The 144,179-nt window shown below is 41.2% G+C and overlaps 2 protein-coding genes across 3 annotated transcripts; one reads left to right on the plus strand and one right to left on the minus strand.

The window, feature by feature from the left end:
* Nucleotides 1–55,296: 55,296 nt before the first annotated feature.
* LOC147634420 (Prefoldin chaperone subunit family protein) lies at nt 55,297–103,732 on the minus strand. Of its 2 annotated transcripts, none has more exons than XM_086803490.1 (9): nt 103,445–103,732; nt 75,116–75,175; nt 74,826–74,993; nt 56,946–57,036; nt 56,420–56,832; nt 56,295–56,328; nt 56,023–56,186; nt 55,881–55,940; nt 55,297–55,783 (listed from the first exon to the last, which is right to left on the minus strand). In XM_086803490.1, exons 1-9 carry the CDS (start codon nt 103,646–103,648, stop codon nt 55,721–55,723), a joined length of 1,257 nt encoding a protein of 418 aa, XP_086659616.1. In that variant the 5' UTR covers nt 103,649–103,732; the 3' UTR covers nt 55,297–55,720. The 2 variants fall into 2 exon arrangements, with proteins under 2 accessions (XP_086659616.1, XP_086659615.1); XM_086803489.1 differs by having other exon boundaries at nt 56,023–56,189; nt 103,445–103,728.
* A 26,856-nt stretch (nt 103,733–130,588) lies between these two features.
* LOC147634421 (uncharacterized) lies at nt 130,589–132,862 on the plus strand. The gene is made up of 7 exons (XM_086804444.1): nt 130,589–130,839; nt 130,938–131,212; nt 131,349–131,406; nt 131,492–131,762; nt 131,881–132,080; nt 132,172–132,440; nt 132,561–132,862. The coding sequence occupies exons 1-7, from the start codon at nt 130,589–130,591 to the stop codon at nt 132,860–132,862; spliced, it is 1,626 nt and encodes a 541-aa protein (XP_086660570.1).
* Nucleotides 132,863–144,179: the final 11,317 nt, after the last annotated feature.

A 144,179-nucleotide genomic window follows, 5' to 3' on the forward strand; every position in this document is an offset into this window, starting at 1 on the left:
TATGGTCTTCACGTGCAGGCTATTGTGTAAAATGCTTCCAAGGGAGAATAAATTACCGACCTCAAGAGATATGGCAAGGCAACATGTGACCTCTCTTGGAGGATTAGATTACAAGCGCATCCATGCATGCGTCAACGATTGCGTTTTGTTTTGTGGACTACATAAGGATGCAAGAGAGTGTCCTACTTGTGGAGAGGCAAGATATAGAGCAGATCTCAAAACTTTGGACGTGCCTCGTAAGGTTCTGTGACATTTTTCCATAATCCCTCGCATCCAACATATGTTCAAGTGCAAATCCATTACAGAGCTCATGTCATGGCATTCCTCCCATCGATCAACCGATGGCAAGTGGAGAACTCCCGCAGACACTCTTGCGTGGAAGCATATTGAAGACACATGGCCAAGCTTCAAGGAAGAACCTAGGAGATTGAGACTTGGATTGGGTATGGACGGTGTGAACCCATTTGGTCTTAAAAGCACCTCTTACAGTGTATGGCCCGTGATATTGGTGAATTATAATCTTCCACCCTCTATGGTGATTAAGAAAGGACATGTTATGTTATCCCTTCTAATTCCAGGGAAACATAAAGTCAAAAATCCTGATGTTTATTTGGAGCCTTTTATTGACAAGCTAGAGATACTTTGGAGAGTATCGAGGTGCATGATGTGAGCAGGCCTCCCTCGTCACGAGACTTCAACTGCAAAGCAATCTTGATGTGGACGATGCATGACTTCCCAGGCTATGGCGAGTGTTGAGGTAAGCATTGCACTTCTAATTATGAGTAGGCAAAGGATGTGGCACCCTAAACCCACCTTCAACTCTTAATTTCGTCTATTATTCAGGTCTCACTACATCGGGTTACCATGTATGTCCTGTTTGTGGTCCTTCGCTTGTTGCCTCACGGGCAGACGCATTGAATAAGGTCATCTATGAGAATCACCATCAATTTCTCCCACCTGATCATCCTAGATATGTTGCCCCTTGGAATGAAGTCCTCCCACAATCACTCACAGCGGGAGATTGGATGAGAATTTGGGACGGTTCCATGACTCCTCCACCACTTGGCATGAGCCGATAAGGGTTTGTAACTATTGGTGAATTATATTGGCAAGAAATAAAGATTGCCCACTAACACCAGCTTTTGTTTAGATACTCCATCTTTTATCGTACCATATTGGTCCCACCTCAAGATCAATCACCTGCTTGATCCCATGCATATCTTCAAGAATGTGGCATCTACCATTTGGGAACATTTGAATGGGACACGAGATTCCATAGGCATAAGGGAGGATCTACGTACCATAGGGAGGATCTATGTACCATAGGGAGGATGCGTGAAGCTTGGCCACAAGAGAGACCAAATGGGTGTGTTTTTTTACCTCGTGCACCGTGGAGGTTATCAAAGCTAGAGATGGTCGCGGTGAAGCGTGCTATTACTACAATTCGTACTCCCACTGGATGCATGAGGTGTTTGAAGGGGGCCTTTACAAAGAGCAAGAAAAGAGGTGTAGAGCAATTATATGGCTTGAAATCTCATGATTGGCACAAGATGCTCCAAGTAAGTATTTTATGTGCATAATATCTTTTTCCTTTCAAATTTGTGAGTGAATTAGAAGCAACTAATCAACCATTCCTCGTGTCTTTAGTTCATACTACCTACTAGCATTTCTCGTAGTGCATCGAAGGACGTGAAAGATTGTATTTACAAGATGGGCGAGCTTGTGAGGTACTTTACATGATACAAAATGTGATGCATATCAATGCTCCATGCAAGGTGTTCATATTGCTAATATGGTGTACTTTTTCATTTCTAGGTATGTGAGCTCAAAGGAAATAGATCCCACCACGCTTGAGAATGCTCGAGTTATGTCAGTGGAGGTAGTTTGTTTAGTGGAGGAGACATTTCCACGTTCTATTCTCACAAGCCAACTACATCTCATAGTGCATTTGGTGGATGAGATTGCTATATGCGGTACTATACATGCACGATGGTTGTTCTTCCCCTCGAGCGCTTCATGAAGACCTTGAAGGGTTTCGTGAGACAAAATGCAAGACCCGAAGGTAGCATGGCCGAGGGTTGGTTGATACAAGAGGCACTTGTATATATTTCTGAGTTCCTTGTTGATGTGGATAGCTCTCTCCCACGACTATGGTGAGATGATGAAGACCTAAGGATGACCTCTATTGTGCCTCAAGGGAAAGGACGCAACAAAGTCATAGACACGGAGTTGCTTAGTAATATCAACCTCTATTGCATGCTTAATAGTGATGTGATGAAAAGATGGGTGACAAGATACGAGGATGCGAAGGCAAGAAGACAAGAAGAAAGGGCCCTCTTTCGTACACACCACGGATCTCGTGTGCCATACCCTCAGTATCTAAGAGCACTTCCAAAGGATATTCATGTGGATTGGCTACTTGATGAAATGGAGAAAGCAGAGAAAGACGAGGGGATGCATATCACAATGGAAGAATGGGAGTATGCTAGGGGATGCATGAGCAAGGTCGGTATATAGAATGTTATGCATAAGTTAGGAGCTTTCAATAATTTAGATTGCTTATTTAATTGATTTTGTCTTGGTGTATTTGTCTTGGTGTAGTGCACTATGTTCAATGCTATATGGTGTCAGGGCAAGCATTTTCGAACACAACGGATTGATGATAAGAGAAACACACAAGATTGCGGCGTCATTGCTAGCTTTGAGGGAGCCAATGGAGCCATGGATGATTATTGTGGCATAATCCAAGATATTATTAAGCTTGACTTTCGGTGCTTCTTTGTGTATGTTTTGGATGTAAAGTGGTTTAAGGACGTGGTGGAAAGAGGCCCTAATGCAACAACAATCAAATGCCATGCAAGTGGCTTTGTAACTATTGACTCCACAAAGTTTTGGCAAAGTAAGAAGGACACACTAGTACTACCGCAACAATGTGAGCAGGTACTGTACACACATATAAAAGTACTCACTTTTAAATATTTGATACCTTCGATGATGCAAGAAAAATAACATGATTGTATTTGTGTTTGAATTAGGTTGTCTATCAATGGTGGATAATAACAGATGGTGGCATGTCATACCTATTATGCCACGTTCCAAAGTGATGTATAGTACATTTACGAATATGGAGCGTATGGAGGATGATCATGGCCATGGAGGTGATGATGACCATGATACGAGAGAGGAGGATGATCTTGAGATAGGAGATACAGATATTGAGGCCATTACCCGTGAGGACGAGCCTACCATTGGTGATGTTGATTTCGATGAGCACATGAGTAGCACAAGTAGTAGTGGGTTGAATGTATTTGTAGATCTAAACACTTGTTTGGATTTTGAAGTTGATAGTTTGCCAAGGGTTGATCTCATTGAGGATGAGATTGAACCGTAGCCCATCATTGATATTGGCTAAACTATTTTACATATTGTCTCATTCTCCTCACCTCACTTATTTTTTGTATATGTGGGTTTGCAAAAAAGCATTGATGTTTTTGTTAAAATTATATGCTTTGGTAATCATGGGCAATTTTTGGTGGAAAGCAGTGATGTACATTTACCAGCCTACACCAAAATCTCAATTTTTGTACTCTCTGTTTTGCATCTAAATACGCGTCTAATTCTCAGTGTAGACGCCCTAATAGATGCCCTAATACATGCGTTAATAGACGCCCTAATACACGCGTAAATAGACGCGCTATTAGACGCAATGTTAGATTCTCAGTGTAGACGCCCTAATAGACGCGTCAATACACACGCAAATACATGCGCTATTAGACGCGGTTGTAGACGCGCCCATAATTTCTCTATTCAAGCAATGCCTATAGACGCGCTCGCTATTTTGCGCGTCTATGAAGCACGTCTATAGTTGATTTGTGTTGTTGTGGTTCTAGAATTTTCTAGCTTTAGTTTGACTGAATTTGGACTATAGAACTCTAATCTACACAATTTTCTAAATTCAAGAGAGTAAACAATAAGAAGAGTTTAATTAATCTCTTAGTTAATCTTTCTAGGATTGAGAAAGGTTGGAATGTAAAGAAGAGAAGGGGGTGGCCTTTTTATCAAAGGCATAGCATTTGAATTTAATTCAAACATCTGCAAAACATAAAAATCAAGAAAACCATAGATTTTTTATTAAGCAAAGTAAGAAAATTAACTTACATAGAGCTTGTAAGCTCTCCTTTGGCTTGAGGGATTGAGGGTTATACTCTTGTTTGAAGCAAGAGTGGCCACCAATTCACTTTGGAGAGGATTAGGCCAAAACAATTGAATTATTAAAAAATTCAATGTAGATGGCTCAGGATAGGAGTAGAGTAACAATGCATAAAACACCATTAAGCTTTTACAAAGGGAGAGGCTTCTATTTATAGGAAAAAGTGAGCCTCTAACCAAGCAAACTGATTCTAGAATTTTCCAGATTAGTTTGGTTAATTTTGACCATTTTTGGGTCAGTTCAGCTTACTTTTTGGATCTAGTTTTGAAAAAGGAGAGAGGAGAGATGAAATATCTCATTTTATTGATTAAAAATTGGGGGTAATGATGAGAAAAAGGCACCTACTTCATGAGGGGAGATCCCCACAGGTGTCAAAATTTAATTTTTTAATTGTTTTCTTTGGTCCTTAGTCCACTCTTCATCTTATGTGAGCATTTACTCATTTTTGGGAGGTTTTTCTTTTATTCTTCAATTTATCTCCTCCCTATATTTGGATTAATCTTATTGGTCCATAGGAACCTTAATTGGACCATAATCTAAAAATTTCTGAAAATGTGGACCCTTAGGCTAAGGTCCTTTATACCTATTTTCAATAAATTCCAATTGCACATTGGAAAGTTCTTTTTAAATTTCTGTTTCAAGGAAAACCATTTTAGACACTAGGAGGATTTTCACATCTAAAAATATCTTAATTTTGAATTACCTCCCTCTAAACATTTTCTCTCTCCATGCCAAAATAGGATAAAACAAAATCTTTCTTTCATTTTAGAGAGGGGAATAATTATAAGATCAGAAGGGGAGGTTCTTACACCTGCACACCTCAAAAGCTGGAGGGAGGAATCTTACATTCCGGTACAGTGGATGAGGGACCAAGGAAGTGGCCTATGAGTGAAGCGCTAGGTGACCTGCGAAGGAGCCTAGAGGGTGCTGACCATACGGTGCTCGGGCTTTGGGTCACCAAGATACCCACGCATGCATCGGGGAAGAAAATGGAATAAGGAGTTAGAGTTGTTTTCTCAACTCGGGCATGGATTGATTGGCCTTGCTAGTCCTCTCAACGGATGAGTCCATGGCTCTTTTATATGGATCTGTTGGTTAATCTTGTTGATCTTCAATGGAAAGTCCATCTAGATTTTCTTATGTGCTTATATTTTTGGGTACTATGAGTTAGGAACTATTGAAAAGGCCCCTGAGTGAACAGGTAGTGAGCGTTCTGGTTGCCAATGATGCCATAGGTACACCGATGAAGGAATGATTGTAAATTGGAATTCAAGCTAGATATTTTGGAGGATTATGATCAATGATACTATGGTTTCATTAAAAGATTATTTTAAAGACAACTGAATATGTGAAACATGCAATTTTATATCAGGTGTATAAGTGGTGTGACTATCTTGAAGTTTGCTTGAAGCGCCAGCTAGTGGGCCTGGGAACTCTTTTCTTTGGTACCCAGGGAAAAACATAACCAAATTCCTAAATGGATCCTATCACTACAATGGTTAACCCATGAGAATGGATGGGGTTAGGCTGGACTGATGGATCCCTAAAATGAGACTCAATTCTGTTAAATTACGATAGTTGAAAGTAAGTCTCGGATAACCCTTGTTCTATGGAAAAGAATCAACGGATATACCTCTTGATGAGGAAAAAAGCATTGGACTCTATGATCCAAGTGCAAGTCGAGTCCTTGATTTGACCATGAGACTTACAGGTTCAGTTTGATCAGTTTGGTTAGTGAAGACCTTGACTACGTTAGAATAAAATATCTTGGAGGAATCACCTGTCTGCTGGGCAAGGGAAGTTCTTCCGAGTTCTATTTTGGAAGAACCAAGGGATTAGTCTCTCGTTCGGATATCCGTGGGCGAGGCCTCGAGTGAGAGGCTTTGCCCTGCGCAAGAAGTGCTACTTCTGCTACTAGCACCCTAGAATTCGTTGCGCGAAGGGGGCAGGGAGATTTCAATGACCCATCACTTGTTTTAGAGAATCCCTGATCTTGCAAGTACTTCCAATGAGCTTTCATGTATGTATCCTCTGTTTCAACTCCAATTCATCACCAACACAATCTCACCCTAGCCAATGTTTTCACCACGAAGAAGTGTCATCTCTCAGCATCACGTTGTGAGATCGGGATCACCATCTACCCTTTAAATCATTCCATGGTTGTCTAGGTGCTCGTTCACAACATTCGGACCACTTCTATCCCACTGAATCCTGATGAAGCATCCATGCTCTACATCTCTCCTATCACCTTCTGTGCTGCCTCAATAAGTTGCCAAGGCTACCCAAAGATTTCCACCACCTTTCCCTACATCTAGCTACGGATCCATCTCAAACTATGCATCTAACTACGGATCCATCTCAAACTATACTACTTAACCTCAACCGCCCTAACTTCATGGTGTCTCTTGGACCATCCACACCTCTCTAACTCGGCCTTAGCTTCACCATTGATGCAGGTCATACAAAGATGCAATCACCATTAAGAAAGGGGCTATATTAACCCCTCCATTGGTTAACATGGTTTCACCTACTTGACCTACTATGCTTTGCCCCACCTTACCTACTTGAACGACACTTATCTTGTGTAAGACAATGCAAGAACATATAAAATAACCTTACCTTGTGCTTAATGTCAAAGAGAGAAAGTGTATAGACTTCGTGTACATATTTGCTTAAGACTAGAGACATACCATTTTTAAGTTTGATCGGCCTAGTGTGAAAACATGGAAATTGTATATAAGTTATTTGGCCGGCCTAGTGTGAAAACTAGTCAATTATATAAGTTATTTTTTACAATAAGCATTACACAATTATTCCCTTACAACAATAATTTTCTCGTGAGATCCCTTCTTTCCTCTTCTTGCTTTCTTGTATGATGCTATTGGATTCCTACATTCTTACATGCTAGATGGATGCTTGTTTGAATAGGTGTGATCATAGGTTTTCTTCTTGCACTAGCTTTCCCTTCATTCCTCACCTTTTGTGTATAAAGAACCATTGAGAAGAACCATCTCTTGTTGCCTTAATATAGGCAAAAGGACCTTTACCTCTATCCCTTTGGCTAAGGAGCATTCTGGTGTGACAATGGAGTGAGGACATGACATATGTCCTACCGTACCCACATAGGGAAGGTACAAATTACGGCTCTAAGTTAAGACCCATTGACACATGATTTGGCAAGGCTAAGGTAATCTCTTGACTTGAACATGGTTTTGAGGATGATGCCACTACTACTACTACTACTACTACTACTACTACTAGTAGTTTGCCAGCTTCAACGTTCTTTTTTAAAGTAGCATCCACTCTCAAATATAAGTCCTCAAGTTGTCCTTCTGGCCATGTACTCTACAATAGGGATCATTCCAAGTGATTTTAATGCCCTCCCTAACATGGTAGATACTAGAGGTTTGGTGAAGATGGTATGATATGATTCACAAACTCCTTGTGACTACATATCCTTGTTGCATGTTTTCATGTTTACATGTTCATCTCTTTAATCCATGGACTCCTCACTAGATGATGTTTCTTGATATTTTTGATGTCTTAGCTCCTAAACTCTCCCCTGGGTCTCCACAGAATGACATGAATGACATGAACATAAGCCTAACTAATAAGAGCATCTTAGGCTATTCGATACATTGTCATCTTTCAAGGTAGATGATGTTTCAAAAGTTTTATCTAGACCTCCAGTTCATTAATTCTCTTTAAAGATTAACCCAAACCACGGTCATAGGATGTTCTTAAATAAGGTTCACTTTTTATCAATTGTTTGTGTATTATACAATATACCATTGATTTTTATCTCATGTACACTTCAAGTGGCCCAACATGCAGTTGAAAACATCTATCACATTCATACAAGGAAGTTTTAGCTCTTTAGCATACCAAATAGAAATACATTTAAATGGTCCAACGTCTTTCCTCCTACATATAAAATCTTGAAGTGGGTAAGTAAAAATAGATCAATGCACAATTGTAAAAATAGATCAATGCACAATTGTAAAACAAGAGTTCCCCATTATATGAGCCTCTCAAAGGGAGGTTCACACTGCATGTTACCTAAATGAGTAAATCCTTTCTTCTTGTGTGGTGTGTGTAAGGTAGAGAGGTAGGTGGGTAGTAGGATCCTTCTTCATAGCTTGTTAATTACAGTTTGCAGTTGTAGACATCCGATGTGTAAGGCATAGAGGCAGCTAGGTAGGTTCACACTGCATGTTACCTAAATGAGTAAATCCTTTCTTCTTGTGTGGTGTGTGTAAGGTAGAGAGGTAGGTGGGTAGTAGGATCCTTCTTCATAGCTTGTTAATTATAGTTTGCAGTTGTAGACATCCGATGTGTAAGGCATAGAGGCAGCTGGGTAGGATCCTTTTTAATAGCTTGTTAATTACAATTTGCGACTGTAGAAATCTAGCACAATCCACATACCCAAAGATAAGAAAGTGTTAGGAGACATAGGTCCTTCTCCAAGCTTGTGTGATAACAATATAACGTTATCAAACATAAACTAATTATATCAAACATGTATACTTGTACTTAAACATGTGTTGAATCCTTGGGATGATTGGAAAATGACTTGGAATTTTACAAGGAATGGTTCTATCTTGTAAATCTTGAGCATCACATTTTGTACATGTGGAGAGTTCACTAAGACCCCCATAGAAGAGGACACAATCATTCGGGCAGGCATGTATACAATTGTAGTCCATATCAATGGAACTTAGAAATAGATAATCTTATCCACTTATCTTATCAAAGCATTGAAATTATGCAAGGCAACCTTATAATGATGCACATGTCGTTGCAAGATTTTTTTACATACAATTGCAAGTTTTTAGATTTTAAAAATTTTAATGAAAACTAGAGTTTTTGAGTTGGTTTATTATGTTTCAATAAATATATCAAGCATAAGCACACCAATTTTATGAATATTTTAAGCATAATTTGCATGAATTTTAGAATTTTAAACCAAAAAAAGAAAAAAATAGAAATGAAAAATCAATGCAAAAATGTAAATACACTCATTAACAAGGTTCTCCCAATGTTTTCAAATGTCATTACTTTCAACGCAAAAAAACACACACACACACACACACACACACACACACAAAAGAGATTTTCCTCTTAAACAAATTAAACAAACTAAACAAACCTCTTCTTTGCACACACACACACACACACACACACACACACACACACAACCACCATGCTCATAGAGTCATGGGCAAAGCTCTACACATCTAATGAGCTAAGCTAATAATCTAAAAGAGGAAAGGCAACGAGCCATTATATACAATCAAGGGACTCCCTAGAGTATATTAGTATTTTTATAATGGGTTTATCTATATAAAAATATATAGTTCTATAAAGATATCATAAAAAGATGTTACTTCTCACCCTAGCCTAGGCTAGAATGGAAATGCAATTTTCGTTGAAAACTTACTTATTACTCATGCCAAGACGAGCTCCAAATCAAGACTTGATACTTGTTACACTAGGAATGAAAAAGAGGGAAGCCAACAATCCATTCTTGGGTAATGATACTAAAGATTTTACTTTCCACCCTGACCTAGGTTAGAATGGAAATGTAATTATGGTTTGTCACCCATGCCAAGATGAGCTCCAAAGCATGAATTTCATTTGATTACTCCTCTCCTTCACTTGCTCCTACTTACTATAGTGTTCAGCAATGCTAGATGATTCACTCTCTCACTCGAGCTCTTTCACTCTAACATTCACCCATATGAAGCAAAAAATCAAGAGGCACAATGCACCATGTAGTTAACTCTCTCAACTCACACTCTCACACAGACACACAAAAGTTTACCAAGAGTTATTTAATTATGCATAAGAGTGTGTCCAAGACGACTCCTCTAGTCATGGGCAGATCCCCCAAGCAAATATAACCTACCATGCCTTTGTAGGATGGGCTAATGGATTCTGTTAGCACTTGGGATGTTTGATATTACTCTTGAGAAAAGCATTTTAAATGTTTTCTTTTGGCCTCAAAAATGGAATACACTAAAAACAAGGGTCAAGTGGGACTCATTTTTTAATTAGCATCATGGCTAATTAATCCCCTCCAGTTGAGAAAACCATCTAAATTTCACAAGACGAGCTTGTGACCCCCGTGCCAAAATTAAGGAATACTCCAAGATAACACTCATTAGAAAAATCTTTGGCTCTCACCCTCCCATATACAGGCCCACGATTGGGTACTAGCAATGTTTCCCTTTGACTTTGCACTCCATTTTAAAGATGTAAGGCTACTGGGAGAGGATCCTTCTAAGTAGACTTTGACACAAGAACCTCAAAAGTGCTTAAGGATAGTCCTTTTCCCCAAGGAAGATTTTCTTCCTACACTGTACCAGCTACTTTGACCCTGTCAAAGATTGCAATCGTTACCCTATTACATGTAGATTCCTAGGGCTTCTTCATGCTTATTAGCCATTGTTGGTCTTATAGGTGCCCACCATCCCTAATTTTCCCAAGTCTTCCTCATGCTTATTGGCCTAAAGGGGTTGGTCCTACCACCATCCTTAGTTTTCCCACTTCTACTGCATCATTTCCCACGGTTGATGATGTTCCCGGGGTTATGGTGTTGGCTCATGACAATGGGTCTTTTGAGGATTTTGTGCTGCTTCTAAGACCTAATGGTCACTTGAAGTAACTCATGGAGATGTCAGGTAGACCTGACTAGGGTCAACAAGTTCACTACAGATGGGCCAATTTACGTGGGATCGAGTTTTCCCTATGGCACAAATGACCTACCATTCCTAGCAAAAATCTCACCAATACCTTGGTGATATTTTTGCTAGGAGCGGTAGGTCATCTCTCATGGCTACCCTCTAGGTTGTGTGGGAATGTTGGGAATAGGATGATGCCACTCCCAAAGATAATGTATAAAGTGATGATATATCGGGTTAGAGTGATCAGTTTATAGAGTCATCCTTGTAAAAGGACATTGCATTAGCGAAAAATGACTATGTTGAGTCCTCCTTACTTGGGATGAATAATATGTAGGATGCCATGATGCCTTGTAAGGCACCCATGCATTGTGCATGTATGCACAGACTGTGCAAAGTCGAGGACAGAGTGAACATGCTGACATTGGAATTTCAAACTCCAAGGATTACCCCCTCCAGCATTATGGGAGGCAGGTTCAAACTCCAGCCATGCACAATTCCTTGGGTCCAAATTCTAAACCACTTCTTTACCATGAGGATTGTCTCATGGAATGAGTAGGATATAGGGAGGCTTCCTGCCCGTAATAGGAAACATCTTGTTAAGGATCAACCTTAGCTTGCCATTATAGGTGGACCTATGGATGCGTTGCTTCTGCAGGAGCAAAAATTGGATATGCATTAGTGTGGTAAAACTAGTAAGATCCTTTCCAATTTTACCATGCCAAGCGGTCACCTCATGTCTAGAGTTAAACCACTTCTTTATCAAACAATGAGGACTATCTCATGGAATGAACAAGGTCTAGGGAGGCTTCCCACCCACAATATGAAGTACCTTATTAAGGATCAACTCCAACCTACCATTATAAGTGGACCTATGGATGTGTTTCTCCTACAAGAGCATAAGTTTGAAGAGAATGAGCTAAGACATGCTTTGCAGGCCCTCTCAAAAGGTAGATACCTAGGGGATGATGGTCTCTCTCTATCCTTATTTTTACAATTTTGACATTGGTGATGAGGTTACCAACTACTTTTACCAATTGCTCTCTACAGGACATGTGGTGTACAAGTATGATGCCTCCTTTTCTCATGGAGGGTCTTATGTCCCAAAAGGTCCCCGAGAACAAGACCCAATATTAGGTAGTGGAGGCCCATAACTCTACTTAATCTGCTTACAAATGTTAGCAAAGGCAGTGAGTATGAGACTTTAGCCTATTCTTTAGAGGGTTATTCATGATACATAGAATGGTTTCCTTCGTAGGAAGGAGTATTTTTTATAATATATTTTCATTTTGGGAAGCTATTGAGAGGGCTAAATCTAGCCAACAGACCCTTTCTATTCTCTTACTGCACTTTGAAAAAGCTTATAAATAAAGTGAATTAGGAATTCTTGTTTTTGGAAGGCAAGATGGCACGCATGGATGTCTCCTAGGAGTGGATTAGATGGGCCTCTTGCATGTATAGGGAGGCCCATAGCATATTTCTATCCTATGGAGGACGTGGTGAGCACTTTCTCCTATTTTTGTGAGGCATGGATGTCCCTTAGCTCCACTACTTTACCTTATAGCAGAGTGAAGGCTATGAGCAAGTTTCATTGGGTTACCCAAAGGTATTGGGCCCCTCATGTTGCCTCTTTGCACAGAGGAAGAGTTACTAAACTCAGACTTAGTAGATGATACTGCTATGTTTTTGGATCCCTCACAGGTATGCCTCTGTGATTTCTATAAGTTACTTTGGAGATGTTTGTTTGGGAGGAGGTGGTGCCACCATCAATTAGCATAAATTGGATCAATATCTCTCCACATATGTAGATTGGGGTTTAGATATGGGGTTTACTTTGATTAAGAGAGAATGTATTGCCAAATACCTTGGTTGTGTACATGATCATTAAAAGCAAAGTTCAACCTTAGAGTAGCAAGAAGATTGATTTAGCCTCTAGAGCCTTGGTAGTTAACCAAGTGCCTACCAGTGCTGATGGGGCAAAAATTGCTTGGTTTTCCATGTCTTGTTGGGTTTTTCATAAGGGATACATCACCGAGGTTTATCAGCTTATTCAAAACTTCCTTTACTCTAGATTAGATAGCATTGTATACACACCAAGGCACACACCATGGTGAGAATATCTTGGGGTACCATTATTATGCATAAGCAAGAGCGAGGTTTTGACCTAGAGGTACACATTGAGAATATCTTGGGATACCATTATTATGCGTATGCAAGAGTGAGGATTGACATAGAGGTACATAGTGTAAGGCTTTGATTTGTAAGCTAGTTGTCAAAGGATTTCTTCCTAGCACATTGAGCCTTGGAAGGAATTTCTTTTCCAATAGATTACAAGGTGCAGTGCAATTAGGGGAGGTGATTAGATTTATAGCCCACAGTTTATTTTTTCAGGTGTAAAGCACTGACCACCTTCTTTGCCTTTGGTGAGATCTCTTCTACAAGTTTGGGATTATTCCATGAGGAGTTTCTTGGTTCATATACCTCCATGGTCAGTTGAGGAGGTTATTAGGCAGCTCATTATGTGGAATGACTTGGTTTTGGATGAGTGTGGTAGACCTCTTGGACTAGCCATGTATATCCAATGGACTTCCATTCCTGGATGACTGATTTCCCCACCACAATGTTGGATTAGGAGGATTAAGAGCCTCATGGAGGATGAGATAACACTTTGCACATAGCACTTGAGGGTCACTAGTGAGGATTATGCAGATTGATGCAACTATACCCAACCACTAGATCATAAGGAACTTCATGGAAGGGCCTCATCACTCAGTTTGAGATGTTTTCAGGGACAAGGGTACCCCTTCAAGCCATGTGACTTCCCACTTTGTATGAGGATGATGTATTAGTTTTTTACTTCATTCAGGATGGTTCTTGGTGGAGAGGAGTCTTGGGTAGGATATCATTGAGGATCCAATGGTCTAACTGGCGGTGAGAGTGGTATGGGCAAAGCAAGGAAAAAATTTCTATATTTATCTCTGTCAAGGGATGATTACAAATTCTTGGAGCCTCTAGTTGTATAATAGGTGTTCTATCCAGCGGATACCTACACTAGGACCCCGATGAGTGGAAGTGCAGAGATTCATTTAACCCCATGAAAAGTATGCGCTTCTTTAGCTACACGAATGCCACACACTACGTTTTGGGACACATCCAAAATGTCCCTACTCTTAGACCTTAACGGGAGGCTTATGGGATCACCTTTGACATTTAAAGAGATTTTTTGTGAGGTTATGGTACTCACAAGAAAACAAAGATTCCTCTTTTATTTAGCTTTCTCTACATGGTGGTCTTTCCCCCCACCAATGGAGATCGGTTGTTTTGTACTATCCTAGCTTACCTACTAAGATGCATAGGAGCTTTAGAGAGATAGCCTACCATTGCTTATGAGAGTGCATGGAGGCACATAAAATTTGGCTTACAATAACACGCTTTTTCGGAAGGATGAGGAGGGATGCCTACATTTGTTTTGATGCTATTACTTGGTTAACATAGTCAAGCCCTCAACTCAAGTTTGAGGGGAACGAGAGAGATATGGTCATGAGGATTAGCCAAGGAGTGGGTTAACGGTGCCTCTTCAAGACCTTGAGTCAAGCTAAACATATCACCAACATAGAGGTTGGAAAGAGGTTGGACACTACATATGGGAGATCATTGTTGCTAGCATCATAGCCTAGAGATATATCGTAAATGTAGAACATTGGAGCATCAACAAGGCCAGTTTCCACTCCTGTAGGTGTTCTCCATTTGGAATTCTAGAATAGTGGTTGTCGACATGGACATGCACAAATCCCTTTTATACAGTGATAATAATGGAACCATCTCCAAAAGAATGATCAACCATCTAGTTATGTTCCCTGTGGTGTAATGCTTAATGGTTGACAAAGAAAATAAACTTGGTAGCCTAGATATAATGTGTATACTTATTTACATCATATAGCATGGATAACCCCTCTCTCTCAGTGGTGGTGGTTGTGTAATTGCACTCAATACCATTGAGTTAATGGCTAGCAAAGATCACATGAAAGTCCATGTTATGCTCCCTTGACTATGCTATTTCCCTTCATGACAGATATTTCCAAGAAAAACCATCTTAAATTCCTAGAGCAAGGCTATCAAATATCCTTCTTAATTAGGGGTGAGGTCTTTGACAATACATTTTTGTTTAGGTTCTTCACCACCTGGGCCAACAAGATTTACTTCTTTGACCTCGGCAAGGCTATCAAGAGGCTTGAGGCTCTCCACCTGAGCTTCTTTAAGCCTTCTTGTTGTCATATATCACTAATGTTGTAGGACTTAAAGTACTTAGACACTTGCCTCAGATCTTGCTTGAGGCTCTATGAGCTCTTTGAGTTTGGCTTCTTTTTTCTACACCACCTCATTGAGTGTTGATTGGTTAACACATTCCTATGACAACTATGTCCACACACTTATGTCAATGGGCACCCGTGCTATATTGTAAATCCCATCATTTGATGAGGGAAACACCCTAAAGATGCTCCCAAGTATTGAGCTTCAAAGGATAGATAAGAGGATCTTGGTCAATTGGCCAACCACAGAGAAAATCCTTGTAACTATGTTTTGGGTGCCCCGGGTCAGTGCCCTCGGTCACTTACTGCCGCCAGGGGGCCTAGTGGGAAAAGGCTTGGAACTATAAAAGCTAATTTCTCTTGTTTGTAACTTGTTCTCCCATTTGTGTGGTAGAAGCGGAGTGTTATATCTCTCCCTCTCTCTTGCATCTCTAATCTAGCATGTGTGGTGTGCTTAGGGTTATGGTTTGGGAGTGATTAGTGTTAATCACTTGTTCCCTCTTGCTTCCTCTCTCTCTCTCTCTCTCTCTCTCTCTCTCTCTCTCTCTTTCTTGAGTGATTAGGCTAACCAACGTGATCCTCTTCCGTAGAGATCCCACATAGTCTTTGCGAGAGAGCTTGCATCACCCGTAGGATTAGAGCAACCACCTCGATGTGACAATGAGTGTGCGAGAGGACGACGGTGACGAGCAGCTATGGTGGAGCTCTTGAGCCATGCTCGAGTACGGCTGCTCGAGTACGGCAGATAGGCAAATTCCCACGATACGTTAGGGTAGGTTTTCCTTAACATCTTTGGTGCCGCTGTCGGAGCGCCATCCGCTACTTGTCTATGCCATCTTTGATTTGAATCCGATGGAACCTCCATACCCCAGGGCCAGGTAGGCTCTTTGGCATGCGATTTTTACTTTTTTGTTATATTTTGATGTTTTGTTTGGTTGTTTTTTATGCTTTTGTTGAGATTCGTGTATAGCTTTGTGTGTAGAGTAGAATTGTCACTTGTTTGAGTGAAAAAAACTTGAGATTTGGATGATTAAACAGCCTAATCAAGAGGGTTTTTACTTAAACCTAAACTATTTTTCTTAATTTTTAGCTTAATCCTTTTTCTTTTGCTTAATCCATTTGCATAGGTAGGATAGCATTACTAGATAGAACACTAATCAAACAAAAAAAACCATAAATTATCTCTTAATTTTTACTAATTCACACTAACCTAATGGTTAGTGTGATTAATGGACTTAAAGAGAGCAAAAAACTAAATAATTAAGCCTAATTGCTTGCAATTAGACTAATTAGAGTGGCATTAGTGTTATAAACACTTGCCTTGACTCAAATCAATGTTTAGTTCACTCTAATTAGGTCTTAATTAGTAAGAATTAGCACTAATTTATTTTCTTTTGTCTAATTTTCCCTCTTTTGAGTGGATTAATTTGTGACCTAATTAGTAAAATTATTTTGAGATAATCACATGTTTGGATTAGCATAAACATTCTAATCCACTTACCTATCAAATTTCCATGCTTAAACTCCTCACCAATTAGGAGTAATTTGAGGGCAAAGAGAGGGTTCAGGAGTGATTAACAATGGGATTAAGAGAATTAATCTTTAGTTAAGCTAGAGTACCTCTAAATTAGTTGAAATCCATTAATTTAGAGGTAGCCTCTAACTTTAGCCCTTTCCCACCTACCTAGCATTAATGAGGAGGTCTTAGTTGTCTCCCACTCACTTCTCTCTAATTTGAAATTCAAATTCAAATTCTAAATTTTAAATTCCAAATTTCAAATTCAAATTCAAATTCCAACTTGCCCTACGGCCATTCCACACTTGCCATGGCCGTTTCATACTAAAGCCACGGGCATATGCTTGTAAGCGTACGGCTGTATCAAAAAAAATTCGTACGATTGTTCCACATTTGCCATGGCTGTACCAACCTAAAGCTATGAATGTATGCTTGTATGCTTGTAAGCGTACAGCCATACCAAAAAAAATTAAAAGAAATTTTGTACGGCCATTCCACACTTGCCACAGCCATTCCATACTAAAGCCCCACGGGTGTACGCTTGTAAGCGTACGACCATACTAAGAAAAAAAACTTTTTTTCCCAAAAAAAATCCGTACAGCCGTTCCACACTTGCCACCATGGACGTTCTATACTAAAGCCATGAGCGTACACTTGTAAGCATACAACCATACCAAAAAAAACTATTTTTCAAAAAAAAAATATACGGCCGTTCCATACTAAAACCATGGGCGTACGTTTGTAAGCATATGACCATACCAAACCTAAAAAATGAAAAATTATTTTTAAAAAAATAAAAAATAAAAAAAATTAAATCTTTAGAGGTGCTTTTAGTCTACCTCCCGGACTCACTAGGGTCATTTTTACATCAATAGAACGCCTCAAAAGACCACTTTTTAACCTTAAGGATACGTTCACGTGCAAGGCAAAAGTGAGCTAAAACTCCTATTTCGGGCCCGCGCACACCGTTGAAGCTTTTTAAACTTCCCCACACACCATGGACACCTTTCGGTCATGGTTGCATGCCCCCAATGCCTCCATTTCTTTCAACGGCACCCCGGCCTCAATTGCACATTCACATGTGGTCGCTATGCCACACATGTTTAGCCAAGAGGACGAAACGATCTTTGAAGGGCCCTCGGGCCCCTCCATACTTACACCCCGGCATAGATAGCTTCCCCGCGCAATCACGTACCTCCTTCTCTTACCACCACGAATCTATTTCCACCCCCCACCCTTGCACCACCTCCCCTTACACCACAACTTGACATTCTGAGCTTAGGACAAGCTTTAGGAAGGGGAGTGTCATAACACTTGCATCCACAAACATCACATACAAAACCTATGTGGATGAAAATTTTTAAACTTCTACCAAAATTCCACGGAGTTGGAGACCCCGTATACCATATCGAGGTCTTTCACCAAATCTATCAAGCATTTGAAATTTTGATGATGCAACCAAAGTCCGTCTCCTTGGACTCAGCCTGAAGGCAAGGCCGTGCAATGGTTCCAATCCTTGGACCCTCGGCACAAAAGCGCTTGCAAAGCAGTGAGAGAGGCCTTCGTTCTTGGATTTGCACCCTACGAACCCAAATGGATCCCCGTCGTCCAATTGTTCCAATTGGAACAAAAACCTAAGGAAACATTACGACTTCATTGCTCACATCAAGTACCTTTATTCGCGTTGCGAAGAGGGAATATTTGACAGATAAGCAATAAATGGACCATTTCCTCTTAGGCTTACATAATCCAAGGCTTCACGACCACCTATTGGTCAAGAACCCCTCCACTTTTGATCAGGCCTGAAAATGGGTGATCTTTCTCAATGATAACATGCGAGAAAGCTATTCCACACAATTGGCCACCACACCAATAACAACCCAAAGCTCGTTTGTAGTGTTACCTTCCTCTCCTCTTGGGACCCAAGCCTTACTAGTAGCATCACCGCAAACCAACTACTCACACAACACACCATCACGACCTTCTCCACTGCCAATGTTTCCATCCCAACCGTTGCCTCTCCAGGCAAACCCTCTTGTCATGAAAAGATTCCAACGAGGTCCATTGCTAAACCTATGGATCCCATGCGCTCTGTCATCCCCGAGACACCCCTAACACCTCATCTCCCTTTGCCAGTGTCTCACATGGACCCTAAACCACTTGTGCATACTATAGGTGCACCCGTAGGGAAACCACCTCTTCTATGTTTCCTTTGGCATGGATCCCATAGAGTGGTAGAATGCCCTCAAAAGAAACATCTACCAATACAACCACAATGTCATGGCTATGGAATTAACCATTACTATAAGGATTTCCCTTTGCAATCAATTTCTGTCATGAACCATAGAGCTTGATTTCCACATGTACATAGGGGCCCATGGGCAAAAGGAGAAAGTGACTATAAATAGGGCTTGGGGTACATTGGTAGGATCTTTTGACATCTTTTGACACTTTTACTAATTTTGGTCATCTTGTACCTTTGGGCTCCATCTATGGAGATTTGGCCTTCCATGGTCATCCTCTTGGTGAGAGGTTAAACACACTTAGGCTATTTGTGCATCTTCTCTTGCTACATGCACTTATAGATTCTCTCTCTTTTGTATATTCATGTGATGAGCCATTTGATCACTAATCTCATGATTAATGGATGCTAGATTCTTGCTTTGATGTGTTTGATCTAATATTTTGCTCTAGATCCATTTCATTTGGTATCAGAGCCTTGATTTTGATCCATTATCAAGGTTTTGGACATGAGATTAGTCATTTTCTTGATTTTTTGAATTTTCTCTTGATTTCTTGGAGTTTTGGCTTAATCTTGTTTAATTTCTACTTAATCTTTGGAGATTAGTGGAGGGAAAGCATCATTTCATGTGATTTCATGTGATTTCATGGAGATTTAGCTCAATAAAAATCCAACCATTGAAGCTTTTGGAATACCATTGGTGAGTTGCTATGGCTATTTTCTCAAGCATTGGTGATTAATCCTCATGCTATGGACAAATTGGGGTTATTCATGAAAGGAAACCCTAATTTACAGCATTTTAACATTCTTACATAACTCATGATCCATTGGAAAGTGATTACATGCTCTTATTGCTCACATCTTTCTTTAATCACACCCATTTGGATGTCATGTGGCCATTTGTGAGACAAATGCAAGATTCTTTGATGAATCCATGCATTAATGGATGAAGGAATGCATATGCTTGGATGCATTGATTGAGCCACATGCATGGAGTGGATGTTGGGTAATAATGAGAAGGCTTTTGCTATGGACATGATGCTTTTATGCATTGGTATGATGCTATTGAGCATGGGAAGAGCTTGATGTGTGATTGGAATCGACTCTTCTGAATTGCACATCAATGGGTCGTGTGTCCGGATACTTGGCTTTAGCTCTCTTCATTACATCCCTTCATTGCATCCACTGATTTGATGCCAATTACTCATAAGCAATGCTTATGGAAGTGATACCAATTGGATATTGATGTCATTGGTATATGGTATTACCTCACTTGTGCTTATTGATTGATGTTGGATCTTTGGATGAGTGGCGGACATTTGGAGCCATGTGGATAAGCATGAGTTCATGCATAATGGTTTATGAGTATATTGTAATGGGCATGAGTCATGCCACATCTTTGTAAGTGATCCGCCTCATTTTCATATTCAAGCTATATGCACCTCACAATTGTTTGCACTCACCTATGGAGAATGGAATTCCATGATTAGTGTGTGCATGTGTGTGTGTGTGTGTGTGTGTGTGTGTGTGTGTGTGTGTGTGTGTGTGAGAGAGAGAGAGAGAGAGAGAGAGAGAGAGAGAGAGAGAGGTGATAAAGATCAAGAGACACAAGATATGCATGACTCAATGATGATTCTATTCATTAGATCCTTCACCAAATACAAGCTTTTATAGGCTTAAATCCTTATCTTTTGACTCAATCAAATAAAAGGACTAAGTCTCCTAAGGAAATTTCCGACACACCTGTATAAATTCAAATCAAATCCTAAAAGGTTATTCACACCCAAACACACACACATATGCTACACTCATAAGGAGTGTTCACACTCTATGGCTACTTTGGAACCCATACATTGATAAATGGCAAGAAAACATGTGTTGTCTCCTACAAAGGTGGGTATGGCTTTCGTGAGTGACAGTCTATACATACCTCTCGGTAAAGAGTTTTAAAAAACGAGCACTAGATTATGCACCGATGGAGAAGCATTTGATATGGGTGGTAGGGCTAGTGGTTTCTTTGGCATCGAAAGCTTATATTATGGTACCAAGTTTCCCTAGTACTAAGAATTGGTTGTATCATGGTTCCCATAGAGCTATGAGCACAATAATATTGTTGTCTAGGCCTTAGCAATTGTATGGTTTTGGCAACAAATTGCACATTAAATCATATCTCTCCATGGAAAAAACGTACGTGTCCCTCTTGAGAAACTGGTTGCCTTTATTAGAGCTAGCCATGTTGCACACATTGTTGGCCTAACCAGTTGAGTAGATTTTTTTGCCGACTCATCCATGTGTATGGCCTTGACTAGGACTCTAGCTAGTGCTGGTTGTGCATCCTTAGGCTTGAGACCTTTGGGTGGATGACTTCTACATATTTTTCTTATAGATTGTCTACTAGGTCTATTGCCTCATGGGTAACACTCATGAAAGATGTGTGTAGAGCTAAAGATATGGTCATGAAGCCTCTTACTCTTGAGACTTTTCATAAATAGATCAATGATCGATGTCATCTAATATTTCATGGGGGTTGCATCTTATGTGGAGATACTTGGTTCTAGAAATATAGTCCCACATTGTTTCTCCCTTCTCTTATTTGAGGATATATAGATTTGTGCAATGGGACTCCATCTTTCTCCACTAGGTGAGAATCCAATTAGTTCAAGACTTCATAAGCTGACAGTTTCATGTGGGTTTAGAGGCCTAAACCACTGGCTTACTTTGCCTTCAAGGCAAAGTCCAAATGAATAGATCTTGGTGGAATCATCAATCCTTCCCATGGCCTCACAAATTTGATTGAACGTCTTAAGATATATTGAATGGGATCCCCAGTTCTATCAAATTTGGTATGACTTGTACACGTGAGTTTGGAGACATTAGCATACATACATGAACTTGCATGCATAATCCTAAACATGTGACTCTAGAGGTGTGAGCCTAGAGACGGGATCCTAGCAAAAAAAATAAGGTTAAAAAACCCCCTAAAAAAAACTCAAAACTTAAAAAAACCTACTTTTTATGTTACAAAAAAAATAGATAAATGTGTCAAAAATCAATTTCAGACCTAGTTTAGGAAGCACTTGAGAATGTTTCATTAGAGTGGAACCCTTGATGCAACCCAATCTAGATTAATTGATCCAAATAATAATCCAGTCAACTATAGTTAGAGTGGAACCCTTGATGCAAATAATAATCCAGTCAAATAATGTTTCATTAGAGTGGAACCCTTGATACGACCCAATCTGGATTAATTGATCCAAATAATAATCCAGTCAACTATAGTGCATCAAACCACGGTTTCTCAAACCCACCCAGCTTTGGTCTCAGTTAAATGACTAGGTTTCAACAGAGCAAATCTGTGTTAAGCAAGCAAACTCTCCAGAGCCACCTCTAGTATCAAGAAGGTTTGGGATGAAATAAGAAAACTTAACATAGACGTGAGCAGAGGAACATCGGAACACATGTAAATAGGAGCCAATTCCCATGGTCCTCCGCACCCCTGATTAACTGATTGGCTTTGTAAACATGGCAAATAAGCTTCATGAAAAAGACAGTTTGCCACCCTATTTTTGGGTAAAGCTCCAATGAAGGAGTATGAGTAATTACAATGACGACCACCACAAACCTTAAGATTTTGGTCTGCTCCCTTAGGTCAAATCATATTCTCAACACCACAATGTTTCAAACATTTGGTTTTGCTTTTCATGGCCATATCTCAATAATTGTTAATAGGCAGACATGACTTCTTTGGTGTACCATTAGGGTTAAGCATTTTGAAAAACACCCAAGTAGGAGTCCCACCTTCATAAGGACCCACATAGAAGCTTCTTCACCATGGACAAAGTTCCTATTCTTCTTTTTCTAGATGAGGAACATGGAACAACAGGGTGGGTAAAGACCAGTACCAACTCAAACCAAAGGGATCCACAAGGCATTCACATTCAGTAAAGCATGCAGCCTCAAAGCTAGGTTGGTGTAGAACAAGTGCCATTCAAAACCACACATCCCACCAACCCCATGGAGTAAGAAATCCTAAACAATGATATAGCATTTTATACAACCACTTCCTTATGTTTCATAATCTCATGAATATGTAGAAGACATACTAAGGATGACATTTGAATTAGGAAAGATTCATGTATGTAGGCTCACGACTTTTTTATATGAACTAGACTCACATATTTTATTTTTATGAAATAAAATAAGAACTAGAATCACATGTTTTTGTTTTTGTTTTTGTTTTTATTTTTATTTTTAATTCACATATTTTCATGTATGTAAGATCATACATTTTTTATATGAACTAGACTAACATATTTGATTTTTATGAAATAAGCCTACCTGGAGCACTGACTTTTATGTAATAGGATTATAATACGATTGGTGTGAAATTATTTAAAAATAATTATACTTTAATGTTTGATTAATTACTAAGGACAAGAATAATTATACTTTAATGCTCCAATTACAAAGGACAAGGTTGGTGTGTAATTATTGGGATAAATTAAACTTTATGATAAGGTTGATGTGCAATTATTAGAGAATAATTATGTCCCAATAATTACAAAGGATAAGAATTTTCCTTGGAATTTGTAGCTGCTCGAGATAAGAAAATCCTTAAAGGACTTGAGTAGGTATGTCCTTACAAGTCTTCAAGGTAGTAACAATTGGATGATATAATATGAGGTATACTTACCTCTATACTCACGTTGCGAACTATGGACTCACGACTCCTAACCTCAGAGTTAGTTTGGCTTGGTTTTTAGAGTTTGATATTTTTGAACCTAATGGCGTTTTGAAAAACACCCAACAAAGGCAATGCAAGTAGGAGTCCCACCTTCATAAGGACCCACATAGAAGCTTCTTCACCATGGACAAAGTTCCTATTCTTCTTTTTCTAGATGAGGAACATGGAACAACAGGGTGGGTAAAGACCAGTACCAACTCAAACCAAAGGGATCCACAAGGCATTCACATTCAGTAAAGCATGCAGCCTCAAAGCTAGGTTGGTGTAGAACAAGTGCCATTCAAAACCACACATCCCACCAACCCCATGGAGCAAGAAATCCTAAACAATGATATAGCATTTTATACAACCACTTCCTTATGTTTCATAATCTCATGAATATGTAGAAGACATACTAAGGATGACATTTGAATTAGGAAAGATTCATGTATGTAGGCTCACGACTTTTTTATATGAACTAGACTCACATATTTTATTTTTATGAAATAAAATAAGAACTAGAATCACATGTTTTTGTTTCTGTTTTTATTTTTAATTCACATATTTTCATGTATGTAAGATCATACATTTTTTATATGAACTAGACTCATATATTTTATTTTTATGAAATAAGCCTACTTGGAGCACTGACTTTTATGTAATAGGATTATAATACGATTGGTGTGTAATTATTTAAAAATAATTATACTTTAATGTCTGATTAATTACTAAGGACAAGAATAATTATACTTTAATGCTCCAATTACAAAGGACAAGGTTGGTGTGTAATTATTGGGATAAATTAAACTTTATGATAGAGTTGGTGTGCAATTATTAGAGAATAATTATGTCCCAATAATTACAAAGGATAAGAATTTTCCTTGGAATTTGTAGCTGCTCGGGATAAGAAAATCCTTAAAGGACTTGAGTAGGTATGTCCTTAAAGGACTTGAGTAGGTATGTCCTTACAAGTCTTTAAGGCAGTAACAATTGGATGATATAATATGAGGTATACTTACCTCTATAATCACGTCTATAGGTCCACATCTCTAGGCTCACGTTGCAGATTGTGGACTCACGTTGCGAACTGTGGACTCACGACTCCTAACCTCAGAGTTAGTTTGGCTTGGTTTTTAGAGTTTGATATTTTTGAACCTAATGGGATGATTAAGAATCCTAATCTTAGTTAATGGTAGTTATGCAAGTAATTAGGTGTTTTAATTATTTTTTATTGGATTTTCATGCTTCTAAGCTACCAATATAAACAATGCATGAAAAAAATATGAAATGTATGAACACAAATTACATATCCCACTCTATTCCACACCTAATGGAGCTTAATGCTTATGTTTTTAGACTGGATTTCACTCCTAATCATAATTGCTACGCTACTCTTTGGTTAAATGCAACAAGATCACAGCCTTATGAGCTTTAAAATCATGCAAATCACTAAGAAACTAGGAATTTACCCTTCCAAGATATGAAAATAAAATGCCTCAATGTTCACTGATTTAGGAATACTTGAGCCTTGCACAAGAGAGAGAAAAAGATGATGAATGCAAGGGCCTTTTCGGCTTGCACCTCTATCCACTCTTAGTAGAGAAACCCTCTCTTGTGGAGAGAGAGAGAGAGGTATCCTCAACCTTGCCTTTTTCATTTGTCACCCACAAGAAAGCCTTGTAATAGGTGAGGAGCAAAGAGGGAGAGAGCTATAAAAATCTCAACGTCTAACTCAATGCCTAGGCGAGTGAGAGTATGTGGGAGAAGGAAGAGAAGGAGAGGAGAGAAGAGCTAGCACAATCACACTATCAATCACACACATAATAGAGAAGAGCTAGCACAATCACACTATCAATCACACACATAATAGAGAAGAGACCACACAAGCAAGCATCAATCACAAGAGCAAGAAAAACTCAAACTCAATTGTGAGAATGGGATTATGTCTTTTCTCATTAGTAAACATGTATTTTATTCAAGACCCATATTTACAATGCCCGACAACCAAGGAATGTCCTGGGGGGCCCAAAAGCTAATCTATGTTCATTTCCTAGTCTAAGTATATACTGTCGACATTACACAAGTTGTAAGCTCGATTTTGATTATCTTCTAGTATACATAAGTCATAAGCTTGGAGATTTCCCATAATCATTTACATGAAGCACTTTGCGCAGTACAAAGAGTATGGCTCAAAAAGTATTACCACGTGCTCGAAGTAATGTTAGCTAATGTGCTTTAACATACCCCCTCCCAAATCACAATTATGTCCTCAAAATAGGTAGTGAAGCACAATGGCAGGTAGAAGTCATCATAGTTCTAGAGTAGAAGTCGAAGCAATACTTTGGGTACTCGGTGACACGGTGGAAGGCTTTGTTGGAGGTCTAGAAGACAGTCTCAAGAATATCTTTGAAGGTCAGTATCCTCCAACCTTGCATCCAACCTATGGAAGTGTTGGGCCTTTGTTGATGTCAAAGGCGAGGCCCTAGGGACCTTCATAAAAACTGTGCCAATCTAGAAATTCCACTAGAAGGGCGTTGATTAGGCAGAAGAAGCGAATCATGTGATTACAATGTCGAGGTCGGGCACTAATCTTGGATGAATTTCCACATGGTGAATCTAGGCCTTGTTGAGAACCTGTGGTTTCTCTTGTCGTGTCTCCTTGGTTTCTAACAAAGCTTTTTCTCTTTTGGTTGAAATTTTTCCTCCTTGGCTTTTGGTTTTGCAAGATGTGGTAGGAATTGATTAGATGAGGTTTTGAGTTTATGGATAATTATGCTAGCTCGATAGATCCTACTTTTAACACCATTAATAACTTCTAGATCTTAGTAGAGATCTGTCTGAGTTCTCCTTCCCACCAAGAAGAATGCTTACAATCCGTTGTGCAAGGTTGATTATAGTTCTCATCATCCAATCTATGATGCAGCCACATTTGGTTATCTTAGGGACATGGTCTCGTCTAAGGGAAGCCCATTGCTAAAATATTCTGTAATCGCACTAAGCTTATTTGAAATAGGGGCGTATCTAGAAGATCATCCTCGACCCTTGTTGGTTCCTCCTAGTTGGAAATTCTAGACATGGATCATCACATGATTTTTCATAAGGTACAACTAACCCTAACGGTTCACAAAAAATATAAATTTATTCGTCTCGTTAAAAGAGAATGGTGAAACTCGCATAAACCATTGCTAAGACTTCCCTCTCTATGGTGGTATAATTCTTCTGAGGGTCGTTGGCTTGTCTACTCGCATAACTAATAAGGAATTCCATCTTCTTTTCACTCGGTTGACTAGTATGCATCCTATAGCGTAAGGCTAATGTATTTATGTGTGCATGGAAGATGCATCATATAGCCTAATAATGATGCATCTGTGTACATGGAAGATGACATCCTGCCTTGGGGCTTTGAGAATTAGAGTCGTTATCAAGGCCTCCTTGAGCTCTTGCAATGACTCTACACACAAAACATACTAAGAGAACATTAGTAGTCTATCAATTTTCGCATACATGAATATGAAGCATCTATAATACCCCTATGTGACCCATGAATCTTCAGACTGCTCTCGGTGATTTGGGTCTTTCGAATCCTACAATCACTTGAATATTTCCTTCGTCTGTGGAGATTTCATTTTTTGACACTGTGTGTCCTAGGATTACACCCTGTCTCATTACGAACTTGCACTTTTCGGGGTTCAAACACATTCTGTACAATTGACACCTTTCGAAGACTAGCTTTCGAAGACTAGTCACAAATGGGGTATGTGCTCTCATCTTAACTTTGAGTTTATGCAAATTTTATCCATGAAGATCTCTAAGAACTTCTTTAGGAACTCCTTGTACACTCTACACATAAGTCTTTGAAATACAACTGGTGCATTGGTTAATCCAAACAGCATTACTTTATACACAAATGTTTCCCATTCTCTATATAGCTAATGATGTTTTATGATGGTCCTTCGGGTCTATGGATACTTGGTTGTACCCGAAAAATCCATCTAAGAATCCATAAGCTTCTTTTCCTGCCACTCTCTCAACTACATGTTTAGTATATGTTCAATATATGGCAGTGGGTAATGATCTCTTACCATGTATGTATTCAAAGTTTTTGAGTTAACACATACGTGGATCTTACCATTCTTCTTGGGCATAATCATGACTAACGATACTCAATATGTTTGCTCAATCTTGTAAATGAAGCCCGCATTAATAAAAGTCTATCGATTTCATCTTTAATTGCCTTGGTATAGGTTCATTATACGTGTACAGTAATTTCTTGACTGACCTAGCACCATCCACTTCTCTACTCCTTTATAGTTAAGTCTGTGACAACCCACACCGATTTGGGCTCCTCCATAAATCTAGTTATTTTGCATCCTTCGTCTTGTCATAGGACACTCCTGCTTCCTTTAGTTTTTCCCCTTTTGGTGGCTAGGTGTACATCTTTCGGTTTTCCGCCTTATAACTCTTAAATCGAGAAGGGACATGTTTAGAGTCTTCCTCTTGATCATTGGTTGTTGGGCTCGAAGGCTTAGCCTCCTTCTTGAATCTCCCTTCCTTTATGGCCTTGTATCCTCTTCTTCGTTTAGGGTTGGAAGTATTTTTAGAGTCCACTAAAACTGTATTGTAGGGATAATCATGGGCACAGGAGTTGATGTGCACACTCTAGTTCACACTCTATGTGAGGCACAGGAGTTGTTGTGGACAATTTTGGTTTTGTCTCCCTTGGTGTTTCCTCCTCTAGTTCCTTACTCAAGACACCCCCCTCATGTGATTCGTCTCTAACAGGCTCTAACGGTGTTAATGGGTATTCTATGTGGGAACATAGAAATTGGTCCCACTGGCCTTTCTATTTCTAGTTGGGTCTGCTGCACCAACTCCTACATGCCATTTAACCTCGAGATTTCCTCTCTTGGGTTAGGGAAAGCTTGTAACTTCTTGGGAAGGGGTTCTTCTGAATTTGTATTTTCCTTCATGGATTTCCTGCCCATTTCAAGAAGCTCGTCCTTTGGTCTATTATGATTGATCCAACTTCACTTTCCTTGCCTTGTTCTTCGTCGTCAAGAGTGATTTGAATTAGCAGTTTTAGGACCATTTTTATTTCTACATAGCTCGGATCATTAATTGGTTTCAACCCTAGGGTTGTTTGTTCTTCTCTATGGGCTTGTAAAGCTTTTTCTGCTTTCTTCCAAAGTTTTGGGGTTCTCTCTATTAGCACAGGTCCATCACGACAGTTTCACCCCTTCTCTTCATCCAAGGTTATTTGGTTTATTAAATCAAGGACATCTTCAATCTTAGCATAACTTGGATGGTTCTTTGGGTTTCTTACCCTTGTCTCCTTACCACTAGGCCTTTTTGAGGTCCCTGTGGTGGTTAATTGGGTACTTTTGTTATGTCTAAGGAGGGCAATGTAGCTTTTTCCTTGCTAAGCTCCTTACCCCATTTCTTGTTTTTTCCCTTTTGGAAGTTTTTAATGCTTCGGTCATAGACTTTCCAAGGACTAGCCTAATTTTGCTTTTGTTGGGCTTGTGCCCTAGTCACAATCCTCATCATTGTTACTTCTTGTTCTTCCTCTAAAGAAGGTTAGCTTATGACACTAACTATCCCAAAGCTTACTGGTGGTGGTTGTCCTGGTGGTACTTCATGTTCTTCCTCTGAAGAAGGTTAGCTTATGACACTAACTATCCCAAAGCTTACTAGTGGTGGCCATGCGATGGTAGATAGATTTGAAGTTGTAGACTTATGCATGCAATCTCACTGACAATGCCACACCTATTGCACTATCTATTCAAAGGTGGCGGAGGATTGGTCATTATCGCTTTTGGATTTGCCTTCATGGAGTATTCGACCACTTTGTGAGAGCCTTGACATCTAAAACACACAAGCGGGTATTCAACCACTTTGTGCGGGCCTTGACATCTAAAACAAGCAAGAGGGTCTCTCTTCCAGCCATTAATGTCGTGTGGTCTATTAATATAGTCAATTGTCAACGGGTCCCACATCATTCGTTTGGTTGTTCTGAATGATATTCACTTCTAGGTGGGCTTCAAGGATTGAATCTCGACAATTAACATAAAATTTTCACGTGCTAGGGGGTTCATCAGAATGTCCACTACCATCATATAGCATGGTTTTTCCTTGTCAGAATTGCCTATGGTGGTTACACTAGAGGTATAACATCCAATGCTCTATATGGGTTTCTAGCCACCCAACATAGATTCATTGTTACACGAGTAGCATATGTTCTAGCTATAGGGGGGGCTAGTAAAGCTAATGGGCTAAGGAGCTACCAGTAATGTAGGCACTTTTGTCACTCTAGCCATTCGTTGTTTGTGATAGCAGTTGAACAATTTATGATTTCCATATCTACTACAATATCTGCACACTACTAGTTCCCCCTTGCTCTCAAGTTTGGGCACTCATGCATCATGTGGTTACTTTTGCAAACAGTGCACCAAGTCATTTCCCATCTTGGAGCTAACTGTGGATGATGGCTTATCTCCCTAGGAAAGACTTTCCACACTTCTAGTCCTCACTGCCCTAGCAATGTATCTTCTATGGTTTTACGCTCTTCTGATTTCCTAGTGTCTTGGCTTTTAACACTGAGTTTTGTTTTGACCAAAGAGTCTGAACTTTTGCTTTTCGTGGAGGGATGCCTTTAAAGTTATTGTCAAAATCTATTGCATCTAGGCAACACTCCACTAGCATTCTATGCCTTCTTACATACATGCATCATGCAATTGTTTGCTTCTTAATCCCTCTAAGAACAATGAGATGAGCATGGTTTGGCTCTATTTTTTCATCTGATGTTTAAGTTCTTATGGGTGATTGATATACTCTCCTAGACTCATGCTCAAGCTGCTAGAAATTGGTAATTGAGCAATGCTTGACACAAGTCTTGGAGAAGCTCATGGTAAATGCTAGCTCGAGATCCTCTATGGTCTTTTTATGAGTCATCTAGCATTTGAAACCATACCAATGTGTTACCTTCTAAGGTCAATCTTCTTCTAAAGGCATCTATCTTAGTTGTAGGATCGGTTACCATCTCAACCGATCATATTTGTCTAAATGCATTAAGGTGGCTAGAGGGATCCCTTGATCCTTCAAACTTAGACACTAGATTAGATATGTATGAGGCTCTAATCCTTGGATGGCCGTGATTATATTCATCTCTTGTTCCCCTTGCCTGTTTGACCACCATGAGAATGGCATCTAACACTTCTTTTAGGGAGTTGAGTGCTTACTGGCTTTGTTTAAGTTATGGTAGTTTCTTGTAGTCTGTTAGGCCTTTCTATCTCATTGGTCACAGCCAGAGGTCTAACCTTCTCATTGTCCTTTGTTGAGATATACATCGTCTCGTCGAAGTCTAAATAGAACTCCTGATTTCCACTAGCTAACAATACCACTCATAGATTGTCCAAGAGGTTTGGCTCAATTCCACACACTGACGGCATCTCTAAGAGTACCATGTTTGTGTTAATGAAGATTGGAGCTTAGTTAGTTGTGTGGAAGTTAACGTTGTTTCATTTGATTCTCTCGTGTTGTTGGCTTGACCCCTAACTTGTTTGCTCGTGGCCCTTCTTCTCTCACCCATGGTTCTTCCTACTTAGGGCCTTTCAACTCCTTCAGATGACTCCCCTTTGAACACTACATGGTCTGAGTTCATGTGACAAATTAGGCTAATGCCCCACAATCCTAATTTAGTATCCTCTACTATGAAGGATTCTTTGGTTTGCTTTTGAACTCAAATCAAGAGCTACTAAGGTGGTTAAATCGACTCATAGTCCTATCCCACTGCCTAGTGTTGGCACGTATGATAAGGTTTCATGCTCAAACATTGGGTTCAAGTATGAAGTCACAATGATTTGTCCTAAATGTAAATGCATAAGCCCTTGGTCCAATGCTAGAATCACTTGCAAATGTTTTTTTATGACTTTCCTTGATTTTTTTCTTTGTTTCTTTTTTTTTAATAAAGTTTTTATATTCTCAAAGAACAACTGGTATTCTTTGGAGGTCCTTAGGTTCCACACATGTTAAGAAATTAGGTCAAGTCACTCTCTAGAATTTTGAAATTTTCTCCATGGAATCCCCAATCAGACGATTAGACTAGTTTGATCGAGTGATTGAATCCTTGATGCTTACACTTTTGATGATCAGATTGGTACACACAATTTAACTTCACTAGTCAACGATTAGATCCCAGACGACTGACTAGGTTGTCCCTAGCAAGATTGGACTCAGCAACGATTGGTTGTACAAGATTGCTTACTCACAATCAAGTCATACTAATGAATCGTTTGAAGCGATCAAAAGTTGTGAGCATTCGACGATTGGATCGATTCGATCGAGCGATCAAATTGTCTGACGATTGCACTTTCTAGATGCTAGTACATGTGCCTGACTATCAGTTTGATATATTTCCTAGATTTTTATGCATTCATTGTGCACGTCTCCTTAATATCCTTTATCAAATTTGGAGTAATTGGCAAAACTTTCCATTTACTTGATTCTCTTACTATTTATAGCTCTATAAACCAAAAACTACCCACAATTTAACTTTTCAATCCACACTTACTCAATCCTGAGCAATTGGACCCAATGATTGGACCATGGGCCCAACAATTAAACTTCAAATTCTAAAATTTTGCATGTTTTTTCCTGCATAGTCTTGATTTTGTCCTCTCTTTTGGGCCAAATTTATCCCCTAAAACACTTAGTAGATGGATTGAAGCTCTTCTTGATGGCACAATGCCATTAAACACTAATTAAACCATAATTGTGAAATTATTGTGGGACTTCAACCTAAGCACCTATAGGGTTACCCTTCTTTCTTCCATCACCCATTGATCAAAATCATGAATAAAAGGAAAGAAGATTAAAGTCAGCAAAATCCACACAAATCTCTTAGTCGAGTCACACTTTCACCACACTAATAACTCCAAATCTCAACTATCAACGATTAATCTACCACAAGTTTTGCATACGATGGGCAAACTAAAACAAGTAATCGATCAATAGACTGTCTCTATTCCACTCTAGTACTAGTTCTACTCCTCGAGGCATAGTGTCGCTTGTTCTTCAAGGAAGTTATAACTTCACAATAATAATTGTTTTCACTAAGGAGTACAACCCGTCTAGAGTATGAAATCACATCGAATGTGCGAATGAAAATCTCAAGCGGGATGTAAAACCCTTAAGCTCTACCAATCTAATGTTTGGACCTCATCACTCTCTCGAGAGAATCTAGCAAGATTCATCTCTTCTCACTCAAGAGCACTCTCTCTCTCTCTCTCTCTCTCTCTCTCTCTCTCAACCGTATTCCATATCTAGCTAATCACAAGCAAATTTAATAAGAATAGCACTTTTGTAATGAAAAAATTCCTTTACGCATCTTTCAATGCATAGAAATCAATTTTAATAAGAATAATACTTTTACAATTAAAAAAATTCTTTATACATCTTTCTATGCATAAAAATCAATTTTAGTAAGAATAACACTTTTGTAATTAAAAAAATTTCTTTATGCATCTTTCTATGCATAAAAATCAAATTCAATAAGAATAACACTTTTATAATAAAAATTTTACTTTTATACATCTTTCTATGCATAAAAATCAATTTTAATAAGAATAACACTTTTATAATAAAAAATTCTCTTTTATGCATCTTTCTATGCATAAAAATCAAATTTAATAAGAATAACACTTTTATAATAAAAATATTTTCATTATGCATCTTTCTATGCATAGAAATCAATTTTTATAATTAATATCAGTGATATCCATGCGTGAATATGTACATGGAGTAATTCGAATATTTCTTTTAGATGCAAAAATGGTGAGAATCACTCTTTTGAAATAACATTAAAATAAACTCTTTTCCACAAAATTCTAAAAATTTTTGCTATAACCTCCTTTGTATAGCTGACCATTTCTCATTTTTATCTTTCTTTATTTAACTTAAATTAACCCAAATTAGATTTATAGAACTCTAATCTACACAATTTTCTACATTCAAGAGAGTAAACAATAAAAAGAGTTTAATTAATCCCCTAGTTAATCTTTCTAGAATTAAGAAAGGTTGGAATATAAAAAAGAGAAGGGGGTGGCCTTTTTTATCAAAGGCATAGCATTTGAATTTAATTCAAACATTTGCACAACACAAAAATTAAGAAAACCATAGATTTTTCATTAAACAAGTAAGAAAATTAGCTTACATGAAGCTTATAAGCTCTCCTTTGGCTTGAAGGATTGAGGGTTCTACTCTTGTTTGAAGCAAGAGTGACCACCAATTCACTTTGAAGAGGATTAGGCCAAAAACATTTAAATTATTGAAAAATTCAATATAGATGGCTCAGGACAGGAGTAGAGTAACATTGCATGAACACCATTAAGCTTTTACAAAGGAGGAGGCTTCTATTTATAAGAAAAAGTGAGCCTCTAACCAAGTGAACTGATTCTAGAATTTTCTAGATCAGTTTGGTCAGTTTTTTATCATTTTTTGGTCAGTCCAGCTTACTTTTTGGATCTAGTTTTGAAACAGGAAAGAGGAAAGATAAAAATATCTCATTTTATTGATTAAGAATTGGGGATAATGATGAAAAAAGGTGCCTACTTCATGAGGGGAGATCCCCACTCTGAGGTGTCAAAATTCAATTTTTTAATTCTTTTCTTTGGTCCTTAGTCCACTCTTCATCTTATTATGTGAGTATTTACTCATTTTTGGGAGGTTTTTCTTTTATTCTTCAATTTATCTCCTCCCTACATTTGGATTAATCTTATTGGTCCATATAGGAACCTTAATCCAAAATTTTCTGAAAATCTTGACCCTTAGGCTAAGGTCTTTTGTGCACATTATAATTTATTTCTAATGCACCTTAAGAATTTCATTTTTAACTTTTGTTTTGGGAGAATTTATTTTAATAAGAAGGGATATTTTTCCATCCAAAGATATCTAAAAACTGAATTACCTCTCTAGAATATTTTCTCTCTCTAGGCCAAAATAGATAGAAACAAGATCTTTTATTATTATGAAAAGGGGATTGATTACAAGGGAAGAAACTAGACATCTTAAGGGGCTCGGGAGAAATCTTATATTCTCTTCCACTTGAAAAACGTGAGATGTCCTCATCTTGAAAACTGGGAGTAATCCCGTATCAGCTCGGCTTCTTTCTCCCAAGTGGCGTCTTCAAAAGAATAGAACTTCCATTTGACTAATAATTCTCTCAGAATTCTATTCCTGAGAACCTTCTCTCGAACATCAAGGATTTCTTCAGGTTGGAGTTCCATCTGCCCTTGGGTTGAAGAAGTTAAGAGTTTATCATTTAGCACATGATTCGGGCTCGGTACATACTTCTTAAGTAGGCTGACATGAAATACATTATGTACTTTGAGATGAGGAGGCAGAAGAAGTTCATAGGCTAAGTCACCTACTTTCTTTGTAATCAGATATGCCCCACAGTATCTGGGAGATAACTTCTTGTACTTCCCAAGAGATAGAGAACTTCTTTTTTGGGGCATACTCGAATGAAGACCATATCTGCTTCTTCAAATTTTCTACCTGACCTCTTCTTATCTGCATACTGCTTCTGTCTATCCTGGGTAGCTTTTATATCCTTACGGATTGACTGCATCTGCTGCTCCATGTCATCAAGCATCTGTCTTGACATCTCGACCCTAATCAATGGGTCAGACCAAGTTAATGGTGTTAGGCGGTCTTGTCCATACAGAGCTTTGAAAGGGCTCATCCCAATACTTTGGTGATAAGAAGCATTCTAGGTGAATTCGACTAGGTGCAGATAGCTTAGCCACTTCTTGGGTTCCCTGCCACACCATGACCAAAGTATATCTTTGATTCCTTGGTTCACCCTTTTTGTTTGTCCATCGATCTCGGGGTGGTAAGCTGTGCTGAGATCCAAGAAAGTTCCTGCTGCTTCGAAGAATGCAATCCTGAATCTTGACGTGAATTTGGGATCTTGATCACTTACTATTCTCCTGGGTAGGCCATGCAATCTGAAGATTTCCTTGAGGAACACTCTGGCCACATCCACTGCAGTGTAGGTTTCTTTTACTGGAAACAGATGGGCAACTTTGGTTAGTCTGTCAACTACCACAAAGATGGAGTTATAACCTGATTGCACTGAAGGTAGTCCACTAATGAAATCCATACTGATACATTCCCACTTCATCTGGAGGGATGTCTAATGGATGTAACTTCCCAGGCATTTTTACTCTCGACTTTGACTTTCTGACATATCAGGCATTGACGATTAAGTACATCCTTTTTTTAGTCTAGGCCAAAAGAAGCTTTTCTTTACAGACATGTAGGTCTTGATGAAACTTGGATGTCCTGCTACTATAAGGCTATCATGGGCTTCATTCAAAATTTGACCCTTAGTTCCCTCATCATTGGGAATGCATAGCCTGCTATTATAATACATAATTCCTTCATCCAGGCTATACCCTTGAACTCGGTTCAACTCCTAAGGAGTTTTGCTTTCCTGCATAAGTAGGGTAGCAATAGGGCCAAAGAATCTATCATGCATAATCTTCTCTCTTGCTTCATTAATCAATGGATGTGACACCACTGTGATTGCAAGCAAGGAGGCTTTTCTGCTGAGGGCATCTCTGCTACCACATTTTCTCTGCTGAGGGTATCTTTGCTGAGGGTATCTCTGCTACCACATTTTCTCTGCCTGGGCGGTACTTGATTTCAAAATCAAATTCCTGCAGGGTCTGCATGGCGCATGTTGAGATCCTTCTGAGTGAAGATCCACTTTAAGCTCTGATGATCTGTCACATCAAAGTAAATCTTTGACCCAGTAGGTAATGTGTCCACAACTTCAAGGCATAGACTATTGAAAGTAGCTCCAGGTTGTGGACATCATAATTTCTCTCATGCGTTCTGAGTTTTTGGGATTCGTAGGCCACTGCATGACCTTCCTGCATGAGTGCACCTCCCAGGGCAAAACCACTAGCATCAGTTACTACCTCAAAGGGTAGAGAGAAATTTGGCAACTTTAGAACAGGATTGGTTACCAAGGCAGTCTTCAGCTTATCAAAAGCGCTCTGCTGGTAGACCATTGAAACAGGGTATTCTTCTTGAGAAGATTAGTCAGGGGAAAAGCTATGAGAGCATACTTAGGTATGAAAATTCTATACCAACCAGTTAATCCCAAGAATCCCCTAACTTCTTTCACTGTCTTTGGTTCAAGCCAATCTATGACTGCTTGGATTTTTGTGAAATCTGGAGAAATTCCGTCTTTGGATACCAAAAAGCCCAAGTATTCAACATGGTCAACAGAGAAAGTGCATTTGCTCTTTTTTGCAAAGAGTTGGTGCTTCCTTAGAATCTCAAGAAGTTTGAGAGTGAAGGCTTCGGCGGGACCTTAACAAAAAATGCTTTGGCAAAGTCCTTTGCCATTCAGACAGCTTCTGCCATTGAGACTGGTTTGGCATTTTTCACTAAAGTGTCCAATGGCTCGTTCATCCCTCGAATGAATCTGGCCATCAGCTGCTCTTCATCCAAAAGTGGAGAATATTTGAGGAGAAGAGAAAATTCCTGATAGTACTCTTCAATCGTCCGACTATCCTGCTTTAGTTCCAAGAACTCATTCATTTTGGTTTCCAGGAAGCCCGGAGGACAGAACCTCTTCCTAAGGTAAGCTTTAAGATCAACCAGGTCTGGGTATTTCGGTCGAGACGGTTTCTCTCGCAATGGTTTCTCCATGCGACCCTGGCTGTTTCCACAATTTTCAATCTAGCGAGAGACATCTTGCTCCTCTCGTTATAACCGGTTACATCAAAATACTCTTCCATTGCCTCGATCCATTTTTTCACTACTTCTCCTAACTGTTCTCCTTCACCCTTGAAGGGACCAGGTTGGAAACGATGCAGGGCTTTATGAACGTCCGAATCTAACTCTTAATCGGAAAGAGGATCTGGCTGCCTACGACGGGTCGCGCGCCTCATGATTCTGACAAAATAATATTTTTGTCAACATAACTTTATCATCAAATTCATGACTTTAATTTTTGAGATTTATTTCTTAAACAAATAAATATTCCATCATAATTCTTGAAAAAAAGATTCACTCTGATAATTTTATTAACCAATATTCACAACCACGAAAACAATTTGAAATCTTTTGCAAAACATCATTTATTATCAAAAGTTTTTGATATATACATAGAGCATCTCGGCTCCAAAAGTCACCGCCTCAATCGCGTACGCATAAAAAGGCGATACTGCGATGGAGACATGCTATGATATACACAATTCATCACTCATAATGATGCTGTAATTCTTCTCCTAGGAATAAAGCGGCTAAGAAGTCTAAAAATACGGCAAGAAATTCTAAAATTTCGGGGTGAATGATTATAGAGTTATACATAATGAACAACTCCTAGCCTTATCAAGATCATGACTAGCGAGATATTTTGTCTGAGTCTCTGTCGTTGATTGGTATTCACGCGAATACTTCGCCCTCCAGAGAACCACATAAGCTGACGTCGCTCTACTGGATCAGGAAAGTATAGATCCTCAAAGTGACGAGCAAGTCTCTTCTGCTTTCTTGGGTTGTAGCGGAGTTGATGAGGTTTTCGAAGGTAAAGGCGATCATATCCTGACTCTGGGAGAGTCCAAGAATGCTAGACAGATTTGGGGTATCCATCTAAAAATCCAGTTCAATTTATGAGTTTTCAAGTTATGAAGTTCATTTCAAACATTATTTTCGAGATTTACTTTAAAATTTTAGGCAATTTTCGCTGCAGTTTCATAAGTTTACAACAGCGCTCTGATACCAACTGTGGGACCCCTCTGCCCCCTCCATGCACCGGATTCCCGGTAGCTAGCAACAACGAAAGTAGTTTCCTCTTGCGTGGGACAAGGTTTCCCACTTGGGGCGTCGCCCTCAAATGTCCGGAGACGAGACTAATCTCGTGGTCATTCCGAAACCGAAACCGAAAAAATTTTCCTTGCTCTCGAAAAACGGGAACGATTCCACCTTTCTGATTTTCTTAACGAATTTTCTAACGGGGTCAAGAGACTAAACTATTCTTCACCTGATTAAACCAGATAGAAGGAAAATTATCACTGACTTAATTTGAAGAAATCAACGCTTTTTTCCTAACCGAAATCAGGCACAGTCGTTGATCTAATCATTTTTTAAAAAATCAACGCTTTTTTTCTAACCAAAATCAGGCACAGCCGTTGATCTACTCATTTGAGAAATTCTTCAGGTTTTCATTTAACTACTCGAATTCTAAGCGTATTTTTATTATTTCAATTTAATTATTAAAACTCCACTGATTCCATCCGACACATGGGTTAGCCACCACACCCAACCATTGAAATTGATAGAACTAGACAATTACTCACCCACCCATAATTAAATGCCTTTCTTAACTTTTTCTTTCAAATACAGATACGCACATACTCCTCTTTGAAACTTTAACTTATAAAATAATCCATTAACAAACAGTTATTGGATACAGATGTCATAACTCAAAAATTCCATCCAATCCCTTGTTTCTAAAAAAAAAAACAATATCAATCTGGACTCTACCTTGAGACCACTGGTCAGCCCAACGAGATCTAGTAACAGATTACAATAATCATTTCGTCCATCATACATATCTTCCACGACATACGCATGGGTGTCGTAAGCACCGCGAGCCCATGAATCGCCTGGTCAGAACCCTCCAGGATCCTCCTTAGGTGTCCTGGTACTTCACTCAGGGACCGCTTCGTCGATCCTCGTCCATCATACCTGAAGCGCACTATTTTTTAACCATACCGAGGCTGGTCAAGACTTGGGCAAGCTTTACCGCGTGAACTGTCCTTAGAATACTCCCCGCCAACTGTTGCAACTGAACTTCCCTTAGAAAAACATATACCAAATGCTCCCTCCAGCATTCTGACGTAAGACAGTCCTTTAAGAAAACAAGGTTTCTATGCAAGATTTCAGTTTGATTTTCTTTTGAATACAAGGAGTATTTCTTGAATCAGTATCCCCAAAACTTCTTGATCAAAAATTTGAATTTCATATCAAAATTCCTCGAATTCTATAACCTTGATCCATAGATCAATTCGAAGGGCCTCAAACTTAGTTTCAGATTTTACGAGAGTTCTGAGTGTATTTTTCTAAACTGGTCACACCTTTTCTCGAAACTGACGGAAGAGTTAAGTCTTGATCATAGTCTGATTCAAGGTTTGAGTCGGATAAGATTTTTCCTGAACTATCTTTCTCGAAAAGATTTGATAATTCAGTTACTATTTTATCGAATTTCTTTCTTTGAATATACACTTAACTGATTTCTAAAATAGTTACGAATTTCAATGAAAAATAAATTAATCATTTATCTGAATATTTCGATCTCGATAGATTTTTTAAATTTTTTTTTTACAATCCGTGTGAATATAAAACGATAGAAATTTCTCTCGTATAGTATTTAATTATTCATTTATCAATTACTCATAAAATTTAAACATAAAATTTAAGAGAATTTTAATTTTGATATAAAAATTCTTTATGCATCTATTTATGCATAAAAATCAACTTCAATGAAAATAATACTTTTATTAAAAAATCATTTTATGCATCTATTTATGCATAAATTTAAATTTAATAAGAATAACACTTTTAAAATAAAAAAAAATTATGCATCTTTTTATGCATAAAAATAATTTTTATAAGAATAACGCTTTTATAATAAAAAAATTCCTTTATGAAACTTTCTATGCATAAAAATCAAATTTAATAAGAATACTGCATTTGTAATAAAAAAGTCCTTTATGCATCTTTCTATGCGTAAAAAATAATTTTAATAAGAATAATACTTTTATAATTAAAAAATTTCCTTTATACATCTTTTTATACATAAAAATCAATTTTAGTAAGAATAATACTTTTGTAATAAAAAATTCTTTATGCATCTTTTTATGCATAAAAATTAAATTTAATAAGAATAACACTTTTATAATAAAAAAATCTTTTTATGCATAGAAATCAATTTTAATAAGAATAAGACTTTTAGAATTTAAAAAAATATACATTTTTCTATGCATAGAAATCAAATTTAATAAGATTAATACTTTTATAATAAAAAAAATTTCATTATGCATCTTTGTATGCATAGAAATCAATTTTAATAATTATTAATATCAGTGATATCCATGCATATTCATAGGTGAATATGTACATGGAGTAATTAGAATATTTCTTTTAGATGTAAAAATGGTAAAAATTACTCTTTTTTAGAATAACATAAAAATAAACTCTTTTTCACAAAATTTTAAAAAATTTTATCATAACCTCCTTTATATGACTGACTATTTCTCATTTTTATCTTTCTTTATTTAACTTAAATTAACCTATATTAGATTTATAGAACTCTAATCTACACAATTTTCTAAATTCAAGAGAGTAAACAATAAGAAGAGTTTCATTAACCTCTTACTTAATCTTTCTAGAATTGAGAAAGATTGGAATGTAAAAAAGAGAAGAGGGTGACCTTTTTATCAAAGGCATAGCATTTGAATTTAATTCAAACATTTGCACAACACAAAAATTAAGAAAATCATAGATTTTTCATTAAAGTAAGAAAATTAGCTTACATGAAACTTGTAAGCTCTCCTTTAGCTTGAGGAATTGAGGGTTCTACTCTTGTTTGAAGCAAGAGTGGCCACCAATTCACTTTGGAGAAGATTACGCCAAAAACAATTGAATTATTAAAAAATTCAATATAGATGGCTTAGGACATGAGTAGAGTAACAATGCATAAACACCATTAAGCTTTTACAAAGCGGGAGACTTCTATTTATAGAAAAAAGTGAGCCTCTAACCAAGCAAACTGGTTCTAGAATTTTTCAAATCAGTTTGATCAATTTTTGACCATTTTTGGATCAGTTCAGCTTACTTTTTGGATCTAGTTTTGAAACAGGAAAGAGGAGAGATGAAAATATCTCATTTATTGATTAAGAATTGAGAATAATGATGAGAAAAAGGCGCTTACTTCATGAAGGGAGATCCCCACTTTGAGATATCAAAATTCAGTTTTTTAATTCTTTTCTTTGGTCCTTAGTCCACTCTTCATCTTGTGTGAGTATTTACTCATTTTTAGAGATTTTTCTTTTATTCTTTAATTTATCTCCTTCCTACATTTGGATTAATCTTATTGGTCCATAAGAACCTTAATCCAAAATTTTCTGAAAATCTTGATCCTTAGGCTAAGGTCTTTTTGTGCACATTATAATTTATTTCTAATGTACATTAAGAATTTCATTTTAAACTTCTATTTCGGAGAAATTTATTTTAATAAAAAGATATATTTTTTCATCCAAAGATATCTAAAAACTGAATTACCTCTCTAGAATATTTTCTCTCTCTAGACCAAAACAAATAGAAACAAGATCTTTTATTATTCTGAAAAGGAGATTGATTACAGGAAAAGAAACTGCACATCTTGAGGGGTTGGAGAGAAATCTTACACACTTAAGTACTCTCTCTCTCTCTCTCAATCGTATTCTATATATATATATCTCTCTCTCTCTCTCTCAATCGTATTCCATATCTAGCTAATCACAAGCAAGAACAAGCAAGCTCACCCTAAGTGCACACACACAACTTAAATACTCACTAATGCAAGAAAATAACTCAACAAGACTCCATAGCTAATGACTAACATAAACATGAAAGCATGCAAGAATTAAGAAGATATTAAGACAAGCAAGAATTTACAAATTTCACTAAAAACTTTAGCTTCTAAATTAGTTTATTGTGTTTTGATGAATATATCAAGCATATGTGCACCAATTTTGTAAATAATTTAAGCAAATTTGTATAAATTTTAGAATTTTTTACAAAGAAAGAAAATATAAAATATAAATAAAAAATTAATGTAAAAATTAAATAAAATTGAACCTATTCTGTGTGAATACACTCATTAACAAGATCCTACAAATGTCTCCAAATGTCATTACTCTTCAATGCAGCAAAAAAAAAAAACAAAAACAAAAACAAAACAAAACCAAAAAAACACCACCACCACGACAAAAAAAGGAGCTTTTCCTCTCATAAACAAACTAAGCAAACCTCTTCTTTACACTCACACAACCACCATGCTTACTAAAGCCATGGACAAGTCCTAAACATCTAATGAGCTAAGTTAAAAATGCAAAAGAGGAAAGGCAACGATCCAATCCGTTATATACAATCAAGGGACTCCCTAGAACATATTTGTATTGTTATAAATGGTTTTTACTATATAATTCTATACTTCTCACCCTAACCTAGGCTAGAATGGAAATGCAATTGTCATTGAAAACTTACTTATTACTTGTGCCAAGATGAGCTCCAAAGCAAGAATTGTTACTTGTTACGTACACCAACATACTCACAAGAGCCCTGGGCAAGTCTTACACATCTAATGAGCTAAACTAGGAACACAAAAGAGAGAAGCCAACAAGCCATTCTTGGGAAACATTGCCAAGGATTTTACTTCCCACCCTGACCTAGGTTTTTTGTTTTTGTTTTCGAGCCAGGGTCAAAAGCAAGCAAGCTCGTTCTAACACTCGAACAGAGAAACACTTTTGTCATTACCCTGACCTAGGCTAGAATGGAAATGTAATTGTGGTTTGTTACCCATGTCAAGATGAGCTCCAAAGCACGACTTTCCTTCATTTGCTCCTCCCTTTCACTTGCTCCTACTTATTGCAATGTTCAACAAAGCTAGATGGTTCACTCAAGCTCTCTCACTCTAACATTTACACATTCAAAGCAAGAAATCAAGAGGCACAATTCACCATGTAGTTAACTCTCTCAACTCACTCTCTCTCTCTCTCTCTCTCTCTCTCACACACACACACACACACACACACAAAAGTTAACCAAGAGTTACTTAATTATGCAGAAGAGTGTGTCCAAGACGACTCCTTTAGTCACAAATCCCCTAAGCAAATCTAACCTACCATGCCTTTGCAAGATGAGCTAATAGATTCTAATTAATTCAAACTAGCACTTGGGATGTTTGGTATTACTCTCTTGAGCAAAGTGTTTTGAATGTCCAACTCTCATGTACACCACATTCATAGTCCTTAGAGGCTCAAAATCTTCATGTACTTAACACCACCTTGTGTTAAACATGAATATAGTCAAATGGTTGGCTTTTTAATAGTGAGTATGAATATTTGAAAAGTGAGGAGCTACACATTTCCAATAAGACCAACTTATGGCAACACTACAAAGAGAGAGAAGAGAGAGAGAGAGAGCTTGCTCAAGGCAACAGAAAAGCAAAGAGCTGATGCTAGATAGCAAAGTCTCGAGGATGCAACAACAAAAAAATGTGAAGTTGCTTTCTTAAAATAGCTTCTAGCTCGGCACTATTCTCATTTGGATACCTATAAGCAACACACTGCAAGAGTTGCAAGAGGAAGTCCAAAGGAAGATAGTTAAGAGGCCGCAGGATACCTAGCTCAACCATGAGATACAACTCAAGAAAGAGGCGAAAAAGCCTGCATCCTTGTAGGACAAACTCGTAGTGGTAGAAGAAGATGAACCAACAGCCAAGAAGAATTGGCTACACAATCAAAATCGACAGCTAGAGGTACGCAATGACTGACTCCCTTGATTATAGAAATATGAAGACAAAGGGAGGTGGGTAAAATCAATAAAGGACTCCAAACTTTGCATCAAAAATTCAAGCCACACAAATGAAACAAAAGCCATTCAGTAGCAAAAGAAAACAACTATGTTCACCAAGCGGTGCTAGCTCATTTGAATGACCACCACTCGTCTAATATAAGGAAGTACACGTGGTAAAAGTTGAACTTCAAAGGAAACACAAAGTCCTCTCCAACAGCAAACAAAGATTAGTACCAAGAAGTACAAAGACTACTAGTAGCAAAGAGAAGAGTTTAATCTCCAACTCCTGCAACAACAGCAAGGCTTGCTGCACAACTGATCATACTCCAACAGATGCTAATTGGCATAGGATAAATATCACGTGCCTTGGTGTGTATGCAGGGGGCAGATGATGTACACTATGGAGCAACGTGTGAAAGAACTTCTTGCAGTGCTCATTCATTCCATGTTTTTGGCTTCCAGAACATTTTGATGTAGTGGTAGAGGTACCTGCTCATTCCTCAATCGGCCAAGCCCACATACACGTGACCTGACTTTGTAGCAGTGGATGAGATTGGCTAGTCAACACTTCGAAAAAGAACTAAAAACAAAGGGCATATACTTTATAATGAATTACCAAAAAAAAAACACCTTGTCATTCAACCTTAGAGTCGTCCTTTGTAAAAGGCAGTAAGCAAGTAAAAGCCATAAGTTCTACGGCCTGCGACTCTCTACAAAATCAAGTGGAAGTACGAACAACAAATTACAAAAGACCTACATTCTGGGGAGAGAAAACTGGATCAAATGAAGAGAGAGAAGTGGACGATTTTGAGGGAATGAAGCTTGGCTCCATATGCCTGTAATGTGCCTATAAAAGACACTTCATTTTATGAATAAAGTGACCTCGTTTATGCTCTAATCCAACTCATGTCATTAGTGCTCTATTAAGTCCTAATTATCATCATTAGCCTTAAACCATGTTGCTAATCACGCTTTCTTCATGTTATGATCAACCATAGCTACGCAAAAGCGTGTTAACAAAAGGGTGATCAACTATCCTAGGACCACACATGTATGTTTAAAATTCAACGTCTATTACAATTCATACCAAATAATATGTTGAGCTATCATACCAATCTATATGTATCATCTTATATATGGCTCTTATCGGGGGAGGCTCTTCTTCTGGAGAAAAAGCCACCTCAGGTTTGGGTGCTTGATTGAGAGTGTAGCTGCATCACGGGCAAGCACCGGCAAGATGGCCCATCTGCCTGCAGATGAAACACAAACCTAGAAGCCCTGAGTACTTCACACACCAAAGGAGGGAGGTTTCATTGATACAATTCTACTCCTTTAAAACCAGTGAAACATGCCAAGGGGTCCATGTTAGGAGAGAAGCCATGGTTCTATGGTGCAAGCACCGCTGGAACTTGGAAAAGGCGCTGCGTCAGGACATTCTGAGCGGCTTCCGAGTCAAACTCAATCCTTATATATCCCTTTCCCAAGAACTGGACATTGTTAATTATGCCATGTTCTCCCACTAGTGGTTCCTACAAGAGATCCCTTATCTGCCCTTGTACCAGACCCCGCTGCCAACGAACTTTTAGAGAAGGCTCGTGGCCACAAGGAGGCGAAAAAAAAAAGGGCATTGGGGAGAGGAATCGGTCTGGGTGGGTGGAGCGGCTACCATAGAGTCCTCTGAAGGTGAAGGGACTAAAGCCGGCGCATCGATGCGGATCAAAAAAAATAGGGGAGGCCTGTGAGCAGCGGTAGAAGAAGGAGAAAGAGGTGGGAGCAAAGGTTGAAGGGTGGCGAAAAAGAAAAAAGAGAGACGGATGGATGAAACTCACGGTGCCCGGGGGACTAAGGCCTTTGGCATACTTGTTGATACCATCAATGCGTATTAAAACATTTAACATGGCCACAGCCTTAACACATATCCATCATCACTGTAAATAAAACATAAAAGCTGGAGAAAACATCCACAAATACTGAAAAATGGAGCTTACACATGTGAGCCAGAATGGGCCGACCCCCACCCCCTCCTTGGAATATTTTATTACCCAGGGAGAAAATATCATGTACAAGCTTTGAGGGCCTTATTCTCCCCATGGGAGATGCCGGATTATCCATATACAAATGCCATAACACAGTCCAACATGACGCAACCAAGCCAGAACATAGGTTGTAGAAATGCCAAGCCAATAATATAATCCATATACCTCTGTGTGGGTACGGATTCTTCCCCAAAAACCACGGTCTTCATGCAATAGAGCTGGTATAGCAAGTACAACTCTCCATACAGGCGGTACAATAAGTACAATGGCTAGTATAGCAAGTACAGTGGCTGGTATAGCCGGTGCAATGGTTGGTACAGTCGGTACAGTGACTGGTACAGCCGGTACAGTGGTTGGTACAAGTATAAATTCTAGTACAGCCGGTATAGTGGCTGGTACAACAAGTACAGTGGTTGGTACAAGTAGTACAAATTCTGGTACAGCAAGTACAAGGATTGGTACAACAAGTATAGTGGCTAGAAATCATAATAAAATGATTAAATACCCTTGTCTTCAGTATTTCTTCATGATGGAAGCCTCCAAAACAGTCCCCAACAGCCAGTATTCTTCATGGGCATCCTTCAAGAAAGAGAGAAAGAGAGTAGCCATCTTCATTAGGGCCCTGTAATGGTAGTAGAGGCTAGTGTGCAGCAAGAGAGCCTCTTCCAAATGAAGAGAGAGGACTCCAATTTATAGATTTGAGACTCCCATGAACTAAAATGGCAAGAGAAGGCTATAATGACAAGTGGAGAGCCACACAATAGCTGAAGTGACAAGTGTGAGGCCACTTGTCTCACTTTGATTCACTTTCTTGTCACATGTCCCAATCTAAGAGATAGGTTCTCCCATAATATTTACCTCTAAAAATATCCCAACTAGTAGCCCATTTGTCATAGGTACTTTGGCAACTCTTGGTATCTGCTTAATTCCATATGTAATGACACGAACATAATTTTCGTCAAAGATGGGCCAAAAATAGCAACTCTCCCAAATTTTAGAAGTATGGTCCTTTGTATTCTAGGATAATCTCCCATTCCCAAAGCTTGTACTTTCCAAAAATTTAAACGTCGTGAAGTCCACCAGACTCCTTTCATACTGGAAAATGTCCAAGCTGGTGACATCCTCCCCAGCTTCTTAAAAGTTGTCCGCAACTTTAAGCTTCAAGCCAAATATTCAAGATATAATCATGAAGTGGGCGAGACGAGACAATCTCAAAAATCCAATATAACTGAAGAATCCATGTCCCAAATAAATAGGCAAGACTAAATAAGTCACCATAATACCAATATCAAAATCATGTCCCAAAATAAATGGGCGAGAGAAAGAAGTCCCATAAGTCTAAATATCATAATCATGTCCCAAAATAAATAGGCAAGAATTCCATGGAAGATGTGCTAGACACAGACACAAGAGCCAATTGTGTCTCAATCACCAATATCAATGAGATAATCATATGCCAATGAAAATCACCAACCAAGTGCTAAGACACTTAAATAAGTGCTATGCACAAGAAACTAGTGCCTCGCATAGAAACATCTGCTATGCACACAAACTGGTGCCATTCTAGATCACAAACCATGGTGATAGAAAAGTTGGTTCTCCATAGTTAATGTCATAGGTATACCTTGGTTCTTCTAGTTTATAGGCATTTCGGCCAAATGAGAAACCATAGATATAATCCATAAGAACCATGTCACCATATAATCTAGTAACAAACAAGCTCAAGGCACACAAACATGTGCCAATCCACATGACCCTTGGCGTACACGTAAGTCCCCTACCAACCAGGTATCATGTCCACTTTACCACTTGCACTCCGTGCTGGTACTCTCACCACACACCTTGGATGAGAGGTGGGCTCAAGTAACAAGATAAAACAATCACTCACAGGCATAGATAGCCTAGTGTTCCATAAGCATTTCTGCTACACATAGTTTATAGGCATTTCGGCCACCAATAGTTTGTAGGCATTTCGGCCACCAACTCACACTACCCTCTCAAGTGCCTATGTTCCCTTCCATTTTCTCTCTATTGTTCCTCTGATACATGATAGAATAAATCTTCAAGAGAACACTACACTATTGGGTAGGAGGGCAGCTAGCCTGCACACACACACACACACACACAACCTCAAGCACAGAGAAACGTGAGTGCTGAAAAAGATGTACTCAATGAATGATAAAATGAAAGTACAATGAGAGTACTAAAAAGCCTAGGGCTAAGTGCCCAACACACAAGAGTGTGTTCACACAGGGAAAAAACCTGTGTCCAGCCACAAGGAAAAAGTGCCCGTGAGTAAGCTGGGTTCACACTTGAACTAGCCGGGAGTGGCCGGGTGGACATGACCAACATACACAGAGTATGTTGTACTTGACACTACCCTCTGAAGTGCCCATGTTCCCTTCCATCTGCTCTCTATTGTTCCACCCACACATGGTAGAAACAATCTTCAAGAGAACACTACACAGGGTATGTGAAAGATGAGTTCCATAAGTCCAATGCATCCCAAATAAAGGGAGTCATAAACAATGTTTCCCTGAAACCATCTCAAGGCAAACAACACCACCTTTCTCCTTGCATGGCTATACAAGGATTAGTGAACATCAAAAACACTTCATAGTAAATAGCAAAAGCACCAACTTTGCAAACTCAAAGTATACTTAGCTTTTCTTTGCCAAGTTGGTCACGAAGCCAAAAGAAATATCTCCTCACCATATCCTTAAGATATCTCAAGATATATCTCCATGTAGCTTGCATGTAAGCTTGATAATATAATCCACAATATCCATATGGAAAGAGTGCTAAACGTGGGCACATAAAACCAACTCCATACTTCCAAGATCAATTTTAAGAATTCATAAATCCTTAGACTAAGTTGTCTATTGCTCATGCTCTTGCTTCATAGGCTATGAAGTGGCTGGACATGCTTAATAGCAATGATGGTAAGTGTGATCCCCACTTGAGATCTTTTCTCTTCCTCATTGATAGAAGGAAGCCTATGCTCTCATACCAATTAAACTCGTGGTGCCCCAGGGACTAGGGCCTTTGGCACACTCGTTGATACCATCAATGCGTATTAAAACATTTAAACATGGCCACAGCCTTAACACATATCCATCATCACTGTGAATAAAACATAAAAGCTAGACAAAACATCCACAAATGCTAAAAATGGAGCTTGCACATGTGACACCGCATAGAGGCCGGAATGGGCCGACCCCCCTCCCCCCCACCCCCCCGCCTGACAGAGTATTTTATTATTTCCAATAAAACTCGCGGTGCCCGGGTGACTAGCGCCTTTGGCACACGTTGTTGATACCATCAATGCATATTAAAACACTTAAACATGGCGACAGCCTTAACACATATCCATCATCACTGTGAATAAAACATAAAAGCTGACAAAACATTCACAAATGCTGAAAAATGGAGCTTGCACATGTGACACCGCACAAAGGTCAGAATGACCCCCCCCCCCCCCCCCCCCCCCCCCCCCGGCGCCGTGGGAGTAATTTATTACCCAAGGAGAAAATATCATGTACAAGCTTTGAGGGCCTTACTCTCCCCACGGGAGATGCCGGATTATCCATATACAAATGCCATAACACAACCCAACAGGAGGCAACCAAGCCGGAACATAGGCTGTAGAAATGCTGAGCCAATAATATAATCCATATACCTCCATGTGGGTACTCATTCTTCCCCAAAAAACCACGGGCCTTCAATAGAGCTGGTATAGCAAGTACAACTCTCCATTGAGCCGGTACTAGTACAATGGCTAGTACAGCACGCGCAATGGCTGGTACAACAAGTGCAATGGCTGGTACAGCAAGTGCAAATTCTCGTACAGCAAGTGCAATGGCTGGTATAGTGGTTGGTACAGCCGGTACAATGGCTAGTACAAATGATACAGTGGCTGGTACAGTAGGTACAACAAGTACAAATTCAAGTGCAGCAGGTACAATGGTTGGTACAACAAGTACAAGGACTGGTACAACAAGTATAGTGGCTAGAAATCACAATAAAATGATTAAATACCCTTGCCTTCAGTATTTCTTCGTGATAGAAGCCTCCAAAACATTCCCCAACAACTGGTATTCTTCATGGACAGCCTTCAAGAAAGAGAGAAAGAGAGTAACCATCATTAGGGCAACTTGTAACCGTGGTAGAGGCTAGTGTGCAGCAAGAGAGCCTCTTCCAAATGAGGAGAGAGGACTCCAATTTATAGATTTGGGCATCCCATGAGCTAAAATGGCAAGAGAAAGCTATAATAACAAGTGGAGAGCCACACAATAGCTGAAGTGACAAGTGTGAGGCCACTTGTCTCACTTTGATCCACTTTCTTGCCACATGTTCCAATCTAAGAGATGGGTTCTCCCATAATATTTACCTCTAAAAATATCCCAACTAGAAGCCCATTTGTCATAGGTACTTTGGCTGTTGGAATTAGGGTTAGGGTGCAACGATGCACACACACAAGATAGAGAAGCTTGAGAGCACACAAACTCATTAGATTAGAATGAAAAAATGTGTGCCAGATACAAAAGATAAGTACACACCCCAAAATGAGTAGATAACAAGGTGTGCATACCCATGGGAGAAAAAACCTCTTAGTGAGGGAAAAAGTACCCTGGCGGTCCTAAGTGTGTTCACACACATACTACCATATAATGCTACAAATCCCCCTTGAAGTGATGATGTGAACATGTACAGGGTATGGCCGATCAATCCTGAAAAGACAGTAAGCCCAAAGCTTCGAGCTTTTCACGAGGAAAAGCCTTCGTGAATAAATCTGCCATGTTGTCATATGTAGGCACATAGTCGAAGCTGATCTCTGTTTACAGAGTGTTTCCCTCACATAGTGGTAATGCACCTCAATGTGCTTAGTGCGAGCATAAAACAATGGGTTCCTCGCAACTGCTAATGCGCTCTGGCTGTCAGTGAAAATCGTAGTGCTAGACGACTATCCAACACCCAAATCAGCAACGTCTGAGCCACACACACTCAACTGTAGCTGTAAAAGCTGCCCTGTACTCAGGTTCAGGACTAGAAGAGGCCACTGTAGGTTGCTTCTTGCTAAGCCATGATATACATGAATTACCAAGGCGAAAGAAAAAACTCACTAGTACACACTCGTGTGTCATAACATCCAGTTCTATCTGAATCACTGAAAGCATGCAACTGTGACTCACCCCCCTTTGGATAAAATAATCCAAAATACTGAGTGCCATGTAAATAGCGGCAGAAAACCCGCTTAACAGCCTACCAATGCTTCGTACCTGGGCTATGCATGAATTCGCTCAACTGTGAGACCGTATACTATATATCTGGCCTCGTTTGCACACATAAAGAAGAGATCCAACAGCCTGCTGATACAAACTAGCATCAAAAGAGTCTCCTGCATCTTGAAGACTAAGTCAAGTACTTGTCTCCATAGGTGTAGCCACAGGTTTACAGTTTTCAAGATTAAACCTCTTCAATAGCTTCTATATATATTTAGACTCCAGCATAACAATGCCATCATTGCGCTGCATAATCTGAATCCCCAAATAGTAATGCAAGGGTCCCAAATCTGACATCTCAAACGATGACTGCAAATTAGCCTTAAAGGCTGAAATTTGATCTATATCAAGTCCCATGAGCAACATGTTATCAAGGTATGGAATGATGACCAAAAATGTGTCCTTACTCCTCTTCACATAGAGGATACTCTCTGTTGGACTATTGCAAAAATAATTTGCAACTAAGTATGCATGAATCTTCTCATACCATGCTCTAGGAGCCTGTTTAAGACCATAAAGAGTCTTTTCCAACCTGCATACTTTAGACTCTTCTCCTTTCACGGCAATACCAGGAGGCTACGATACATACACCTCCTCATGTAGATCACCATTCAAGAATGCAGTCTTAATGTCCAACTCATGTACATTCCACCTATGATGTGTCGCCAAAGCAATGAGACACCTAATGGTAGTCATACGAGATGTGGATGCAAAGGTCTCATCATAATCAATGCTCTTTTACTGGGCATACCCCTTTGCAACAAGTCTGGCCTTGTAGCAATCAATGCTACCATCTGCTTTGCATTTTAACTTGTAAACCCACTTAGTACCAATGGCCTTCTTGCCATGAGGTAGATCTGTCAAATACCAAGTGTCATTCTTGAGTATAGAGTTATACTCATCCTGCATAGCATGCATCCAATGATCATCATCATGTGCTTCCTCAAAGGAAACAAGTTCCTCCTCATTACATAGAGTAGAAATGAGAATATGATCCACATGAGAATAATCTGCATGATGAGAACATGCACGAGTTCTGCTAGGTAAAGGAGCTGCCAACATGCTATCCCTCAATGTCTATATAAGCCATTTTGCCATACGCCTACATTCTTCTATGGTTGCTCTCTCCTCATCCACTACAACCTCAATAATTGCCTCATCAAAAGGCTAATTTTGCACCTGCAAAGACTGAATTTCAGCAATTGCTCTACATAGAGCTGGAGGAGTAGATCAAACGTGTCCTATGAGCATACATTCTGCTGTTTTTTACATGAAAGCATGGGCTAAACTGAGTTTTCGACAAAAACAACATCTCTACTTACCAAAACCCGCTTTGAGGCCGGATTGTAGAGTCTATATCCCTTGCTTTCTGAACTGCATCCCACAAATATGCATTTAACTACCTTATCATCAAGCTTACGGCATTGTTGCTCGGACACAGGAGCATAAGCAAGACAATCAAAAACACACAAATGAGCCACAGAAGGCTTCCTGCCATGCCAAGCTTCATAAGGAGTTTTAGACTGCAAGGCCTTGGTAGAATATGTATTCAACACATAGTTTGTGCACATAGTTGCCTCTAACTAAAAACCATAAGGTAAATCTTGGGCTTTCACCATACATCATGCCATCTCCATGAGAGACCTGTTCTTCTTCTTAACCACACCATTTTGCTGAGGTGTATATCACACTATACATTGATACCTTATGCCTTTTTCAACCATATATGCATGAAATTCCTTGGACATATACTCCACCCCTCGATCGGAACGAAGAGTGCCAACTTTATATTCACAAGCATTTTCAGCCATAGATACAAAGTGCCTAAAGCACATAAAAACCTCTAACTTCAGCTTTAATGGATACACCCAGCTATATCTAGAGTAATCATCAATAAAAGTGACGAAGTAGAGATATCCCCCAATAGATGGTGTCCTCATAGGACTACATACATCACTATATATAAGCTGTAATTTCTTAACAGCTCTCACAGATCCATCCTTTGAAAATGATGCCCGATGCATTTTACCAAGAATACACTCCTTACATACATGTCTAGCAGGGGTCTCAAGAGTTGGCAACTCAGATAGCATACCATGCCTTTGAAAGCGTAACAAACTGCCATAATTCAGATGGCCAAATCGTACATGCCATAATTCTGCATCACTCATAACACACGTCGTAGAGACTGAGCAAGCATCGTGCTGCAACTTCTCAAATACATCCATCTTGTATAGCCCATGAAACAAGGTACCTAAGGTAATGATAGAATAACTATCATTTCTATCTTAAACTGTACATCTGTCATCCACAAATTTCACCATCAAGCCTGAGAAGGCTAAGGCTCTAACTGACAGCAAGTTCTTCTTAATGCCTGGCACATATAAAACTTTAAAAAGAGTAAATGCATCCCCCATTTGCAGCAATGAGCACAACTCTACCAACTCCTTTGACAAGATATAAAGAACCATTTGCACATATAACGGTTCCTGCACTTGGGACAGATTCCAGAGATAAGAATAAATTTTTTTGTGAAGTAATGTGCTTACTAGCACCGCTGTCAAAGTACCAAGCATCTGATTCTGCCACCACTGACATGCATACATCATGAACAAAAGGGTCATAATTGCAATGTACACACCCCAAAATGAGTAGATAAAAGGGTGTACATACACACGGGAAAAAAACCTCCTAGTGAGGGAAAAAGTGCCCCGGCGGTCCCAAGTGTGTTCACACACATCACTACCATGTAATGCTACATTGGTAACTCTTGGTATGTGCTCAATTCTAGATGTAATGACAAACATAATTTCCATCAGAGTCGGGCCAAAAATAGCAACTCTCGTAAATTTTAGGAGTGTGGTCCTTTGTATTCCAAGATAATCACCCATTCCCAAAGCTTGTACTTTCCAAAAATTTAAACGTTTTGAAGTCCACCAAACCAATGCCTAGGCTGGTGACAATGGATGCCCTGCACAATGGGAGAAGAGCAGGGCAAGGGAAGTGGAGAATACATGGAGAAGGCACACGCGGGTGTGAGGGTTGCTGTGGAAGAGGGAAGCAAAGTGGAGGATGGAAGAGGTGGGGGGGTTTTGGTTTTGTGTTGAGGGGAGGCCCGGAAGCAGCGGTGCAGGAAGGAGAAAAGGTGGGAGCGGAGGTTGAAGGGTGGTGAAAAAGAAAAAAGAGAGATCGCCAGGGATAGACGCCCCCCACGATGGAAGGGGCAGGGCAGGGCAGGGCGGGGCGGGCACACACACACACAGGGCAAGGGGTACGAGGGCATGGGAGCTCTAGCTACTTCATATCAGAGTGTTGATTTAGTTTTTGCTACCCTTTGAACTTCGTCTCCTCCTCCATGAATTTTCTTCTTGGTTCTTTCCTTTGCCTTGATTTGTTCTTCAGTTCCTCCCTTAAAAGTTCCAGGATTAGAACTAGTCCAAACAAAAAACCCAGTTTTTCTTTTAGCAATGAAGAAATAATTTCAAAATGCCCAACAAAGACTCAAGATGGAGTCAGTGATAGGCCTTTGCCTCATGTACATTCTTCAAAGGAAGATTGGCAGAGCCAAAAAGCAATGATGGAAATCACTTTCAACACGACTGAGTGCAAAGCACATTTTTCAAAGATTCAAGGAAGCCAAAAAGTAATGATGGAAATCACTTTCAATACGGCTGAGTGCAAAGCAGCAGATATATTGATGTAGGCCAACTTAAAGGTGTCTTTAGAAGACACCCCTCTGGTGATGGATGAACTGCTATAAAGAAGGCCCACCGGGAGCCTCATTTACCCAGCTGGTGTTCTCAATAGATTCTATAACAAGCCTAAGAAGATCCATTCAAAGGCCTCGATATGAGTGCTGAAGTACACCAAGGAACTCAAGATTTTGATAGCACCTGCACTTTTGATCACATTTTTGGATCCACAATAGTGGATCAAGTCCAGCCTACGGCATATAAGGTCACTTTCCCTTCGGTGCATGCACACAATCATGCCATCGATATTATCAACACAAGCTAAGTACCAGGGTGGTCTTGTACTGTTCACTGCACAGTCCTGAAACAGAAGAACCCCTTGAAGGGCCATTTCACTTGTCTGTTTGCCTCATCTTGAATTTTGAAGTGGGCCGTTTCTGCATTTGCTTTGGGTCCTGTCAATAGCATGAAAATAACCCATTGATACCACGAAATAAGCCTTGAACAAGTAGTTGAGGAGGCTAATCTCTAATTAGCTATTAGTAAACCAACCTGAGGAAGCTCCATAGGAAGACTCGGTCCACTTCGCTCCAACACGGTACCAGTGAAGGCCTGCAAGACCGCAGCCAGTGGTAATCATCATTTACTAATGACCACATTCTTTGGGAAAAGAGGGACTTGTACGAGGACAAACCTTTTTGGCTCTCAAGATTTCTGTGCTCTTTGGCAAGCCAGTTTGTGATGTGGGCACCACTTTATTCGATGGCCTTGCTTTCGCCACGGACTGTTGAGCCTCCCGTCTCTCGGGAGGTAGCAAATTACTCTCTCTCCCCACCTCTGTTGTCCGATTTACACTCCCTGCTGGCAAAATACCCAAATTAGGTCGAGCGGATATAAGCTCTCTTTCCCATTCTTCTTGATTCATGCATTTGATGGGAGAAAGCCTGAAATGAAAAAACAGTGTACCTTCCTGTAAATTGCACCTTCTCCACTCTTCAAACTGCACACAAAACCTTCTTGTCAAAAAGGTCCACAGGAAGGACTACAGAGACTATTGGGTAGAAATATCTTCCATAGAGCAAGATCTCGACCTTTAGTAAGTCACCTGGACTCCGCAAACACGGACACCCATCTGAGATGCCTTTACGAGAGATCCCCAACCATTCTACTTGACCTTTATCTGTTTCTTGGGCCCTTGGAGCCAGCTCTTCTGCACTCACAGCTTCCTTTCTTACTCCTCCCTTATCCTCATCGGTTTCGCTCCTGATATTTGTTACAAACTGGTTTTGACTGTGTGGAAGCGGCAACTCTGTAGTATCCACACCCCACCTTGGGCTGTTATCCTCATCTCTCAGATCCATCTCTGCAGCAGCTTCAGCAGCTTCAAGTTCATCCAGGCGTGCCATTAGGAGTTCATGCTCCTTGTCTTCATTTTTTAATCCTGTCATACTTGGCTCAGTAGATCCCTCTTTGAACATTGGGACTGATCTTTCCACATGGTTCTCTGATGCAAATAAAGCAAACAAAAACTATCAACTCATGCATACATCCATTGACCTGGAAATATGTAGAACCTATCAATCATTTCATTCTTTTCAAAACTGTGCTAAGGCTTGCCTGGAGCTTTTGAGGGACCCGCTCCCAAGTTCAGTGCTGATCCTAAGAATGATGACTCCACAAATTCTTCTCTAATCTCTACGAAACCAGCCTGTCAAAATCAACAATGCACTTGCCTTGACAAAAATACAGAATCGGAGACATTGTACTGGAATGCCCAGTAAATATTGGAAGACAAAATCAAACACTTCAAAAAGTAAACAAAAACAAATGCCAAATATTTGGTGCACATCACGAAAGTACAACAAGAGACTCATCAGATAAGAGACAAAGCCAGATAAAGTGAGCACACTGCCAAACCATACTAGCAATGAAACGTGTTTCATATGTTTTGAAATGTAAGAAACATTCCGAAAATGTTTCAAACGTTTCACACCAGTTTTTTTCCATGCCTTTCTATTTTTAATGTTTTTTGGGGCCTCATCTATTAAAGCCCATCCTGTACACAAAAAAATGTATCTGCATCTCAGTTTGCATTGCATGGAAACTTCCCACAAATGCCCCCTTGAGCCTTGTGAACCCTATTTCTGACCCTCCGTCCAGACTCCAGAGTCGTCTAGATCGCCATCAAAGTAATCAAGTTTGCAAGCAGTAATATTGTTTACTTTCCACTTCTTTTTGCAATTCAGTGCTTTGTATTGTGTTGATCCAACTTCTGCTATTGTGTATTCTTGCAGCAAGTAGGTGCCTGCTAGAAATCTCTCTCTCTCTCTCTCTCTCTCTCTCTCTCTCTCTCTCTCTCTCATAGTTGTTGTTTCAGTTTCAGTTAGCTGTTTAGTTGTTTTAGCTTTTCTTACACAGACATTGTATCAGATCCACCAATTGTTGTAACCTTTTTGGTCTCATAGGTCATTTTGGCCTTTTGAGGACGTTAATATATCATTTCATTTCTCTCTCAACCGGTGGACTGAAGCGAAGGACTGAACGAAGCCATCATCTCTCTCTTTTGCTATCTCACATGGAGTGAAACGAAGCGTTGGGATTGGCTCTGTCTCAGCAGACTGAACGAAGGCCAAGGACTCTCTTTCTCTCTACACTGCCCACCTGCCCACCTGCGCTTCAACATGTAGCCTGCATGCCTCTGTCTACGCTGCCCACCTGCGCTGCCTGCTCTGTGCGCCTCTGGCTACTCTGTCTGTGCTGCCCACCTGTGCGCCTATGCCTGCTCTATCCTTAGGCGGTCGCCTATCTGTTGTGTGGCGCCCGTGTTTGCTCTGTGCGTAGGAGTTTGCAACTACCCTTGCTCAGGCCCCCAAGGTAGTAACTAGGGGTAAACATGTCTCAATCCCAGGAGGGAGAACAGGATGGTGAAACAATCTTTCACACCCCCACGAAGGCACCAAATGCCTACCGCAAAAGACCAAGGGAAGAGATCATGTCCCCTGGCTCACGAAGGCTTGCGAAGATGGCCCGACGAGATGAGGCACTCTATGAGGAGATACAGCAGCACATAAGGACAGAGATGAGCACCAGGCGACAGGAGCTTGAAAAGGAATAGACTGACCAGATGCATGCCCAAAGGAAAGTGATATACGAAACGCTGAAGGAAGAGATATATGCCCAATTGAAGGGAGAAATGCAAGCCCAAGTATGAGTTGAGATGGAATTAACCCAAGCCTTGATGCACACGGAAATGAAAAAAGAGATGCATAAATGGAAGGATGACATGATCCGGGAGATTGGCACAACAATTGCATCGTATGAAGGCACCTTGAAGACATGTATGGCTGACCGTGAAAAAGATATCACAGAAATGCAAGACACTTTGGAATCATGTAAGGCAAAAGTGGCTACAGGACCAATACTCCTTTGTATAGTTAGAGAGGGAATCATCATGTAGAAGTGACATGCACCTCTCTCTAAAGCGCCTTTGCTCTCGAGCAGCCACAAAGTTATGCACAACTTCATAAGCTAGCTTCGCCCAACACCACCACTCAAAGTCATGCATCACTTACAACCACCAAATCTTGGCTTTTCCATAGAAGTGAGAAGTCACCATCTCAACATGTTCTTGCTCAATACATGGAAAGACATGGAAGTATGCTTCCCAATTCCACATCCAATACACGAGACTCCAACAATTGACTTCTTCTTCATTGAATGCAAACTTAGCTTACTCAAATGACACCCTACCATCAAACCAAGTTTCCCAGTTGACTAGTGACCATATATGCAATGAAGTCTTCAATCTTCACAGGTCTCGGTAAGTTAGGATGCACAACTTCATATATCAAAGCCATTCTTGCTTCCTTGCGCTTGTTTGCATCCTTAATTATTCGCCTTTGCATATTACCATCATGTTGTCCCACAATCTTGGTGCCTTCAAAACCATGCACATGCTTTACCACGTGAAGCATTGCTAAAAGCAATGTCAAACTGTGCCACAAAGGCTAACACTTTGGAAGCATCATGCTCTCCATGAAAAACATCAAACTTTACGGACTTGTCACCTGCTTTAAATTCCTTGAGCTTTCTGGCATGAGGCTCAAGGTCCTCTCTTTTTCTTTTTCCCTTATCCAACGGGGCAGCCTTATCTGCATGGGCTCCATGGGCCATCATGGAAGTTTCATGAAGCACGGTGGCATGTGCTCCACGAACTTGAGAATCAGATGCATGTGACTTCCCTGCATAAGGCAATGTCTCTCCATGAGACAATTCAGTAGGCAAGGCTCTTCTAGTGGCAGACCTGTCACCCCTTCCATGGGATACATGTCTTGAATGCATGTGACCATCATGCCCTCCATGAGCACTAGCATACATATACCTGTCAGCCTTTGTGCCTTGTGGAGAAGATGCATGACGAGAGGTGACTCTCACCTCTTCCCTTTGCATAAATGACCTCAACCTTTGAGATGCGGGATCTCCATGCTTCAAGCGAGGTGGATATCTGAATTTCAGCTCTCCATCTTCCCCCTCTTTGATGTCACCTTTGCGGAGGAGGTAGGAAAGTGCCAACTCCCTTGGCTTCTTGCCCACTTCCCGTGCCATGGACTCAAAAGCCACATCTACCATTGCATCGGCTTTCCTTGCTTCAATGGCGCTTTGCGCATGGGGATCTTCATGCAAAAATTTCAGCTCTTGCGCTTGTGCCTACAAAAGCTTTCTCATATGCTCCAATTCAGCATCAGGCTCTTCTTCTTATATGACTCTCTTTCCTCGAGCCAGTTGTACCCTTGAATCACTATCATTTACCCTCTCAAGGGACTGGTGCCTTCCTTCTAAAGCATCAGAACCACGCGAGGCACTTGATGGGCCCCTCGAATTGGGCGCTTCCAAAGGGTTGCCTTGGTTGTCCATTGTGTTAAGTGTGCTAGAAGCGGGGTGGTTCGTTTCCCCACTAAAAAGAGGGAAATAACCGTGCTCTGATACCAATGAAACCGATCCCGTCAAGTGGGAATAGACTCTCACACGCATAGTAGCACAACTTAAATATCACAATTTGAATGGACAACTTAATAACAACTGAAAATTGAAATGAAATGAAATGTTGATCAATGGACACCAGCACCGGGGCCGGAACGGGCCGACCCCCCCCTCAATATATGATATATTATTGGGAGTATTCAAAAGATACAATGCTCCATGGGTTCAAAGAACCAGATTATGTCCATGTACAACTGAGATGAATACAGTACCAAACAAGAGACTCGAAGTAGACGTTCGAAGGAGAGCGACCCACTTGAGTGGTCAAGTCTCTACGGTCCTGTGCCTTCACTGAAATCCGCGGAGAGCGCCCCACTGGTGTTCCAGGACCACGCACAAATAGGCGCTCCCGTACTAACGCCTGGCTCTCCCAATCTCGGCACCCATGGACCGTGGTTCTCCAGAAGCTTGGACTACCCGGCACCAAACAGGTGTTAGCGGTAGAGAGTATCCCGTATTAGATTTACTTCAAAATCCTTTACTTAAATCTCAATCCACTTACTTGTAGTTCACTAATGGAAGACAAATACCCGAGGCGTCTAACTGCAGCCGTCTGGAGATCTGAGCGCAGCCGCCTGTTGAATGGGGAGGAGGCCTGGGCGTAGCCACCTGTGGAGGTCTGGGGGCGCAGCCGCCTGTGGAATAGGGCGTAGCCGCCTGAAGAGGAAGCAGCCGCCTGTGTAGAGAAAGCAGCCGCCTGTGGAGAGGAGCGCAACCACCAGCAAAGTGGGCAGCCGCATGTGTAAAGAGAAACGCAGCCTGCTGTGGAGAGCACAGCCGGCTATGGAAGGAGCGTGCAGCCGCCGTCTGAGGGAGGCGCAGCCGCCTGCTAGAGAGTGGAGAGGAAACCTGGCTGCAGCCGTCTGCTGGAGTGAGCGCGCAGCTGCCTAAGGGAGGCGCAACTACCTAAGGGAGGCGCAGCCGCCTAGAGAGTGGAGACGAAACCTGGCTACAGCCGCCTATGGAGGGGAGGGGAGCGCAACCTACTATGGAAAGCACAGCCGCCTGATGGAGAGGAAGCGCAGCCACCCGTACAGCCTGTGGAAGGGCAATGTAGCCCCACGCAGCCGCCTGTGTGTAGAAAGTGCAGCTGTCTGGAGAGGAGAGGCGCAGCACCCTGCAGAGTGGAGGTGCAGCCACCTGAGAGCAAACAGGGAAGAGATGATCGCCTCCTGTGTTCTCCAAGCGGGTGAGGTGGTCGCTCTTTTGTAGGTGTTGGAGAGAGAGCACACGACCACAGCTGGCCGGCTCCCCTAGCTTGCATGGGGGCAGCCAGTTTCAAGGTGGGGTGTGGGTAGGTGGCCATGCACCCACCCCCACACATAAAGGGTTAAGAGTGGGGTTTCCCTCCCCACCTTGGCCCATACGTGGGTGCCCACTCTTAAATGAATGTGAACTTACAACCTTATAAAAATAAAGGTTAGAAAAAAAGCTATTAAACAAACAAGTGCAATACACTTACCACCTGTTCACACGCAACAAAACTCGTCAGAAGATGGAGCAAACTTTACGACTCACTGGGGCAGGCGTCCCCGCTCAGTAAGTGGCACGTCAAACAGGCAAACACAAGAATACAAGTCATGCGAAAACAGTTCCAAACATGCAAAACATGAATGCATGTGCAAATAGTATCATGGGCATATCTCCCGTTCATGGAACAAGTACAAAACATCTGTCGGGCACAATGATGGCATGACAGAGAAACATAAATCCTGGTCTTCCTATGGAGTGACAGTCCCATAGGTAAGACACAGATCCAGGCACGAGCCTCCCTATGGAGTGACAGTCCCATAGGCAAGACACGGCACAAATACTGGCTCTTCCATGGCGTGACAATCCCATGGATAGAACACAGTCCAGGTCATACACGGGTGGCACCAATCTGGCTCTTCCATGGCGTGACAATCCCATGGATAGAACACAGTCCAGGTCATACACGGGTGGCACCAATCTGGCTCCCGTCCATACGACACCATCTTGCTAACACACGGGTGGCACCAGTCTGGCTCCCGTCCATGTTATGCAAAAATACTGGCCCCTGCACATGAGACACCGGTCTGCACTCAAGTGAACGAGACACAAATCTGGAGATGGACCAAATGGTCAGCCAATTGGTGACAGTTTGCACTATCCATTGAAGCCAAAAATTTGCAAGAGAACTAACTTACCCCCATTTGAATGCCTCAAGATGCCATGTGCTTGCCATAGCCTCTTTGTAGAGCTCCCATTTTAACACATATGGCTGTCATAGAACCCCTCACACATTATCTAAACAGAGCTCAGCCACCTGAGCAACATTTATCGATGCATGCCCCTCTACAGCAGTCAGTTGTGCAATTGCCTACATAGCAACCATCACATTCATTTCAGGCTGCTAAGGCAGAATCAATACAAGCAGCAAACCCATCTTTGGATTAGGCTTCTCTGCGTGAGTTATCACACACAACGCCAGTTCTTCCGCTTCCAACTGAGTTCTTGCACTCATTGCAACAGTTGCAAAGGGGTGCTTCAACCTGAGCAAGTTCTGGCCCTCCACAACCTCAACACTGTGAGGAGCAGCAACAGATTTTAGAATCTCTCATCCTCAACACCTTGGGCAAATGGCAGAGGTTGATGCTGCTCTGGCTGGCATATAAAATTAGAATCCCAGTGAGCTTTTGGCAGCATTTTGCAGCAGTGGCTTCATGCCTCTATCTGAAGCTTCACAGTTTCCACCTGAGTATCCTTTCGCAGCAGTGGTTCAGTTCGTAGTGATTCGGCACATTTCTCTACCCTTGTTCTACCGCCTATGTCTAGCGGACAGCCACAATCCCAGTTTCCTTTAAACACATTTGGCATTCCAACCTTTGTGAGCCCACGATTGCGGCACTTAAATTTCTCACCAAGAGCCATGAGGATGAAATGAAAGTGAAAGAACATCCTAACTTCTGGCATCCCGTAGTTACAGGTGCTCACTAATATGCCAACTGGTGGCACCCTATATTATAATCGGTACAAATTATTGTTTCTTGGCAGAAAAATCTATTCTGTGTATATGATTAAAAGAAAAAGACTACATGCCACGGAATTTTCACCTGGGGTATTCAAAGTTTTTTTTTTGAGGGAAAGATTCTATTTCTTGGTCATCAGGAGATGGTTGGAGCTTTGTGGGAAGAAGTCGTCTTTTGCACTCTATCTTCCCCTTGTATTTCTTTTAGTTTTGATGTAGTGTACTGGAGCTATGGAGTTGCGTGCCTTGGTTGCTAGTGGTCTTCATGAACAGTTGTCTGCCCTTGTGACTCAGCTAGACACATCCCTGCTGAAAAAGCTCCAGCCTCAACGAGCTGGCTGTGATTCCCTGTCATGTGCATGGCATGTACATGCTAATCTCTTTGCTAATTTCTGATAGGCAGCAGATAAACAGAGTAGCTAGGGCATAGCAGGGCACGGGGGAATCCCAAGAAGAGCATTCTGAGGAGGCAGGATCTGGCCGATAGGGGCATTGAAGGGCTTATTGGACTGGTCGGCAGTACGAAAATTATTATGTGTATTTTCTGCTGGCCGACAGCAACTACAGTGGAATCCCACAGCCTAAAATAGGCTCAGCCAAGATTCATTATATTTATTCAGTATGGGTCTTAGACTAGGGGATTTTGGAGTCCAAGATTACCTTTTGAAGGGGCAGCCTATGGCTAGTCAAATTGTAGTACCTTTTTATACTCTATGAATATACTGACATGCAGCTCTCTCTCTTTGGTGTTGCACGAGAACCAAGGGGAATGGCAGTCCTGTGCGTCGGATGCGGCTTGGGGCACACCAAGAAAGGCTTTCAGGAAACGGTTCCAAGGGAGGATGATCCTCCAAGGGGTGGAGTGAGAGTGCCGGACTCAATACTCAGGAAAAGAAGACCAAAGAAAGTGTTCAAGGATAGAGCATGAAGGGCTAGGTGACAGAGTGAAACAGATGCACAGATCTTCATCAGATTTGGAGACCGGTTAGGGTTTTCAGTGAAAAGGAGGTTTGGGAGTCCATGAGGAGACAAGGGGATGATGATAGGGTTAGAAGTTGGAATCCCATCATCAAGGGGGATGTCATGTGCATGACATGTACATGCTAATCCCTGAAGGGGAAACACATAAAGATCATATTTAGAACCAAATTCAAAAACTATTGCAGCTAGTTTTGGCAGGGAAGACTTTTGGATGGACCAAGAGGCTGTCGTCCAGGAGCTGGAGAGGGGATCTTGTGTCGACTGCAGCAAGGTGAATTGTTGTGTCCAGGACCTACCCGATAGAGCAGGTCGGCCAGTCCAAAGTGCCTCCAAAGCCTATAAAAGCACGCGATTGCCTCCCAGATGATCATCTCATTCCTCTTGGGGAATGTGGTCTTCGACTAGGATTAGGTAGGTGATTTTCCGCCTTTTGAAGGGTAGCCAAAGGCTAACCAAGTTGTACATCCTTTTTGTACTGTATGAATGTATTGAAACTCAGCTATCTCTCTCTTCTTGTATGCGTTTTGCATCAAGCTTGTTCTAGGATGCAGTTTATGTAAGCCCAGCGGGGTTTGCCGTGACAAACTCAACCACGTGTCCAAGAGATAGAGATATAGAGAGAGGGGAGAGAGATAAGGGAACAGGGATCTTGCACAGTACACCACATTGAGTGGGGAACAAGCCCCACTCCCTTTCAGGAATTTATTTAGGAATAATCCACGGGCACGGAGGCCAGGATCAATACAATCAATGAATACAAAACAAACAGATATGCGGATGTAGGATATCCAAGTTGATGTCGATGTCGAGGCACGAGACCTCTGATGCCAAGCACACTACGGGGATGACCCACAAGTATCTCTCACTGGGCTAGTACCAAATCTAATATCCAATCCGAATCCAATGAATCCAAATCCAAATCCTAGTCCAAGTCCAAGTCCAAGTCCAGATCCAGGTCCCAGTCCAAGTCCAAGTCCAAATCCAAATCCAAGTGAAGATCTAAGTCCAAGTTCCATGTTCATGTCCAAGCTTCACGCCCAAGCTATATGGGCGAACATGGCGAGGAGCCGGGAAGGAGGCGAAGCGAAGGGAAGGGAAGGCGGCGGTGATAGTAGCGGAGAGAGAGAGAGAGAGAGAGAGAGAGAGGGAGAGAGAGAGAGCGACTGTGGAGGCCCTTACCGGAAGGTGTACGCCGTACGGAGTCCACACTCTATCGCAGGCGAAAACCAAAAAAAAAAAAAAACGTTTATCGCAGACGAAACCCACCCAAAAAAAAAAAAAACGTACGGATCCCTGTACGGTACGGATTGGATCCGTACGTACGTTTTGATCCTACCTTGCATAGCTATGAATTTAGAAATTTCCACGGATCGGTGGAGATCATCCACTCCTGCAATTTCATGAAGAGCTACAAGGTGGGCAGCTTGGAGAAAGATGTGGTCTTTGGCTGATCAACCGGGGATTCAAAAGCTTGAAGATAGGGGTTCTTTTATGCTGGTTATATCAAGGAAAAACAAGAAACTAGAGAGGCATAAGTCAATGCATTTGGAAGTGGAAAATGTATGTGTTGGGACAGCAGCCATGGATGCTTCCACTAATGCATTTTCAGCCTATGATATGATGCCACAAGATCATGAGGACATGATCATTGAGGAGGTGAGGTCATCAGATGATAACTCATTTGTGGGTGACACATGTGATGATGCATCGAATGATCATGAATTGGGTGGCACTTGGAAAGTTTGTGAGAATGTATTGTATGACTTATTCTCGAGTTCAGATTTGAAGACATATGATTGGCCATTGTTTACTTATGGGGCATAGAGGATGTGGATCATGATGCATACGAAGGAGAACTTCTTCATGACGAAGGTGGTTATACATGTGTTGGTGATCATGCATATGTGGAGGGTACACATGTTGATCATGGTTGTGACATGGATCTTGGTCTTACAAGGGGAACTTATGCACATGATTCATGTGTTCACATTGTGTTGGATAAGGTTCATGCTCATGATGATGCCTTATACACACCTATTGTGTATGGCGACTTTCCAATTACTTGGGGGGTTGATGGATACCATGGTCGTTCTATGGAGAATGATATTGAGGTTGATCAACCTAAGGAGAGTATACTTGGCAACTATTGTACTATCATTCATCGTGATGATGAGGATGTCTATGATGATGCAAATGATGGTAGCCTTGATGATGAGGATGTTTACTGTGAGGATGCATACTCTGCTTTGTGGTGGAGATTCTTATGTATACATTACACATGCTACTCATGATTAGGATGAGATTTGTATTAGCACCGAGCATGTGATTTTGAGGATGACACGTATGCCCGTATGGATGTTAAGCTATGAGGCATGTGTCTTTGGATTTTGTGGATGCCGACATGATTCTATGGTATATGGAGCCGGGGCATTCGCTTTCGGATGTGTCATTTTACATTTGGGATGTATTGTGCATGATACGCCATGCATAGTAGCAACAGAACGGGAACGGGAACGGAACGAAAGCCCCATCAGGGGAACGGGAACGGGCCACAAGGGGAACGAGAACGAGGGGGAACGGTAAGGGGGAACGAGAGAGAGAGAGAGAGAGAGAGAGGGAAAAGTAAGTAGCCTTGCTGCCTTGCCTTGGAAAGTAGGAGTCAAAGTCTAAAGAGACTCGAGAGAGGAGCCCACTCATGACTCAGAGCTGTCAAGTACGCACGCCGCACAGGCCTAGGAAGTATGCGGGCAGGCGACAATAGGGTACGTCTTTCAAGGATATCCACAGGCGGCTCGCAACAACAAGTACACTTTTTCTCTTTTTCTTTCTTGGCCAAACATAAAAAACGTTCCCCAAAGGGGGAACGGCAGCCAAACGTTCCATGAAACCGTTCCCCCACGTTCCCCCACGTTCCCCTGGCCGTTCCCATGCCAAATCGTTCCCCCATGCACGTTCCACCCGGTTTAGGCATCTCAGCCTTGGGGGAACGCGTTCCACCGTTCCCAAGGGGTGGAAACGGCGTTCCCCTGCTACTATGACGCCATGACAAATGTTCATTGGATCTATGGAAGGATGGACAGATATGCTTTCCCTTTGATCCGGGTGTATGTATGGATGACGTATACCTTTGTTATCCATTTGATCCAAGAGGATACATGATTAGCCTCGCCACCGACCTTACTTGCATTCCATACTGGTATGGATTCGTACAGTCCGTACAGTACGGATCCGTACGTTTCGTACGACGTACCGATCAGGTGACGTGGACCATTTTTTTTGTCCAAATGGGTCACTTTTGCATGCGGTAGTGTTCTGTACCCTTTTTTTTTTCTCTTCGCCTCGTTTTTTGTGCTGTCATCGCGTATCCCATACCTGCACCGTACTATTGGCTGGCGGTTGCTACTGTCGTACCCGTACCGGCTGCAGCCTGCTGTCAGACACCATGCCCCAAGGTGCAGCCATGGCTCTGAGCTCGAGCTCTCTCTCTTTGCACCATGCCACTCCCCTTACGGCACACAGCATGGCCAATCCCCGTACTTACCATTATATGGGGATATCATGGAGTTCGCACAGCTAGGGGGAAGTCCTCCTACTCACGGATTTCAACGCTAAGACGGGAAGTCAGCAGGTCCCACTACTCGATTTAGACGACCCTATCAGACTACAAGAGCTGGACATCACTGACACAGGGCTGCAGCGATCATCACAGGACCGTGAGGAGATCACAGTGTATGGGAGATATTTCTTAGAGCTGGGAGCTGCACATGGTCTCGTTATCTATAACAGGATGTCCCAATGGCCCTCCTCCGGTGCCCTCACCTCCTTCCCTCACTCAAGAGGTACTAGCACCGTGGACTACCTTATGGGATCTCCGGCTTTGGCACACCTTCTCCCTGACTTCGCCATCCCGCCACCCCCTTTTGAAGCTGACCATACCTACCTCTCTTTCACTCTTACCTGCACACCACCTGTCCCTCCACCACCACCCCCCATCTCACATTACACTCAGGTGACCTTGTTTACTCCAACCACATCTACTGCGAACTCCAGAATGTGGAACCTACTATCCCCCTACCCACCCTCACATCACAACTCACCACCATACTCCACACATCCACCACCGCTTCTTTCATCTGCATGCGGCGGTCTACCGCCAAGCCACCTTGCGGTTCCATGCCCCAGAACTGTTGGTATGATGATGAATGCCTGGGCCACACGCTCCCGTCTTAAGCATGAGGTACGGATTGGGTAAATCATGATAAATTGAGACGGAGGAGCATTACATATGCCGCTGCCCAGTATACTATGAGATCCGCGGGAGGTTTCACTGTCTATTTCATGAGGGATTTGGTCCACTCTCCAAGATCATTGACTTCCAGGACCAGCGTTGCCAAGGCCTCTTCCTGCTTGAGCTCCGCAAACACAGGGACACCTTCTTGAGAGAGCTTCGGCCCCAGCCACCCCGCCCCCTCCCTCGCCAGCCAACCATCACCAGTTTCTTCCGGACCCAGGAGGTGGAGGACACCGACATAGTGGATCTTGTGGACCCTCCACGAGCTGCTCTAGACCACCTCGCCCGAGAGTAGTTACCTTGGACCAAGCCTCTACACTCCAGCGTGCCCAACACCCTCGGTCCCCCCGTCGGCCACCACCTCATCAGCTCCAAATCCAGGACCTGCTCCACCGCCATCAAGCTACCTTTCCACGTGACATAGCTGAGGGAGACCCCATGCTTGATATTTTGGAGAGTGGTATACCATCTACTCGGAGTTGATGTTGCTCTCATGTTTCTGTGTTCTTAGTATTCCATGATGAGTTTCCATGGACAGTTTTGTATCACCCCAATGAGATATGTTTATTTTTTCTTTCTGTTTTAATTTCCATTCCATGATGAGATATGCCATGGACATTATTGTATCACTTTGGTCTCATAGGCCCATTGGGTCTTTAGTAGACGCTTAATACATCTTTCTTTCTTCCTCTCTCTCTCCCCCCTCTCCCCCCTCTCCTCTCTCCCGTCTCTCTCTCTCTCTCTCACATCACACACACACACACACATTTCTTAGTATTCCATGATGAGTTTACATGGACAGTTTTGTATCACCCCAGTGAGATAGCTATGTTTATTTTTTCTTTCTGTTTAATTTTCCATTCCATGATGAGATATGCCATGGACATTATTGTATCACTTTGGTCTCATAGGCCCATTGGGTCTTTAGTAGACGCTTAATACATCTTTCTTTCTTCCTCTCTCTCTCCCCCCTCTCCCCCCTCTCCTCTCTCCCGTCTCTCTCTCTCTCTCTCACATGACACACACACACACACACACATTTCTTCTCTCTCTCTCTCTCTCTCTCTCTCTCTCTCTCTCTCTCTCTCTCTGGGGGGACGACAGACACAGATTACTACATTTTTTCAGAGATCCATCCCACTCCCAGCCCCTACACAGTAGGGAATTAGAGAGCAGAGACACTCAGAGCCCACAGGAGACAGAGGACACCTGGCTTTCGGACACCACGCCTATACTAGAGAGAGATGACAGAGATCAAAGCTCAGTTTCACAGAGAGGGTGCAGAGCGACTGGCTCACTTCAGAGCAGACCGAGGCATGTTCTTCAGGGAGCTGTGGACACCCCCTTCATTGATGTATACCATTTTATACCCCAAGTATGGTACAGGATGGAGCTAGCTAGGTTGCATATCATGATTGTATACTCCATGCATATAGCTTTGCATTCGCCTAGTAGTAGAGCTCCAACCCCTCCCGCACTCATTGTACTTATTGCACACCCAGATTCAGCTTTTTAGTTCAGTACTTTTTCATTTTGTTGGGATGACAGAGGATAGCCCACACAGGTACACTGATTTGTCTCATAGGCCAAGTTCGGTCTTTTGGAAGACGTTAATAAAATCTTTCTCTCTCTCTCTCTCTCTCTCTCTCTCTCTCTCTCTCTCTCTCTCTCTCTTAACCTTTAATTAAACTAATTCCATCCTTAATTAAATTAATTTTAATACCCTTAATTAAACTAGTTATCCCCAATTTAAATCCCCCTAAATTAAACCCAAGTTTTTTTACAATTTTCCTCAATTTCATGATTCAATTTCAAAAATTCAGCCCCTTGAACACCCCTAATTTAATCCCCAATTTAAATCCCCCTAATTTAAACCCATTTTTAAAAAAGATTCCGTCAATTTCATGATTCATTTTAAAAAATTCAACCCCTTGAACATCCCTAATTTAATCCCCAATTTAAATCCCTCTAATTTAAACCCATTTTTAAAAAAGATTCCGTCAATTTCATGATTCATTTTAAAAAAATCAACCCCTTGAACATCCCTAATTTAATCCCCAATTTCAATCCCTCTAATTCTATTTAATTTCCCCAATTTTTATTCTCCCTATTTTCGGAAATTCAGCCCCACTAATGTCGCCACATGTCAAAAGATGGAGCGGCAAGGGAATTGGTGGGTACCCAAGTATTCCACAGGAGATAGCTGATGCTGTTATAAGGGAGAACCCCAAGGAGTTTCCACATGGCAGAGAGATTTGTAGCACTATCGTTGATGACGATGTGTTGTTGGATCCTTTGCCTACAGATGTAGCACCTAGCAAGAAAAGGGCTAGGGTTTATGAGGATGAGGAAGTGTCTGCTTCTTCTGCACCTATTGAGCAGCCTTCTAGGCAACGCATTATTGATTCCTCCTTGCACTCCATGTCATGGATCAAGGAGAGACAACGTAGGGCAGAGATTGAGATAGAGCGCACTCCCATTGAGTGCAATATCTCTTTCAATGTGCTATGCACGGACCAGTGGAAGAGGATGATTACTGTTGTTATAGCTGTATGCAATGTGGATGGGTGGACAGGTTTAGAGTACAACAAGATGAGGACCACCATGTTGGAGGAAGAGAAGGAGAGAATTGAGACTTCTCACCAACCTATCAAAGAAGGTTGAAGAAGTTTGGTTGCACCATTATTTCAGATGGTTGAAGTGACACGAGGCGGCGCCACATAATAAATATCTTGGTCTCTTCATGTCTTGGCACCTATTTTTGTATTCAGTTAATGCAGGCAAGACATGGGAGCAAATCACAGCTGATTTTATCTACCACCACATTCGTCAAGCTATTGTGGACGTGGGGATAGAGAATGTGATGCAAGTGGTAACAGACAATGCCTCTAACTGCAAGAGGATGGGTGAGCTAATTGAGGAGGAGTTTCCAAGCATTGTGTGGACTCCTTGTACTGCACACTCCTTGGATCTTCTTATGGAGGATATTAGGATCTTGAGTTGGATGAAGCCCGTTATCGAAGATGTGACACGCATAGCTTCTTTCTTTAGAAAGAAGCACCAGGCATTGGTTATTTTTCGCTCCCATAGTGCAAAAGATATCATACAACCTTCCAAGACCAAATTCGCTTATATGTATTTGGTCTTGGAGCATTTGTATGATGTTCAAGATGCTCTTTGCCGATCAATGGGGTTGATGCACCTTGGAGGCAAATGCATAATGCAAATCATGAAGTTACGAGGGCCATCCAAAGAAAGGTACTAGATGAGGAGTTCTGGATAGAAGCACATAGCATCACTATAGTGTTGAAACCCCTCTTTATTCTCTTGTGTGTAACAGATATGGAGAGATCTACCATGGGAATACTCTATCATCTTTTCCACAAGATGAAGAGAGAGCTTGCAACATGCACATTCATCTCCAGAGCCAGGTGAACACTAAATATTGAATTGTAAATTACAATGTCTATTTAATATTTAGTGTTCATAAATTACTATTCGTAACATGTACTTATGGTTGTTGACATTGACAGGGTGGATAAGATTATGCGCCTTGTAGAGAGGAGATGGGATTGGATGCATCGTCCAATTCATGGTATGGCAGCACTATTGCATCCTCTCTACAAGAGTGCAAATCTTTTCACGGACACCGCACTTCTATCCATGAGAGATCAGTACATGAGTCATGTACTACGGATAAGCAACAGGTACACATTGATCGAGAGATGATAGGATACTCCAATAACCTTGGAGAATTCTATAGTCACGGCGTTTCTATCCTGCTAGAGGTGTGTAAGACGCCTCTTAATTGGTGGGAGACACATGGATACCATCAGCCTCAACTAAAATCCCTTGCACTTTGGCTATTATCCCAGGTAATAATACAAAATACATATCGATAAAAAATTCGGCTTTGGAATGTAGGGAACAAGTGCCAGACTTTAAGATTTGTTATAAGTAAGACTTAAGTAAGTACTAAGTACTGAGTACTTACTACTAAGTTACTAATATCAACATATTTAAATCTTCGTGGATTTAAGGATTGTTTCTCTGGAGCCTATGAGAGAAACTGGAGTTCCTACTCTCTTATCCACATGAAGATCTGAAACCGCTTGAGCACGACGCAACTAGAGAGGTTGGTGTTTTGCAGAGCCAACCTTCGACTAGTTCAGAATCTTCGGAAGATGGATAGACCAAAACAGATATAAAAAAATTATGACATCCACTTCAAAGTTCATAGTAAGTTTAAAGTGCTTAGTGATTAGTCCTAATAACTACTAGTGAATACATGCTCCATAGGTTGATGTTGAGGAGTTCGAGCGTCGCAGCCAGCAACATGCCGAGGAGAGTGACATAGTACGTGATGTGCAAGAGGAGATATACAAACAACTTCACAGCGGAGATATACAGACAACTTCGCAGATAGCTCGAGGTCATTGATAGACGAGTCACTCGAGCTTGGTCTCGAGCTCTCACGACCAGTTTCCTCACTTCTTCAGCTCAACAAAGTCGTCCTTCCATCTCTAGAGACACCATGGTGTATACTCGTGGTGCACATTCCAAAGGGAGAGCCGCCAGAGCGATCAGTAGAGGTGGTCCAGAGCACCAGATGCAAAGTCTTCCAGAGGAGATACCTGGGATCTCTACCGTTGTTGAGGAGATATCGGGTACTGATGTACCAGCCACTATATGATTCTGATGGGAATCTCCTCACAGGGGAGTGGGAGCCACTAGATGATTCTGATGGGAATCTCCTCACGGGGGAGTGGGAGCCACTATATGATTCTGATGGGACTCTCCTCACAAATGGGGACTACTCATCATCCTCATCTTCAAGCTTGGATGATGATGAGTGAGAACCGGCCATATTGTATACTTTGTAGTATGTACTAGGATTTCAGCTTCAGCAGGACTTCGTGTTGTATGCAGCGCAGCTCATTTGACATTTATATAGCATACATGTTTGCATTTCAATTGTTTTTTGTGCATCTTTGTGTACCAATGTTGCTAAATTATGAATGATTTATAATGTGTTTTTTGTATATACACATTATTTTAAATAAGTGAACGTACTTAAAGTTCTCATCCCAATGCGTACTTTACCCGTACCGTACCTAAAGTACTCAACCACTATGCCACCGACGATGGTTCTGGACATTGGCCATTTGATCCAAGGGATTTTAGAGCCATTGTCTTGAGAAATATGCGAGCTGGGATTCCATTTGACTCAAACAATTGTATGCTTATTTTCATCTTCAGCAGTACATTCCTATCTTTTCCATTTGATCCTAACGGCTGCGTGACTCATGTGGGGTTGGGCGGATCTTCATTTGAGTGTTTCATTTTTTCTTTGGGACCCCGGTGGCTCTATGTGGTCATATGACTCATGGATCGATTTTTGGCTTTTGTGTATCGCTTCTTGTATACGTTGTGTGCATGATCACCTTCGATTTCGTCCTTGAAATCATTGTAGGAGGGGATGGTTTGTGATGAAGAGATTTTAGGGTACACATGCACATGGGTATGGGCCTAGGCACTTTGGGCTTAGGGATATTTACACATTTGACATATGGGGGCCTTGGACTATAAAAGGCATAGGGTTTGTGGCTATTAGACCTTTTTGACATGATATAGTTACCCTTTTTTTTGGAGCTCCGAACTCTTGGCTATGGCGGCACTCCCTTGAGTGCATGTGAACGCTCCATTATGAGTGTGTGTGGTACTCCACTTGAGTGCAATCTCTCTCTCTCCTCTACCCCTCTCTTGCAAACTAGCATGCCCTCCTATTGAGAGTCAAGTTGGCTTCTGCTATTGGTGATCAACTGAGGCCTCTTTCACAGTTCTGCAGCCAATTCAGCTTGCCAGTGACAGGTCCGATGCCTTGGTTCAAGTTGCATGGCAACCTGGTATGAAGGCCAAGGCAGACACAGCATTTGCAAGGTTCTTTAACAGGAACACCGTCTCAATTAATGCAGCCAGACCCGCCACGTACAAAGAGGAGGCAGAGTATAATGTAGATATTGGTCTATCTTATGTGCCACCCCCCTATGATGCCATACCAGAGAGGCTGCGTTCTAAATTTAAATCAAAGGTTAATAGCATTGATCTGGCTCCAGGAAAACAAGCAAGACCCAAGAACACTTCAACTCACACAAACAGAAAACAGGTCCTACGAACCAACAGCTTGGACACTTACAGCAGCTTCAGCAAGAGTTTCGCTAAAGAATCGAGACTCCACATCAAGATCCACCAGTTGCGATTTCACACCAGCAATTTGGGAGTTCAAAAACTTGCCACGTCTGTCTAAAATTTCCAGTGTTTGCTTTGCAGAGCATTCAGCATAGTAGCCCTCTCCTAAAAGGACCTGTACAAAATCATTTCAGATCTCACTTTACTTTGCCTGGCCAAAAATCTTAATAGGTCCTTTTGAGAAACCAAAATTTATCCTACACAGAGAAAATAGATAAAACTCAATTGAGTCGGTACCAGAAATTCATTTGTGTGCACCAATCGTCCCAGAAAAAATGCTGCCTTTCCAAAAGGAACCTGCCAACATACAAGAAAAAAGGTCAAGAAGCATAATTGAGCTGATCAGATTAAAAGGAGAAGCCATATGCAGCATCAAGCAAATTGTTTGCTCACTTGATTGCAGCTATAGACTACCTCTCAGTGCTAGGTTTTTTGTTATGTACCTAGTGCTAATCCTCAGGAGCAGTGGCCTAATCCAATAGGGTTAGGGGAGCCCTGCATGTCGAAGGACTAGCATGGATCTATGGGAGTCGGGCCTTAGCCCCTAGTTCAAAGGTGGTTCGAAGCATACAACCTACGGTTGGGAGGTGAGCTAGCTTGCACCTCCCTCAAGGGGTTCGTACTAACCACTCATGTTTTGCATTTAAGAGATCCGTGGGGTTGTCACACTTTGTAACTATTTGGCCTTCCTAGCACTCTTTGGAACCCTTGCCCGAACACTGGACAAGTAGAAGAAGGCATGGGGACATGGACCATAAGGTTTGTACATGGAAAAGCACTAGTTTTGGTCAAAAAGCAGAGAAAAGCAAAAAGTCAAACTGAGTTGACCACGAGCCAAGAGCACCACTGGCAAGAGGAGATTGAGCCGGACCAAAAAACAAAAAGCAACTCTAGGGCCAAAAAGCAAGGCCCTAAAGCCAAAAAAGCAAAGCACAAGAACTTTAATGAAAGTTTGCCTTCTTTGAATAAGTATTTTATTATGAAAAGCAAAAGAGGAAAGCAAAGTGAAAAAGGCAAAGCAAAAGCATGGATAAGCTTCTGGCAAAAAGCAGGGCTCCCCTCTAATATAAAACTAGCATGAGCCTCTCTTGAGCCTCAACTTGAAGAGTAACCTCTCCATCATCATCATCAAGGCAAGGCCATCATCGTTGAAGCGTTGAGCCTATCACCACCAACCTAGCGTGGAGTTTAATCTCATAGCCGTCTTTTGCTCAAGAACGCCGTTGCCGACCCCTGCCTGTGCCCAACGCTGCCACCTACCGCTGCCTGGCCTCTGCCGATTGAATTGCACCTGCCACTTGACTACATGCCATACGCCGCATGGCTGCCGTACAGTGCCGCTTGCCTGGTTGCCTTATACTAGCGCCACCTGCGACTGGACCATCACCCAGCCACCGCTAGCCAGCACCACCTATTGTGGCCACCTGCTGCTGCCGCCAAAACAGAACCGCCACCGCCAGCCATCTAGCCACCTGCACCTATTCTGTTGCCACCAGCAGCAGCCTGATCTGCCATACAAACTGCCCAACACTGTACTGCTGCCGCCAACTGGGTATTCTTCGCCGGCCGACTACTGTGCTGTCAGCTCTGACTGCCACGTGGACCAACCGTGATTCATACGCCTTTGTTTGGTCTCTTGTGGACCGTTTTCTATTCCAGATTGGGCACTAAATCTTCAGCTGGACATCATATTCTTCGTCATCTACACATATCTCGTGTACGTCATGTACAAGATTGGGGTTCGTTGGATTTGGATTTGGACTTGGATCTGGTACTAGCCCCGTGAGAGATTCTTGTGGGTCATCCCCATGGTGTGCTCAGCATCAGGATCTCATGCCTCAACATCGACATCGACTCCGACTTGGGTTTCTACATCAGTATATATGTTTGATTTTGTATTCATTGATGTATTGATCCTGGCTTGCGAGCCCGTGGATTGTTCCTAAATAAATTCCTGAAAGGGAGCCGGGCCTCTTCCCCGCTCAGTGTGTGTGTCCTAGGGAAAGTTCCCTAAACCCTTCTCTCTCTCCCTCTCTATCTTCTCTCTTTATCTTTCTATCTCTTGGATACGTGGTGGAATCTGTCAAGGCACGCCCCACTGGGCTTACACACTTGGTATCAAAGCAGCCTAAATGCGAAAGGTATCACGATGCACGGGAGAAGGTCTCAATTAGCTTTTCCGTTTTGCTTTCCATGGATTCACAAGAACTAGGTATTCTCTATGCTTTTGCGCTAAGGTTGATTTGATGCATACTCGTTGAAGGCATCGGGTTATGTGGACAGTGAGGAATTCTATATCATGCCACTTGATGGGTGTGATGTTTTGTTGGGTATGCCATGGTGCCATAGAGTACATGTGGTGGTGGATATGTACAACAGGAAGATTACTTTGACTCATAGAGGGAAAGAACACATTTTGGATGTAAAGCTTAAAGGGGAATTCTATATCATGCCACTTGATGGGTGTGATGTTTTGTTGGGTATGCCATGGTGCCATAGAGTACATGTGGTGGTGGATATGTACAACAGGAAGATTACTTTGACTCATAGAGGGAAAGAACACATTTTGGATGTAAAGCTTATAGGGGAATCTGTTCCTATTGTATAGGCTTCGGCCATTTCATCAGTAATAAAAAAGCATCTTTCCGCATACTTGGTTTTTATTAAGGATGCAAAAGATGATGAATCTCAATCTAATTTGTCTATGTTAGATAAAGACAGGACCAATTTCCTACGTGAGTACCAAGATTGCTTTTCCGAGTCATTGCCAAGAGAACTTCCTCCAGAAAGGCCAGAAGATCATGCTATTGATCTTATTCCGGGGAGTATCCCACCAAATAGACCGCCGTACCGTGTTAGTGCAACCCAACAAGAGGAAATTATGATCCAGGTACAGGAGTTGTTGAAAAAGGGGTTGATTCAGCCAAGCTCATCACCCTTTTGCTCACTTGTGCTCTTAGTGCAAAAGAAAGATGGTTCTTAGCGCATGTGTATAGATTACAAGGCGCTAAACAAGAACACCATCAAGAATCGATTCCCTATTCTAAGGATCGATGACATATTGGACCGCTTACAAGGCTCCACAGTCTTTAGTCGGATAGACTTGAAAAGCGGGTATCATCAGATACGCATTAGACCTGAGGATGTGCATAAGACAGCATTTCCGACCACCTTTGGACTATATGAGTTCTTAGTCATGCCCTTTGGCTTGACAAATGCTCCCGCCACCTTTAACAGGTGATGGATAGGATTTTCTGGCCTCATAGGACATTTGTGGGCACATTCTTTGATGACATAATTGTGCATTCACGCTCAGAGGAGGAGCATAGGGAGCATTTGACCACAGTGTTTGAAGAACTCTGGAAGCATAGGTTGGTCATAAATGGCAAGAAGCGTGAGTTCTTCTTGGAAGAAATACACTTCTTGGGACACATCGTGTCTAAAGATAGAGTCCGTATGGATCCTTCGAAAGTAGAAGCAATTCTCAATTGGCCAGATTTGAGAACCTTTTATGATTTACGCAGCTTTTTGGGATTGTGTTTCTATTACAAGCGGTACATACACGGTATTTTGCTGAGATTGCTTCGCCCCTTCATGCTTTGACAAAGAAGGGAACTCCATTTCGATGGGCTGATCGAGAAATTGCAACCTTTAAGAAGCTTAAAGAAAAGCTTACTTCGGATCCCGTATTGGTACTACTAGATCTCCAAAAGGCTTTTGTTGTCCAGTGTGATGCATGTGGGAATAGCATTGGGGCAGTTCTCATGCAGGAAGGACATGTGATAGCCTATGAGAGTCGTATATTACAGAATGCCATGAAGCATTTACAAGTCTATGAGAAAGAGATGTTGGATATAATTCATGCTCTTTCTACATGGAAACACTATTTACTTGGGGCTGATTTCACTGTGTAGACAGATCATCAGACCTTGCGTTATTTCCTCACGCAAACTAAGCTTTCTAAGAAGCATATGAGATGGGCCAACTTTTTGCCTATGTTCCACTTCCAGATCGTACACGTGAAGGCAAAAAGAATGTTGTGGCAGATTCTTTGTCACGCTAGCCATAGGTCTTAGCAATTTCACTTGCTTATCATCATGAGCTTGATGAGATGAAAGAGCAGTATACGCAGGATGAGGATTTTGGCAGGGTCTATGATCAGATGTCTGAGGGTCAGCGGCATGATCATTATACTCTCAGGGATGACTTCTTGTTGATGTATGGTAGACTGTGTGTTACCAGGTAATTACGGCTCAAGGTTACGATTGAAATTCATGCTCCACCGTATGCAAGTCATAGGGGCATTGAGACCACGGTAAAGGCAGTTGAGGCTTTCTTTTATTGGCCGACCTTGAGAAGGGATGTTGATACTTTTGTTAGGCAATGCATCATATGTCAGAAGGTGAAGTTTGACCGTCAAAAGACACCAGGGTTTCTTCAGCCTTTACCTATTCCAAATGGACCATGGGAGAGCATTGCCATGGATTTTATATTTGATCTTCCGAGGACACAAATGGGGAATGATGGCATTTGGGCTATCATATGCAGGTTCAGTAAGCAAGCTCATTTCATTCCCGTGGTAAGAAGATCAAAGTTGATCACATGGCGAAGTTGTTCATAGCGAACATCTTCAAGTATCATGGAATGCCTTCGTCTATCCTTAGTGACCATGATCCACGGATGACGAGTTTATTTTGAAGAGGGTTGTTTGACAACATGGGTACAACTCTCAAGTTTTCATCATCGTTTCATCCACAGACAGATGGGCAATCAAAAGAGGCTAATTCCACAATGTTAGATCTTCTCAAGTGCTATGTGTCAGAGCACAAGCAACAATGGGAAAAGTATCTTCCTTTGGTGGAGTTCGCTTATAACAACACTATAAATACCTCAACGGGCAAGGCGCCTTTTGAGATTGTGGAAGAAGGGAAGAAGGTACCATCCATATTACACACAAAGAATAAGATCTTTCACGCTGACCAGTATGTGGAGAACATAGATGAAGCTTATAGGAGAGTTAAGTTGGCACTCCAAAAAACTCAACAGCAACAAAAGAAGGCAGCAGACCGTCACAGGCATGCATTGAAGTTTGCATTGAGTGACTGGGTTCTTTTGCGTTTTGAGAAAGCTAGGCTCAAAAAGATGAAGGTAAAGAGCGCTTATTTCCCAAGTTGAGCATATGCTACTATGGACCTTTTCGGAATTGGAAAAGATCGGTGAGGTGGCCTATCATTTGAAGCTACCAGATCAGTGGAGGATTCACAATGCATTTCATGTGAGTCTTCTTAGACCTTTCCGAGGAGATGTAGGCTCAACCGGAAGTGGAAGAACTTGATGAGGTTCTTATTCCCGAGCAGATACTGGCACATAAGGAAAGAAAGGTACGAGGTAAAGTTTCCCGTTGCTATCTTGGAACCATTCACCAATGGATACGAAGTGGATGGAGGAGGGTGACTTAGCAGATTCACCTCAGGTATTGCAGCTTTATCTGGATGCCTTTGAGTTGGAGCCGACTCTTGCTATGGCTAATTCAAGTTCAACAGAGCATAGGTCTGGAGCATTGCCTTTTGTCCTCGAATCCTTTGTGTCACATAAACGGGTTTGCATCATAAGAAAAACCCTTTTTGATGACATAGAAAGTCACCAAATCTTTATTCTGTAATCTGTTCCAAAACATCTTTGAAGTCTTTTGTGATAGCATAAAGATCCTTAATCAAAAATGAAATCCATAGGGTAACCCATAGAAACCTCATGGCTCAGGGCTCTCCGAGATAATGCATCTGTTACCTTGTTGTCTCTGACGTTCATAGGCCACAGCATGGCCTTTTTGATTCAAGACTGCTTCAATGCAAGCTCATCATGTTCAACCACAAAAAGGTCTAGAATAACCAACACTGGTCCTTTGCTAGCATAACCTCATCTTTGGCCAATAAAAGGACCGTTCTAATTTCTCGAGAGTACTGTTGATACCCCTATGTCCTCCAACTAAGGAGTCATGGGCATCGTAGAGAAGAGCGGAACGCTTTTCTCGAATGACACAGAGGCGGTTCTTGAAGAACAACCAACCGTTCTGGATGGAATAATGGCTTGGCTCAAACTGGAGGTCCAAACTGTACTGAGTACAAACTCAGGGGAGTCGACATATTGGTCTTTCATGCTATCTAAGTCCTTTCTCGTGATTTCGAGAATGGTAGATTCTTGGACTGCCAGGATGCTAGCCTTTCGACTAAGAGCATCTGCTATTCTACTGGGTTATGCTTACCAGGGATATATTCAATCATTCCTCCAAACTGTTGGAAGAGTTGACTCCACCTGGCCTGTCGATCACTCCACTGGCACTGGGCATAGTTTGAAGCCACTTAAGTGCTTGGTGGTCTGTTTTCACTGTGAAAACTTGTCCATAAAGAAAAGGCTTCCAATGTTTGAGTGTTGTGATCACACCCAAAAGCTCTTTGTCATATACCGAATAATTCTTTTCAGCGACATCCAACTTTCTGCTATAATATGCCACGGGTCTATTCTCCTGCTGGAGGACTGCACTTATGGCTACATTGTTGGCATCAGTGATGACCTCGAAAGGTTTGTCCCATGATGCTAACTTTAATACAGGTGCTTCTGAGGCAGCTTTCTGGAGTGCACGGAATGCATCAAGCGCCTTGCCTATAACTGAGACTTTCTGCTTGCGAGTCTTCACCCCCTTGACCAAGTCGGTAAGAGGTGCTGCAAGGTTTAAAAACTGATGAACATGGGTACTATAGGCCTGACAAAGACCTACGAATGAGCGGATTTCTTGGGCGGTCTTAGGAATGTCCCAATCTAAGATCTCCTGAACCTTTGATGGATCTAGTCTAATCCCATCGGAACCGATGACGTAGCCCAAATACTGAACTTCCTTAGCACCAAAGACAGACTTTTTGGCGTTTATGTTGAAATCTCGTTGGAATGAGGCCTTTTGAACTTCAAAGGCAAATTGTTGTGCCTTCTAGGAAATGTGGGTGCGAAGACCAGGTGTAAACCCGTCCACATCCAGATGATATGGGACTAATGTGCAGTTCAATTTATTAGCCAACTGGGGAGAGATGGCATCTTCACAACTACCCATATCGAAAAGGACTACAAACTGTCGGCCCTTGTTTGGCAGAGCCATAAGCTCGGATGAGGCTCTTCTGTGCAGCATCGCTCTCACCCTCCTGCTTAGCATTAAATACCATTGGTGGCATAGGATGCATAGAAGGTAAAAGTTGAACCGCATTCGTGGTAGTAGGCGGGGCTGGAGGAGCTGGGGAGACTGTGGCAATTGTGGCAGAAGAGGCTTTAGCGGCTTGTTCCGCTTGCCATTTGTGGCAATCCTTCTTACCATGCCCTATGATGTGACAGAAAAAACATCTGTTTTCTAACTGATACTTCTTTTGCTCCTCTGGAGGAAGATAACCTCCAGTAATGCCTGCTTTAGCCTTTTCATCGGGGTTTTCTTAGGCTTAGATTCTTTGTCTTTCTTACCCCCTGAACTAGAGCTATTACTGCCGTCCTTCTTAGCATCTTTAGAACCTTTCCCTGGCTGTGCAGTGGATTGCTTCTGCTGCTGGGGTTTGGTACTGGACTGAGATGACTGCTTGGGCTTGCCTCCGTTCATCTTCATTTCTTCATTTTGAGCGAGAGTCAAAGCCCGGTCATATGTACTGGGTGCAAAGTTACGAACAGTGAACCGAATGTTAGGATCCAATCCATGAATGAATTGCTCCATCTTGGCCTTTGCAGATAACCCTAACTGTTGTGCTAAAGTGATAACCTTGCCGGAAAACTGAAGCAATGGGGATCCGTTCTGTCTGAGTCCATAGAACTCATCTGCCAGACCGGTCATGTACTGGGGCAGGAGGAATCTGGTCTTCAGGTCATGGACAAAGGTATCTCGGTTGAAAACTGTGACACCTGTGGTCTGGTCTGTATAGAGATTAGACCAATGCTGCCACCAAGTGACTGCCTCACCAATGAGATGGGGAGCCGCTACGTGGACTCTACCCTGAGGATCTGTGATCCTAGCTAATGGAAAATGAGTAGTAAATTGATGAATAAATTGATTTACTGCTAAATGATCACACTTACCATCATACTTACTAAAATTAGGTTGACTTCGAATGACGGTAGTTGATGCTGCGGACTGCTGGCTGGTGGCACCTGAGACTGGGGATGCTGAAGAGAGGTGCTGGTATCTAAGATGAATGGCCTCCTTTTCCCTTTGGTGCTCGAGTAACATATGTTCTCTTGATCGAGCTCTCATTGGTGCTCCCGAGCGACGAGTTCAGCCTGACGCCGGTCTTCGTCGATCCTGCGTTGGGCTTCCTCATAGTCCCGTCTTTCTGCTTTTTCTTGTTGCTTTCTAGTTTCTGCTTCTGCTTTTTCTTCTCTCCTTTGGGCCTCGTCCTCTCTCCTTTGTTGTTCCATCTGAAAGAAGAGGGAGATGTAGTCAGGTGCTGCTGGAGGCGGAGGAGGGCGTGCTGCTGCTGTCTCCAAGAGTTGGAGACGCTCCATGAGCAGCTGGTTCTGAGCTCTAAGAAGAGCTATGGTGTCTGCGGTAGACGGAAGAGCTATCATCCTTCCTCTGTGGACTTCTACTGACCTTTAACTGCTACTGCTTACTGACTTTGACTGACGTTTTTGGTCTAAAAACCTTCACTCTGTTGGGGTAAAGGCATTATGCCCACCCTTATAGTGTGTACAAGCCCATAAGTTATAGTACATAGTACACTTAGTACTTTTAATGTACTAAGTGCACTATGTGTACTAGTGCAATATACATGTGTGATAGGGGAGTCACACACTCATCTTGATGAGTTGACTTATCCCCACAACTCTCCCTCTCTCTCTCTCCCTTGTTTCTCTGTGTATGTCTCCCACATGAACCTAACCCTAATTCCATACTCCCATTCAACTGGTATCAGAGCCAGTCTGCAGCTCTCGGCATGTGCAGTTTCCTTCCAACAAATTTTCATTGCAGTCCGTCCGTCAACAGCCTGCTTACGTTGCTGCACTTGTCGCCTGAACTTCCAACAATGGTGGTGTTGAATTTGCTGTAGAGGAGAAGAAGGTGCAGGCGCTGTTTTTTCTCTCTGTGTGAGCGTTGAACGATGGGCTGTCTGTGTGAGCGTAAGGCTGTGTGAACGTGGGGAAGCGTGTAGAAGCGCTGGCCACTAGGCGAAGGCAGCAAGGCGTTGGTCGACCGCTGGCCACTAGGCGAAGGCAGCAAGGCGTTGGTCGACGGCTGGCTACTAGGCGAAGGCAGGCGGGCGTCCATCGAACACGCCTACGTGGTGGTGGTCCGCGTGAGTAGGCGAAGGCGACACGCCTACGTGGTGGTAGTCCGCGTGAGTAGGCGAAGGCGACACGCCTACGTGGTGGTGGTCAAGCGAACACACAAGGCGTGAGCAGAGTACTCACGCGGGCTACAGGGTAGCGCGAAGGCGAGTAAGCGAGCGAGGAGTAGCTGTGGTGCGTGTACCAGCGAAGCCCAGGCTGCCTAGCGCAGGCAGCCAACAGCCAGGCAGAAACGGCGAAGGCAGCAACGCATTGGGCGATTAAGCGCATGCGAGTCTCGCTTCTCTTCAGCCAACGGTTTCTCCGCCACCGCCACCGCCACCGCCACAGCGCTCTGTGACCATTTCTGCAATAGCAGCACCAAATTCATCACCCCCCTTCTGCAACAGCATCAACACAAACAAATTCAGCCTGCAAATCTCAGAGAAAATCAGAAAATTACAAGGTATTTGCCTCAATTTTTTTTGGGATTTGCAATTGAGCAGGTACAATCATTAATTGAGCAGGTATAGGTGCCGAATTGCTCAATTTTGAGCAAAATTGGCAAAATTGGGTGACATTGGTCACAATCAGGATCAATTTGCAAGAAATTGGATGTCGAAATTTGGGGCTTTTGATGTAATTGTGCAATTAAGCATTCATACATGCTGTATGATGTGAGAAATCGCACATTCGGGCAAAATTGCAGCAATTTGCATCGCAAATCAAGGGGCTTTTGTGCCAATTGGATTGATTTGCATGCAGGCAATCGCATTGATGCTTTGGGCAATGTGTTGATGCCTGACAAGCACTCAATGTGCCTGTACATCAAGGGGCTTTCATGTATTGGATGTATATGTGGCCAAGGGGAAGCATCGCGAAGACTCTGGATGCCTTCATGTGCGTCAATGTACCATGTATGATCAGCAATTGATCTTAAATCAAGGGGCTTTTCAAGATCGTATGCTTGTTGAGTTTGGCAAAGCAGCAGGCAAGACATTTATGCCTTGAATCCTCAGAAATCAGCTTACAGTCAAGGGGCTTTTGCCCAATTTCTGTTCGGGACTGTTGTATGCGGTGTTCGGGACTGTAAAAGTCTGATTTTCACTCATTTGGACAGCCAGGAGAGCATTTATTGCTACTGTACCTGTTGGTACAGATTTGGTACAGCTTTGTACAAGTTTTGGCATGGCTGCACACTGATTTGAGTGAGGAAAAGGTTCAATTTCAGCTGCTGTACTTGCCGGTACAGGTTTGGTACATCATTGGTGAGCACTTAGTACTGTTGTACAGTACTTTGGAAGGGCAACAAAGCACATTTAAGGTGCTGTCCTAAATCTGCAGCAACCAGATTTTGGTGATTTCATCACATAAAGTAGGAGTAGAGTTGCATTTAAGCTTCCGCAGTGGGAGATAAAGCTTGGGAGAACAACTGTGAGCACTTTGTGTGCTTTTGGTGCAGTGTTTGCACATTTTGCAGGGAGTCGGGCATTGACAGGTTGCATATTGCTATGGCAACCACAGGTGAGAGCTCTTCATTGCTTCACATCAAGAAGCTTGAAGGCTCACATAACTATGATATTTGGCAAACCCAGTGCTATAATGTGTTGCTCCAGAAGGAGCAGCACAAGCCTATCAAAGAAAGGGATGTAAAGCCCGCTTCTCTTACTGCTGAAGAGTGGGAAGATATGGATGAGCTAGCAAGATCTACTATCATGTTGTCTGTGTCAGACTCTTTACTTTTCAGCATTCGTGAAGAGAAGACAGCTTGGGGAATGTGGCAGAGATTGCAGGACTTGTATGCCCAGCAAAGTGCCTCAAGCAAAGTGTATTGGTTGAAGAAACTCATAGGTCTTCAAATGAAGGAAGGGGCGTCTATGGCAGCCCATCTAAATGAGTTTAATGGTATTGTCAGCCAAGTTATAAATCAAAAGTTGGCAATGGACGATGAGTTCAAAGCCACTTTTCTCTTATGCACTTTGCCAGAGAGTTGGGACACATTCAGGACAGCCACTAGCAATTCGAATGCTATGCTGTCATATGCAGATGGTGAGGGTGCTCTCCTTCAAGAGGAGATGAACAGGAAGAACAACTCTGTTGGAAAGTCCAATGCAATGAATGCACGTGGGAGATCCCAGCAAAGGGGTAAAAGCCAAGAACGGGGAAGGAGCAAGTCTACTACCGGTTATGTGTTTACATTCACAGGAGGTGCTGTGTCGTGGATATCCAGGATGCAGAAGTGCACTGCCTTATCTACTACAGAGGCCGAGTATATTGCAGCCACAGAGGCTTGCAAGGAGGCATTATGGCTATCTCGGTTAGTGGTTGATTTGGGCTATACAGGGGATATTCCATTGTTGCATTGTGACAGTCAGAGTGCCATCCAGTTGGCAAAGAACCCTGTTTTTCATGCAAAGACGAAGCATGTGGATGTGAAGTATCACTTCATCAGGGAGGTGATAGAGAACAAGCAAATTCAGCTTGTTAAGATTCATACGGATGACAACCCGGCTGATCTGTTGACAAAGAGTTTGCCTCCGGAGCGGTTTGCTCATTGCAGACACTTGATGGGCATTGGATGAGACCAGTTTCAGCCTTGATATGGCCTTGTATATTATCATGTACATGCTGATTTTTCTTTTCCTTTACTTAAGGGCACTTTGCCTTTAAGTGGGAGGTTGTTGGGGTAAAGGCATTATGCCCACCCTTATAGTGTGTACAAGCCCATAAGTTATAGTACATAGTACACTTAGTACTTTTAATGTACTAAGTGCACTATGTGTACTAGTGCAATATACATGTGTGATAGGGGAGTCACACACTCATCTTGATGAGTTGACTTATCCCCACAACTCTCTCTCTCTCTCTCTCTCCCTTGTTTCTCTGTGTATGTCTCCCACATGAACCTAACCCTAATTCCATACTCCCATTCACACTCCTGATCTCCACTTCCAAGTCTTTGATGAAGAATTGAGCATCTGTTCACTGTTGTCCCCATGCCTGCTTTCCCTTAATCTTTACACAGCGGTGGGTCACCTGCCGGAATTGATCATGCCTGTTGCTGGGCCTTTGGAACTGATACGAGGACTTCCTGAGGTACTGGGTTTGCGTACCTACCCTCAGGGACTGCTTCCTCTAGCTTCGCCTGTTGTTGCAGACGACTCTATCTACTACCCTACTGCATCCTTCTTGCTAGAACTGTGCACCTTCCTTGGGACATAGCTTAGTGGGCTGAGCCTGAATGCTATGATACCAATGTTGTTAGCGTGCACGTGACAGATGATGATGAAGATGCTTCTGATGCTATTGTTGATGCCAATGATGATGGTCCTGATGACGATGACTCTGATGCTGATGGTGAGCCTAATTGCTACACTAATCAAGGATTAAGACAGTTCATGCCAAAGATTAGCCATAGCACGGGCGCGCACGTGACAGCTAGGGATTCAGTGTAGCTTCATGTGGGTAGTTATTTTCGGATGAGTTTGAATCACGAGGGAAGCATGTCTTGACTTTTGTCGAGAAGATTACATTGATGAGGTTTCTGTATGACCATGGATAACTTATTGTTGTCAGTATGGTGAGGGCCATTGTGTCATATTTTACTTGAGGTGCACTAGGTTTAGTGGTGATTATACTGGTACTTTTACAATGTACAAATTTGGGTTCTATAGAGTAGACATCCCTTTATAGACCTAGATTAAGTTTATCTTACGGAGTTTGATCGGTAGTAGGTTTTAGTACCAAAATGGTTACCCGATGCTAACAGGACCATAGTCACGAAGGACGGAGGGGGCGGAGGGTGAGATGCGACAGCGGGAACATTCTAGCAATTCTTCTCACCAGGGGATGGCATCCCGAGAACAGCGGAACGGACGACCATGTCAGGGATGGGACGGGGATGGCACATTGCAACGGATCATTTTTTTCATCATTTTTTTTTTGCCGTTTACGGCCGGTTTTTTCATCGTTTTTTTCTTTCGTTGCGTCTGCGTGTTGCTAGCTGTATCCGTTTTCTGTCGTTGCTTCTGCCCGTTGGCCTCGACTGTGGCTTGCCGCCTAGGGCCTAGGCTATATATATGTCATGGCTTAAGCTCCTTCACTCTCTCTCTCTCTCTCTCTCTCTCTCTCTCTCAACTTTCAAGTTTCAACTTTCACTCTCTCATGGCATCTTCTTCACAAGCACCCTCCGCCAACCGCCTTGGAAGTGGAGGAGGTTCACGCCCGTGGTCTTGCAAGCTTTGCTCCTATAGGCGGACGAGTGGGTTAGACAAAGTGAGAGCCCACCTTTTGCAAGAGTCTGGGCACGAGGTTTAGTTTTGCACGGGAATCGCGTCAAAGAAGAGAAGGGAGCTTCTTGAGCGCATTGCCGGGGCATGAGGCTTTGAGGACTACAAGGCCGGCACGTGTGGCTGTGGATCCTACAGCATTTGTGATACCGCCCGAGGGGCCTATTTCGGTGTCAGGGGGTGCATCTACCTCATCTACACCAAGCCCACATGCCCAAGGTTCCTTTACAATGCCCACACCCGCGCAACGACAGAGTACACTTGATGGAAGTTGGGATCCTAAAAAGAAGAAAGAGGTTGATACGGTCGTGGCTCGCTTCTTCTTCCATGACCATATTGCTTTCCATACTTGTCTTCAACCATCAGTTCCTCCGCCACGAGTTCTCCAACAAATCAAGGCTCTCACTTCTCAAATACTCAAGACATCCAATTTGCCTTCAACTTCTTGATGCTAGACCGCTTGAGGGAGTGCAGTGGTGCATTGAGGCAGCTCTTCATCAGCAACGAGTTCACCACTTCCACATTGGCTTCAACAGCCATAGGCAGATTATGCAGGGAGCATGCAGAGGACGCTTCCTTTTGGGAGGATGTGAAACGCATTGATGCTACAATGAGGCCTATTGTCCACTTGTTGAGGCTTGTAGATGCTATGCAGCCATGCATCGGGAATGTGTATGAGGCGATGGATAGAATGGTAGAGAAGTTGCAAGAGTTAGAGCCCGATCAAGACAGATACGAGGAGATTCGTTCCCTATGTGTGACGAGATGGAACTCCTATGCCCCTCCCTTGCATGCAGTCTATGGTGGACCCTGAGTTTCAAGGTAATAAACACGAGAGTGACAGAGAAGTGAGTGATGTTTGGAGGCGCATCTTGGATCGTCTAGTGCCGGATGGAGGCATTAGGCGCAAAATTAGAGACCAGCTTGCTGCATACATATCCTTTCGTGGTGTTTTTGGTTGTGCGGATGCACAGGAGGATAGGTTGAAGGTTGGGGCTGCTTTGTGGTGGGAGGACTATGGTTCAGATAGGCCTGAGCTGCAACAGTTGGCTATCTGTATTCTCAGCCAAGCTATAAGCTCCTCTTGTTTGGAGAAGCTTTGGAGTTCTTACAGCCATATTGCATCAAAGAAGAGGAACCGCCTTGGTGTAGAAAAGGCCAATGATCTTGTTTTTGTAAGCACAAACTTGTGAATGCTTCGCAAGGGTGTGACTGCAAAGGCAGATCCCTTTACCCAGTGAGAGATGGAGCACGAGGGAAATGAGCAGGTGGCGACACAACAGAGCCCAAAGGTCGATGCCACTACCTTTCAGACTGGTCATGTAGGCAGCCATGATCATGAGGCCAGCACTTCTCAGGCTCCAAGCTCCGATTGAGCATTGCAAGCTCTCCTGATTTATCATTTAGCAACATAGCCTCTTAGCTCTACCCTATATTTCATTGTTTTGACTTTTGAGTCTTACTCGGCACTTTATGTGCATTGTAGACACTAGTCTTTTGTTATTTGATAGTGATCATCATTCCATGCTTATATATTGGTTTGTCGGTGTACTTATTAGCGCTTGTTCAACGTTTTCAGTGTTTGCATTGTGCAATGCGCATTTACTAAATAACTCAAAACTTTAAAATTTAAAGTGATGTCTTCAAAGTTCAAAGTGTAAAATCATAATGTTATTTTATTTAGTGTGCTTTGTAATCTATGTAAGGATATGCAGAGGTGTGATATACACAGCATTGATGGTATGACCTATACTTGATTTTCCAAATGCCTTTGGCTCACATATGTACTCTAGCCCAGGATCATAGCAAATGTTGGATGGTATTTGTTGTGGAGTCCTTGCATGCTGTAAGGGAGCAAGTTTTCTTTAGGGAGCATTTTGGGAGCACCTTTGTTCCATCTCAAATTTCGAGATGAGAGGCCACCTTTGTTCCATCACTTACTGCATGTGAGATGGGATTCTTGTATTTATCCATGGATTTTATCTATTAGATGGGGCTTGAGTTTTTTTTCCACGCACAAATACAAAGGTGAACGTGAGTATTATGATTGGTCCTGTCACCGGCCTGGACATTTCCCAGTCTGAAAGGGGTCTGGTGGACTCCAGGATGTTTAAATATTTGGAAAGAACAAGCTTTGGGAATGGGGGATTATCCTAGAATACAAAGGACCACACTCCTAAAATTCAGGAGAGTTGCTATTTTTGGCCCGACTCCGATGGAAATTCTGTTCGCGTCATTACATCTGGAATTGAGGAGATACCAAGAGTTGGCAAAGTGCCTATGACAGAATGTCTACCAGTTGGGATATTTTTAGAGATAAAGTTTATGGAAGGACCCATCTCTTAGATTGGGACATGTGGCAAGAAAGTGGACCAAAGTGAGACAAGTGGCCTGACACTTGTTAGAAAGTGGATCAAAGTGAGACAAGTGGCCTCACACTTGTCACTTCAGCTATTGTGTGGCTCTCCACTTGTCATTGTAGCGTTCTCTTGCCATTTTAGCTCATGGGAGGCCCAAATCTACAAATTGGAGCCCTCTCTCTTCATTAATGGAGGCTCTCTTGCTGCACACTAGCCTCTACCACCGTTACAGGCTGCCCTAATGATGGCTACTCTCTTTCTCTCTCTCTTGAAGGCTGCCCATGAAGAATACCGGCTGTTGGGGACTGTTTTGGAGGCTTCCATCATGAAGAAATACTTAAGGCAAGGGTATTTAATCATTTATTATGATTTCTAGCCATTGTACTTGTTGCACCAGCATTTGTACTTGATGTACCTGCTGTACCAGCCATCGTACCGGCTGTACCAGCCACTATACTTGCTGTACTAGTCATTGCACTTGCTGTACCAACATTTGTACTTGCCGTACTTGCTGTACCAGCCACCGTACCAGCTGTACCAACCATTGTACCTGCTGTACCGACTGAATGGAGAGTTGTACTTGCTGTACCAGCTCTATTGCATTAAGACCCGTGGTTTTTTGGGGAAGAATCAGTACCCACACGGAGGTATATGGATTATATTATTGGCTCGGCATTTCTACAGCCTATGTTCCGGCTTGGTTGCCTCATGTTGGGCTATGTTATGGCATTTGTATTTGGATAATCCGGCATCTCCCGTGGGGAGAGTAAGGCCCTCAAAGCTTGTACATGATATTATTCTCCTTGGGTAATAAAATACTCCAAGGGGGGGGGGGGGGGGGGCCATTCCGGCCTTTATGCGGTGTCACGTGTGCAAGCTCCATTTTCAGCATTTGTGGATGTTTTGTCCAGCTTTCATGTTTTATGCAAAGTGATGATGGATATGTGTTGAGGCTGTGGCCATGTTTAAGTGTTTAAATATGCATTGATGGTATCAACAAGTGTGTCAAAGGCCCTAGTCCCGCGGGCACCCGCCGCGAGTTTCAGGTCCCTTGGGAGAGTTCAGTAACTTTGTATGGGATTTATGGTTTCTTTCGAGAAACGATACTATTCTAGATAAAGATAGTGTTCCCTAAGACTATCCTCCCGAGTTTTGAACTCCAATTCATAGGGTTTACATGTGGTAGCATAATCAAGATCTGGCCTCCCTTATGTAGGTATGATTAGGACAATGAGTTGCTACAAACATAGTATTACTTGAGGCAAGATTGTTGTGGATGTTATACAATTACGACAGCCTTATGATCTCTATTTGGAGCAAGATTGCCATATTTATGGTAGGCCAAAATTATGGGAGGAAGTAAGAGGGTATATCATATAGGGAAGATTGATGCAATGGGCTAACCTAAAAGTCAGTGTCTTTCACGTGGGAGTTTGGTTGTGTCAAGGCAGGATAGGGAAGGAATTGATCACTATTGACTTAATCTTATGCCTAAAAGGGGTCTTATATGGAGTGTATACTGGTGGTATGGGACGCTAGGATCCGCTACATACAGAGTTTCTAGATACATCTATATTCCTATTTGGTGGATTTTTGGACTAAGGGGATGCGACAATTGAATTGAGAAATCAATTACATGAAGGAAGGAAGAATGAGACTGTGGATTGCACATGATCGAAGAGAATGCTACGTTCTTGCTTGGCATTTGTAACTATGATTGGGTCTATATGTTTTGGGTAAAGCGGTTATGCTTTGCCAGATGTGAGGTAAAGTTTCTTTGCTTCATAGAGATGGTTCTGATGGATCTTGGCATGCGCACATATATTTTGTAGAGATCCACATTCAAACCAAATTTCGCTGATATTGAAATCAGTAGGTTTCTCATATAGATTTATTCCCCGAGAAGTTTCAGTTTGTATGCCGAAAGAGATTGCTAGCAACCTTAGAAAATCTTTCTGAAGACTTGCAAGCATGGATTGTAAGACGTATATGGGGTATGCTCTAGTGGTATGGGTCGCTAGGATGTATCACTTATGCGTGTTTACAGGGTTCCGTAGAGGCAAAGGTGTTAGCTTCTGATGGGATAGTTATCCAAAACTCTCGATTGTTGGATGCTGAGTTTATGGGGTGAGTGCACTAGCCTCTGACGTGGCAGATATCCAAATTATCATTTTCTTTTATGGCTAATATCCAGGACTGTGTAGCAGGGTATTAATTGGTAGGGTTATTCTAGATCGACCTAGTTCCAGTAGAGTGTTGATGTTGGTAAATTGCACTTACATCTTGATTACCTTGATATAGTAGCTTGAGTTGGGACTTGAAGTTTCTGGATACTTCAGGCTGTCGCAGTTCAACTTTGATAGGTTCCTATTGATGATGATTGTTCTCAATCTCTTAGGCTGCATAGAGGATAAATCAGTTCTAGTGGAACATTGCACATGTTCAACACCAAGAGATTATTTGATTGGTCAAAATCTGCCTATGATAAAACTCAACAAGTTATGTTTGGTATGGGTGTCAACACAAGTTTCCCTTGAGAATTAGAACTTGAAAATGGAGTTCTGGGTGCGGCCCTAGACAAAATTGACTTGCTGTATACAATTGTGCATTTGGCAGAGGATATGATACAGTGCGAGAGTTATATCATGGGAGTTCTGGTTTGGACATGCTCTTGATGGGAACACTCTCAGAGATCATTTATGACGAGTGTTCAGATATCTGATAGTTATGTGGTTCACAAAGAGGGAAGGTAATTTTATTACCTAGGTACGAGAAATTACCCAACCTTGATAGGATAGGTAATTTGATTGACTATGACAATTGTCTCTATCATGTCAGATTATGACAATTGTCTCTATCATGTCAGATTATCCAATTTCTCAAGCGTTGGATTGAGGGATTGTTATGTTCCTCACGACTCTAGTTCGAGTTGGTTTGTTTTTAGTTCCACTTAGATAGTTGTGGGAACACTAGTAGCTGCAATTTTCATTTATGACGAGTGTTCAAATCATAGTAGCACGGGAACCCCGTTTCCCCCCATTGGGAACGGTGGAACGCGTTCCCCCATCGCTTGAACGAGTGGAACGTTGGAAACGGGGGCTGGAACGTTGAGGTGGTGGAAAAGACGTGGAACGCCAGGGAACGGTTGTGGAACGGGAGATGGAACGCGAGCCTGCCGTTCCCCCACGTGGAAACGCTGATGACGTGGATTTTTTAAAAAAAAAATTAGAGGCCCGTACGCCTTGCACCAGTCGCTTTTCGGAAGTTCGCACCCGGGTCCCGTACGCCTATCGCCCGTCGCTTTTCGGAGTTCACGCCTGTACCAATGTACTATAGTCGCCGTTGCTGTCCACGACTCCACTGCCCGTATTGTTCTGTACTACAGTCGCCCCCAGCCAGGCCCCCAGCACTTGCAGTGTACACACTAGTGACTACATTCATCTAGAGGGCAAGGCAGCAAGCTTTTCTCTTTCTTCTCTCTCTCTTTCTTTGTTTGAACTTTTGGTGTTTTAAAAATTACCTATGTCACAATCTGGACTGCACACTGCACAGTCTCTCCCCATTAAACAAAAGAAAAAAAAAGGACTCATTTCTCTGTAATGGTTAACTTTGAAAGTCTATTCAACTTTTTGCCCGAATTTGCAGAAATCATGGCTTACTCGGGTTCAAAGCGATCGGCTTCGAATGCTACTTGGTGGGACGAGGTTGAAAGGCTAGAAAGGTATTCATCTAAGGGAGGTGCAACACGATGGAAATGCAAGCAATGTAACAAAGAGAAGTCAGGAGGAGCAAACCGTGTGAGAGCACATCTATGCCATGTAAACAATGAAAAAGCACAAGTGAACAAATGCCCAGGGACAACACCTGAAATGCGTAGAGAGCTTTTGGCAAAGTACCCAAGTGAAGAGGAGAAAGCATGTGCACGAAAGAAACCGGCAATTGATGCATCTTACTTCAGTAGACATGGGGAAGATGTACACTTGGGAGATGGACAACAGTATGGAGGACTTGGGAGCTTTGCATTTTCCCAAGATTCGCAGTCTATGGGTGCAAGTTCCGGCAAGCAGCAAACCTTGGGAGCAGCTTGGGATCCCCGCAAGAAAGAGAGGGTAGATGCAGCTGTTGCAAGGTTCTTTTATCATGATCATGTAGCATTCAATGTTGCCAGGTCTCCATATTTCATTGAAATGGTCCAGGAGATTGCACGGTATGGCCCAACATACAAGCCTCCTTCATATGAGACACTACGCACCACCTTGTTGCAAAAGGAGAAAGCTGCAATTGAATGTGCTTTAGAGTCTGTGCATGAAAGTTGGGCAAAGAATGGTGTGTCACTTATTGCAGATGGTTGGAGTGACACTCGAAAAAGGTCCATTCATGGCATGGTTGCTTATTCTCGAGGAAGAATGCAATTCATTTCCTCACATGATGCTTCTGGGACTGGAAAAACTGCAGATCAGCTTGTGGAAGAGTGGGCCGAAGGTATTGAGAAAGTTGGACCAGAGAATGTTATTCAGTTCTTAGCTGATGTTGAGGCAACAAATAGAGCAGCTGGTCTTAAGCTTGAAGACAGGTATCCGCATAGCACATTTAGTCCATGCTTTGCTCATTGTTTGAGCAACTTATTGAAGGATGTTGGCAGCTTGCCATGGGTTGATCCACACATTCAAAAAGGCAAGGAGATAATAAGCTTCATTCAAAACCATCAGTTTATTTTGAATGAATTCTGCAAGAGATCGGCCAAAAAGGATCTCTTGAAGTACTCAGAGACACGCTTTGGTTATAACTTTCTCATGATGAAGAGGTTATCCAAAGTGCAATTGCCTTTGAAGCAGTTGGTTGTATGCAATGAGTGGATGGGATGGGCACTTTCTCGGTCAAGAGCCGGCATAGAGGTTGCAAGAACCATACAAGACTTCACATTTTGGGATGAAGTCAATACTATCAATGCTATGATGAAGCCGATCATGCGCTTGATGCGGATTGCAGATGGATGGGAGCCATGCATTGGCAAGGGTTATGAGGGGGCTGACCGAATGATCGAGAAAATAGGGGAAATGGGCTTGTCTGATGAGAAATATGCAGAGGTTCGAGAATTATGTGAAGCACGATGGAATGGTTATCATTCTCCTATGCATGCTGCTACGTATGTCTTGGATCCCGAGTTCCAAGGATGTGGACAAGGGGCCGATGATGAGGTGATGGATGGTTGGGAGACAGTGCTTTCTAGGCAGGTTCGTGATGCAGATAAACGAAGGTTGGTGAAAGACCAACTTGGATTTTATCGCAGCAAGTTGGGAAGGTTTGGATCGGCTGATGCACAGAGAGAGAGGTTTAAGATAGGGGCTGCTTTATGGTTGGAGGATTATGGGGCTCGTACACCACAGCTTCAATCATTGGCAGTAAGGATCTTGTCTCAAGGTGCAAGCTCCTCTCCGATTGAGCAGCTATGGAGTGTGTTCGGCCATGTTGCATCCAAGAAGAGGAACAAATTTGGGACAAAACAAGTCAATGACTTGATTTTTGTAAGTGCTAATTTGCGCTTGCTTGGTGATATGGCATCTCCCAAACCAGAGAAGTTTATATTGCTTGATGAGGAGACACATGGACTTGCAGATCCTGGTCAGGATGGGATTGAAGATTTGGATGCTGTAGATGTTGGTCTTGATGATATGGCTTTCTTGGATGACATAGATGATAGTCTCCTTGATGGCATCACTGGCAATAGCCATGCATGATATCTCCTTACTATTTGCATGTCACCTTGAGGCTTGGACTTTGGACTTGGATTGTTTCTTTTATCTAGGCTGTGCCATGTGGGCCACATTTTGTGCTTTTTGTCACTTATGTCATGTATGATGTGGGCTAATTTATTTTGACTTGTGAGATCTATTCAGTGTTAGTATCTAGCCATGCAAATTATGGTGCACTAGACTTTAGTGTGTCTCTGATTTGGTTATATAAATGAGCATTGTATGTTAAGATTTATCGTCATTTCTAGGAATTATCTAGGTCGTTCCCTGTTTCCGTTCCCCCTCGTTCCCATTCCCCCTTTTTCTCGTTCCCCTTCCCCTGGTGGTGCTTTCGTTCCGTTCCCATTCCCGTTCCGTTGCTACTATGGTTCAAATATCTGATTCTCAAAGAAGGAAGGTATTTTATTTTATTTTATTTTCAAGTGAGAGACTTCTATTAAGTATGAAAAAAGGCATATAACAATCACGGCTATAAGCCGGAATAGAATAGGATCACCCCAATATGTAAGGTGATCTCAACCACTAAGGAGCATCATGGTACCATGAAAGACCTGTTGGACTAGAGGAAAAGAAAATGCCATGGTCCTACTCCCGCATAAATACAACGTGCCTTGCCTACGCGGAACGAGAGGACCCCTAAATACGAGCTCAAGTAGCCTTGAGAGTATGGATGATATCACCCCATATAGTGCTAATGCACTAAGACTCAAAGAATTGGAAGTCCTAAATTTCCTCCACACATCGAGCTCTCCAAATCTGCCATGTAGTAATACTGGTAACAATCTCCCAACTGGTGCCAATCCTCTATCTAGGGGGTGTATAATGTGAGTGAGGGACATCCTGCAACAAACCATGCTAGGTAATACCTCTACAAATGAAAATAGCAGTGTCTATATCACTGCCCTCGTATAAAAGTTACGGACCAGATTGGAAAAGCCAAGCAACTACCTCCCAAGTAACATACATGGTGCAGCCACTCAATTTGCCTATAAGTTTGGCTATAGAACCCCAAATATGTTGTGCAGTGCTGCATCCCCATAAACAATGTTGTACAATCTCAGAATATGCCACACATCTCAAGCAGGTAGGATTGGTGGGGTGACCACCATGCAAAAAATAACCAAAAGAAATGAAAGATCTGGCTTCTTCTGTATGAATGCCAAAGCCTATGCCAATATCTGCGTTGTATCATAGGAGTGATGTCATAACTCTCCCAATGAGACCTGAGAGTAGGGATCCTATGCATCTGTCGAGTGATGAGAAGCCTCGCATGTTGGATTGTGAAACTGAAAAAAGCAAGGCTTTTCAATGGATTGACGGCATCGATCCACTCCCAGTCACCTGGATACCACTGAAGATATCTCCTAGGACTGCCACCATACAGCCACAAACACCAAGAGCCATGAGTCACTATCTGAGGAGAATGATCAATGAGCCAGTGCTTCCTCGAACGACCAACAATCCTTACTAGACTAAGCCTAGTGTCCGGGATGATCCCCTCCATGCTACATCTCCTCAATCTCCATCCAAGCTGATAGAATAGACGAAACAATCTATAGCCTCTTGGCCCAGGAGAGCAATGACCTACAAAGATACACCTATCTAGAAAAAACTCCCAACCATCTCGGTTGATAATCTCCATGAAAGCCTCCAAAGAGTCACTCATGCAATATAGCTGCATCAATCTGATCAATACGTATGCAAAAGCCCCTAAGATGCTGAATGGACGTAGCTCTTTGATCCACCGGAAGACACTTGAAGGTCTTCCAAGCAAGAATTGTATATGCACATCTCTCCCATCCTGACCACTGCATGTAATGAGATGCACCAAGTGGCCAACCGGCCTCATCCCTAATGAAGTCATTCCACATAATAGGTTGTCGATCAACCTCATCCAAAGACCTAGGAAGCCTCTGTCGCAAGAAAGGTCTCATGCTTCTCCGTGCTCTGACAATGGCTACAATAAGAGGGGAAGATGGTACCCTGATATCTGCCTTCGTGAACAAATACCATGTGCTGGACAGCCAATCTCTCCCAACACGGGGTGTACATAAAGAAATATGAGATAAGAAAAAATCCTTCCAAGGCTCAGTGCCTCGTAGGAAACCTCTAACCAATTTGCAAAGCAATGTCCTGCATTGAACATCCGGATCAATAATATTCAGCCCCCCCTCTCATCTGGGAGAAGAAAGGCATTTTTATCCCCTACGTACAAGGAATTACCCAATCTTGATAGGATAGGTACTTTGATTGGCTATGACAATTGTCTCTGTGATGTCAAATTATCTGATTCCTCGGGGGTTGGATTGAGGGGTTGTTCTGTTCCTCACAACTCTAGTTCAAGTTGGTCTGTTTTTAGTTCCACTGAGATAGTTGTAGGACGGTGGCTACAATTTTAGCCAATTCCTATGGCAAAGTTATGAGTGGAAAGAGTAGACATGAAAATACTTCCCCTCCTCAGACGTTTCCACTCTTGAAAACAAAATCTATCTATGAAAGAAAGCTCGGAAACTTATGCTATAAACTAGCAACTGTCTCCGAAGTCAAAGATATTCCCAGTCTTGGAACAGGGGAAACTGAAACTACATCTAGCAACTGACTCCATAATCTGGTTCAACGGTGTTAATACAAATGTTGGTGCAAATGTCCAAGCAAGAAGCAATGGAAATTTTACAGAAGGGAGTGAGCTGCAAGGGACAATAATAATCGAAATGCATGAGATGTAGACCTAGTCAATGTAGCCCCTAACTCTATAGATTTTCATTATGCTTTATTTTGTATATGACATTTTTGGACATACACTTATGTAATTTCACCAAGTATTGAATTCAATTATGAAATGAATAAAAACCATGAATTGTAATTGTCCTTTTTTTGTATTTGTAAAGTTTCACATCAAATGTGTCCATGACGATGAGTAGGACATGAAGTTGTGTTTGTTTTACTATGTAGACTCCCGAGTTTGCCTCAATTTTTCTTTATTACGCAGTACTTTCGCTACTAAGAAGTGATAATAGCAGCAAAATATCACTGCTCAACAGCAAACGCGTTGCAACAAAAATAGCAACTTTTTTAGCAACAAAAAAGGCATGACATCTCCCTGCCCTTCTAGTTATAAAAGTACTATTATTTTTGTTGCTACACGCTCATTCTGTTGTAGTTTAGGGGACTATGCCACCACATAGTTATTAATCAAAACATAGCATACAACATCAGAGGCAACACAAAGGAGGTTGGGAGGCATGAGGCTCATGACCATGAGGTGATCCACATGAACCTAGGTAAGACCCAAGAGCACCAACGTCAGATGTTGAGTTTATGTGAAGTGAGTTGTCAAGTTGGTGTGAAGTGAATGATGTCTAGCCGCCGCTAGCGCCAAGGAAATAAATGCACAAGTACGACACCACGAAAAATTCGATCACACTATCATAATAAAACAAGGTGCCAACCACTAGTAATCATGTCCCTGTAATAAACTACCAACCTACCACTCTAATCAATTAAAACTCCCTGTGCCAATGGGTGGGTGAGTCTCATCTACTCCCACCCCTAATTTTGGTAGGAGGTTAATAATTGATCTCTCTCTTCTCACCAACTAGCACTAATCACTACAAAAAATCATTCACAACACCAAATCAAATGCAATTCACACAACTGTCATATCAACCCAATTTGAATGCATAGTGAGAAAGAAACTTTCAAGACTTGACTTTCACCTACTCAAATCAAGCAAATGCAGTTCCTGGTAGCCTCACACTACTAAGAGATGCGAGGTTGACTATGAGTGAATTTTTCCAGAGTGGTTAATGTAACACATAAATCTTCAAATTCACGTCGACAAAAACAAAAAATGCACATACTCCACTTCACATACACTACCCCTTGGGTGTTACCTTGCAATTGACTAGGTTCATCAAGAAGTGATTACAGGTTGTACCTAGTGCTAATTCTCGAGATTAGTAACCTAATCCAACAGGGCTCCCCCAACCTTGTTGGGGGAGCCCTGGGATTAGGAGAAGTCAAGCTAATACGGGCGGCTAAGGTTATTATTAATAAGTCCATGTGTACTGGCTATTTAATCACGAATCTTCCTATTTCCTATTGCATGCCTAATTTCTCATCAAAAGGAAGCATGTCATAGGTTTGAGCAAGAACAGGTCAAGGCAGCATTAACCCGCCCTTTGGCATTAGGGCCCATGTTAATGGGTACCTAGAGGGGACGCTAGCCAGTTTGCTACACGTGAGAGTTGGTCATGGCCCTAGACACACGATGGTTTAAGGTTTTAAAATGCCACGAAATGCTTTGTGCACGAGAGACCTAATCCCAAGGCTCCCCACCCCTAACCAGATTAGGCCCTAATCTCGAGGATTAGTGTAACACTTGCATTAATCCTCAAGATTAGGGCCAAATCTGGTCAAGGTTGGGGAGGCCTAGGATTAGAGGAAGCCTGAAGGCCACATGCAGGTTACAAGTGGCTAGGGTTCATTATTAGTGATAATCCATGGTTACTCGCTATTTATAGCTAGATTGTTATTTATAGCGGCAGTAGTCACTATGTAAGTGACTTATGGATTATTGTGATTCATTTAGTCATAGATTTGGCTGATGGTTTGTGCCTGGACCAGACTCCTGCTATGGACATGGCAGTTCACAGGCGGTCTTGCTAAGAGTCCCTTGGGACAAGCTCTGGGGGTATGGGACGCCAAGCTTGACTAGCTTGGCCTGTCGGGAGTGGAACCCTAGCAGGGAGATTCCTCATGGAATCTACGGTTGGGAGGTGAGTTTGCTTACACCGTGGCTTGGGAAATTCACAAGATGTCTTGTTAGTCTTGTCAAACCTTACGCAAAGGCTATCTAACCATTGTAAAATCATCTACACCAACTTTATCCCTTTTTTATAGCCTGTGCTTATGCCCATACCTTCCATACAGCAGCCGGTTGCTATCTGTGTGACCCTGAATCAAACATACTGTTCCGTACATCAATTTCCTGCTGGCAGTACAGCTGGTGTACCTACCTAAACTGCCTTGCTCTATTCATACTGCCCTGTATGGCCTGTGTACCTCCAGTACCAGCCTGAACCAGCCCATATGTACCGGCGGTCCCTGTTAACCCTGCTGTTCTGGCTGTACTTCTCTGTACCACCCATCCTATTTGCTGTACCAGCTGGTTGCTTTTTTTGTACCGTGTATTTGACCTGCTTTGTACCTAAGCATCAGCTGTACCAACTGTTTCCTCACTGTACGGTGTACCGGCTGGATGTACCTTCGTACCAGCTGAACCAACAGCGGTACTTGCAACAGTACCCTCTCCACCTGAAAATTGCTTTTCAAGGTGTACTTGTTGCTGCCAGCCCGGTGTGCACCCATGTCTGCTGTACAAAGGATGCTTCAGCTGAATACCTGATTGTATGAGGGAGAGTACCACTGTTTTGCACCGGTTGTACCTTGGGCCATATCTAGCCTTAGGTCGAGTGTTCATGATAGGGACAGTCACTAAATGAAGAGCACCATATTTGGGCAAGAAGCGGAAGGACTGTATATATGGTGTCAATTCGAAGTCCATGATTCTCCAATCATTGATAAGAATCTTTGCATCAAAGTTGTAACTAGATAATCTCACCAAGCAAGAGCCCCTAACTGTGGTAATATAAAAATTCCAAGGGAGGGGGGGGGGGGGGGGGGGGGGGGGGGGGGCATTCTGGCCCATGTTTGGTGTCCCTATGCAAGTCTCTCTTTCAAGTATTGTGGGTTTTGGTTATGGCCATTTCACTAAGTGTTTAAAGACATTAATAGTTAAAGTGTGTAAACCCCCTGCTTCAGTCACATTGGAATCAAACCAAGGCTTCCTTCCCTCTTACAGGAAAGACGTTCCTAGCCTGAGGCAACAACCAATCCACCAGCATGGGATCAAGAGCATGAGAAGACCACAAATACAAAATCTCAAGTCATGGATGTGATAGTTTACAACAATTTGTGGATCACAAGAATGCAGAGCCAAGTCTTGCAGCACCTTGATACAAGATGCATTAAAACATTCACACTGCTGCCTAGTCTTGAGAGAAAACGCGACGATTGAACACCAAGCATCGTGTTATGGACCAGATTGTCCCATTTCCAACTGTCTATCTGGAATTTCCCTAGGCTGTCATTCTAACAGGCCATGAGCCTCTGAGTGGCTCATTTCTCCCATCCCAGGCATGCAATTATACTACTCAGTGCATCCCTGTCAGTAACTGCATGATCTTGTCCCTTTATACACTTAGGGCACACAATGGCTTGTCACTCTTCTTAATTATAATCTACCCTATATAGTGCCTTCAATGGCACGTGCATCCAAGGCTGATCCATGTGACACCTTGGCAGCCCATGGGCAGTCCCAACTTGGCCTTGGCCATGCAGCCGAAGGAGCTTTGTCGCATCCTTGTTTGTTGGAAACATACATCATAAACACCTTGGAACCCTGCCAACCCAACCTTCTCTTGCTGACACCATGACATCCTAGATCACACTGAATCACCACCTCCTCTTGCACCTCTCTATACTTGTTATACGGGTATTGCTAAACAACCTTTCACACATTCAAAAACTATACTTCGGCATGCCGCATCACTACATGCCATCTATTCAATTGTAGTGATGCACCCAAATGTGACCACCTAACCAAAATTATCATGTTTGAAACTAGACTTAATTAGACGTGAGACTGTTTGCCACCCATTTCTAACCATATATGTGCTCCAATACACCATTGATTTTATTTTAAAGAAAAACAATTAACCAAAACTAAGGATTCTAAGGATTCTAAGAATTTGTTTGCAAGGAAAACCAGCTGGGATTGAGCGGGACCAAAAAGTGTAGCCATATACTAACCATTATATTGTGAGAGACTTTATTGGGTAGGTCTTGGACAAGCTTTGTGAGCTCCTGGTTGTCCTGGGCAAAGGCTTGCAGAGTGTGGAGCGTATGACGCTGAGACTGTAGAGCACCCTGGATGTGCGTGGAAGCCCTCTCGGCGTCAGCAACAGAAAAACCGTCTGCTAAACGCTTGACCTCCCCTTTCAAAGGAATCTCCATCTTCTTTCTTACATACGGATGCTAGGCCATAGAGTATAAGCACCGGCTCTAATGTTATATATCTATAGAGAGAGGTAACTGAGCACCAAAAAATGGTTACTTAGGCTCACACTTGGTCGGCATGGTGTGCCCTAAAGGGGGCACATGGCCTTTGCATTAAAAAAATCAAGCCACGTGACTAATGTAAATTTTGTTACTCCCAATCAACAAAACCAAGGGCACAAATCGAGCCCAGCACAGCAACCAAGAAACTCTCATGTACGCTTCGATCGCGGCCCTACGATGGCCTTATTCTCTCACAGGCATGGTCCAATAGCACAACATGCATACGCCTATTTAGTTGCACCTACGAACACCAAACACGCAACGGAGGAGCTGTGTCTTCTTGGCAGCGAGGGAGGGCATCAGCTAGGGTTTCCTTTTGTCAGCAATGTATTTTCGATTACGTTCTATATTTTCTCTTATGTTTTCATAGTTTTTTAATGCCTTGTTGCTTTGGTTTTTGCCATGCAGGTCATCTTAGTTGATGGCAACACGTCGCATGGAGGAGGGTGAGACGTATGTCGGCGCACAAGCATGGAGGAGGGTGAGGCACATCTGTGGGTGCACGAGAGGGCCTCTGTTCAGAAGAGGTAAGTTACCATGCTCACCAGCCTTTATCCTCCCCAATTCCCCTCTGCTGTCTCTTTGCTCTGATGCATGATGTCCCATGGTTGATTTGTTGTTTGCCCTTGTTGTTTATTCCTTGTACATAATGTTAGTTCTAGTGTTCTCCACGCAGAGTGACTTCATTTATTTGGCCATGTACCGATATTTTGTTATTATGTCCACCACTCATTTTTCTATAGTTGGGGTGTGTTATATTTTGTACATATGTAAGTGTAATTATTTATGGTTGCAACCTTAGTTACAAGATTTATGGTTAATTTTGTAAGAAAAAGAAGAAATATGAACATGTGGGAAGTGGAGACACTCATGTTAGGGGGAGAGATTACACCCAATACTTTGTCTTATGTTATTTTTATGTTATTTTCTTCATGCTTTTATGTGCTTTCATATGCTTTTGATATGGTTGATTTATTTGCACATGGTCATTTAATTATAGTTTGAAAGGTAAGTGAGTGGCACACATGGTCGTTCAATTCTAGTTTGAAAGGTAATTGAGTGGTGAGAGATTTCTCGTTGTACCAAATCTTATTAGTGGTATCAAAGACAAGGTATTAATCAAGAGAAAATTCAAAAGCTTGTAAACAGGAAGCTAAAGTTCAAAGGAAGGCCAAGGACCTTTGGGTAAACTAGGTTCTTGAAAACTTAATATAAAGGCTTGTAGTTGAAGAAAACAAGAAGCCCTCTCTCAAAATGAAGTCTATCATTCTATATAAGGGAGTTTACTACATGCATCTCTTCAAGATCTCATTACACACATGGTGTTTAGCAATGCCTTGGAGATCCCAAATATGCAAAAAATGGCCACCTTGTGTAGGTATTAAGCATCAAGCTCCTACCCAAAAGGCACCACCTTCATGAGCTTTCTGAGTTGCTTACGTTTTCTTGATAAAAATTTTGAGGATTAAGTTTGTTCATTGGCACTTGTACATATAAGTCTTTAAAAAAATACCCTTTTTACATTGTTTTGGGGCCCAAATCTTGTGTCCTTTTCTCAATTTGTGGATCTAAGTGCTCAAGCAAAGATGTTGGGTTTGAGTCTCACTACATTTAGGTAGGCCATCATTTTAAGGGTGTGGGAAGGAGGGCATGTACATGTGTGGGTGTGTGTAGAAGTAGGATAACTCTTAAAAAAACACTTGGCACTAGTAATCAGTTGTAATATATTGGTGCAAAGCTATTGATAAAAAGCTCATTCATGGTAGAAATATATTTTTTAAACTTATTAAACCATCCTTTCTAAAAAAGTTTGTCCTTTTAGAAAAAAGTTTTAGTGTTGCAAACCCAACCACACATGTGAGCATAAGTCCAGAAAACATGTAAGAAGGGGAATAACACAAGCTTCTTTTTCATGAGTTGGATTACTTAATCGATCATGTGAATAAGTAATTAAGAAGAATTATTATTACGTAGCCTACTATATATATATATATATATATATATATATATATATATATATATATATATATATATATATATATATATATATATATATATATATATACCAAGCTTCTTTTTCATGAGTTAGGTTACTTAATTGATCATGTGCATAAGTAATTAAGAAAACTTTTGTTTTAGTGGAGATCAAAGTAGCAACACACACATAGATGCAGCAAAGCATAATACTCATAGTAAATTAATGAGAATGAGTGAAGTACAAGTGAAGCGACATGATAAGGTCACTTATACACTCATAAGAGTATATACATATGCTCGGGGGGGAAAACCTCCTAAAGAGAGAAAAAGTGTCCCGCCTACGAATCCCCCCTGTAGTAATGATGTGAACATATACATGTATTCTATGGATGATCAATCCCCAAATGACAATAAGTCCAAAGCTTTGCAAAAAGCTTTAAACTTCTCTCATAAGAGTCTTCATGAACATATCTCCCACATTGTCACGTATAGAAATATAAGCCACACTAATCTCTCTTGCAACAATGAGCCTCTCCCTGACATAATGATAATGCACATTAATGTGCATTGTGCAAACATGAAACATTGGGTTTCTCACCAATGGCCAATGCACTATGGCTGTTAGTGAAGATGGAGGTGGAGAACTATTGTCCAAGACCAAGATTTGCCAAAAGACTTATGGGCCATACACACTCCACAGTCACTATAAAAGCTTCCTTGTATTGAACTTCACAGTTCAAAGGGGCCACTGTCAGTTGCTTCTGCTAAGCCATAATATACATGAATCACCAAGGTAAAACCAAAAGCCACTAGTGGACACTCGTCTGTCATAATATCTAGCCCAATCAGAATCACTGAAAACATGTAGCTAAGCATCAACCTCCTTGGCAATAGAATAAGCCACCAAGGAACCAAGTGCCATGTTAGTAGTGGCTGAGTCCTCGCTTGGTAGCCTTTCAATGCCTATTTCTAGGACTGCATAATCGTGTTGAGCTGGGAGACACCAGACTAAATGTATAGCCTCGTATTACATAGATAAATGAGACATCCAATATCTTGCTACTAATAAAGTGATGCATCAAATGGTTCACCTCCATCCTAGAGACTAAGCTTGGCACCTATCTCTACTGGCGCGCGTAGCAACATGCTCATAGACTTCACAAGACCAAACTATGTAAGCAGCCTATGTATGTACTTTGGTTGTAGCATCACAATACCATCATCACATTGCATGAACTGTATGCCCAAACAATAATGTAGCAAGTCCAAATCTGTCATCTCAAATGACACATGTAATTCATCCTTGAAGGCTGAAATGTTATCCTCATTAGGGCCTATGAGCAACATGTCATCCACATATGTACGATGACCCAAAAACAATCTTTCCTCCTCTTTACATAGAAGGTTCTCTCAATTAGATTGCGTAAAAATCATTTGCAACCAAGTATGTGTTTATCTTCTCATACCATACTCTGGGAGCCTACTTAAGGCCATATAAAGCTTTTCTTAACCTACATACTTTAGATTCTTGCTCCTTCTCAATAAAATCATGAGGTTGAGATCCTCCTCATGTAAGTCACCATTTAAGAAGGTAGTCTTGATATCCAACTGATGTACATTCCAACCATGATGTACTGCCACAATGCAATAATACACCTGATCATAGTCATATGAGACATGATTGGAATGTACATCAGTCTTGATATCCAACTGTTGTACATTCCAAACATGATGTGGTACCACAATGAAATAATACACCCGATCATAGTCCTATGTGATGTGGGTGCAAAGGTCTCATCATAATCTATGCCCTTCTCTTAAGCATAATCCTTTACAAACAAGTCTTACCTTATAGCGATTAATGCTACCATCAGTTTTACATTTAAGCTTATATACCCACTTTATACCAATGACCATTTTACCATAAGGTAAATATGCAAAATACCAAGTGTAATTTTTGAGAATTGAGTCGTACTCATCTTAAATGGCATGCATCCAATGATCATTTTCCTATGCTTCGTCAAAGGAAACAAGTTCCTCTTTATTGCTTATAGTGGCAATGAGAGCATGATCCACAAAAGAATAAGATGCATGGTGAGAACCTACACATGTCTTGCTAGGTAAATGAGTAGCTAATTTAGTGTCCCACAATGTCTGCACACCAGCCATGTTGGTATACTCCTCGTATACTCTTGGACGCTTTTATGGCTACTACCCTTTCCTCATCTAGTACATCATTCATAGTTGCCTCATCAGTAGGCTAATATGTGGGCTAAAATTTGAGCTGATTTTTAGTTCGTATGGATTTGTAGCATTTTTTTAAGCATTCATTTGCTCCACATATAGCAGCCTGACATTGTACAAAGGTATGAGTGTATCAAAGATGTCTTGTGAGCATAAATTTTTTTGTTTTTTACATAAAAGCATGAGCGAAACTAAGTTCTCAACAGAGACAACATCTCTACTCACCAAAATCCACTTTGTGGCTAGATTGTAGAGTCTATACCCTTTGTGGCCGGATGGTAGAGTCTATACCCTTTGCTTTTTGAGCTTTTAAGTTGTATCCCACAAAAATACATTTCACTGCCTTATCATCTAGCAGCTTATTGCATTGTTGCTAAGACATAAGAGTCTATACCCTTTGCTTTTTGAGTTTTATCCCATGAAAAGCAAAGGGTATAAACTCTACCATCTAGCCATAAAAAGCAAAGGGTACTTTACCATCTGGCCACAAAGCGGATTTTGGTGAGTAGAGACGTTGTCTTTGTTGAGAACTTAGTTTATCCCTTTACTTTTTGAGTTATATCCCACAAAAATACATTTAACCACCTTATCATCTAGCTTATTGCATTGTTACTCAGACATAAGAGCATAAGCAAGACAATCAAAAACATGTAAATGAGCCACAATGGGCTTCGTGCCATTCCAAGCTTCATAAGGGATAATTGTCTATAAGTCCTTGGTGGGGCATCTATTTAGCACATAAGTGGCACACATAATTGCCTTTAACCAAAAAAAAAATGAGGCAAATCTTGGCCTTTTAACCATGCAACATGCCATCTCCATTTTAAGAAATCCATTCTTCCTCTTAACTACACCATTTTGCTGAGGTGTATAAGGTGCAATGCATTGATGTTTTATGCCTTTTTTAGCCATATATACATGAAGCTTCTTTGATATACTCCCACCCTCGATCTGTATGAAGGGTGTCAACTTTACACTTAGACACATTTTCAGCCATAGAAACAAAGTGTCTAAAGCATGTAAAAACCTCTGACTTTGCCTTTAACAGAAACACTAGGTGTGCTTGGAGTAGTCACAAATAAAATTCACAAAGTAGAGATATAGCCCATTCGATGATATCCTCATGGGACCACATACATCACTATATATAAACTGTAATTTATGGACAACCCTAATTGATCCATCTTTCGAGAATGATGCATGTTGCATCTTGCCTAAAATGCACCCCTCACGTATGTTTGAGAGGGGCCTCAAGCTTTGGCAACTCTGACACCACCTCTTACCTTTTAAGGTGCAACAAAGTAACAAAATTCAAGTGACCAAAGTGGGCATGCCATAGCTTCGTGTCACTCGTAGCATGTGTGGCAGGTAACTAAACAAGCATTATATAACAATCTTTCATACACTTGAATAACTTGTAAAGCCCATGGCTTAGAGTATTGGATATACCACACTTCGATCATGAATTATACACCATATCCACCATTTACAGCACTGAGAACAAACCTTGCCATTCCCTTTTACTCGATATGAGGAGTTTTTTGCACATGCAACTACTCCTCCTTGTTTTCGAGCAGACTCCTCCTTGTTTTCAAGCAGACTCAAGTAAGGAGAATGCATCACACTGAGAAGTAATGTGCTAACACCACTATCAAAGTACCGTGCATGCTGATCTACCCATTCACATGCATACATCATGGATAGAAGGCTCATAATAGTAATGCATAATGAATGCAATTATCATGTGTATAGTTGGTTGACTCCTTCTTTAACACTTGGTGTGCTGATACATCAGCCATAGCCATGCCCGACTCTTTCTTCTTGTCCTTCTCCAGTCTTTTCTTACATTTATTAATGTAATGGCCTGGCTTCAATAGTTGCATTTGCCTTTATTCTTAGGCTTATCATGCCCCCTTCTTGGCATCCTTTCTAGAAGACTAGGCTAATTCTGCCTTTAGCTTATAGTAGTCACCTTGAGAAAAGGCTTTACCTTTACCTTTTTGACTAGCAACAAATACTTGATCTCCCACATGCACAATTGCTCTTCTTGTAAGAGCAATACAACCAACGCATCAAAATTAAGGGCATTGGGGCTACCCTTTATCCCATGAGCCAAATTCTAGATGTCAAAACCTTGATATGAATTTGACAGAGCTATGAGAATTATAGACACCAAAGAATTGTCCAAATAGGCCTCATCAATATAGGTCAGTTGGCTCCCTGAGATCTTTAATCCTTATAAAGAACTCATCTATTAAATCTCCCTCATTCATATGCTCGGACTCTAACTGCTTGCACAAGTAGGCCACTTATGTCTCGTTACGCACCTGGTAAAGTGTAGCAAGCGTATCCCAAGCATGATTTGCAATTTTACACGAGCGAATGTGAGGAATAATGTTCCTTTTTGCTGAAAGTGCCAATAATTCATGTGCATATGCATCCCTTGCCATCCCACTTGGCTTGTTCTACCGAGGGAGGTGTGGAGGAAACTACCAACCACAGTTATATTAGAGCTCTTATCTCACCATGCAAAGTACCTATACAATGTTGTTGTTTTAGCGAGATAGGGCGTATCTCAATGCCAATAACAACATTCCAATCCCTTTGGTGACCAATATATGGTGCATCATATAGGACCACAATGGGTAGCTGCAAGCTTATCTCAACGGAAAGCATACCAAATATATCATTATCTTTAGCCTATTCTCTAACATAGGATGCAGACATCCCAACTACCTATAAGTACTATCAATGGCCACACTGAATGCAATCAGGATGGCTGCTACCAGTAATGTGGAAACTTGCAAAGTGTGTGAAAAAATTTTATAGTGTAAAGTGTGGAAATGTACAAATGTAGAAATTGATGATAACGTTAATGATGATGTTGATGCTCTTGAAGATGAGGTCAAAGATGCGATGTCAAAGATGACGATGACCCTATCTACACACCAAATGCTACTTTTGCTGTGAAGAATTCCCAAAAACTAAACAAAAACAATTCGAATTGACAATCGCCCGGGATACTTGCAAAAACCTTATAGCATGCAAACGAGCCGGGAAACACTGGGAAGTGAAAAAAAACAATGTTAACGTAGTTAAGAAAATAGTTTAGGGTATACCTTCTCCGCCTAAGAGGATAGTTCAATTTGAGAAAATCAAAAGATCAACTCCAGGAGAAGATGAAAAAGGGGTGAGATCCAGAATCTGTTCTAATATCAATTATTGGAGTGGAGATCAAAGTAGCAACACACACATAGATGTAGTAAGCGAGGAGAGATGGATGGACGCACAACACTCAAAGTAGATTGATGAGAATTACTGAAGTACAAGTGAAGTGACATGATAAGGTCACTTACATACACTCATAAGGGTGCATACATACGCTAGGGGAAAAAAACTCCTAAAGAGGGAAAAAGCGCCCTGACCCATTATTAGCCTACGTGCACACATCACTACCATATAAATGGCTATAACTTCTTTATATATACATGTGTGCATCTATATATCTATATCTACTCTCTCTCTCTCTCTCTCTCTCTCTCTCTCTCTCTCTCTCTCTCTCTCTCTCTCATGCATGTTTCATTTTTGAACCATGGATTTATCTCAAGATCGACATGGTCTTCCAAGTATGTTTTGGTTCTTATAGGTTATTTTGGCCTTTACAGGTAGACAGGCAGCATAAGAGGGTCATAGGGCAGTTTACTGGTCTACACACATCATTAGTTGATTTAAGTCACATGGCTTTGGGATGGACCCCCCCCTATTTTGAGTCACATGGCTTTGGGATGGACTCCACCTTCCTCAATCTCTCATAGCACACAAGATCAACCACATCATAGATCTGACTAGACTTCATACAAACCAGATATGGATATCCTTGACTGACCTTTCCTTGAAGCTCTAATTCTATAGATAACATTTCTTGAGGGTCACTAGAGAGCTCTTGAGGATCACTAGAGAGCATTTCTTGAGGGTCACTAGGGATAGTTTCATTAAAAGTCCTAGTTTTCTCCATATACATAATATGGCTCACACCATGAGGATTGTTATTGGTAACTCAGTTGAGGGTATTATCACACTACCTTTGGATTGAGATAGGGAGAGTAGAGGGCATCTCATGAGATAGACATATATACAAGCTATGTAGCAATGGGGAGATTGAGTTTGAGAGATACTATGTAGCACTGGGGGGGTAAAGTCTGAGGAGCATTACATACTTAAACGCCTAGTTTACTATGAAATATGTGGATGCTACCATTGTCTCTTTAAGAAGGGGTTCGGACCATTGTCCACATGATGCTTTACAAAGATCATAGATGCTTGGGACTATGAGATATGTGGATACTACCATTCTCTCTTTAAGAAGGGGTTCGGGCTGTTGTCGCACGTGATGCATTACAAAGATCATAGATGCTTGGGACTATATTTGGATTTGAAGAAACACAAAGTAGCATCCCTCTCTAAGGATCACTCGAGGCATGTAGAAAACCATTTCTTTTAGTTATAAATTTTAGAGAGAAAAAATATGTCTAGAGAGAGAAAGTTGGTTTTTAAAATTTTATCATTTGGAAAAATTTTCATGAGTCCGAGGAACACACGAATCTGTTCAATTTTTTATATGGACTCCGTTAGGTTACATGACCTCCCTCTCCTCGCTTAAGAGCCGTAGCCACTCCACCACAATGCTTGATTTTCAGTGATTATGCTGTAAATTAATGGTGATATTATGCATTTCTTATTTTTAAAGAATAATAATAATTATTATTATTATTATTGTTATTCATTTTGACCAATTCACCATGTCCACCCTCGGCTCCTCTTTTCTCTCCCCCTTTCCACTCTTCTCCTTTAGCCTCACCTTCTACATATGGAAAAAGAACAAGAATTAGTAGCTCTCATTATTCTTCTCTGGAGGCATGAAGAAAGTGATTCCTCACCCTATATACTATTATTATTATTATTATTATTCATTTTGACTAATTCACCACTTCCATCCTTAGCTCCTCTTTTCTCTCCCCCTCTCCACTCTTCTCCTTCCACCTCACCTTTTGCATATGGAAAAAGAACAAGAATTAGTAGCTCTCGCCAAGACAAAGATTCCTCTATGGAGAAATGAGAAACTAAATTTTCCTTGATGAAATTCCAAGTAATGATGACCAGGAGACCTAGAGATACTTCAGTTAAAGATCTATATAATGAGATAATGGGTTACCAAGAAGGCATTCATCACTTTTGATCCACCCAACAAATCTTGGAGACTAGGAATTAGAGTTGTTCCGTGGCATGCTTCCATTGATATGACCTTCCATCTCCAATGGTCTCAATTCTAGCTATGTGTTATAGGGTGAGCTCTGTAATCTTCTTGAAGGGTTCTAACCCATAATATTTTAGCTTCTTCTTTTTGTTGGAACCTATTCTAAACAAAAGGACTAATTCATTTTTCTTTATGTTTTAATCAAATCATTTCTCTCATGACCAGCCCATGCACAACTATCACTCTTGTTTTTTCAATAGTCAATTGTTCCCTTTGCAATCCTTAGGCTAGGCACCAAATATTCCATAGGCATTACTACCTCTCCATACATTAGCCTAAAGAGTATACAACTAGTGGCATTACTACCTCTCCATACATTAGCCTAAAGAGTATACAACTAGTGGCAACCTTATAAGAGGTACGAAAGTGTAACTGTGAGCTTATGTTTTGAATCACTTTGGCTAGCTTCCACCATTTTTTAAGAATGGCATATAATGTGTTGTTGGTTTTCTTGTAATCAATTGTCATGTGGGTGATAAGGTGAAGATTTATGGTGTACCACTTGGGATCTTGTTAGAAGGCATTTCACTAAGGAAATGTGATTCTCTATCTCTCATAGTGCCCAAACCTTGTAATTGCATGCTCCTGAAAAAATTAGTAGTTATGAGCATTAATTATCGTATGGCCTTTTGCCCCATCCCATTTTGTGAAATAGTTCGTGGTAATATATGTCTTGCAACATGATTAATGGGTCCTACAAAATCAATTTCCCACTTTTCAAACAATGATTGGATTGAGGGACATGCGATCTTTTTGATGTGGAATAGAAAAATGTTAGCATTCCTCACACCCTTTCAAATTCAATGACATCACTAAACATAGTGGGCACCATAGATCTGCTTGGAGAACCTTGGATTTCACATAGAAAGTGTCCCCCTTTAATATTTGAGTGTACCTCCTCCAAAATGGTAATTCATCCTCTTGCACAAATATCCTTAAAACATTGTCCTTACCAAGCTTATATAGTTGTTCTGCAAGACAACTAGTTAATAGGGTGTTGTCAACTTAATAAGTTGATGTATCCTGATCCTCACAAAAACTATACGCAAGGTATCATGAAATCCATTACTCCTCTTTGGTGGTACTAGACCTATATTAAATACATTAGAATATGAGAGAACATCAACAATGCTCATGGTTGATGATCCTTAGGAAAACCATGCGCAAGGTATCATGAAACCTCATTCCTCCACTTTGGCATAAGATTTGGGAGATCATCAACAACACCCACGTGCAGTTGGCTCCCCATTTGGAATTCTTGGCATATGGTATGTGAGAATATGTTAGGTTCCTTTACACACTATGAATTTGGAAGTTAAATTCCATCAACAGGAGCAACAATCTCATGATGTGAGCTATTGTACAAGGTTAGTTAATAAGATGCAATAAATCTTAACGATCTACAAAGAATAAAAATTTGGTGGAAGAAGTTAATGCTGGTATTTCTTGACTACATACACGATTACCAATCCCTCTCTTTGAGTAGTAGAAGCAATGTAGTTTGTTTGTGCTTCATTGTGAGTTCTCAGCTAGCAAAACACACATAGTCTAATTTACATTCCCCTAACTGTGCTAGCACATAACCAATAGAAAATTTTGAAGCATCAACATGTACATGGAAGATTATTTGTTTCTCAGGCCCACAAGAGCATAAGCAAGACAACCAAAAACATGAAAATGAGCCACATAGGGGCTCTTTCCATTCCAAGCTACTTCACAAGGGGTAATGGTCTACAAGGCCTTGGTGGGGCATCTATTTAGCACTAAAAGGCACACATAATTGCATCTAACATGAGGTAAAACTTCACATTTAACCATGCAATATGCCATTTCCATGAGTGATCTATTCTTCCACTGATCATACATATGCTCGTTAACATTCATCCATTTACTCAAATATTATTAGTAGTCTATACAATGGTTTGGGAATTTTTGTATAGAATACAATGAACCTTCAGTAGGTCCATAAATCTTTGTACTAGTTCGGAGGTGGTAATATGAGTGTTGATTTCACCTTGTTGTCATCCATGGAAATACCATTTTTGGACACAATGTGACTTTGTGCTTATCCTAAAATTAACATTTCAAAAGATTTAAGGATATTCGATAACTTGGAAATACCTTTCTCAAGCAAGCCAGTGGTGTGAGATCATAAATAAAGATCTCTAACCACTTTTAGCACCCTTTTGTTGGCCTTTGGATAGTAATGAAACCCATTTTAAAATTCTACTTGTACCCTTCCTTCAAAGCATCATGGATATCCTTATACCCTCCAAATAGCCAAAAGAAGAATTTCAAACACTCAAACAAGAAAAGGGCAATTTGATTAAAACAACAAGTTCCTTATTTTAAACCTAATGCTACCATGTAACTACCCTTATATAATGTCTAAAACTCAACTCCTCTAAAGGATGTTGTAATCTCATGCATTTGGGTCTATTAGTAACACCTAGTTTTCTCTAGCACACTTGCTATAAGACTCTATGCAATGCCATGCTCACTAGCACTGCATAACAATCCTACTCTCTACAACACCAACAGTCATTGCTAATAAGGAAAAGCTAACCATTCATATGTGTAATGAAGCCTAGAGAAACACAAAAAACATTGTGACTAGTCACAATTCATTAGCCATCTATTTTGTCGGGCCAAGCCTACCAGAGGATGCCCCTATTGTGCACTATAGCCTTTAAATACCCAGTAATCATAGCTCGCATAGCTTTCTAATTCAACTACCAACAAACCGACTTCATAAATATGCCCTATTGTCTACTTTATTGTGGGCAAGACTTTTTTTTTAAACGCTAATTATGTAATGTGGGGGCCATGAACATGTGTAGATAATGGGCCAAGGGCTTACGGCGGGACATGGACCTAGGCCTAAGTGTGGACATGGGCACTAATAATTGAGTGTAAAAAGGGGATAAGGTATATAAGTTGATTTGTAAAGACCTAAACATAATAATGAACTCATACTAATCAAGAATTACAATTTCTTGGAACTCCAAGATCTTGCTATGGTAGTACTCCCTTGAGTGCATGTGATCACTCTATTATGAGCATTGTGTGTGGTACTCTACTTGAGTGCAAACCCTTCTAACTCCTCTACCTTGTCTTGTGGTGGTGGTGCAAGTGGAATTGAGATGTGGACAATGCACGATGGGATTTTGTTTGATAACATTTTGATCTCAACTGATGAGGTGGAGGATTTTTTACAAGTTGCTTTGTGGGAAGGTCTCCCAAGGTGAATCGATCTCTATGGAGAGAGTAGATGTATGTATCTCTAGTATGGAAACAAGGATGAACTAATGATATGTACCTTCTGTAGATGAGGCCGACGATTTTTTTTATAAGCTGCTTTGCTTTGTGAGACAGGTCTCCCCCATGCGGTGAAGTGAACCCACCCATCTCGAAAAGAAAAAGTAGATGAGGCCGACGATTTTTTTTACAAGCTGCTTTGCTTTGTGAGACAGGTCTCCCCCATGCGATGAAGTGAACCCACCCATCTCGAAAAGAAAAAGTAGATGCATCTATCTATCTATCTTTAGTTTTTTTTTTTGAGAAAGTGTAATTGAATTAAAGAGAAAACTGAACCAGCTACAATGGTCCCTCAGGAAGAGGGAGGGACAACCTCAACAGACAAAAGAGATTACAACATAAGCATATTGAGATACATCTTGAGCCTAGTTCTTGAGTAGAACAATGGAACTCCATTTTTGCCACCATCTGGTATTTTTCTGAAGCTGAGATTGGGTAGCCAGGGGGTCCTGAGCTTCTTTCATTTTCAAACACAGCAGCTCTCCTGAAATCTTCAAGTCAGACTTCAACAGTTGGAGAGGAAAGAGGTTTCCATCAAATAAACTTGCATTCCTATTGTGCCATATAAACCACATGGCAACACCCCTCCAAATGTTCCAAAGGGGAATGTCAAGATGCTTGCAGTTACCCATCAGAAACTCCTGAATTCCTATTTTGTATGGACCTTTTTTAGGCTGAACTGCCTGCTGTAAAAGCTGAATTACCTGTTCATTCTCTTTGCAGTTGAAGAACAAATGAAAGATATCCTCTGTTGGACCTTTACATCTTACACATTTTCCATCCCCTATCCCACACTTGAGAGTCTTGGAGCCAGTCCAAACTCCATGATGTATAATGCTCCACAACAAGAAGGTATGTTTGCTGGAAACTGGAAATGCCCACAAACATTTAAATCTATATGTCCACTGTCTCGAGCTCCAATTGACCCTCCATTTGTGGTTAAGTTTTCTCTTTAAATCTTTACACACTCCACATTTGACCTAAAATTGAGAGAAGATTGCTTGAGCAACCATGCTTGTAGTACTTTTGATCTGAGAACCTCTGGAGGTATATGGAACCTGCTTAGCACTTTCTGCAATCATTATATGCACCATTTAGCATCAGCAAGACTGATGTTGAAGTCCAGCTGAAGATCAGCAGCTTCCTTGATTCTCTGATTTTTGAAGAAGCATCCCCAGGAGAGTATTCCAACTTTATAACACTTGTGAGCTTTCCTTTTTAGAGGGAGTTTACACTAAACTGCAAGAAAAACCAAACCATGGAGAGTCATTCAAGAAAAAATGAGGGTTAGTCTTTAGATCCTTTGTAAGTACCCAGTTGGACTTCACCTCTATCCAGGCATTCCAAAATCTGCAAGTTAGCTTGGAGCCAACAGGGACAAAAGGAGCAGGTGAGAGAAGCAAATCTCTCAGTGTCAAGTTGGTCCAAGCTTTGTAGGATTTTAGCTTGAACTTGTGAATATCTCTCTTTAGCAGAAGTTCCCAAAAGTCATCTGAATCTATTGCCCTTTTAATCCATTTGCTGACCATTTTGGTTGCTATCCTATCCAAGTTGAGCAAACCTAGCCATCTATCTTTAGTTGTTGACAATATGCTACCACGATGGAAACACTCAACCAATGGACTAAATTTAGTGTTGCTCTGCTAAAAACATTAAAGCCATTTATTTATTAAAAAAAACGGAATCAGCAAATTTCACCATTTCAAGAAGGAAGACTCCATTTTTCACTTGAAAGCTTATTATATATTGGGAAAAAAAATGCTTCCTTGTACGCTTTGCGTGTGCTTCAAAGGCTTTTGAATGAAACTATTGCCCCAAGTCTTTTGGCTAGTGAAAGCATGTAACAATGAAAAGAAATGTCTAGAGGACATCTCCCTTGTAATGTACATGAGGAACCATAGGCACAACTACCCCATCACACTAGTTATGTAGCAGAGCTCTATCTTTCTCTCTATCCTCTTCTTCTTGAGGCCCCACTTCTATAAAAAATATGAAGCCATGGAAAATTTTTAATGGATTTTTTGTGTATATCCCAATTACCATTACTTTTGTGATGTGCATTATTGCCCTTCAAAAGTGATAAAAAGAGGTAAAAATAGGTACTTTTTGAAATTTTTGTGTATTTCTATGAGGGTCAAAATTTTAGACGATGTCCAAAAAACATGCAGTGTTTTTTAGGAACCACTACTACTACTATCGCTATACCACTACTACTGTTACTACTAATATATTTTATTTTATCTTATATATTGATTCACCTAAAATTCATATTGTGTTAGGGATAACACTACTACTATATTGATTCACCTAAATTTCATATTGTGTTAAATAGGTAGGGACTACTACTACTACTACTACTACTACTACTACTATATGGATTCACCTAAATTTCATATTGTGTTAAATAGTTAGGGATAGCACCATGACTCATTCAAATAATAAGGTTAAAGTTTACTAAATAATCTTTATAAAAAAAACACCAAGCATTGCTATCCAAATTAAAAAACCCCATGATTTTCTTGTTTAAATGTTGCAACTCGAACAAGCATTGAACTTGAGCAAAAATTAAAGCTTGAATTGCTGATAAAACAATAATAAATAGCTTCTTCATGAAACAACCTAAGTTTCTCCAAGACAACAAATTAAATTACATTTAAGCTTAAACATAATAGTCATTGTGGTCACAATAAACAAACATAAATAAAAAACTTCACAAAAAAGCTACATTGGTTGGCTGGCATGGGCACACGTATGGAATTATCATCATCATCTTCTACTCTCTTGAATTCATAGCTTTAAAGATGAGAGGATCTGAATAGTCCTTCTATAGTGTCACCATTCTCATAATCCGATATTAGGATTGGGGACTTGCCTCTTGATCCTCGCATATCATTACCCACCTTCTTCACAGTTTTCTTCATTGTTGAGAAGACCGGCATATCATCACCATCCTTTTTAAAATCTCTTCATTAAGATAAAAAATTAGTATTTGGATGGCATTCTTCATTAAGATCAATTAGTAATTGGATGGCATTCTTGATTAAGATCAATATTAGTAATCAGTATTTGGATGGCATTCTTCATTGAGATCAAAATTTATCAATATTTGGATGACATTCTTCCTTAAGATTAAAATTAGTAATTAGTTGGCATTCTTGATTAAGATCAAAATTAGTAATCAACATTTGGATGGCATTCTTCATTAAGATCAAAATTAGTAATTAGATGGCATTCTTGATTAAATTACCTTCCAATATCAGAGTCCATGGAATACCTTCTAATATCAGAGTTCATGAAATACCTCCCAATATCATAGTTGATGAAATACCTTCCAATATTAGAGTTCATGAAACATCTTCCAATATTAGAGTCCATGAATCCTTCCAATATCGTAGGTAAAATACCTTCCAATATCAGAGTCCATAAAATTCCATCCAATATCAGAGTGTATGAAAAAATTATTTTGTACATTCCCAAAGTCTATCAAATCAAGTAGATTCATTACTTTCCACATAGCACGAGACCTTGAGAATAATCCATGATACCACTGAATATTACTTCTTAGTTTATAGCATCCTCAGGAGGGTTGCATCCAATCTAATCCCCAAAATGTTATGAATGTAATTATCCATGTACACATACGCCCTTTCAAACATATTAACTCACATTGAACATATAAATGCATATACATGTGTACCCCTAGTGATCTCCTCAAAAGTGATATTGTGCATCCCACATCCCTTCAAAAGTATATAGTCTAGCTTGTCGTAAACCACATCCCACATTTCTTTCAAAAGTATATAGTTTAGCTTGTCGTAACCACATGCATCATCAACAAAGAAGAAACACATGCATGAGTATAGAATATGATAATGGAGAATGCAAGGACTCAATAGTAACTATAGCATCCACAATAACCTAACCAAAAAAAGTATGAATTTATATGAGTGAATATTCTTCTAGATATTGAGAATCATAGGAATGAACCTGTAAGGACTCGTCGTCGTTAGCTATAGAGCACATACATGCATGGAAAAATGCAATGTTTAGAGATGAATATCATAGAAATGGAGCATCCGAGGACTAATATTCACCCATAGAACACATGTACAAAAAAAGGAAGAACTTAAACATGTGTCATTGTATAAATAACATTTACACATAAGTATTATGGAAATGGAGCATGCAACAACTCATCGATATTCACATATCAAAAAATGGGGTATGTGAGGTCTCATCATAATTGACATGAATATCAAAGAAATGGAACATGCATGGAAGGAAAAACAAACAATGAAACAAGCATGATTATATATACACCAAGGAAAAAAAGTTTTGCTGCATTGATAAATTTTTTTGGTGCCTTAATCTTCTAGATATTAAAAAACACAATGCGAGGACTCAACACCAACTTCATCATGCTTCATGTGAGGACTCTTAATACCACCTTCATCATGCACGTACATCACAAACAAAACGTTATGCAAATGAAAGGGGGAAAAAACCAAAAAAGGGAACAAGAACGGTTTACTCAAAGATTGCCTTGTTCTTTTCTCATACACTGATTTATGAAGTCCAAGAATAACATTGAGAGGATTATTAATACGAGGATACTAAGCATATCAATATCACATGCACAAAGGTTGCCAAAAGGATATGTTTAGTTGCATGGAGGAGGCACATACGATTCTATTTGCTTAGAATGACAAAAAATAGAAAGGGAAGTTGAGGTTGAACAACTAGGGTAGTGTGTTGGTTATGTTCCTTAAAGGAGAGACCTCAAAGTAGATATCATGCATACACATGCAAACCAATAAAACAGAGAAACAAACAATCCACAGGAACAAGAAGACCATGAGGAGAAATTATAAGAAACAAGAATTATAGACATAATGCAATACATGGTCAAAGCATGGCAAGCAATACATATATGAATATACGAATATAGACATAATGCAATACATGGTTAAAGCAGCATGGCAAGCAATACATTATCGAATATACAAATAACAAAACCAACATATGACATCGAGAACGTAAACCATAATTAATGTTTGAAAACATTTAGTATATGTCTAATGAAAGCATCAATAGTTAATGAATGCACCAAAAAAAAACCTATTGGTGCTTTATTTATTCACATTATTGTTATGATGCATATTCACAATACCGTTATGATGTAATGCTAAGGTTCAAGCTTACCTTGCTTGTATTCTAACTTGGTATTAATTATTAATACTCTAAGGTATGGCTAAGGCCCTCCTATTGTGCAAGTCCCGCCTACCTCCCTCTGCCACATGAATCCACTCACTAAACCCTCCCTCGCCCAGCATTGGCACTATCTACCACGGGGTCTTAAAGACCCTTGTCAGGTTGGATCAATGGATGGCATTGATCTAAATTGCGGTACCTTTTTTGGGCTGTCGGCAGATAAAGTAAAGTCGGACAAGTAAACTATAAAGTAAACTAGGAAAATTCCATCTTATTTTACTTTGTAGTTTCATAAGCGATCATAGTTTACTTTATAGTTTACTAAGCGGACATAGTTTACTTCCTAGTATACTTGGCAAATCATAGTTTACTTCATAGTTTACACCATGGGGTAAGGGTGAATTTGGGTTTGGGATAGAAAAATTTAGAGCAAGATGTTATGTGCAAAAGAGGATTTGAACTCTAGACCTTGGGTCACTACTAGGAACATCTTACCACTAAACCATACCTTCAAAAAATGTAGCCGTGTGGTTTCAAGCCATTATATTGCTTCACGATACGTCGACGTAGTTTACTTTATTTGACGGCCCAAAAGAAAAGCTTCACGATTTAGATCAATGCCATCCATTGATCTCAGTTGACAATGGTCTTACCCAATGGTAGATAGTGAATGTGCCCTCCCTATCTCTTGCCTAGCTACGTGTGTGCTGTCAACTTCTATCTATATATAACAAGGCAAAAAAGTAGGTGCCACGTGGCAATGATTTTAGCCATTCGGACGTGATCTAGGCCCTGTCAGAGTGTTGCATGGAGAGTCACTAGCTGCCTTCGGCCCCAACGCCCTTTGCAAGATTCGAATGTTGCAGGCAGTAGGTTCCAGAGTTTGCAGTCGGTCCTAGTGCCCTCTACACTCATCGAATGTTTCAAGCTCCAGAGCTTGCAGGCTAGTTCCAGGTATCGAATGTTGTAGAGTGCGTAGGCTCAAGTCTCCTCTCCTTTCAATTCAACTCCCTAGCGCCCTCTGCATGTATTGAATTTTGCAGGTTCTAGATCTTGCAGTCGCCCGCCGGCCCCAGTGCCCTCTACACTCATCGAATATTTCAGGCTCCAGAGCTTCCAAGCCAGTTGGCAGGTATCGAATGTTGCAGAGGGTGTAGGCATGAGTCTTCTCTCCTTTGAATTTACACTCCCTAGCGCCCTCTGCATGTATTGAATTTGGTAGGTTCTAGAGCTTGTAGTCGCCGCCCTCTGTAAGAATCGATTGCATGCAGGCTTTTAGAACCTGCCAGAGCCCTCCTCCTCCCTGGTCCTTTGAATTCAAACTCCTCAGAAGCGCTCCTCGCATCGGCTACAGTCTCCTCTTCTTCATGTTTGCTCCTCCTGTAGGTTATAGTCTCCTCTCCTTCACGTTTGCTTCTACTACTGGGAGCCTTCTTGCACACGCTGGTAAATTTCCCCTCTCTCACTCTCTCATTCCTTGCCTTCTTTCATTGTTGTTCTAATCATCACTTTGTTTTTTCTACTGGCTACTACAAGTGCAGATAACGTTGCAGAGAGCTTTGTCCACTTGCTAGAGCGAGCCTCCACGCTTTTCGCTCTTCGTCCACTTCCTGATGAGCCTCCTCCACACACACACACCTACCAAGATGCAAGGGGGGGGTATCGGAGGGTGGCTAGCTGGCTTGTACAAAGCCTCCACGCTTTTCGCTCTTTGTCCACTTCCTGGGGTGAGCCTCCTCCACACACACACACCTACCAAGATGCAAGGGGGGGTATCGGAGGGTGGCTAGCTGGCCCCCTTTTATATGAGGAGGTACACCCTTGGGATTGTACATCAATGTGGGATATATCTCTTTGCTCATGCGGCTGCATACTATAATTTGTACTTTCTTGGCTTACTCAACTCACTCCCTATCTCTTCCTTACGCTTTTTAGCACCACATTTCTCAATAGGACCTAATGAAATGTAGGCATTCTAACATGAATCTATTCTTCTGATCAAAGGGCACTCAATGTGCATGATCGAGGAACAGAACAAGTTCGCACTTGGTTCATAGAAGCCAACACCTTTTTCCTCTTTTTCTTATAAGGCACGACGGCTAGCTTGTTCTCCTAAAACGGAATGTACTAAATAAATCCATTGGTAAGTTACCTGACTTATTGGGTCCACCCATCCATAGGATGGCACCATTGGGGCATCCATCCACCCACTCACCAATTCATTTTTGTTATCTAACTAGGTCCTACCATACTGTGCAACATATAAAAATAAGTTCTTTAATTAAAGATGTTCCAGAACGTTCCTTAAAATATCCTTTGAAAACAGCAATATTTACATCAAACAATTCTTATAGCAAAATGTTCACAAAAGAGACTATGAAGCTGGGTTAAAACAGTGAAATCCAAACTTCCATATCCATGTCCATAGAATATCTAAACCAATACCAAACCATTGATGATCTAGAATTTGGTCTTCGAGCCTAAACTAGCCGGGCATACCTCACATAACACACTCCCTCATCGTCGACTAGTTGGCGCGAGGGCCAAGCTGACCTATCACCCCCTCAGGTCCCGTCGCTTGTACCAAACTCTCTTGCTCCTGAGAGGGGACATCTACCCATGAGATGGGCTAATTCATTGCACTAGCCTCGGCCCACAGAACTAGGCAGCATCCATAATCACATGTCCACCCTCGCGGGTAGAAATCCAATTCCTAGTGGCATAGGAGGGGATTACCCTGGGCCGCCTCCTAGGCTACCTCCGACTACCGACTACGCAAGTAAGAGCGGAGTTGGCTAAGTAGCGGAGAAGATGTACCTATAGATTAGCAATGAAACCAGCAAACATATCCATTGAAAACAGGAAAATATTCTTTTCTTTTCAATAATTCATTGAGAAATAAGAAAACAACATCGGATACAACGATGATCTTCTTAGCTACAGTCCTTGACAAGAAGAAAAAAAGAGTCATAAATTAATCTGGAGTAAGATTACTAACAATTTTGTTTACTAGCCTTACTTAAGGGCATATACGAGGAAGAAAGTGGCAGTTCTCCATATTGGAGCCTTTATCCTTTTAGCTAATTTACGTAAAGAGAGGTGCGACGATTCTACAATGCTAGCTGTATAATCGATATAGGTTTAACCAATAGGAATATAATCTTACTAAGCCTAAGAATCTTAACTTTATGATCTAAAAGGAACAAGTTGCTCATATTTAGGAAGAGAATTGAAAATATGGCCAACATGGTTATCGTTTGCATTAGAATTCATTATGCAAGGGGCGAAGTCATTTACATGGATGCATACTTTCTCATTTTTACCTTGAATGTCGTGCAGTTCTTCAATTTGATGGCATTTCAGTGACATAGTAATGTCCTTATTCATGGAGAATAGAAAGCGAGTGGCGTGCATATGAAATGCTAGAGATCACTAGGAGAGAGAGAGAGAGGACTCTAATAGATCAAACAAATCTTAAAATGGACATTGTTTGGACTTCCAAAAGCTTGTCTAAAATCCTAAAGAGACAAGGCTTAAACTCACCTTCAAGTCTATTTACATGGGGGGGCTTTTGGAGAGGGTGTCCTTAGCTAGAGGGCTCACAAGAGAGAGTGAGGCTTGGGTACCTCTAGCCTTCTAAGAGGGCAACTTTAAGTGTATTCACACGAGGGAGGGGGGAGAAGAGTGTAGGACATGTCCCTAGATCTAGAGCCTCCTAGCCTCTACATGAGTGCTTACCACCCAAGGGAGGGGGGGTTATATAGGTGCAGGGAGGTGGTGCATGTGCATGGAGTGAGTGCCAGCGGGGGGGGGGGGGCAAGTGCGTCTGGGTGGGGCAGTCATCTAGGCTAGTTGCATGCACGGTAGGTGTGTCGGGGAGAGAGCACCACCTATCCATGAGGTGTCTAGAAGGTGTGTACGTAAAGGGAGGGGTGGCAGGGGCAGGGGGTAGGTGCACCACCTATCTAGGACGGGTCTAGAGGGGGGGTGAAGGTGGCAAGGGGTACTTGTAGGGAGGCGTGCCCCAACAAGGGGGAGAACATGGCGAGCATTTTTTGGGTAGGTTGGTGGGCAACACATGTGGATCCACCTAGGGGGTGGTGGGCAATGCCCATGGATACGTGCGTGCATAATTTGGCAAGAAATGAGCTCTCGAGTGTTTGCAGAAGGTGTTTATAGGGTCATATGTCACTTGGGTGGGACACCCACAGCATGTGCCGCCCAGTGGCGTCCTGCGTTGGGCCATCGTGATTTTTTTCAAGAATTGTTTGGGATCCCGTGGGTGCTTTTCATCTGTCATTTGGATATCCCAAATGTTGCTAATCTTGGTTTGAAGCCGCATGATTAGCAGTTTCTCAAGGATAAAAAATATATTAAATGTAACCATAATGAACTACCTAAACTATACTTGCAATGGATATGCCATATTTTGCTTAATGTGCTATATTTACGATGGGTATGTTCCATCCCTACCTCCTTAAAAAAATTTAATATGTCCTCATCTTGACATAAACTCTCGGTAATCTTTTAAAAGAGCTAATGTTGCACAGCTGCGCATAGCAATCATAACACAAGTGCGAGCGCCGGTCCATGACCTTTGCCATGTCCACGATCATTACTTATTCAAGCTTGGTGGTTGGGGGCCCACGGCCCTAGTTTGTTTGACCATCTTGTGGTATAAAACCATGATCAAAAGAGGTTCTTGTAAGTTTGGGGCAATCAATTCTAAAGTGGCCAGATTCATTACAATATAAAAATACCTTTGGTTCCCATAGGGCTCCATGGTAGATATAGTATAAGTGCGAGGGACAAAGTTATTAGGGCATTGATCAAGAGTGTTATTGTAAGGATTTGGTTAGAAATTCCTTTGGAAGCATTCCCTAGGGTTAGACTCAGGATGGAATCTCTTCTTAACTTGACAAGTCTTTATTTCTTTTACCAATGGCTTTGCTCGGGTAAGAGCATCTTGTAAAGTGGTTGGTTTCATTGCTTCGAGGTGAGAGTCTAGAGGCCCATTCAATCCTTGGCAAAAACGGGCCACCTCTTGGGTGGTTATCATAGTAGGCGGAGCATACTTGCAAAGTGTGACAAATTTTGAGTAGTATTTCTCTAGAGTTAAGCTAAGCTTCTTGAGGCTGAAGAACTCATTTATCATAGTGGATTCATGAGATGGGGGAAGGTAGCGGTCCTTCATAGCTTATTTAATGTTACTCCAATTATGGGAACCTTCAGTGCCCCCCTTGTCTAAATTCCTTTAACTAGAGTTTAGCTTCTCTGGTGAGACAAAACCTCACAAGCATGGATTGATTTCCAGCTCATGTGCTGTCAGGCTGAGAAAGAGTCATCCATAGCCTCACTCCAAACTTATGCATCCTTTTCAATCTTTGAGCCTGCCCCATGAGGGAGGCACATTTGTTTGAGCAGGAGCTTCTTCTCATGTGTATCTGTGTATAATGCATTGGGAGCAAGAAGCTGACGACCCTGGTATCAATGTGAGATTAAGTTTAGAATTATAACACTTATGCTACCTACTCTTAACAATCACAAGAACACTAAGTGCGAGAAATCCAAATCCTTTATTTTAGGCTTTAATATTTATAGGTAAACCAACTGATTACAAGGATTGAGTTATACAACTCAATTCTTGTTTATTTGCATGGTAAGCTTCTAGTAAAACTATGAGGCAATAGCATTGAAAAATTAAGGGGGATCTACTAAGGTTTCTAAAACTCGATAAGTCTCTAGCAAGGGAAGAAAACCATGAGTTGAGATTCAGCTCACAACTACTCTTTATCAGGAGGCAAAACCTCAGTCCAATTTTGTCGTAGACCCATTGATGTTGTAGTATACAAGTTTTATTGATGGTTTAACCATAGGTATCATTTTGAAGCAGTGCCGAAGAACTAAAATAAGCGAACCATTTGTTAACGTCTCAATATAACGGATTCACCTTAGGTCGATGGAAATATTTCCAACCAAATCTATCCAAATGATGAAATAGGATGATCCATGGTGTGGGTGGCACTCGTGGATCCGGGGTGTTGGTGGGCGACGCTTGTGTATACATGCGTGTATAATTTGGAAACTTGTTTTCGAGAAGTTGGAAACAACTTTGAATTTGAGTTCCTCAGATCATCCTCAATCTGATGGCCAGACTGAAAGAGTGAATCAGATTTTGGCGAGAATTGAGCTTTCGAGTGTTTGGGAAAGGTGTTTGTAGGTGTTATATGTCACCCCCCGGGGACATCTGTTGGCCGCTAGGATTTTTTTCAAGAAATTGTTTGGGACTGCTTTGGGATCCTATGGGTGCTTTCTGTTCATCATTTGGATGCCTGGAATGCTGCTATTTTTTGTTTGAAGCTGCTAGATTTAAAAACTTTGTGGGTCAATTTAGGCCACTTCAATTACTCATTTCAATCTCGGAAAAAGCAATACCCGGAGTATTGCCGTACTTAAGATTCAAATTTGAATTCAGTTTCCTGATTTCTTGAGTAAAAATCACTTAATTTATAATCGCCTCAAAATAACAGCTTCTCAGGGATAAAAAATAACAATTAAATGCAACCATAATGAACTGCCTAATCTATACTTGCAATGGATATTCCATATTGTGCTTAATGTGCTATATATATAATGGGTATGTTACATGATAATATTAAACAAATTGGAGATGTGGTGTTGTGCCCAAAAAATGTTGCATTTTATTAGGTTAAACAAGATATGTGGAGGATAATATTAAATGAATTTGAGCTGTGGACCATATCGTGTGCAAACAATGTTTCATCTTATTAAGTTAAAACAGTGTCTTCAACACGAGAGAGATAATTAGATTAATGGATTGACTGCTTTGTAGAAGCATAGTCAAGTCTTCACCATTGTGTCCCTAACCAAAACTCTTATTAACACATAAAGTCCTTGGTCAACTTACACTTGTGGGAAAAGCCAAAATGCTAGTTCTAGGATAATTTCATGACAAGTTAAGAGAGAAATAGCAAATACATCAATAAACAACTTTTTATTGAGCCCTTTTTTTCCCATTTTTTTATTTGTGAAAAATTACAACATAGATTGCTCAAGAAAATAATTTGAACATCAACATCTTATCCAAAAGAATAGATTACAAAATTACAACATAGATTTCTCAAAAAAAAATTTGAACATCAACAAGAGAATAAATTTTCAATACATGTCTTTTCTTTCAAAAAGTTATGTAAGCATAAACTCTATAAAGCCTTCATAGAATCAAAGTAGGTTCAAGGTTAGAAACATGACTTTGTAGTCTTAAGCATGCCATCAATGAATATCATCTTCTATCATGGTATTGAAAGTAAAACTAAAAGAAAATATGTGAAAAAAAACAAAGAGCATCAAGCTCTCGCATTATCCAAGAATATCTCGCATAGGGCATTGCAACATGGTACCCAATATAGTGAGGCTGACACGGCATGAGAAAGTCCTATTATGGTGGGAAATGATGGCTCTAATCCTCCTGAGGTGACGTGAGTGACGTGAGTGTGAGTGGTGGCCACTATGTCGGGGGTGCCGGGCTCTGCATGGCTTGGTGGCTCTGTCTAATGTCCGAAGCTACAAAGAAATCAATAAATATTATAAAGTTTGATGTGAGATAAACACAAATGTGATGTTCTTGTTTAATTTGCGCCCAAAATGTGCACGTGAACGCCCAAAATACACAAAAGTGGCCCAAAGTGTGCACGTGAATACCCAAAATACATTAAAATGGCCCATAGCATGTGAACACCTCAAGCAAATGTAATCATATGTGAACAAGGCTCATAATGCTCCAAAGCATGTGAACAAACACTAACAAACCCCATAAGTGAAGTCACATGTGAAACAAGGTAGCAAAGTAATTATTTATAAAAGGAAATCCAAGAAGCGTGGCAAAGGTTAAAAGAATGGCTGAGGGTCTAAGGGCCAAAGAAGTGTGAAAGAACCAAAATGTGAAAGTAGAAAAGCCTAAGTCTTTAAACGTTTAGAAAAAAATTATTTTCACTTCACTTTTCTTCACTCCCACTTTTCCTCTGGACACGTTGAGAGCTCAGCAGCTCAAGGATGCTTCTTCCTCTCTGTACACACTGAGTTGTGATGCCTGAGATGCACTGTGCTGACTGTCCTTCTTCTGCTTACGGTGTGCTATGCTAAACAAGGGAGCTGCCTAGCTCTCAAATTGATTCAGATGGCGAAGAGCTTCTTTTACTTTAAAAAAAAAAGAAAAAGAAATTCTTGTTTTAGAAAACAGGGCTCGAACTAGATTTCGGGCTGCTGGCTGATGTGGTGCCTACGTGGCACATCAGCCATGCTGGCAGTCAACAGAAGTGTTGCCGTTTTATTCCGCCCGTTTTATTTCACCCACCGAGCAGCCATCAATACACAGGCACCGAATCGTCATTAATACAGAAGAACCGCGCTCCAGCCCCACACGCTACACGCTCCAGCTGGCCACACGCTACACCCCTACACACCTCCAACCCTACACTTCACGCTCGTTTTCTCCACGCAGCAGAACGTTCAAGTCCAGCAGGCCGCCTTTGCAAGCAGGTTTAATCAAGGTGCTGAATTTTTATGGTTCCTGCAACATTCAGTTCGTTCGCAGGCTCTACATGTAAGTGATCGGCCTCCTCTCATTTGACTTTCACCATAAACTTTGGCCTTGCAAAACCTTCACCGGCTACTATGACCTTTGGTTCAGCAGGTTTAGGTTTTTTAATTGGTTATTCATGTCTCTCCAAAACTGAAGCTTAGAGAATGCCATGAGTTCTCAAATGCCCCCCATCGGTGTCTTCGATTCGACAGCATTGTGTTGGGTGCACTCATATGACAATCGTTCAAAATATAAATTTGTACGCGAAGCTAACATCCCTTGGAACCGTGTTGCCGATTTTGTAGAAGGAGAAGCCGACAATGCAAAGTTTCCGACATCTTTCAAAAAATATAGCCACCATCACCGAGATGCCTCCAATCTTACAAAGATTGCACATGAATCATGGACTGAGAAGATAGTGTAAGTGTGTATTTGTTTTAGTTTGTCTAATCTATTCAGAGTTCATCACACACACACATACAATTAAATGTTTATCGTTGCTTCTTTGTTTTGTTTAGCTTATGGTGTGGTTTTGGTCCTGTTGGCACTAAAGCACCAATGCAATCTAACATTGCGGATGGCAAAGATGTCGAAACTACCCAGCTCAATGAATGCAAGGACACTAGTAGCGAAGATGATGTTGAGGTCGAGGAGAATAGTGGTGACGAGTCGAATCGTGAAGATGGTGAGATGGAGGAGCGTAGTGAAACAAAAGAGTTGACACAGCCAAGTGCAAAGAAGCCATGTAAGAAAAGGCGCCCTCCCATCACAAAGGGCAAGCGAAAGCGTGGATGTAAATGTCATTTTAGTGTCAAGAGGCTCGCACAAGATCCAGGGGTGTGGCCATAATCTCTTACATACATCCATACCACACAAATGCAAATGATGAGGTTTGTCATGGTATAAGATTTGTTGATCCCTCTTTGAAGTTCTCTCCATGGATCTCAATGCAAAAGAAACTATGGGTTTCAAGCATGCTATATCGTGGTTTCTCTCCACATCAAGTGTTGGAAATGCATGTCCAAGCATTGCATTCAAGCCAAAGTCATGACCCTACAATTACTATGGTTAGGGATGACTTTTTGTCTATTCGTGACATCATGAATATATCTAGCAAGCTGGCTATTGATCAGTACCAGCTACACACAGATGATGCGAAAAGCACCAAGAGATGGTGTCACGAGAATCAATCAAGCACCTTCATCTACCAGGAGCAAGATGTGGAACATTCCAAGGAATTTATCCTTGGAATACAATCACCATGGCAAAGGGAGATGTGCAAGAAGTTCGGAAATGGGAACCTTCTTGCGATGGATGCTACCTTTGGCACAAACAAATATAAGGTATGTGGTGTAATGAATTATCATTTTTACTTCTTGTTCACATTCTCTTAAGTTATAATAAATGTTCATTTTTTACTTCTTGTTCACATTCTCACTTTCCTTTAAAACACATGAACAGTTTCATTTGTATACAATCCTTGTTTTTTATGGTCATCGCAATGGTGTGCCCATTGCTTGGGTGCTTACATCTTCAGCTACATTTGAGTGTACTTGCACTTGGTTAACCAAGTTTAGAGATAATATGCTTGACTTTCATAAATCATGGGAGCCCGGAGCCTTTATGGTTGATGATGCCGAAACGGAGATTAATGCGCTCAGGTTAGGACCATATGTTAATATGTGTTGAGTGCAAACTAATGAGAACCGTGTGTTTGAGTTCTATGTGACACGTCCTTTCTATTTTTCGTAGGGTGGTGTTCAATCAACCCATTTTTCTATGCTTGTGGCATGTCAAACGTTGTTGGCTCCGACACCTTATTAAGAAGGTGAAGGAATGGCCCAAAAGAGCTTCTATGTTTTGGTCTTTGGGAAATATCATGAACATGCAAGGGTCAGCAAATTCTACAGACCATATAATCAAAGAGGATGCAAAGGCTATGATCTCTACCTTCTACTCCAACTTTAGAGATGAGGGGAGTTTTATTGAGTATTTCAAAACCCATTGGGAGGCTAAACTAGGTAAGGTTGAATTTTAAACTTTATACATACTCTTCTTATAGGTAAAATAATGCACACTTGCTCTCCTTCTTGTTCGTACTTCATTTCTTGCTCTTATAACTTCGTTCGTTTTATGTGCAGAAATGTGGGTGCGTGCTTCCCGATTGCTTCCACATTCAGGACAAGACACTAATGGAGCAATAGAGTCATATCATGGGCAGCTCAAATATAAGTTCTTGGGCTCTTCCAAAAGGATGAGTTCGAGGCGGGTGGATTGGCTCTTATACAAGTTAACATCATCATGCTTGCCATATTATTGGTATGTTCAGCAATTGAAGGACAATGGTTTTATGAGAAACAACGCCATTGAAAGAGTAGTGGAGAGCGAGCACTTCATATACCAGATGCTAATGTCTCATTCCAGGTTGGTGGTGTTGCTATAGTGGAGAGCATGCACACAAAAGCTTCATTTTACACAGTCTACAATTCTGATTGCCAATGGGCATGCTGTACATGTGCGTGGGCAGAGCTTGGAAATATTTACAAGCACCAAATTAAGGTGATGTTGTTGCGGGGTGCTTCACATGCTTCACTTATGGAGTAATGCCAACATATGTATAAAGCATGGGGAGATGCTTCAGGTCTAGTGTCGATCTTCACTCACATGTATCTACTATTGATGTGCTTGAACCAAATGGTGATGATGTTGCCGCATTAGGGGGGGACAGAATAGCAGCAACAGCATGACAAGATTTAATTAAAGTTGTTTTTTAATTAAATTTATTTTATTAATTAGACTAAACCCCTGAGAAGAGTAGGGCGCTGAAAGAAAGGAGATGCGTTGAGTCACAGGCAACTTGGCAGGGCTCCACGTAGCAGCAGCAGAGCAGCACGTTCAGGTTCTCCTCCAACAGCGCAGCCGGTTCAGCTCCATGCAGCAGAACTCGCCCCACATGCGGTCGAGCGAGCAGCACAGCAGCACGTGTATTCGATTCAACAGCGCAGCAGCAGGACGAGCGGCTTCGGTGGTCGAGCTCGCAGATTCAAAATGAAAATCATTTGCAGCAGGACGAGCTCCCCTCGCGATCGAGCTCGCAGCAGATTCAAAATGAAAAAAAAAACGTCTGGTTTTCCCTTCTGCTCCAACAGCGCCGCATGCAAATTTGGCGCTTCTATTTTAGGAAGATTTAATTTATTTTTTCACTCTAGTAATCGCATGCAAATTTTGCAACCAACAGCGGCTTCGGCGGGTGAAAAAACCACGGGTGAAAAAACCACGGGCGGAAAAAGGGGCTGCCGGCTGTTGACTGCCAGCGTGGCTGATGTGCCACATAGGCACCACATCAGCCAGCAGCCCGAAATCTAGCTTCAGCCCACACTAGCATGCTGAGCTGCGCTGTGCTCACCAGTGTGCCTGAGAATTACACTTGGCATGCTGAGCTGTGAGGTGCTTGCCTGAGACAGAAGAAGCATGCTATGAAAAGGCTCGATATGCGCTTGAAGCTACTTGCGTGATCCGCTTCCAAACCATGGACGGCCGGCCGGTTAAAGGCACTTGTCTCCACCAGCTGGCCTGTTTTCAAACCACGGACGGCCCCCACCGAGGTCTTTTTTTTTTGGCTAGTTTTGTTTAGAACTGATGGCCCTCAACTCGTTTTGTTTGAAATGCAACCACACAAACTCAATGATGGTCAGTCCAATAAGTGTGTGTGATGCGCTAAACACAGTAGATCAACTGTTATTTCTCTTCAATTGAAACTCCAAGAGAGGCTATGAAGCCTTAATGTATTTGGATCTCTGCTCTTGCAATGAGGCTTAGAGGACAATGAAGTGTTATATTTGGTTACTTGCACTTTAAGACTGCTTGGCTGATGTAATCTAACCACATACACTCAATGGCAAAGTTGTGCTGAATGTTGATGATTCTAAAGCTTCCACTGCTACTGCGGTTAATAATGATCCCTAGGGTATGTGTCTAGGTCCAATTAACCTTACTAGTACCGAGCTCTTATAAAAGAGCTTGATGATGACCCTCAAGTGATGCTCATTGTGTCCTGTGGTGGCTATGGCATCGTCCAAGTAACTGTGTCTTATAGTTGTAATGTTTAAAATCAGCTTCTTGTATGCCTTAGTATCCTGGAGACTACTCTGCACTATGTCTGAGAGCTGCTAAAGCTCAATGAAGAAATTGTGTAAGCTTGCTTGCAAATCCTTGAAGGAAATTGTAAACTCAAGGCTTAATGATGCCAAAATCCAAACTCCAAACTATTTGCTTTCTTAATCAAACTCTGCACTATTTCTTTATCCATCTCTATGGGAGTTCTTCACTATGCTCTATTTCTTGATAGCCTTTCCTTTCACAGAATTAGTTCTTTATAAAATCTGTTAAGAGATCTTCAAACTCAAGGAACCTTGTATGCAAGCTAGGAGGACCTTGTGGTGTATAGGGCACACTGGCTCATACCAGTGGACTAGATTCAATTCCCAGCAAGGCCATACTTGCAAACACAGTGTTAATCAACAAACCTTTTGGATTCTTGCACTCGAAATTATAACACTTGTATACTTTTGCATCAACTAGTAATCAGTATGCTTTCTACATATTACTAATGCTCAGATCTGTAATAGAACAACATTCTGTACATCTTCTTGATGGCAGTGTGCTAAAATATTTTAAACAGTGTTTTCTCAACACTTTTCTTGCTTCCTTTACTTCTAGTACATCAAGATTTATGCTAATATGTGTAGATTCCAACAGATTTGTAATATGTGAGGATTCAATGTCAACAAAAGAAATACCTAGTTTTGAGGCCTCTACAACAGAGGATTCAGGATTGTTCTTCTTGGTTGGAGTCCTCATATGGCGGTACTGCTGTGAGGAAATTAAGTTGAAGAAGAAATGCCGAAGCTAAAGAAGGCGATTAAGGGTCTAAGAAAATTGAGGGATGATTGCAATTTAAGATGCAATCAAGAAGTCATGCCATTATATTTATGAGAGCTATTTCTATGTGAAGAGATCATAGTGTGCTTAAATCCTTCTTGTCTCAACCTAGTCTATCTCTAAAGAAAAAAAGGTAGGTGTGAAATGGAGTGATCATAAAGCTGAGATACGGGATAATCACCATGGATTAATAGAAGATTATAAATTAATACAAGATTAAAGATATAATCTCATGCAAAGAACCAGGATGCCTAAGTGAGTTAACCTCTCACCAATAGGATGGAAATATCCTTCAACATAAGCCAAGGTATGAAAGCTAAGAGGCTCCAAGAGTCAAAGTGACCAAATATCATAATACATCCAAAAGATATAATAGTGGCCCATGAGCCCCCTTTTATACTTGAGCACATGACCTAGACCTAATCTCAAAGTTGTTACTTCACTACAAACCATCTCCTGCTATAATGATCTCATTCTCGAAATCAAAGGGTGGTCATGCAAAAATCAAACATATACAAAAGGCTATATACAAAAGCCAAGAGGCTCCAAGATTTAAAGTAACTAAATATCAAAATATATCCAAAAGATATAATAGCGGCCCATGACCCTCTTTTATACTTAAGCCCATGACCATGATCCTAGACCTAATCTAAAAGTTATTGCTTCATTAGCTCAAGTACAAATAAAGCAAAATCTTTTAGATTAGGTCTACGATCATGGCCATGGGCTCAATTATAAAAGGGTGCTCATGGGGACACTATTATATCTTTTAGACATATTTTGATATTTAGTCACTTTGACTCTTGGAGCCTCTTGGCTTTCATACCTTGGCTTATGGAAAGCTATTTTCATCCTCTTGGTGAGAGGTTAGCTCACTTAGGCATCATGGTTCTTTGTATGAGATTATCTCCTTAATCTTATATTAATCTATAATCTTGTAATAATCCATAGTTATTATCCCATATCTCAGCTTTATGACCACTCCATTTTAATTGGTATCAAATCTCTTAACTTAAATCCTTGTTTAGAGAATGAGTAGAAGATTAATCATTTTTAGATTACTATTAATCTTGTTTTTTTTCAGAATGCATTTTCTTGATCATGATTAGTGTTAACACTTTCAAAATTGATTTTTATAGAGTTTTTATATTTGCTAATTTCTTGATTTGAGAATATTAGCAATGAAATTTATGAAACCCTAATCTACTTTACTGCTTGATTTTTTGAATTTCTTGATCTTCTTAATCTTATTTTTTTTTAAATTTCTTGATTTTTAAAATTAGGATTTACAAAAATTTCAAAAACGAGTTTTGAGTGATTTCTTGCATTATCTTGCTTAGGAAGCATACTTTTTCAAAGATTAATCCTTAGAGCCCTTATTTCTTTAAGATTAAAACCCTAAAGCACCAAATCTTTGAGTTCTTGAAAGAATACTACAAGAAGAAGTTTATTGTACAAAATCTTGGTGTAGTTTCAAGAAAGTATGCAGAATACAATTGCAAAATATAGTTACTATGCAATTTTAGGTGCATAGTTAAAGATTCAAGTGCTAAGAACCATTGAAGATTTGTTTCAAGATCAGTGCAAAATGAAGATTCAAGTGTAGAAAGCAAGATTGGTGCAAAGATTCACAATTGTGAGTAATATTGTCAAAGTCCTAGACATTCTTTGCATCTCTTTGCTATTTATTGCAATTCTTGTTGAATTCTTGCAAGAAACAGATGAAATACCAAGAAACATTTGAAATGCCAAAAAATGTTTGCAAAGAAAGATTAAACTCAAGTAATTTAGAAGATTATCCTAAAATTAGATTGTTTACAATCTAATCAAATAGATTGGTAATAATCTTTAAAGATTAGTGTTAATTTTGTAAAAGTTTAAGCAAACAATCATAGAAGTGTTGTCTTGATAAAGCAAGTGCAATGTTGGACAAGATTGAGTGTAGATTGCAGCTTAATGTAGAAAATAGTACAAATTTCTATGCATTTGATGTAAATACAGAGTATGGCCCTGTTGGGAATCGAACCCAAAATCCACTGGTGTGAGCCAATGTGTCCCATACACCACAAGGCCCATACAATCAAAAGAAATAGGGTACAAGGACTTCAAGCATAAAAGGGCAAGGTCAACAAAATAGAGCAAGATTGTGCACCATTATTTGGAATTTCAAGCAAAATTGATGCATGTGAGGGAGCAGTAATGTGCACAATAGCTTGTTAGCAACAAAGATCATTAAGCAAGAGAGAAATCCTGCAATTTCATAAGACTAACACCTTGGCCTCCATTATCCAAGAGGCCAACATCTCAAACGAGCCGAACTCTTCAAGGGAATTCAAAGTGATTGAAAAAGCAACAAATCATTAAGGATTAGTTGAAGTAAATAGTTAACAGTCATAAATGGGCATGCCATGTATATTGTTTGCATAGGTGCATAGTATATGGCGTGGACAACAAGATGTGTAGGATTTGTTAGATCCCTCTGTAGAATTGGGATTAGAAGAAGCACCTAGACTTGCTAGAAGGCAAGGAATAGCAACAAACCAGGAGCTACATGGATAACAATGTCTTGAAGACATGACCAGTAAGCAGCTAGTCTTGTTGAAAGGCAAGGAGCAGAAGTAAACCAAGAGCTACATAGATAGCAATGTCTTGGAGTATTGCCTTGATCTCTCAATGCAATGCTCAGTCGTGTTTTTTTAAAGCTACATGGGTAAGGGTGTCATGGATCAGTCTGAACCACACTTTGGGAATGGCTAGCCTATCAAACAAAGAAACTACATAGTTTTTAGATGTTGTATCGGATGCCTGTGCAAAGAGTAACACGTCCTTTTTGATACTTTGAATCGAAACAACATACATGCGTGTCCATGAGTGGAGAGTTTAGTAGAGTGTTGGCCATTATGAGACCGACCTATTTGTTTGAATAGACATAAGTTCAGCAGAGTGATTGTTGTGAGAGTACACATGTAGCTTAGGCGCATGTCTGTCTATGTTCAAGGATTTGGCACAGCTGCTAGACTAGCAGATTGATTTTCTCTAGCAGCATTGTTCTTGTGATTATTCAAAGGCTCATTCATGAGTGCTTTAGCAGCAAGGCGCACAACAAAAGCACGATGACGAGTGGAGCTCCATCATCATCCACGTCCTTTGCGATTGATTATTCAAAGGCTCTCAGCTGGCGCAACAAAAGGTGCCAGCACACACTCAATACATCAAGCGCATCATCGTTTGCATTTTCTACGTATCTCGTTTGATCATTCAGTACTAGCAGCGCACCACGCCCCACACTAGTGTCTTGCAAGGTGTATCACATGTATTAACACATCATCAGCACGTGTTCACATGGCCTTATGCATTGTGGGTCATGTTTCGATGGGTTTGTTCATGCATATTGATGCACTATTTGGGTTTATTCACATGTCCTTAACTTCTTTGGTGATTTTTCATGAGTGTGAGGTGTGTCACACATGTTGATGCATTGTTTGGGCTTGTTCACATGCAATGTGTGTTTTGTGCATTGTTAGCCTTGATTTACACACACTTTCACATTGCTAGCATTTTCTCACACTATTTGTGCTTTTATAGCTTTAATCATACGTGTTAGCACATTATGGGCTTCTATCATACATTTGTGAAATTTTGTGAGTTTAGATACACACCCTAGGCCTTATTGTTGGTTGTTCACACACGCCTCGCACTTTGGGCATTTTGGATGCTCATATGGTGCCAAGGTACAACATTGTTTATGTATGCCTTCTTGCAAGAGAGCTATGTGCATATCATGATTATCAGATGTTTAGTTCGGTAGCATTATTATACTATTCTAATGAGCACAGGGCTATAGGTACATGTATACATCCATCCTTTTGTATGGGATCAGATGAGGAGCTATGGTGTCTACTTGGATTTCATTGACCGATTTGGGACCCTTTTCACATACCAACACTTCTGAGAGGAGTGGTGCGCATGCTAGTATGGGTTTGATCCATATCATTTCACTGAGGATGATGATGATGTTCGTGATGTAGCTAAGGATGATTATATGGGTGATGATGATCATGGTGGTCATTCTTGGGATACATTTGGTGAGTTATGGCATGCCAGGTTTGGATTCTTGGACGACACATATCAACCTTGCTTACACTTTTGCCACTATTACAGTGGTGTTCACATGGGCCGCCTCAATAGTTTCTATGCCTATCATCTTTCATACGGATTATGTGGACACTCTAGTTGATCATGGTGACATTCTAGAGGATAGTGTGCATCTTCAGAATCATTTTTGAGTGATGAATTGCATGAAGATAAATGGTATCATCTCCTAAATCATCATCTATGGCATCCCCAAGGTCTCCAAGGTCATGCTCATAAACATGGTCTATCTCTATCAATGATGACCCTATGTGACCTACATCCCATGATAAATCTATCTCCAACAATATAGGATCTAAGGAGAGAGTGTGCATCTTCAGCATCATTCATTTTTTGGTGATGATGCTGATGATCATACTGTTATCCTAGATAATCATAGACACATAAAGAGTTTTGCACATGAGGAGGTAGTGCATGGTTTGGCTCATGCCCATATACCTATTAATGTAGTGGATCATGTCTTTGACTTTTTGGAGTGATGCTACATGGGATGATAATGCCAATCAATTTCATGCATTTAAGGGCTTCTATGGCTACATACATGTTATTGATGATGCCACATGCTTGATTTCATGTCATTTTGATACCCTAGTTGCCATTCATAGCCATTAATATGCTATGGAATGACATATGACATGCCTATGTGATGGCAAGAGATGGAATGAGCACATGTTCTTGATTCACACGCTTGTGGGATTTTTTTTTCGATGTGTTGGAACTATATGATGATGGAAAAGAGAATGAGTCCATGCTAGTTGATACATGTTATGATGGTATTGGCATGAGTTCATGCAAGTCATGTGAGACTCTTACTCTTTCCTATATAATTGATCTTTTGTAATAGCATCAAGTAAATTAGAATCTACTATGGGAAGGGGGTACCCTTGGTATTTGGTGGAGATGCCAAGGGGGAGTGCATCATAACCCTTTTGTGCCATGGTGCTTTGGTAAAGCGGTACAAAAAGGGATTAGGTACCTGGAGTGAACAAATGGCTCCAACTCTTGCCTTGGAGTGAAACTTGGTATGAGGGTGGGAAGGCTTGGCCGGGAGATCAGCAAACATTGAAGAACATCATAGACTCAATTGGCATTGATTCCATTTGCTTGCATTCGGGCAATGGGGTCCTAGTATTCTATTCCATTGGCAAATGCAAGGGTAAGACATTGGCATTATTCAATGAATATGGTTGCTATTTGATGTGATTAGGTTCACTAGCATTGTGGCAAGGTTTAGCCATTGGTTGCGATGCATCTAGATATTTGAGATTTGGCACAAATTCCAAAGGAGGTGTTGCCAAAATTTTTCCAAAATCTATGCATGGTTACAACCAAAAATCTAAATTCAGGCACAAGCATTTTAGAGATCGATTGAAAGCTATACACCGTTGGAAAGAGCTCAATTCAAGCTTCAAGAAAAGCTAAGACATCCTTGTTCTAACTTCCAAAGGGCGACTAAATGAGGGTTTTTTAGAAAATACAAAACCCTAATTCAGTCTGGGCCCATTCAAGATCTTGTCAAGGCAAGTACATAGCCTCAACGCACTCCTTTAGGACTTTCATTTGCATTGGAAACCACTCAATTTCGACAATGGCCACCACTAGGTCAACTGTACATAGTTGACTTTGACCAAAAGTCAAAACAGAGAGTACTTAGGCTTGGGCTAAAGTGGAACTGCTCGGAGCTGTAATAGTACTATTCAATATCTTTCCAACAAGCTAAAGACATCAAGATTCAGACCTCTATTCAAGGTTTTAGGGTAAAATTTTAAATTTCAACAATGACACGCAAATCCTAAAACATATAATAGTAGGGCACATCGGATTCTTCCCATTTTTATATATTTAGATAGTATGCATCTATAGATTCCTGTAGAACCAAAAAACCTAAAAAATATGACAAGATTTGAGATTTCGACGATCCATTTTCCATTTCATCCTGTCATGCCAAAAGGGCGACCACCCAAACAAGCCTTGGCTCTTCAAGAGCTAAAGGACACGGAGAATACGGAACATGTGGACATGATTGAGGATGGGGACACTAATCCCAAGGTTGAGAGCTCACCTGCAAATGTGGATCAAAGGACATATCATGTGCAATGTGGTACAACCTATGCCAATGTTGCCAACACACCGAATCATGATGGGAAACCTACCTGCTATAAATAGTGACATTGACAAATGATGATGCTAATGCATGGAATGATGGAAACAATCATGAAGCCAATGGTAGAAGAAATCAAAGGGCTTCAAAAATGATTTGAAGAGTGAGTTGTCACAGCACAACAATCAAGATCATGTGTGGCAACCCATTCATGGATCTACTCCAATGCATGATTTCTTTGTGGAAAGAATCTCTCATGACTTGGGTGGACATCATAGTCGATCAAACAGTGTCAAAAGGCTCAAGGCAAGCCAAAGGCATTATGTTTAGTGACATGGGTCAAGCCACATTTGGTAAACAAGGAGAACAATCTGAACTTGCATTCTTCACTTGGAGCCATGCGCAATTCAATGTATGCAAAGCGATGCAGAGGGAAAAGGGCATGCATACCAATCTTCTTGGAATGATGCTTGTTACATTCCCGTAACGCCGCTACGGGCATTACCACAAGAGGGGACGGCCTCTGGCTCACCACCCAGCCATAGAGGAAGAATGAGGATTGCCCCTCATCCCCCAGGCTATATAGTGTGTGGCCTGCCGTCCACACTAGCCTGGCCGCCCATGACTCCGCATGGGCGTCCTCTCCCACTGAACCCCGGATATGGCCATCCGGTCTGCCGTCGGTCACAGGCATTACAGCCTACGTGACATTACCCCCCCCTTAAGAAGAGTTTTCGTCCTCGAAAACCAACTGGGGAAACCTTTTGGAAATTGCACTACGGCGTTCCCAGGTTGCTACTTCTCATCCCTATCTGTCCATTTAACAAGTACCTCCTGGTACACTCTTTGCGGGTTTATCTGTCTCGATACCCAAGAATCCTTTCCGGTTCATGTGGTATCTTTGGTGGAGTGATCAATTCCACTAAAATCTCTGGAGAAACTGCGTTCTCTAACCCGTGAACTGATTTCTTCAGTTTACTGACATGGAAGACAGGATGAACTTGAGAACTCTCCGGTAACTCAAGTTTGTAGGTTACGTCCCCAATCTTGAAAGGACCGCAATATCTAGGAGAAAGTTTATCACACTTTCCCGTTTTCATGGTTGCTGACTGCGCAGAAACCTTTAAAAATACAAAGTCACCTTCTGCAAAGGTCACTTGTCTGCGTCCTTTATAGGCAAATGTTTTAGCGCCTTTCTGTGCGCTACGGATGCTCTCGCGTGCAGCTTTGAGCATATCATTCATTTATCAAGGAACTCCTTGACAGATTGAATCTTCTCCTTTCCAGGCCTACAGCCATCGGAGATCTCGGCTGGAATCCATACATTAACATGAATGGTGTAAATCCAGTCACTGAGAGTTGGAGCTGTTATAGGCAAACTCCAGTAAGGGCAAGTATTCTTCCCAATTAGATTGCTTCTTATTGACATAAGAACGCAACATATCCTCGAGTATTTGGTTAACCCTTTTTGTTTGACCATCAGACTACGGATGATCTACCGTACTCATACTCAGAGTAGTATCCAACTTTTTGAAGATTTCCCTCCAAAAATGACTGTTGAACTTTCTATCTCTATCCGACACTATATCTGCGGGCAGGCCATATAGCTTGTAGAGATGTTCAATAAAGAGTTTTGCCAACTCTGGCGTTTTTACAGTTTTCTTCGTGGTAATAAACTTTGCCAGTTTAATTCACCTGTCCACTACCACCCACACCGAGTCATTCCTTCGACTCGTCTTGGGTAAACCGGTAATGAAATCCATGGAAATGTTTCCCATTTCCCTTCAGGAATCTCCAGTGAACGGAGTAGTCCTCCAACCTTAAGACGTTCATGTTTATTGACCTGGCACTTACTGCATTTCAACACATAAGTCTGGATGTCCTTAAACAAACTAGGCCAATAAAACTATCTTTTTACTAGTGCATAGATCTTCTGAATCACAGGGTGACCCGCACTTGGACTATCAAAACTATACCCCGAAGGCTCGGCTAGCCTCTCCGGACTAACTCTCGCCTCGCTACCCGCCACACCTACGGCCAGTCTCTCCGAACTAGCATTACGTGCCGGCGAGCTGTGACAAAGTGCATACGCGTACAGCGCGCCAGACCTCTGTAAAGACAGAATCATGCTCACACAAGCCGTGATATGGTATTTCAACCAAAACCCCAAGGCAAATTTCATGTCTTGATTTTGCATCATGTCATTAGCACAGAAGCTAATGTACTGGAGAGCACTCTAGTAGCTCAAGTTCTTAGACTATGCTACTAGATATTTGTAGACTACGCTACCATGTTGCATCACCAACTTGTTAAAACTTCTCGTTGGAAAGCTCTACGGCCACCATAGGAGAAATAAACTAGAGCCAATCTAATCATGCATCACAAGGATTAGTTCCAAAGCTGAGAGATACTTTCTCTCTTAGAGTAACTTCTTTGCACAAGCATATGCTCTAGAATTTTGTTTAGTTTCTAACTACCATCAATCTACGGATGGTTAAACTTTCTAACTCAGAGTAAATGTAAGTTTTGAAGATTTCCCTTCAACTATAACAATCAACTTCCTATC

Source organism: Cibotium barometz, chromosome 10, assembly GCF_041138505.1.
Source record: "Cibotium barometz isolate CiBa-2024 chromosome 10, ASM4113850v1, whole genome shotgun sequence".
NCBI lineage: Eukaryota > Viridiplantae > Streptophyta > Polypodiopsida > Cyatheales > Cibotiaceae > Cibotium > Cibotium barometz.

Excerpts from the sequence above, each read along its gene's own strand:
- LOC147634420 (XM_086803489.1), bottom strand. The coding sequence starts at position 103,648 with ATGGAGATTCCTTTGAAAGGGGAGGTCAAGCGTTTAGCAGACGGTTTT. Across the intron at positions 75,176-103,444 it reads AAGTCTCTCACAATATAATG|GTTCCTTTTGGAAAGGCAGC; the intron begins GTTAGTATATGG and ends GTATGTTGGCAG. Across the intron at positions 57,037-74,825 it reads AAACTCTTGCTGAAGCTGCT|GCTGGTTTCGTAGAGATTAG; the intron begins GTAAGTGTCCAA and ends TGATTTTGACAG.
- LOC147634421 (XM_086804444.1), top strand. The coding sequence starts at position 130,589 with ATGAGTTCTCAAATGCCCCCCATCGGTGTCTTCGATTCGACAGCATTG. Across the intron at positions 130,840-130,937 it reads TCATGGACTGAGAAGATAGT|CTTATGGTGTGGTTTTGGTC; the intron begins GTAAGTGTGTAT and ends TGTTTTGTTTAG. Across the intron at positions 131,407-131,491 it reads TTCAAGCATGCTATATCGTG|GGATGACTTTTTGTCTATTC; the intron begins GTTTCTCTCCAC and ends TACTATGGTTAG.